We start from the raw sequence: 111,435 nt of genomic DNA, 5'->3' as shown, positions 1-111,435 counted from the left end.
AAAAATGTGACTTCTGACCGTTTTTCACACTTACAACGGTTTCAATGTTTTCCCCCATGGTCATGTGATCAAAATTTGGATTCTCCTCCCCTCCCATTCCATTCCATTCCATTCCATTCCATTCTATTCTATTCTATTCTATTCTATTCTATTCTATTCTATTCTATTCTATTCTATTCTATTCTATTCTAAAGCTTATTGGCATAAACATGCAATGTATGATGAAAGACGGTATAATAGAGGAAACCAATCAAAAGAAACGTATCAAGGAATTAATAGTTGATTCTTAGGATGTTAACTTCTTTAATCATTGTATAAAAGTTGTATTTGTGTATTTTCCGGGTCCTTGGCTCCTTTAGCTGCTAAGACCCTTTTGCTGGAGTACTTCAATAAAAAAAATGTTGAAAATGCCATTCCTCATGTCTGGTGGTCTTTATTGGCTTCGGCGCCAGGCTAGGACCCATTTTAGGAACAACAGGCTGTGTTGCACAAGGCAACCTTTTTGAGTGGTATCGGCACTAGGGCTGGGGGGGGAGAGAGAGAGAGAGAGAGAGAAGTCATGGCTATTGATGATAACCCCAAACTGGCTAAGTTTCCCGGAATTACAGTTTACTCTGTTCCAACTGTATTCTGTTTTCTCTGTCCCTTTTAGCGGTGCCCATTACGAATTCCATCCATTGCCCATAGCTGGGAATTTTTAGAGTTATCAACTCAGTAAATGCAGAGGGCATCTGGCTGAGAAAGACTCTTTTGTTGTATACCCATGAAGTTCTGTGGTTTGCATTCCTGTTCCAACATTGCAATTATAAGGAAGAACTGGGTGACCTCTGATCTCTCCCCAAAACCAAAACAGCAAGAAAGAAAAGCAAGGAAAAGCATAATTAGTCTCCACCTGAGATAGCAGTGCTTTTCAGTTGAGTTGCAAGGTAAAACCAAAGGGAGTTATTAGTACAAAACTATTTTTTTTTCTGTTTTGCTGGCTGACTTCCATTCTAGAGCAATAAGACCTCTTCAAGATACTCTGCTCCGATTGCGTGAGAGCAGTGTGCTTCAGATGTCTTTTTTTCCCCTTAAGTTTCCATCAAGTCATGTTTGATGCCTGGTAGACTATTAGACCGTGTTTTTGTTTTTGGCAACTATGCAGAAATACTGAAATACACCATTGCTTAAATCCTTCAGATTGATTTTTTTTTAGTTCTCAAGCTAAAATTTCCTCATGGTGTTCCATCCAAGTAATTAACTGCTTAGCCCAAGGGTAGGCCTTGGCTCTTTTATGACTCATGGACTTCAACTCCCATAGCTGACTCAGGAATTCTGGGAGTTGAAGTCCATGAGTCATAAAAGAGCCGAGGTTGCCTACCCCTGGCTTAGCCTATCATGGTCAATTAAAGTTAACTACATGCAGTTAATAAAAGTGTTGATCTAAACACCAACTACAGCCTACCTACAAGCCAAACGCACCAGGGACAGACTTGGCTTTCATTTTATTGTTATAAAATAATTGATCCTCTGTGAAGGCCTTTTCATTGAAGGACGTGGACTGTAAACTATCTCCCTGATCCAATGCAGGTTGGCAGAGAGGCAGGTTTTTTAAAATTTCGTCTTCTACATTAAGACAAAGTGACTGAATCAAGCTGTCATGCCTAAAAGGGGACTGGAAACTGGGTCCCCCCCCCCCACTACTCTTAGCTCAGTATCCTAACACTAAACCATACTGAATCTCAGCTTGTTTATATACAAGAGATTACATGACATAAACAAAAAGTAAGAGAACTTGCAGCTTTCTCACACATTTTCTCTCCTTCCCGCCACCCCCTCTCCATCTATGACCACACCTGATTTCTTGTTAATCCCTCTGTCTACCAAACACATGGACACAAGCACTGCCACCCCCATAAAAATCAGCATTCATCTCTTCCTTGCAAAAACTCATTACATACAACTGGGTGAGTGCATGCACTCACTTGTGCCCACACCCATGTAAAAGCTTACAGGCGTGCTAGTATTCCCCTACCAGAACAGGAACCTGCAATCCTCAGCTGAGTACCCTGCTTCCTTCCCATGCTCCTCATCCAGTGCTCCCAAACTTCGCTAAGCCCTCCCACCCCACAGCCCCACGTAGCCCAGCCCGTCAGAAACCTTTCCCCACTCCCTTTCCTCATCCCAACCCCGCCCCTTCATCCCCACCCCTTCCCCCCTGCCTGGGGAGGAGGCGCTGCCTTTGTTCCGCCAAGGGTTAACCTGGATTGTGTCTGTCACCCAGTTGCCCGGATGCTGATGTAAGGGGAGAGCGCGAGAGATCCCTTCAGATTGCAGTGAGAGGAGGCAAAGGACCAGCCCAGGAGAAGAGCCTCACCAGGAACATCCTTCATCCACAGCATCATCCTTGGCTGGACCAGCTGAATGATGCTGGTACCCGGGCTGTAGCATTCTTCCTCCTTCTCTACCCTCCCTTTCCTGATGCCGAGAGCATCCCCCTCCCGCTAAACCCAGCAGGATGCCGGCCTCGGTATTGTCCCTATAGGGGGGGCCTGGGGGGGCCTTGCCTCGCCTTGCTGTACCCCTTCCCATCCCACCACCCCCTGTTTCTGATTGTTGCTCAGAAGGGCGGCAGACAAAAGCCATGTCCGGTGGCAAAGAAGCAGGTGGGGTCCACCCCTACCAGTCGCAGCAGAGCCAGCAACATGCTCAGTATGTGGGGCCCTATCGGCTGGAGAAGACTCTGGGGAAAGGGCAAACCGGTGAGTCTCTGGTGGGTTTGGAAGTGGGCTATGGGAAGAGTGCACCCGTTTCATGGGGGTGGGCATGGTGTGACAAGCTCAGCAGCTGAGAAAATTGCCTTCATCTTGGCCTCAGATGTATCTAAAAACAGAGGGTAATAAAGGGACATCTGGGGTGTTTTGACCAAACAGTCCAGGTTAATTCGACCTGGTGGGAGGAATAAAATAAAATAAAATAAAAAGGTGCTGAGGTGGTAGGTGAGTGGAACTGTTGATCCTATGGCAGACTAAAGGTGGGGTTGAGAGGGTGGGGGAGCGTAGGGCTCTCCTGGAAATTCGTTTGGGGTTTCTGAGTTGAAGGTGTTAAGAGAAGGTTGAGTTCCTACTTTCCTAGAGGTTTGGGTTTGGTTTTTTTTGGGGAGGGGGTGGAAGAGAAGTAAATGGGAGCTCTGCTTAGGGCAAAAGGCTTTTGGGGAGGTAGATATGGGGTGGGGTGTGGGGGATAGCATTGGCGATGTTGGAGTGCTCTGAGAAGAAAGATAGTGTTAATTTTATCTGGGCTGGAGTTTGCTGGAGTTAGAGGTGAGCACTAAATGTTTTCCCTGTTCAAGTGTGTTTGGCATGCTCATAACCTGCAAGAAATAGCATTGTAATAGTTAAAAGAGGCATAGGTTTTTTAAAAAAGGCCACAGCTATATTACTACTTAGCTGCAAGTGCCCTTAGATTCCTCGAAGACACAATGTGTACATGGTGGTAGAGAGATGTGTGTTCTGTCTTTGTAGGAGGTGTGTGTGTGTGTGTGTGTGTGTGTGAGTGTGTGGGGCACAACCACTTAAAACAGAGAGGGGAAGGTAAGCCATGGATTTCATGGTTGGGTCACTTTTAAGCCTGCTCTCCGAGCTGATTTGCCAGGCAATTGGGGCCTGAAGGAGAGGAGGTGTCAGAGGTGCCGCTGATCCTTTTTTTAAAATAAAAAAATAAAAAAAAAAACTGCTGCAATGACCAAGCTTGGTTGGGAAGGAAGAAAAACCCAAAATGGGGGGGGGGGGGGAGGGGGGAACCCAGCGCAAAGATTTAGGCTACAAAAATAACCTCTTAGGGACGGGGACCTAGGCATCCTGATCTGTTTGCTCTCTTGTCTCCGTCCTGTGGGGACTCTGGATCTGAGGACTGAAACTAGGGGTGGTGAAGACTACTATGGAAAGGCCTATCTACCTTCCTCTCCTCCACCACCACCACCGCTTCCCCTGCTGCAGCACTCCGTATGAATGGAACAGGGATTTAAAAAAAAAAAAACTCCGCAGGGATGCTGATTTGACTGTGCAGTTTATCTACGATGGGCTTGGTTACAAGAGGGACCGCTTAAATAAATGCCTAAGAATGGGTTTTATGCAAATCTGTCTTCTTTCTTGGTCAGGCACTGAAGGGAAGACTGGAGGGGAGGTGTGTGTGTGGGGGGGGGGGCAAATCTATCCATCTCTCTGCAATGATGCAGGAAAACTCAAGACCACAGGCCTCTCTCCCGGGGCCTTTAATTTCTGTGTGTCTGTGGGTAGAATGAGCTTTGAGGCTTCAAAAGGTGTGTGTGTGGGGGGGTGGATTTCTGCAGTGGCAAAAAAAAGGAAGACATCCTGTGTTTAGGAGACAGGAGACATTTGCGTATTTTGCCAGTGTATGTCTGTGTATGCATGTTTGGGAGTTGTTATCAAACCCCCCCACCCCACCCCACCCCCGAATCGTTATAATAAATATCTGGAGCAGATGGATAAAAGAAACCGAAGAGGCAGCAGGGAATAAGGAAGGGCCAATTTTGCTGAATAATCATTTCTTGACTGTGGTGGCGGCAGGCAGTTTATCCAAAGGTGATTCAAGAATATCCCTCTGAATGGGCAGAAGGATGGATGTTGTTGTTGTTTTTTTGGCCTGGAGATGGGAGGGGGGGGGGCGTAGGTAAAAACCAGATTGTTTCTGGGGGGCCCAGCAACTGGGAAGCAAAGGGGGAACACAGGAGTCGCAGGGCAAATGGATGCCTCGTCCGGAGAATAGAGAACTTTACATTTATTTTACCCTGATGGTATTGGCATGAATTCCCATCCGTTTGTTTCCTTGTCTTAAGGAGTTGAATGTTCGGTAGGGAAGGAGATGGACAGGCAATAAGTGAAGCTCACAAACAAGTGACATGCCCAAGGTCATCAAGGAACTATTGGTAGCAGAGATGCGACTAAACAGTGGTAGATTTCTTTGGTGTCTTCCTGATGACCCTGTTTAGTTTTTATGTTAGAATCCCTAACCAAACTAAGCTGGGGTGGTCCAGTTGGACCTGGACTGTATGATGAATGGCTTATCTGTCCGTGCAATGAAGAATCATTCAGATACGGAGAAATCGTCTTGCAAACTTTGCAAAAGAATCTGTGTATGATACAGGTAGCAAGCATGGCTGGGCTGAAAGAGTTGCTCTAAAATTATGGAAATATTCCAATAGTAACCAGAAACCTCACTTTTTTTTTGCAAATAGTATCCTTTAAGTAGATTGGTAGCATGCTGTCTGGACAGGGATGCAGCTGGTAGCTTGCTGATCTTGGATTTAGGAAATCCATCAGTTATGAAACCGCAGTAGATGAGATGCCACGGAAGTCAGTCATCCTTCAGTCCTACTAAAATCAGTGAGAGCCCACATTATTAGTTATTAACACTTTTTAATACTTCAGAGAAGGCATAGACCAGGTTACTAGCTTTTGTCATACCCATGCCACAGACAGCATTCCTTAGCAACGATAAGGATTATAGAGTTTGGGCCCATACATGCCAGTGCAAGCAAATCTGAAACTAAACTTATCCTGAACATGCTTATGTTGTTCTGTGTAAGCTAAGGTCTTTCATTAAAGAAATTACTTTGCAAGTCAAGATGTTACCACATCCACAAGCATGGACTGACAAGACATACTTGGGCATGTCGATAATGTGCGAAATGTTCAGTTTTGAATTTCACTAGAATTAAAGCATGAACGATGATACTGGAGCAAAACAAGCAGATGTGTATTTGGAAAATCTGGTGGCCTTAGGGATATTTGCTAGATGTGATTTTGAAATTGCTCCTCACTCCCACCCACAAATGAAACTTCTTTCTTGCTCAGAGTATGTCTCCCAGCTATAGATATTTCCCGTGGATATTTTAAGCTACACATGTATGTTTGTGTACTTTAGAAAAAAATAATGATGACCAACTTAGGTCCCTCTTATTTATAAATTTAGGTTGGAGAGACACTAATAAAGCTAAAAATGAGCTCTAAGTCTTCCTGTTTGGAAACTCTTTTTTTTCCCCTAAAAATAGAACATGGGAGATTTTTTTACCATCCTCAAACTTTTGTTTAAATTTGATAAGGTTACTTAAAGATATTTAAGTGGGAGTCTACCATATGGGAAAATGGCCAACCTAGTTCACTGATTTACTCTGAGATATATTCTGTACCTAGTAAATAACAGCTAAATATCTATGGAGATTCCCAAACATCCAGGTCATGGTTGTCCCAAAGGTGCTTTATAAAAGGAAACTGGACTCATTTCGTTTCTCAGTTCTGACAGAAGCTTCTTGGATGACAAGTGAAACGTTTTTAAGAAAGAAAAAAAAAACTAAGCAAGTTCAGTTGCCTTTTAAAAGGCACCTTTGGGACCTACAACTAAATAGTTTTAGTCTCTTAACTTATTTAAGATTTATTCTTTAAAAAATATTTATATGGCCGCTCATCATAAAACCAGATCCCAGAAGGACTCACAACGATTATATAAAACAATAACAAACAATAAAATCAAATAAACAAAAACCCCTCAATAACTTTCGCCCCTCCCCTCCCATCAGTGTTTACAGGAAAGATATTGTTTGATGATCTGATTTGTTTTGTAGATATATTTGTTATAGGTTGTTGTGTACTGGGTTCTTTGCAGCAAGCAGGAGACGAGGCGAGAGAGTTCAGGTAGGAACATGCTTTATTGAATGCAGGAACTGAACTGTTAACCAAGGCTTCTATGCAGCTATTTATACTGCTGGCCACTAGGCAGCGGCCAATAGGTTTGAAGGAGCCTATTGCTGCCCTAGAGCCAACCAATGGTGGTCCTGGAGACTGTTTGTCTGAGGAGCCAGCAACCGTTATTCAACTCCCTGATTAAGCAATCTCCAACAGCGATCAAGACACTGGTACAGTTCAAGTAAAACAGGCCCAATACATTACATAGGTTATATCCAATATTTCCTATAGGAGCCGAAGGTGACACACATGGTTCTCCTTTACCTCTTTATTTTTACCTTCACAGTAACACTGTCAAGTTAGCTTAGACTAGGGATAGGCAACCTTGGCTCTTTTATGACTCGTGGACTTCAACTTCCAGAATTCCTGAGCCAGCATAGTTGAAGTCCACGAGTCATAAAAGAGCCAAGGTTGCCTACCCCTGGACTAGGATCATACCTGACCCAAGTCAGCAATGAACATCAGGCTGAGTGGGGGAACTGACCTCTAAGTCCTGTGAAGCTCGTTCCACCATTTTTGATTTACGTCCTGCCTTTCAGTGATAAGACCTTCAAGGTGGCCTTTATAAGGTCATCCTTTATTCTTTTCCTCACAGCAACAACTGTGTAAAGTAGATTATGCTAAGAAAAAGTGACTGCTGTAGTTTCCAGTTGCCCACTGAGTTCACTGGGTGATGGAGGATTTCAAACTGAACCTCCATGCTCCCAGTCTAATCCTCTTATACTAGTTGAAAGTCTGGTTCTCTCTTGCAAATAATCGCACCAATATTATGTCACAAAATATTATCAAGTCATGGAGTACCGCTGTTTCTATCTCCCCCCACCCCCCGTTGTATCTCCTTCTGGCCAACTGCAGTCCGTTTTCCCCCTTCCCTCTTACTGCCTCTTGGAGATGATGCTAGCATGTTGTTAGTTTGAGTCAACTGTGTGCATGTTATCCTTCAGGTTTCCACTGCAAACTTCAACTGAAATCTCACAAAGCAGAACAGATGTGCTTATTTTACATGTGTGCGATGATGTAAATTCTATAGGCTGGAATAGTGCAGTATTGTGCAATGGTATTTCACATGCTGTTGCTGCCAAGAGAAACTATGAAAAGTATAGTGGACAATGTGTTTGCAGGGGTGGGTGGCTTGAACACTCCCTGCATCCAAACATAGTTCAATATCGATAAAGGAGAATATTTGTAGCTCAGGGTTGAAATGAGGGCTGCTTGGTGTTCTCTGAGCTTGATTGTTTTCTTGTAGATGTTTCATTACCCAAACTAGTTAGAAAACAACCAAGCTCGGGGAGCACCAAGGAGCCCTCATCGCTCAAGCTATATTGAAGTTCAATTCCCACCACCCAGGACATACTCCAATACACACAGCTACTGTACAAGAATGGGGAAAACTAAAATTATAAAGATGTCCTCAAGCTAACCTCTGATGACTCCATGAAGACAGCCCTTGTTATGGGATGGGTTTATCACTGATTTTTTGTTATGGTTGTTTTTTACTTCCAAGTATAGTTTATATCCCTGATATTCCCTGTAATTTCCCATCCAAGTACTAAGTCCAAGCCTGCTTAATTCCATCAGCTTCTGCAGGGACAGGATCTTTATTAGGCCAATGGAAGTTGCACAGAAGGAAGTTGTATAAAATCCTTACAAACGTTTGAGCCAAGTGCTTCAGTTCGTTTGTGGTTGATATTAGAGGCCACTATATTACTAAATATAGGCTAGATGCAGTGATGGAAAGCCTACAGATACCTAACTTCGGTTTTTAGAGTGTGTTAAGGACTCTATCAAAATATGCTGAGAGGATAAATCCAAAAAATGGTGGTACATTTTTTTTTGTTTTTAATCCCATTTATATCCCGCCCTTCTCCGAAGACTCAGGGTGGCTTACAATCTAAGCACAAATCAATGTGCTTAGCAATAGCCTTCATTCTATGTATATGGGATCAATTCCATCTGTTAAGTGAAAGTCATTTGATAAAGTCAGCGAAAGTTAGTTCTCACATGGTCAAAAGTAAACTACAGTATTAACACTCCAGACTGTTACCAAAACAAAAAAACAGATGGAAACTATATTTCCCATCCCAAGACAATTGCTTCTAGCCCTTTATGTAAAGTTGGAGGGAGAAACAGCACAAGATATTTGATTATAATAAATAAAAGTCGTTTACTAGAATCCATATTATGGCTTCTTATCTTTTGATAAATTACGTATCAGAAGTTGTTAAATTTTCTCAAGTTCCCCTAGAAATTAAACCTCTGGGCAAAGCCAACCCATCTTGGTTAACAAAAATCCAAACAATAATAAGTCTGTAATGATACAGGAAGTAAAACTAACAGATGTTATCAAACAATGGAAAAAATATTTTCCATATAAATGCATGGACATGAATGCTAAGGCGTCGTAGGGAAGCTCTTGGCTTTTATTTCTTACACTGCAGGACTAAGACAAGAAAGTACAAATTTCAAGTGTCTGTTTGCTTTTTCTTTTCTTTTCATTTGGTTTGGTTTGAAAAATTCTGAGAAAAATTTCCTGTACAAATACAAACGTACGTATAATTTAGCAGAGCCAAATTAACATTGCAGTTGCTCTCCAACAAGATATCGATCCTCTCCCCACTTCCATAAGATATAATTTAAAGTATTTTTAAAACTTGTTACCATCTCTAATGAAGTTGCTTTGGAAGTGGCATAGATTTCCAGGATAAACATTTCCCAAACTCAAGTTCCCAGAATCATTGTACTTCATTAGTGTCGGCGTTGGAAACTTATCTCTCCACCTGGCAAACAGAATTTAGAATGCAACCGTGAGAGAGAAGAGACCCACGTCTTCGGACAGGGCAAATCCCAGAACTGCATCTGCTGTTTCAGAGAAGGATGCCTGGCATAACCGATGATTAGATTCCTAAGGTTAAAAAAAAAAAAGTAAAGAAGCCCCTGTGGATTTTTACTGCACTAGTCGTTGCCGACTATAGGGGGCAGTGCTCATCTCTGTTTCAAGGCCATTGAGCCAGTGCTGGCGGAAGAGGTTTCTACAGTCATGTGGCCAGCAGGACCTATAAAGCCCTAAATGGCATGGGTCCGGGTTATCTTAGGGAGCACCTGCTGCCAGTATCAATCTCCCATCGTCCTGTGCGCTCCCACAGGGAGAGCCTCCTTAGGGTGCCGCCAGTCAGTGAGTGTCGGCGGGTGATCCCCCGGAGGAGGGCGTTCTCTGTGGGCGCGCCTGCCCTGTGGAACGACCTGCCTGTGGAACTCCGGACCGCCCCTGACGTTCGTTTCGCCAGGACCTAAAAACCTGGTTGTTTGATTTATCTGGCCTGGACTGAGGGGTTTTACATTTTTAAATTTTAAATTTAAATTTTAAATTTGGGCTATTGTTATTTAATCCTATTTTATTTTTAACTTTATCTTAACTTTTGTACTGTTTTAACTGTTTTTAACTTTGCCCTGTAAACTGCCCTGAGTCCTTCGGGAATAGGGCGGTATAGAAATCTAATTAATAAATAAATAATAAATAATGTCATGGAGCGCTGTTACCACTGTTACCAAAGTGGTACCGATAGCTAAATCTGACCCTAGGTTCTGCCTCGGTTTACCTTCCCAATAAGCAACCGAGTCGGGAGATTGTTTAAAAGCAGTTTATTAGGGTACCCTGATAAAGTGGGATCTTCCTATGAAAAGGAGAACCCCGAGATCCATCTTCCATTACATCTTACATTCCTGGGTGTGCAGCTAGCGAGTAGGCTGGCTTGGTCACTCAACAGTGAGACACTGGTGAAGCGGGCACAGCAGCGCCTGCATTTTCTATGTCGCCTGAGAAAAGCACATCTTCCTTCCCCTGTCCTGACCACTTTCTACAGGGGGACGACCGAGAGCTTCCTGTCGTACAGCATCAAGTCTGGTTTGGAAGCATCACTGCTTCAGACTGGAAGGCGGTGCAGAGTGTGGTGAGGGTGGCTGAAAAGATCATTGGCAGTTCCCTCCCTCCCATCCAGGACAAAGCACAGAAGCATTGCTTGAGCCGGGTCCGCAAGATTATCTTGACACTACACATCCTCTTCACAACCTGTTTTCGTTGTTACCTTCTGGGAGGAGGGGGCTTCGTGGTATCCGTAGCAGAACATCCAGATTCAGCCATAGTTTCATTCCATACAGCATTAACCTTGTGAACTCTCAAGTTTCATCCTTCCGTTATATACTCAAAATGGATAGTATTTAATATTTATTTGTTATGTATATGTAGGGGTGGGTCTATACATATATGTAGGGGTGTGTGGGTCTATACATATGTTGTATATAGTATGTTTAGGTATGTGTCATGTATGTGTTTCAGTTTGAGAGCGGGCAACTAAATTTCATTTTTGATGTGTGCCGTTGTGCCCACAGTAAAAAATGACAATAAAGGTTATCTTATCTTATCTTATCTTACATTCCTTTTTAGAGTTAACAAAGAAAAATGAAAGAGGAAAGTTGGTTGGACAAGATAAGAGTAACCCCTCCTTGCACAGTAAATCAACTACAAAGCTTGTTTGAAGTTGGATAACCAGATGCCAGTTGACACTAAGAAACTTTTTCTTATCAGGAGATAATCTCCAGGACATCCTTCTGTAAATTTATCTTTTCAGTTTAGGAATGTTAAAAGCTATCCAATCAATCCGTACAACCATTGGATGAAAGTTTACCTACATTCCAATCTACAGTCAACCTGAACATTATTTTAAAAGAGAGAATACAAGTCAAGTTAAAATACAAAATAACCGCGTTAGTTAACCAATTACAAAATCCATGTCATGTTCTCCTCAGTACTTATTTATCTACTTGCATTTGCATGCTTTCAAACTGCTAAGTTGACAGGAGCTGGGCCAAGGACGGGAGCTTACCCTGTCGCGTGACACTCGGGTCTCAAACCTGGGCTACCAGCTTTCTTAATCACTGAGCCACCGTGTCACCCTCAGATTCCTAAAGACGGTTTCAATACCACCGCCAGAACAGCCCCTCCTCCTATGAAACACCCACACCAATAAATTTGGCAGTGGTGTCAGTCTTCCTGTTGAGAGCAGGAGGAGGAGGAAGGAGCAGTAGGCCGTGATAGCGCAGTGGCTAGAATGTAGTACTGCAGGCTACTTCTGCTGACTGCCGTCTGCCAGCAGTTTGACAGTTGCATCCTCACCAGCTCAAGGTTAACTCAACCTTCCATCCTTCCCAGTTTGGTAAAATGAGGACCCAGACTGTTGGGGGCAATAGGCTAACTTTGTAAACCACTTAGAGAGGACTGTAAAGCAGTATATAAGTCTAAGTGCTGGTGCTGGTGCTAAGTGCTATATCCCACTTTTGTTGTTGCTTTTATAACTAACTCAAGGTGGTGAATATGCCTAATACTCCTTCCTCCTCCTAGTACTCTCAACAGGGAGATTGACACCATAAATAAATAAATAAAACCCTAGCAATAAAATCAAAACAATAATAGTAATAGTTTGGAACTCCCTTGGTGCTTGATAACTGCCAGCATTCTGAGAACTTGCAAGGAAAGAAGTGTTGTCCTCTCCAGTCTTGACTTCCAGCCTAGATAACACCAATGCAGAAACTGGTCTGTATGGGATCCTTCATCTCTCATCCAATACTCCAGTGGCAAGCTGGATGCATGCAAACATGGTTGCTGCTAATGCTGCATTGCTGGGAGAGCAGGGGCCACTGCAGCTCTGCAGTTCTTAGGGGTCCAGGACTAGTCCTGGTAGTTTGGGGATGGTGGCAGCAGCAGGGGCTTTCCGCCTAAGCAAGTACAGCTATGCAGATTAAAAAAATAATAATCCAGATATATTTTAATCTATTAATAATATAAGGTAAAGGTAAAGGTTCCCCCGCACATGCGTGCTAGTCGTTTCTGAGTCTAGGGGTCAGTGCTCATCTCCGTTTCAAAGCCGAAGAGCCAGCGCTTGTCCGAGGACATCTCCGTGGTCATGTGGCCAGCATGACTAGACGCCAGAGGCGCACGGAATGCTGTTACCTTCCCACCGTAGTGGTCCCTATTTTTCTACTTGCATTTTTACGTGCTTTTGAACTGCTAGGTTGGCAGAAGCTGGGACAAGTAATAATATATTGAAAGATAAATAGGTTTTTCTAGGGTCTTTGAACCAAACAGCTAACATCTCTTTTAATTAGCACGGTTCTGTAACAAACAATAAAAAGAAAAAAAGCAATTCGGAACCATGCGTCAGAATTTGCAAAGGGATCCTTAGCAAGAAAGATAAGAGAGTTACAAAGATGAGCTTGTTTAAATTGATTAAATATTGAAAACTACGTTAATGGGATCTTGACCCCCTTTCCTCTCTTTTCAAGTTTCATTAATGGTATAGGTGGCCCTCATTATTTGTGGGGGCTCTGCTGCAGCCTAGCCCGGAGGCTTCAGCTGGTGCAGAATGCGGCCGTGCGGGTTGTGATGGGAGCATCCCGATACTCCCATATTGCACCCCTCCTGCATGAGCTGCATTGGTTGCCAGTTGCCCTCCGGGTGAGGTTCAAGGTGCTGGTTCTTACTTATAAAGCCCTACATGGCTTAGGCCCGGGATATTTGCAGGACCGTCTGCTGCCAGGAACGACTTCCCATCGCTCTGTGCGCTCACACAGAGAGGGTCTCCTCAGGGTGCCGTCGGCCAGACAATGTCGGCTGGCGACCCCCAGGGGGAGGGCCTTCTCTGTCGGGGCGCCTGCCCTTTGGAATCAGCTCCCCCGAGAACTTCGGATGGCCCCGGATCTCTGTTCCTTTCGTCGTGACCTAAAGACATACCTTTTCCAACTGGTCAACCTGGACTGACATTGGGGGTTTTAATTATGTTTTTAATTTTTACTGGTTTTTAGTGGGGCTTTGTAAAATTTAATTTCTTTTAATATTTGTATTTATTGTTTTATTGTTTTTATTGTTGTTAGCCGCCCTGAGTCCTTCGGGAGATAGGGCGGCATATAAGTCCCATAATTTAAATTAAATTAAATTAAATTAAATTAAATAACCACAGAACATGAACCCATAGATCATGAGACTTTGCAAAAACAACCTATGGGCAGGGACGTCTGCCATTTTTTACCCCTGCAGAAAATACACAGAAACTCATCCAACAGCATCCTCTAAACACAACTCTGCCCAAACCCATTGATGGATGAAACACTTTACCATAGTTGATGAGAACTGGTTTGCATGTATTTGTTTAGTTTGATTTTGCAATATTTTAGCCTACCCCCATCCAAAGTCAACTGCAAATATGCAAGGCCAACGAAGACCACATATCCTAATAAAAAGATAAATATTTAATCCAGCCTCACCTCCCAACCGTAACTTCCCCACATACCAATGCCTGGGAGATCTGGGAACTATAATCCAAAATTTATATGGAAGGGACCAGATAGAAGGAAGGCTGTTCTAATGTGTTTACTTATGAAGATAGCAAAAGGCACCAAAGCAATATTTAGCACACACAAAAATTCCTTTATCCTGATATTTGACACTGACCAGTGCCTTCAAAGGCAATAGGATCATTGGCAAACATTAAAAATTAATCCCTCCCTCAATTTAAACTCAAGTTACATATAGCTTTTTTTTGGGGGGGGAAGTGGATTGATACTGCTTTATTCAAGCATTTTTTTGAAAAAATCTTCCTATTATGGTTCACAGCTTAGTTTTTTGGGATCATCCATTTTTGGGCTAACAGTTGCCATCTGCAATAGCAAAGTTTTTTTTTAAGTATCCATAATTTACTTTTGAGTGTAACCATCTGTTTTTCTGTTCTGACTATTCTGCAATGGTTCCTCATGTCCCTCTCCCTCCATATTGCAAAGTTTCCAACCATGGGCCAATGCGATGTGGGGAAAGGGCAGACACTAATGTCTTGGCAAGTTGCAAAGCATGGCTGCTGGATTTCATGTGACAACAAAGTACGCAAATGTAAGATCACACTTGGAATATTGCATTCAGTTTTGGTCACTGCCATATAAAAAAAGATGTTGAGACTCTAGAAAAAGTGCAGAGAAGAGCAATAGAGATGTTTTGGATTCTGGAGGCTAAAACCTACAGTTGCAGGAATTAGGTGTGTCTAATTTAATGAAAACAAGGACTGGGGTGATACAATAGCAGTGTTCCAATATCTGAGGGGCTGCCATAAAGAAGAGGGGGGCCAACCTGTTCTCCAAAGCACCTGAAGGCAGGACAAGAAGAAATGGATGGAAACTAATCAAGGAGAGAAACAACCTAGAACTAAGGAGTAATTTCCTGACAGTTAGAACAATTAATCAGTGGAACCTGTCTCCAGAAATTGTCGGTACTCCAACACTGGAGGTTTTGAAGAAGAGATTAGACAACCATTTGTCTGAAATAGTGCAGGGTTTCCTGCCTGAGCAAGGGGTTGGATTAGAAGATCTTCAAGGTCCCTTCCAACGCTGTTATTTTGTTACTCTGTTACTCTAGGGCTTTTCAACCAGTGGTACGGGTACCACCTGTGGTACATTGGCACCTGGCAGATGGTACGTGACCATCCTAGAAAAGTGGTAGCGGGGGAGGGGAATAGCAGCACCACACAAGCCTGAGGGAGAGACAGCTGGAGCTGCAGGGCTGTCAGGGCTCAGCGGAAGCACCAGGATCAGCTCCAGGCTCCAGCTGGAGCTCAGCGCTGATCCTGGCGTTTCACCTGAGCCCAGAAGAAGCGCCAATCAGCTGGAATGTTGCAGCATCTCTAGGGTCTTGTGATTTACATTCAGATGCTTGGCAACTGATTCATATTTATGATGGTCACAGTGTCCCAGGATCATGTGAAGTGACCAAAACCTGCTGCAACCACCCAGCAGAAGGGGGGGGGAATAAAAACCAAACACCCCCACCCCACCCCCGCTGCCAATCCTCAACAGAAATGCTCACAACAATGAAAACCTCGGACAGGAGGAAGAGCGCCGCCAGGCAGGCAGGCAGGTGTCTTGCTCGGCTGTGGTTTGGGGGGCACTTTTTTCAGAGCCATTGTAACTTCGAACAGTCACTAAGCGAACTGTTGTAAGTCGAGGACTACCTGTACTTCATCACTTTTTTCCTTTTTTTTTTGGTCATCAAGTTTTTGACACCTTGCTAGGCGACTGGTGGTACTCGGATGTTGCCATATCCTAAAAGTGGTACAATGGGTGAAAAGATTGAAAAGTCCTGATCTAGATCAATACTTCTCAAACTTGGTGGATGGTGTGGAGAGGGTACTGTTTTTACCATTTGTATATTGGGTTTTTATTTTTTGTAAGCCTCCAAGAGTCACTGAGGGTAAGTGGGTGGCCATACAAATTCTCTTAAATAAAATAAACAGTAAATAAATAAACTTGCTCTGCTGGCTGGGGAATTCTGGGAATTGATGTTCACATACCTTAAGGTTGCTAAGATTGAGAAAAACCTTGCTCTTGATTAAGTGTTGGTTGCCCTTCTTTTAGCCTTCCTGTGATTTATTAGGGCTGTTTATTTTAGATAGCAACATCACAGTCTGAGAGCCGATCTAACTAATTTGATAGCACTGGTATGATATATAGATGTGATACACTAAGAATCATAAAATCATACAACTGAAAGGGGCTATTTAGGACATTGAGTGCAACCCCCTGTTCAGCACAGAAACACAAATTAAAACATCCTTAATGATTGCCTATCTTCTTTTCTCATATACAAGTTATGTTAGACAATTGTCTGTCTGTTTGTCTACCTGTTTATTTATTTGTTAACTTTATTTGCCGCCTATCTCAACCATGGGGTACTCTAGGCAGTATGTATTAAGAGATTGAAAAAATAGTGAATGTGGAAATCCACCCTTCCCATTTCTTTATATCCCAGTGATGTGAACTTGAACATCAAGGTCATTTAGCTAATATTGAAAAAAGTTGATTTTATGGGCTTGCTATAAAATTCGGTGTCCGTCAACTGGTCCAGTTTTGCCACCAAAAAACAACTTATTCCTGGAATGTTTTCTAGTTGCTGTTGTGATTCAGGGTCAGCCTGTGGGTTCGGCAGTTGGGTCGGACGAATCAGAGGAGGAGGAGGGGGGTGTTGAAGACCTTGCCGAGGGGGTTGAAGATCTTGCTGATGAGAGCCCTCAGCCAGGCCCCTCCCACTTGGTCACCACGGAGACTCAGCTGTGTGAGCCTGACAGCGTGGATGAAGATGACCCACAGCTGGCACTGTTCAAGGACGCCCGACGCAGGAGGCAGTCAATTAGGAGCAAACAGAGGAAGGCAATGGGGCTCCTCGGAAGGAGGCAGAGAGAAGCCACGCCCTGAACTCTATATAAGGGGAATGTGTGGGAGGGCTGGTTTGCTGAAGGCAACCGCTTGGATAGTTCCTGTTTCTTAAAGCTCCTGTTTCTTGGTTTGTCTTGTTCCGTTTGTTTTTTTAGCAATAAATTTGGCAGGCGTAATTCCAGCCTCTTGCCTTCTTGTAAAAGGGGTTGTCCCTACCTTTTCTGCAGGGCCGGTAGCAGGCTGGTACAGAACAGTTGCCTTTTTGACAAGCTATATTAATTTATTTTTAAGATGAGATTGTTTTTCTTTTCATTATGTTGGTAAACAAAGCCGTAAAGAGGAATATATCTTCAGAGTTTCAGAAGTCAATGTATGAAACTGTGTTAGGTATTAAATGACATCTTCAGCTCAAATTAAGATTTTCACTTGTCCTTTTCCCAGTAAGTGTGAGCATGTATTGTGGGCATATCCCAAAGATGCTTTTTTACAAGGCAACTGGACTTTCTTATTTTTTCTTTGAAGACAATTCACTTCTCATCCAAGAAGCTTCTTCAGCTCAGAAGCTTCTTGGATGAGAAGCAAAACGTCTTCAAAGGAAAACAAGAAAGTCCAGTTGCCTCGTGAAAAAGCATCTTTGGGATTAACTATGACCTGGATGACTGAGAATCTCCATAGACATTGGGGGCATAATTAAATTGCAGCCTTTAGCAGATAATTTATTTTTGTCGGTATTGTTATCAAAACCACAGTTAAAAGATCTAGCGAGAAATGTTTTTTGATGGCCCTGTGTGTAGCTAGCAGATCTTTTTTAACAGTTGAAGAAAAAGAGAAAGCAATATCAACATAAGTAAAACATACTTAAAAATGGAATGCATGGGTGTAAATGCTGTCATCGCAAGACGCTACATGTCATGGTAAAAAGAAATCTGGTTGGTCAATCAAGGTATTTCCAATTTCCCTTTCAGATAGGCTTTGACATCAGTAATGGCCGGGGTTTATGGAAATTAAAGTTGGACACGTATGGGGGGATACGTGGTTGGGAATTATTGGTATAGATCTGAAGAAACACTCAGTTCTGACAAGGAATAACCAACCTAGTGCCATTTAAGTATTGTGGCCCATTAGTGTGACTAAAAGGTCCCCAAAAGGTAGACAGTATCAGGTTGTCTTCTGTAAGTTTTGCGAAGTTGGAGTTATCTCAGTTGTTTATCTGCCAAAAAGATTTGAAGAGACTAAGGGATTTTCTTCTGCTCCCTAACATTCCCTCCTTTTCCAATTTGGGAGGAGATAATCTGTTAAAAAGACTTTTAACCAGGGCAGGTGCGGACAAGCAAGTGTCCTACTTTTGTTTTGGACCAACTCCCATCAGCTCCATCCACCAAGATGAAGGGAAGGGAAATTTTAGTTCAAATATCTAGAGTCTGCTGGACTGTCTAATTCTGCTACAGGGATTTGCACTGACTCCATTCCAGAAGGATCTGGGTCCCTGCCAACACATACTCATAGAGGATGTATCCAAGGCCTCTGAGCTTTAGGATGCCAGGGAGTGAATGCATAGTTTGCAAATCTGGACTTGATGCACAAAACAGCCTGGAAGGGAAGATCTGTGATGACCTAGGAAAAATGCAATCTGAGCACTTAACTATTGATGCCAGTGCGTTGAGGGACAAGCTAGGTCTGTGGGCTAATTCTGCACAAAAAGGAGCAACAGAGAGAGAAGTGAGAAGTACTCCCTCTCCGGCCTAATCCCAAGGCCCTCCACAGTGGCAATATTCACACTGAACCCATAAATCAGCTAACCACATTTTAGTTTAGCATGCTGTGTGAAGGCAGCCTATGTGAATGGTGCACGCATATGTTCATGCTCCAAATGGCTGTATCACAAACATCAAGTTTTAACCACAAGACCTCTGGCAGAGATCCAGAAAGGAGCAGAGCCAATAAACTGAAAATGTCTGGTCTGACTTAATTAATATTTCTCTCCGGCTTTATTTGTAGACTGCAAAAATATATATGTGTACATGATTTTGCGTGATGGGTTGAGTTACTTTCCAGGTTGGGAACCCAAGTTCTTTTGGGTCAACAGCCATGATTTTGTTTCTGCTAGAGTACTCTGTTGGCCTGTATTTTGGAATCTGTAAACTCTACAGTGGATATGGTAGCTAAACACAGTAGCAAAAATAGGGATGGTTAGTTCAGGAAAGGGGGATGCGGTGGCTCAGTGGGTTAGGACGCTGAGCTTGTTGATCAGATGGTCGGCAGTTTAGCGGGTTGAATCCCGAGTGCCTCGTAACAGAGTGAGCGCCTGTTACTCGTCCCAGCTTCTGCCAACCTAGCAGTTCGAAAGCAGGTAAAAATGCAAGTAGAAAAATAGGGACCACTACAGTGGGAAGGCAACAGTGTTCCGTGCACCTTTGGCATCTAGTCATGCCGGCCACAAGACCACAGAGACGTCCTCGGACAAGCGCTGGCTCTTCGGCTTTCAAATGAAGATGAGCACCGGCCCCTAGAGTCGGAAACGACTAGCATGCATGTGCGGGGGAACCTTTACCATTACCTTTCGTTCAGGAAAAAACGAAAACACGACTAAGGCAAAATAAGGTAACACTGTTCAAAGTCAAGATCTGTTTTCTCTTGTTCCAGAATTCAGGGCAGAACAATGGCTCTGAATTTCACCAAGGTAAATTCTATAAACCATTAGGAAAATGTCCCTAACAGTAAACATAGTTTGACAGAGGAATCGATGATAAAGAGATTTGTGGGTCTCTTTCCTGGATGTATTTAAGAAGAGGCTAATCGTCCACCTATCAACAAGCCTTTAATTTGGGTCCCCACCCTGAGTAAAGGGATGGATTGCATGGCGTAATTCATCCAATGCTGTGTGGCTCCTTGTGGGGTATTCCAACTTGGGCAATAAAACTAACTTGGTAAAGTGTAGTTCAGTGAAGCATTTTCAGTGACTCAGAATTATAGAATCATAACATAAGAGTTGGAGATAATATAGTTTAAAATTTCCCAATCTTGGTAACTTCTTGAGGAGTGACATCCAGTACCCAGAATTCCCTAGCCAGAATGGCTATTGCTGAGAATCCTGGGAGTTGGAAGTCAACATATCTGAATTTTTCATGGTTAGGGAACACTGATCCAGTCCAAGCCCTTACCGTATGTAGGAATCTGTACCAACAGATGGCTATCCAGTCTTTCAAATACCCCGACCTAAGAGTGTCATCATCACCTCCCAAGGCAATCAAATTCATTCTTGAACAGAACATACCAATACAAAATAAAAAGAAACAACAAGCTTTTTCTTTGCGGCTGTATTCATGTTGTGTAGCCGTGAATACAGCCTATACAAATTGTTGATTCCTGTCTCCCTTAGTACATTGGCTAAACATGCAGCTAGTGGCAGATTATTGCTAACTGCTAGTTATGTCCTGGACTGGAGACATGAATTATCCATTCCTTGTCCCCAAATGTCATGTTTTCTTCTACAAGATAAGAGAATATGGCCGAAAAGGATTCCATGACAGCATCATCCTTGGTTAAATGCAGCAAACCTCCCCTTCTTTATTAGTTTAAAATTTGAGTCAAATATTTTTTAGTGGAAGGCTCTATAAAATTCATTGTCATCCATTTAGTTGTGTGTTGTTTTTTTTAAAAATATATATCCTAGGAGCAATTTTGGCTTTAAAATCTCCACTCAGCCTTTAAGTCCATGGGATGATTTTCTGACAGACATGGTTACTCTCAGCCTAATCTAACTCACAGGATTGTTGTGAGGAAAAATGATGAGAAGAAAAGAGTAGAATCATATATACCACCTTGATTTCCTTAGGTAAAGGGTGGAGAGAAATGGAATCTATCTCACTTATATATAAAAAAGAAAGAACTACTATTTTTATGGATTTGCTCAAAATATTGTGGACTAATAGCTGGTGGGTTTATTTGCAGAGTTGATACCTAAATACAAAAGCACAATAGCAACTAGGTTAGGGATAGTTGAGGGTTTGTAGGTTAGATCCAGTCCAATTTTATAACATGATTTTGACATTATATCTGAAGCCGGTTTCGTTATATTTTAAAGCTAGAGAATTTGGTTTGATTTATGGTAATTTCAGGAAACAACTGCCTTTAATTCATAGAATCCGTTTTATGTCTTTAGCCTTTAAGTGTTTACAGCATTGCATTCCTTGAAAAGAGAAGAAAGAGGCAGGGAATTTAAATCGATTGAAGATCCATTCATAACCTTCCAGAACGTAAGAAATGTGACAGCATTTCATCTCTCTTTTGTGAATGTTAAGGCACTTATCTCTAACTGCCATCGTGCTGTGGCCAGCTTTAAATACAAGTAAGAATGTTGGAAATCCTCCTGCTCATCAAAAGAAGCACAAACCAGACATAGAGATTATGCTATTGAGTAGAACTTGGATTTTAAATTTCTATTCTCAGTCAGGATATTCACATTTTTGTTTTTGCTACTCTGGTCCTGCAACTTCATTTAATGTCTGAAGGATCTATGGCTACCATCATGCTATAGATAGAAATTTCTCTATCCATGTCAGATCATTATTGCCTATACCAGGGGTTTTCAAACCTGGCCCTTTTTATGACTTGTGGACTTCAATTCCCAGAATTCCCCATCAGGTGTTTCCAAAAGTCTTTTGGATCTGGAGGCTTCACATACTTGTCATAAATAGCAGCTATATTAACATCCACTGGTAGACCCTCACAGTATGTTCCTTTTAAAGTTGGATGGCTGGATGAATAAATGGATGGCTGAATAAATGGATGGATGATATACCATCAAGTTGGTGCTCTTAATAACTACTTAGATAGCTTTTCTCCGGGTCGGTAAGTGATCCTAGATCAGGAGTCTTCAAACTTGGCCCTTTTATGACTTGTGGACCTCAACTCCCAGAATCCCTCAGCCAGACACGCTGGCTAAGGAATTCTAGGAGTTGAAATCCACAAGTCATAAAAGGGCCAGGTTTGAAGACCCCTGGCCTATACTGAAGACTCTTGTCAAAAACAGAGAAATACATGTATAAAATAGGGGACTGGGGAGGTTTTCCACAAGTTTTTTATTTCACAATTTTCTTTATGGTAAGGGAGTAATAGTGACTTATTGTCAATACCTCATGCAGTTGATTAAATTAAACATTTGTGCCATTATATGCATGGTAATCTTTGTAATTACAGGTAGTCCTTGACTTACAACAGTTCATTTAGTGACCACTTGGAGTTACAATGAAATTGGAAAAAAAGTACTTATGACCTTTTTCACACTTACAACTGTTGCAACATCCCCATGATCAAGTGATCAAAATTCAGATGTTTGGCAACTGACTCATATTTATGATGGTGGCAGTGTCCCAGGTCATGTGATCACCTTTTGAGACCTTCTGACAAGTAAAGTCAATGGGGAAGCCAGATTCACTAAACATCCCTGTTGGTAACTTAACAACTGCAATGATTTACTGAACGACTGTGGCAAGAAAGTCGTAAAATGGGGCAAAAGTCACTTAACAACTATCTCACTTAGCAACAGAAATGTTGGGCTCAATTGTGGTCGTAAGTCAAGGACTACTGGTATTTCTGTTATTGTCACAGAGGGTGTCGTGAAAATGAGATAAAATATTTAGTATGTTTGTTTTTTGTGCTTATTCTTCACCAACCTCCCCCATTTTACCGGTTCTTCAGATGTGCAGTCTCCAGCTCTAAGACGTTGGTTGTACCTAAAAATTCTGGGAGATGAAATCCACACATAAAGTAAAAAGCTGCATTATTCTCCTTCCTACTTTGTAATTTGCATAAGTAGATTTCAACCATAGGAATTGAGTTACTTCAAAGAGGAAAGAAACATAACTGAAGTGGAGTTTAGGACCTGGTTGTTGTTTTTCCCACCTTTATAATTCTGCTGCAACTTTTTTTTTTTAATGGACAAGGTTTTTCATTTTTAATCGCTTCTTTTATCTCTACTAGAGATATAAAGCACCAAGCTGCCAAATGTAAGGACAATAGCTCGGTGCCATTATCATAACATGTAAACATCAATACATATTTCTCTTAAGAGCAAGCTGATAAACATGAAGACAGCTTTCTATGTAAATGTCTTTCCATAGATTTAATCACTATTCTTGCAGGTTCAGTACCTTGAGTCTCTGAGCCTTTCCTTACGTATTTCTGAGTTCAAGTGCTCTCCATCCATCCTTGAGTTGGCAGCAAACTGTACTGATGTTGTTACCCCCTCTGCTCTCTCTCTTCCCAGCCGCTGACAATTATCTGACTTCTCTCCAGAGAAGTCCTCGAGTTACAACAATTCATTTAGCGATCATTTGAAGTTACAATGGCTCTGAAAAAAGTGACTTGTGACCAGTTTTTGACACTGTGGGAACATCCCCATGATCACGTGATCAGAATTCAGACACTTGCCAATTGACTCATATTTATGACGGTTGCGGTCTCCCAGAGTTATGTGATCACCTTTTACGACCTTTCGGCAAGCAAAGTCAAGGGGGAAGCCAGATTCACTTAATAGCTGTGCTGCTAGCTTAACAACTGCAGTGATTCACTTAACAACTGTGGCAAGAAAGATTGTAAAATGGGCCAAAGTTCCCTTAACAAGTCTCGTTCAGCAACAGAAATTTGGGACTCGGTTGTGGTCGTAAGTCAAGGACTACCTTTAAAGGGTTATAAAACCTAACACAATATTTTTCAAACTTGGCAACTTTAAAATGTTGAGGACTTCAACTCCCAGAATTCCCTAGCCAGTGAAAACTACTGGCCTAAGAGATTTAACATACCGTAATACTCATCTTGGACAATGTTGGAATAAGTGGGGAGTGGGAAGCACTTTTGCATCACATCAACTGAGACGAACTGGAGATGAGATCATGGCGACAAAGCAGAAGTTGTTACCAAGGCATGCTTGTGCCAGGATGAGATGCAAATAGGAGGGAATGTCCTTTAACACGTAATGGTCATCCTTACCATGTGGATAGCTCAAGACAGAGAAAGTTGCAGTTCCAATTCTGCATCTTCTGCACAGAAGTGGGGAACGTAGAAAAAAAAGGCTAATAATGAAAAGTGTCTCTACGCTCTGGATTAATTCCAGAGTATGAGCATTTTCCTTGCAAGCTAATAGTAGTATTGTGAAGGGCTTCCTCATTTGCCATGGAGTACTACATGGGTTTAACGGCCCCTGGATGAGATGGCAACGAAGCATTTATGCTTGGAAATACACACAGAAACTTTTTCCATGGAACACACGCATGGATTTGCTTTGTAAATATAGCGTTATTGCTATTTATAGTATCTTTCGTAGATGCTTAATTTACAGGTAGAATAGGCACGAAGAGAGGAACCCTGGTGAAATAGCAGTTTTGAGAAGAGGTCCCTCCACCATTCTTGTATCTTTTCCATTATCCCTCTAACTTCCCAGTTAACTCTGCTTTTGTTTCCTTCTCTTCCAGAGAGCAAAAGTTATTTCTCTGTCTCAAGCTCTCTGTCCGGTGCTAAACTTACGTAGCTTTGAAGGGGCGTTACATAAAATGCAGGATTTAGTTAGAGTTATCAAATTTCAGAGCAATGACCCAAGAACACCTGGTGGCCGTTTTTTTCAATTTTGCACATGCTCTGGGACCATTCGTGGGTTTTTGAGGGAAGTTGTAAGAATCAATAAATGTAGATAAAGGTAAAGGTAAAGGTTCCCCCGCACATTCGTGCTAGTCGTTTCCAACTCTAGGGGCCGGTGCTCATCTCCGTTTCAAAGCCGAAGAGCCAGCGCTTGTCTGAGGATGTCTCCGTGGTCATGTGGCCGGCATGACTAGACGCCAAAGGCGCACGGAACGCTGTTACCTTCCCACCGTAGTGGTCCCTATTTTTCTACTTGCATTTTTACGTGCTTTCGAACTGCTAGGTTGGCAGAAGCTGGGATGAGTAACAGGTGCTCACTCTGTTACGCGGCACTTGGGATTTGACCCGCCAAACTGCCGACCATCTGATTGACAAGCTCAGCGTCCTAACCCACTGAGCCACCGCGTCCCAAATGTAGATACCCAAGGTTTATTTCAGTCATAGAAATCAATCCAATGCATACTAACTTGACAGAGAAGAAAAAAAGGAAGACGACTACAGATAGTACTTGACTTACGACCACAATTGAGCTGAAAGTTTCTGTCACTGTGAGATAGTTGTTAAGTGAATTTTGCCCTGTTTTACGACCTTTCTGGCCAAAGTGATTAAGTGAATCACTGCAGTTGTTAAGTTAATAACACCATTCTCAAGTGAATCTGGCTTCCCCGTTGACTTTGCTTGTCAGAAGGTTGCAAAAGTGACCCTGGGACACTGCAACCGTTATAAATATGAGTCAGTTGCCAAGAATCTGAATTTTGATCACATGACCACAGGGATGTTGAAAGAGTTGCAAGTGTGAAAAACGGTCATAAGTCACTTTTTAGTGCCATTCTAACTTTGAACGGTCACTAAATGAACTGTTGTAAGTTGAGGACTACCTGTAATTGGCAGCTCTAATTTAGGGGGTCTCCATCCTTGCCAACTTTTACGACCTATGGACTTCAACTCCCAGAATTCTTCAGCCAGGTTGGCGGGCTGAGGAAATTTGGCCGTTGAAGTCTACAAGTTTTAAAGTTGCCAAGGTTGGAGACCCCCTGAACTAATTCATCCACAGCCTTCTTCTGCTCCATCCTTTCTCTTGCCAGTGCATCTTTCATCTGCCTGAAGTTCCTCATCTCTGAAGCCTACCAAGCATTTGCTACTAAACAGGCACATTTGAAGGAAGCGGCTATTGCGGAGAATGCAATGAATTGATTTCACAAAGCTTTGGTATGTTGCATTACGGTAGAACTCTAGTGCCTTTCTTCTTTCCGTAGGTCTGGTGAAGCTGGGCGTACACTGCATCACAGGGCAGAAAGTTGCCATTAAGATAGTGAACCGGGAAAAGCTTTCCGAGTCGGTACTGATGAAGGTAAGCAAATCAGATGTCTCGGGGTTACAGCAGGGGGTTGAGGGATGGGTGAGGGAGATTGGAGAAGATGGGAGTCCAAAAGAGCGAAGGACTGAATCCACAATCCAGCGAGAAATAAATTGCATGCTATGCTTTTCTAGGCATCTCATCTCTGCCTCTCACTTTCCTTCAGACTGAATCAATTAAGACTTTATCAGACTTCGACCGTCCCACGGGAAGGAAAGTGAGAGGCAGAGATGAGATGCCTAGAAAAGCATAGCATGCAATTTATTTCTCGCTGGATTGTGGATTCAGTCCTGAAGGAATTTGCCAGTCAATTTCTAGCCACTGGGAAATTTGCAAAATTAATGTAGCCTCTCACCAAGTTGTCAAGTTGGCAGCACAGAGTGATGTTACTAAGGTGGCTTCTCCACTACTTAAGAGTTACTTAGAGCAACTTCATAGCAACCCCTAGCTGTCACTGAAGTTATATGCATCCTGTCCTCCTTATTGCAATCCCATCAATTTGGCACAGCAACGGAGCGATGACTATAGAAAGAGTTCTAAGTAACTGATGGGAGTTGGGGGGCAAATTATGATATAAGCATCATGCAGGTGCATGGCTTTTAGGTATTTGTATCCGACATCGTGACTCAAGTACACACTAGTGTCATTTGTGCAATAACCTCATGGTACACATGTCCTTTTGGCATCCTCAAGGCTTTGCTGTGGACACTTGTGGCAGCAAGTTGTTAGTGGAGAAGGAGCAGTAAGATTTTGCTGCCTAACAAAGGATGTGCAAAACATAGACAGATATTCTGAATGTAGATGGTCTCTAAGTGAGACTGGCACAAGCCAGAACAGAATTCGGTTTAAGTTAGACTCCCATGGCTCTAATATCCTGACCCTGGCCCGTTTGTCCAGACTCCAGACGGTCTCAGTCGGCACCACCAGAGCAAATATTTTTTCCATGCCTTTGATTTGTTCTGCAAAGTTGAATAATTTCACATGAGTGGTTCAGCTGAAGTATTTTTCTGTACAGTGGCACTGTTTTCCCCTTTCTGAATTTTCTGCTAATGGGGGGGGGGGGGAAACACCACTGAAGAGATCCTCCAAATACCAGATAGCTTTAGCCATAACATAAAGCAAATTGGTAATTTTTTTAAAAAAAATTGGGGCAACTGCATTTCTTTTCTTTTTTGGGGGGGAAGAATCTGAAACTGCAATGTATCACAGAGGAGAAGCTTACTAAATCTTTGCATGCTCTTAATAGACGTTAGGGATGCGGTGGCTCAGTGGGTTAGGACGCTGAGCTTGTCGATCAGAAGGTTGGCAGTTTGGCGGGTCGAATCCCGAGTGCCGCGTAACAGAGTGAGCGCCTGTTACCCGTCCCAGCTTCTGCCAACCTAGCAGTTCGAAAGCACGTAAAAATGCAAGTAGAAAAATAGGGACCACTATGGTGGGAAGCTAACAGCGTTCCGTGCACCTTTGGCGTCTAGTCATGCCGGCCACATGACCACGGAGGCGTCCTCGGACAAGCGCTGGCTCTTCGGCTTTGAAACGGAGATGAGCACCGGCCCCTAGAGTCGGAAACGACTAGCACGCATGTGCGGGGGAACCTTTACCTTTATCTTAATAGATGTTGGGTAAGACTCGATCAAATGGCCAGCAGAAGGAAAGAAAACCAAACCACAGAAAGATGTAGAAGAGGGTTTAATACCAAACTGAGCGCCTTGTGTTTGGCAGTTAACGTCCTGGCGAGTACTCGGAGGACAAGCTGCTAAAAGACAAGTGGGTGACAGACCAAGATCTTGCCTAGAGGCCCTGAGCAAAGACTAGTTTGCCCATTTTCAGCGGCAGAATGATAGACTCAGAGAAATGAATCTTTGTTTTCATCTGTAGTGCACTGGCTTGTCCTTCTAGCTTCGCCTTAGGAAAGGAGGAGCCTGGGCTGCAATTCCACCCCTGACTGGAAGATGGCTCCTTCTTATAATAACAGCCTTTTTTTCAGAGGCCATAGAAAAATCCAACGTAACCTAGTTGGTGGGGGGCTCGTCTGTAACCAGGAGTTTATCATCTTTGGTGCATAACTAGGGAGTCCTCTTAGACTCTTGGCTCCTGCTCGATGAACAGATGGCAGCCATAGCCAGGAGGGCTTTTGCCCAATTCCGTGTTGTGTGCCGACTATACCCTTTCCCGGACAGTGAGGCACTGCACTCAGTCACTCGCTCACTCATGCCTTGGATCATCTGCCAGCTGGACTATTGCAACACACGCTACAAAGGGCTACCTCTGAAAAGCATCTGGAACCTTCAACTGGTGCAGAGTGTGTTGGCATGAGCCCTACTGGGTGCCTGATAAAGGGTACATATATAACATCCTTGCTCTGGATTTGCAGTGGGTACCAGTTTGCTTCTGGGTCCAACACAAGGCTTTGATCATCACCTACGTGGCATAGGGTCAGATTACTGACAGCACTGGCTTCATCCCATCTCATCAGCCCATCCCTGCCACTGCCCTCACATTGTGGAGCATCCTGCCCCCAGAGGGGAAGAAAGCCCCCGATCTCTTGGCCTTTAGCAATGGGTCAAATCTTGGCTCTGCAGCCTTGAGTGCAGGGCACAGAGGACCACTCAGTTATGGGACTGACTAGTCCCAAGTGAGCCACCTCCACGTCGCAGTAACCAATGTTAAATGTCCATTTTTGTTGTTGTTGTTAGTTGCAAAGAAGTGTCCGACCCATCGCGACCCCATGGACTACGTTCCTCCAGGCCTTCCTGTCCTCTACCATCTTCTGGAGTCCATTTAGGCTCACGCCTACTGCTTCATTGACTCCATCCAGCCACCTCGTTCTCTGTCGTCCCCTTCTTCTCTTGTCCTCAACCTTTCCCAGCATGAGGTTCTTCTCCAGTGAGTCCTTCCTTCTCATAAGGTGGCCAAAGGATTTGAGTTTCCACTTCAGGATCTGGCCTTCTTAAGAGCAGTCAGGGTTGATCTCCTCTAGGACTAACTGGTTTGAATGCCTTGCAGTCCAAGGGACTCGCAGGAGTCTTCTCCAGCACCATAGTTCAAAGGCCTCAATTCAAATGGCCATCTTAGTTAGGACTTTTGCCCTTTTGATGTTTAATTGTCATTAGTCTATAATTGATTTTTTTAAAAAAAACTAATTTAATTTTAATATTCATACTTTGTTTTATTTATTGATTACATTACCCCTTTTTGAGAGAGATGGGTGGTTCAGAAATAAATAAACCTTGGTGACTCCTTAATATATCTAATTGTTCCCTAAATAATGCTTTTTGCTCAGCTCAGTCTTCAACCAGCCTTTACAATAAAAAAAAGCACAGTAAAACAGAGAAATAGTTTAACACAACAAATTGTTATTGGGAAAGGGAAAAAATAATAGGGCAACAAAACAATATGCAACATCGAATTAAAAGTTTTGCACAGTTGTATAACTCGGTGAAGATATTGGCCCACCTGATCTGTAAGTATGAGGTTAGCATCCTTAAAAATAATAAACATAAAATTTATCTGTGTGGCCCTCGTATTTGGAAACGGTTGGGTGCAGTTGTAGTTAGATAACTCAGCTCCTTTCCTTTCCTTTCCTTTCCTTTCCTTTCCTTTCCTTTCCTTTCCTTTCATCCCCCCCTTTTTTCACCTTTTCTTTTCTTTTTTCTTTTTCCAGGTGTGCTTTTGGGTATGGTGCTCTACTCTAAAGTCCACAGCTAAATCTCAACATCCTATACATTTGAGTAGGATTAACACGCTAAGACTACATAACCCAACACCCAGCTTCTTTGTTATCATGACTGTTTATGAGACATGATTACTTGTGTGGCACATGGGCTATTCCGTGATGGCTGTTCACTATTCGTACAGAAAATGTTAGTAGTCTGCTCTTGATTACACTAGAATTTTCCCCTCCCAGTGATGAGATTTAGATTGACTTCCAGATGAATATTTAATCCTAAATGATGCAATCAAGATCAGTACCTGATCCAGCATGCTACAATATCCCTGCCTGATTAAAAGACCACTCAAGGGAATAGGCAGTTTGCATGCATAAATTGCTTCCATTTCTTTCCTGTTTGTTTGCTTATCAAATTTACATAGCCACCCATCCCACAAAATTTACGGGGTGCACAACAAATCTAAAAAGTTTATGAAGAAATATTAGACTATCGATTATTGTAAGAAGAGGGAGTCAAGCTATTCTCCAAAGCACCTGAAGGCAGGACAAGAAGCAACAGATGGAAACTAGTCAAGGAGAGAAGCAACCTAGAACTAAGGAGAAACTTCCTGACAGTTAGAACAATTAACCAGTGGAACAACCTGCCTCCAGAAGTGGTGAATGCTCCAACACTGGAAGTTTTTAAGAAGAGACTGGACAGCCATTTGCCTGAAATGGTATAGGGTTTCCTGCCTGAGCAGGGGGTTGGACTAGATGTCCTCCAAGGTCCCTTCCAACTTATTATTATTATTGTAATAATTATTAAAACATAAAAAACTATAAAAATAATTCAACTTAAAATGAAGGAAGAGTAGGTGGAGAGATATTAATACCAGTGTTAGTCTATCCTGAAGGACCCAGAGGTTGCAAGGGAAGCACTGTTTATGCAAAGTAGACCAAGGAAATAGTTTTCCAAACCTCAATTTTATTTATTTATTTATCAAATTTATATAGCTACTCATCTTACCCAAGGTGACTCTGGGTGGCACGCAACAATGAAAAATGAACATATAAAAACAGTGATTTTATTTATTGTCTGTCTATCTGTCTATCTATCTATCTATCTATCTATCTATCTATCTATCTATCTATCTATCTATCTATCTATCCATATCACATCCTGGACAAAAACTTTCAACTTCTCCTCTCAGGAGGCCACTATAGGGCATTGCATGCCAAAACAACTAGACACAAAGAGTTTTTTCCCCCCATGCCGTCACTCTGCCGAACACCTAACTCCCACAGCACTGTTTCATGCCTAAGGATATCTAACCGTGTAGTAGGACTGTATTACTATTACCCTTCTCATCTTTCCTATTACCTGCTTCTGTTGGCATCTTATGAGTATCACTTTGTTGGTTGTATCTTATGAATTATGATTGCATCTTATGATTTATGATTCTGTTGCTTGTATGTATACTGAGAGCTTATGGACCAGAGACAAATTCCTTGTGTATCCAATCACACTTGCCCAATAAAGGCTCTTCTCTTCTCTTCTCTTCTCTTCTCTTCTCTTCTCTTCTCTTCTCTTCTCTTCTCTTCTCTTCTCTTCTCTTCTCTTCCCTTCCCTTCCCTTCCCTTCCCCTATTCTATTCTATTCTATTCTATTCTATTCTATTCTATTCTATTCTATTCTATTCTATTCTATTCTATTCTATTCTATTCTATTCTATTCTATTCTATTCTATTCTATTCCATTCCATTCCATTCCATTCCATTCCATTCCATTCCATTCATCAGATTTTTATATAACCTGTTAGGCACAAGTAACTAGGAACAGGAGTTGAGTTCAAAGCACTAAAAGTTTATTGCATGCTATACATATGCAAAAATCTGATCTACTAACGGGCAAATTGGGGCGCTAGGTAAGAGTTAACAGAATTCACGGGGTGTTGATGGACTTAGGTCTCTTGTGGCTGCACAAGGATGACACATTTGATCCTGCATTCAGGCTCTGCCTAGTCATCTCTTACATACACCACTCCTTATACATACGGGACTCTGGCTTATTTACAAATAAAAATAATAATAAATACAAATGTTAAAAAATATTGCAATAAATATCATAAAAACCTAAAAATTACAAACTGAATGCCTGAAGGAAGAATAAAAAAAGGACCCCGTCAACAACGGAGGTCTAGGCAACATATAGGCAGGTCTTCCAAATAATTCTTGCTCAGTAAGGATATCATGAAAAGTACAGGTATTCCTCAAATTACAATAGTTCATATAGTGGCCGTTAAAAATTACAACGGCATTGAAAAAAAATCCCCGACATGACCATTTTTCACACTTATGACCGTTGCGGCATCCCCATGGTCATGTGATCAAGATTTGGATGATTGGCAACTGACTCACATTGATGACGGTTGCAGTGTCCCAGGATCACGCGATCAGCTTTTGTGACCTTCTCACAAAAGGATTGTCAATGGGCAAGCCAAATTCGCTTAGCCACTGTAGTACTAATTTAACAAGTGCAGCAATTCATTTAACAACGGCATCAAGAGGGGTCGTAACAAATATTTCTCTTAGCAACAGAAATTTGGGGGCTCAATTGTGGTTGTAAGTTGAGGACTACCTGTACTTCCTTTTGGGTCTTGCTCCCTTGGGGTTTTGGCAGATCTGCCCCCCCCCCACTTCTGCCATTTCTCTTTGTGATGGAAGATCTTGCTCCTCCTCACCCCAAGCCTGGTGCTAAACTCTGCTTGTAAGGATCTTAAGTGGGACCTGTCAAGCACCAGTCAGGAATGCTTCAAATAAAACATACAGCTAATCCTCGACTTAAAACAGACCATTTAGTGACCATTCAAGGTTAGAACAGCAGTGGAAAAAGTGACGTGACCGTTTTTCACACTTATGACCTTTACAGCATCCCCATGATCATGTGATCAAAATTCAGATACTTGGCAACTGGTTCATATTTATGACTGTTGCTGGGTCCCAAGTCATGAGGTCACCATTTGCGAAGTGAAATCAACACTGAAGACCCAAATCAAAACAACAGCCACTTGTCCTTTAAAGTGTCCTATAACTGTCCTAACCATCGAAAGGTATACGACGTAACACATATTGAAGAATCAGCACATATCACTTGTTTTTGATACACAATAGTAATTTTAAAAGCCTCAAAAAAGCTTTAAAAGCTGCCTCAAATAGCAACTTTATCTATCGCAGCAGTGTGTGAAACTATACAGGTGGTCCTTGACTTACAACCATTCATTTAGTGATTGAAGTTACAATGGCACTGAAAAAAAGATTTATGACCATTTTCCACACTTAACGACCGTTGCAGCATTCCCATGGTCACTTGATCAAAATTCATATGCTTGGCAACTGGTTCATATTTAGGACCATTGCTGGGTCCCAAGTCATGAGATCACCCTTTGTGAACTTCTGACAAGTAAAATCAATGGGGAAGCCATGTTTATTTAGCAACCGGGTTACTGACTCACCAACTGCAGTGATTCCCTTAATAACTGTAGCAAGAAAGATCATAAAAATGGGGCAAAACTCACTTAACAAATGTCTCACTTAACAACAGAAATTTGGGACTCAATTGTGGCCGTAAGTTGAGGACTACCCAGGGCTTTTTTTCTCATAGAACGCTCAGAACGGAGTTCCAGCACCTTTTTTGGATGGATAGGCAAGGCAGGTTGTGTGAGTTCCAGCACCTTTTTCTTTTACAAAAAAAGCACTGGGACTACTTATAGTCTATCCCAGGGGTGTCAGACTGCCAGCCCACGGGCTGGATGCATCATCGCGAAACCGCGCCCACCCCATTGCCGGCAATGGCAAAAAAGTCGGTATACGTCGCGACATGTCACGTGACGTTGCGAGTTTGACACCCCTGATCTATTCCCTTCTGGAGCCAAGGCAGAAAGCAATGGCCATGAATGGCAGTGACCAAAGGAAGGAGGCTGGTGAAGCAGCCTGAAGTGACCAATAGGAGTTGGGGAAATCTTCCCCCTGTCTGCATCAGCGACCACGCTCTCAGTGAGGCATGGATGAAGCATATTGCCTGCCAATTATATTGGAAGAAGAGAGGGAAAATTGACTTTAAAACTAAAGCAACTTTACGCTGCTTCAGCTGTGGGTTGTGGGTAAGAGGACATGGTTTTATTAGAAAATAAAATTCCCCAGGGCATCTTTTGTGTCATGCTTAGAGAGAGGTGATGACAAACTTCAAGGGACACCTTCTCTGATAATGTGTCTCTAACTATTCCTTCAGGACAGTGATGGCAAACCTTTTAGAGACTGAGTGCCCAAACTGCAACCCAAAACCCACTTACAGTATGTATCGTCGGGTGCCGGGTGGGCGTGGCCCATTGGGTGGGTGTGGCCCATTGGATGAGTGTGGCTGTGGTAACGGCAGACTGGGTGGGACTAAAAAGTTCAATCAATCAATTCCAACTTTGCAAGATTTTTTTTTCCCGCGAGAAGTTGAAATTGATTGATTGATTGAACCTTTTTTTTCTTTTTTTTTTTTTTTGCACACGGTGGCGGAGGCCTAAAGTGAAACGGTTTTATAAAACCCAGCTGAAGGCCTGAGACTGGGGCAACGGTGTGCGTGCCCACAGAGAGGGCTCTGCGTGCCAGCTGTGGCACCCGTGCCATAGGTTCGCCACCACAGCTTCAGGATATTGTGGTTTCACAGGCTTGATGAATGCATCACCTGGCAGGACAACACAGCCACTCATGATTCAAAGAAATTATCATAAAACGAGGGAAAGGAAAAAAAACCCTGGCATATGAAGAAAACAGCAAAATAATGTAGTAGGGAATAAGTGACATGAATATGAACCAGTGGGAAAAATCCTTGTCTCCATCTGCTTCGAGCTCTGCATCCTAGGACACAAAGAGAATTTTTTTAATTGATTTATTTATTAAATTTATACCCCACCCACCTCACTGTGACTCCTCTTATCCCTGTATGTTATAAACACTTGGAATGGGACAAATCGCTGCAGCCAACTCGCCATGGCCAACACATAGTGGGACAACTTGCCCTGGCGGGGCAATTGAACAGTTCAGTGTAATTATTTAAAATAAATTAAAAAAATATTTTAATTTTTGTCATTCACATTTTAGTTTGTCCCTGGTTTTGCATCCCTTCTTTAATGATTCTATTCCACCATTTCTTTGATATTAGTGTAACTCTGGTCCCGGAGCGTCCCAAATGGCTGTGACTACTTGGCTGCGGCACGTTGGCTGCGGCAAGTTAAGCACGGCAAATTGTCAGAGACCCAAAAACACTTTCTCTCTTTTTTCTTCCACTGCAGGTGGAACGGGAAATTGCCATTCTGAAGTTGATTGAACACCCTCACGTACTCAAACTCCATGATGTCTACGAGAACAAAAAATACTTGTAGGTATTTATTTGCAGATCATCTCCCACTTGCAAATAGAACCCTGGATATTTACCTGCCAGAGTGAAATACAGGTAGTCCTCGACTTACAACAGTTCATTTAGTGACCACTCGAAGTTACAACGGCAGTGAAAAAAAGTGACTTCTGACTGATTTTCACACCTCACGACCGTCGTAGCATTCCCCGTGGTCACGTTATCAAAATTCAACCACTTGGCAACTGACTCATATTTATGAGGGTTGCCGTGTCCCTGGGTCATGTGATCAACTTTTGCGACCTTCTGACAAGCGAAGTCAATGGGGAAAGCCAGATTCACTTAGCAACCATGTGAATAAGAGCTGCAGTGATTCACTTAACAACTGTGGCAAGAAAGGGGGCAAAACGGGGCAAAACCTATTTAACAACTGTCTCACTCCGCAACAGAAATTTTAACCCCAATTGTGATCGTAAGTCGAAAACTACCTGTAGGTTCTTGATAGAAATGAGCCACATTCTAACCTGGAGTGTTGTAATCTCTTTTCGTGGATTTGCTTGCTAAGGATACTACGTTCAGGAAAAATGTGTAGCCTTCTTTCAAGTCATAGATGTACTTATAGAGATTATAACTCCAGACTTATAATCATACGAATGGATACATAAATACAATTACATGCAGACTAAAATCTACTAATAGCACAGACAACGTGAAAATTGTAGTTTGAGTTTAAAATGCCTTGCAAATAATTGCCACAGGCTACTGATTAATGTGATGAAACAGCCCTCGATTAGCACAATGCGTAAAGTCATTAAACCAGCCATCTTCCCCAATCACCGTGGTCAATGCCCCTCTCATGTTCTTAAGCACAATGTTGCCTGAGGCAAACCTACATGAGATACCACTCAGGTACTATTCTACCTTCCCAAAACCTTTTTCCTGATGTTTGACATTCTCGGGCTGTATAGAGAAGAGTAGGATTGGCCATTGAGGGTTGCTTCAACATTTGCCATGGGATAGTATCACTTCTACACTTGCAACAGAGTAGTTTAGCCGCGGGCTCAGAAGAAAGGGTAAAGCATCCATGGCTCTATTTATGAGGAACAGCTTGATATTCAGGAAGAACAGACAGAAGGCTCCCCTCACAGCTGGCCACCTCCTTAGCGTCTGTTGTCTGAGGCAGTGACCTCATCTATCTGAAGGTAGGGCCAGTTTTGGTACTTCTTCTTGAAGCCAGGCCAAGTTAAAGGGTGATAAACAATAGCCAAAGACGTGTGGTTTTACGGAGCTGTTCTGAAGTGAATGAATGAATGAATGAACCTTTATTGTCAAACTACAACCATGTGTACATTGAGATTGGCTGAGTGGACTCTTTAAGGCTTTCTTTCTCATTTCTCCCAAAACATTTATCAATCCAATTACCCCCCCCCCCTTCACTCCCAACAGATTGAGGCTACCCGCCACCCTCATCCTTGAATTTATCTGCTCTGTTATTTGAAGGGGGGGGAGAAGATAGAGGAAGACAGGAAATAACCATTTCCTCCAATTTTGCTAAAATAATTAAAATTCAAAAGCTTGGTTTTTGGAAAGGTGCAGGACCAATAAAAAAAGGGAAAGGGTTTGTGTTCCCATCTGCTTCTGAAATTCCTGGCACAAAGCGGTGGTTTCCTGGGTGGAAGATATCTATATTTCTCTTGGGTGTGAATGCTGCCAGAATGGCAGACCCACTGTGAGTTTCTCTCTCTCTCTCTCTCTCTCTCTCTCTCTCTCTCTCTCTCTCTCTCTCTCTCTCTCTCTCTCTCTCGCTCTCTCTCGCTCTCTCTCTCTCTGTGTGTGTGTGTGTGTGTGTGTGTGAGAGAGAGAGAGAGAGAGAGAGAGAGAAATTGCAGGATAGCTGTGCAGCATACCAGGCAGTGCCAGAGCACTCGTGTTCTCTCCACATAAGCTTTCTTTGTCATCCTCTCCTGAATCAATGGGAGGAGATATAAAGAGAGAGACAAAGCCATAGGATAAAGAGAATGCTGGAGGATTTAGCTTCCTTCTTCTGGGCTGATTGCACGTTAGGCAGTGTATTTACCTCTTGAGAGAGATCCTGTGGCTCAAGAGGTAAATACACTGCCTAACGTGCAATCAGCCCAGGTTCGAATCTCAGAAGGGTATGGCTGACTGATGAAGACTAATGAGTCAGAAATGCATTTCAGTCTCCCTTAATTCTTTGTTAGTAATTTACACACACACACACACACACACACACACACACACACACACACACACACACACACACACATATATACAGTATATATATATATATATATATATATATATATATATATATATATATATATATATATATATATATATATATATATATATGTGTGTGTGTGTGTGTGTGTGTGTGTGTGTGTGTGTGTGTGTATTAGGGCAGGGGTGTCCAAACTTTTTTCAAAGAGGGCCAGATTGGATGAAGTGAACATGCTGGAGGGCCGAACATTTTTCCAAACATTCTTTGAACAATTACAATTAAATGCAAATGAATTATTTTATGCCAAGTTAATTGCAAATGGCATACTTTTCATTTTATAACATAAGATCAACTGACAGCTGAGTTTTCACAATGTATTTTAAATAAATTTTAAAAAAAACTTACCTGCACTAATGTGAAGGGTGAAACTGATTCAATTCAATTCTCCGTGCTATAGTGTTACGAGCCAGGCAAATGTTGGCAAATGTTATTTGCTTTGACAAGGTCAAACTCTCTGGTAACAGCTCACACACTTCCACCACTTCACAAATTCTGCTAGGCCAGGGCCCTACCTACCCCTGTCCAGCTCCCCACATCCCAGCCCATAAAATGGCTGTGAAACACAGAATGCGCGCACGTGCACACACACACACACACACACACACACAGACACACCCGCCCTTCCCTGGACGTCGCCTTCGCCCAGGGGAGCCAGAGGGCTTCGAAGCCGGGGCAGCTCCGGCGGCAAAGAAGGCGCGCCCTCGCTGCACCGGCACAGACGCCGCACCAAGCCCGCGGCGGGGGGAGGAGCGTGGCGGTTCGGCCAGACAGGAAAAGGTGCGGGAAGCGGCCGCCGCCTGGTAACGGCGCCCGGGCTCACAACGTGGAGGCGGCGAGCAAGCACGCACTCAGGGCGAGGCGGCCGCGGTCCGGTGAGGGAAGAGCGCCGAGGGAGTGGCTGGCCGGGCTGCGCTGCTGCCGAGCAAAGCTCGGCCGGGGTGCCCGCTCTGCTCTGCCTGGCGCCAGCTCAGAGACTCCGCCCGCCAGGCCCTTCTCCCGCTCAGCCAGGCCAGGCGCGCACCGTCAGCCTCGCTGCACCGGCACAGACGCTGCGCCAAGCCCGGGGTGGGGGGGAGGAGCGCGGCGGTTCGGCCAGGCAGGAAAAGGTGCGGGAAGCGACCGCCGCCTGGTAACGGCGCCCGGGCTCACAACGTGGAGGCGGTGTAGCGAGGCTGACGGTGCGCGCCTGGCCTGGCTGAGCGGGAGAAGGGCCTGGCGGGCGGAGTCTCTGAGCTGGCGCCAGGCAGAGCAGAGCGGGCGCCCCGGCCGAGCTTTACTCGGCAGCAGCGCAGCCCGGCCGGCCACTCCCTCGGCGCTCTTCCCTCACTGGACCGCGGCCGCCTCGCCCTGAGCGCGCGCTTGCTCGCCGCCTCCACGTTGTGAGCCCGGGCGCTGTTACCAGGCGGCGGCCGCTTCCTGCACCTTTTCCTGCCTGGACGAACCGCCACGCGCTCAGCCAGGCCAGGCGCGCACCGTCAGCCTCGCTGCACCGGCACAGACGCCGCGCCAAGCCCGGGGCGAGGGGAAGGAGCGCGGCGGTTCAGCCAGGCAGCCGGCCCTTCAGCCCACCGGAGGAGCGGCAGATCGGCATGGCCGGAGTCGGGAAAGCCACTAGAAGGGGGAGGGGAGTCACCTCTCCCCGCCGGGGGGTCGCCCAGCCCGTCCCGGGAGGCTGACATTTCTGCAGCCGAAAAAGTCGTCTCGGATTCCATGGCGGAAGGTCACCCCCGGGACTCCAGCGCCAGGCAGGGCTGAGAGGGGGGGGGAGAGAAAGGGAGGGAAGGAGACAGGGAGGAGAAAGGACGAATGGGGGGAGGGAGGGAAGGAGAAAGAGAGAAGGAAGGAAGGAAGGAAGGAAGAAGAGAGAATGGAGGCAGGAGAGAGGAAGAAGAAAGACAAAAGAGAGAGAGAGAGAGAGAGAGAGAGAGAGAGAGAAAGAAAGAAAGAAAGAAAGAAAGAAAGAAAGAAAGAAAGAAAGAAGAAAGAAAGAAAGAAAGAAAGAAAGAAAGAAAGAAAGAAAGAAAGAAAGAAAGAAAGAAAGAAAGAAAGAAAGAAAGAAATCGGAGGCATGGACAGACTCCACTCCAGGCTCCGGGGCCACCGCCACGGAATGCCCAGCCTCGGGGGGGAGTCTTCTGCAGGCGCGCCCTGGCCCCCTCCCCTCCCCTCCCTCCCTCCCGCGGCCCGTCCCCAAGGCGGCGCCCGCGGGTCCCCGGACTCACAGCGCGCAGAGGGCGAAGGCGCCGGCCACGCTCTCGCTGTCGCGCACCAGGAAGCTGCCGGCCCGCCCGGCCCACACCAGCAGCTACTCGGCCGCCGCCCGGCTCAGGTCCTTGTGGTACCAGAGCGGCCAGCCCGGCACCGCCGGAGCCACCGCGCCCGGGAGCCCCAGCGCCGCCGGAGCCGCCGCCATGGGCAGCCGCGGCGCGCAGGGAAGGTGCTCAGCGGGACGGGCGGGCAGGCCGAGACCCCCGCCGGCCACCCCCGCCTCGCCCACAGCGCCGCATGGCCCGACCGGAGACCCCCGGCCGCTCAGGGCATGCCCGGCCCAGCGGCTCCTCCTCTGGGCTGCGCTCCGGCCGGGATGAGGGCGTGATCCGCTCTCCGCGCACTTCCCCTGCGCACTGGAGCCGCCCCGGGCCCCGAGCAGGCCTGGCGGAGGAGGAGGAGGCGGAGGAAGCCGCGTGGAGCCCCGGAGCCTGGCTGGCGGGGTGGGGGCGGCAGCTGGGCCGACCTGCGCTTCCTGGGGCGGCCCCTTGGCGGGGGAGGCGGGAGCAGCTCCCGAAGGGGCGGCCCTCAATCAGAAGGGAGGGCCGTGGGAGGGCCGCATTTACATACAGCAGGGAGGGCTGTTGAGGGCCGTATTAAACCACCCCGCCGGCCGCAAATGGCCCGCGGGCCGGACTTTGGACATGCCTGTATTAGGGGTTAAATTGGGGAGAGGGATTATTAAATTTCAGAGTTCTCCCTACAGACCAAAGTTTTTTTCCTTTGACCAGAATTTGTTCAGTTAATTAGCCAAATATGTAGATCCAAATGATCCCTGGAAAAGCAAATGCCATATGAATCGGTCCACCCATCTCCCTGCCCTACTGGACATTTACATTTTTAGAAGATTGTTCCCTTTTGGTTGATGTAAAAGCAAATGGAGAACCATTTCGGTGCAGTGTTTAATGCAGCAGACTGGGAGACAATAAGTTCTAGTCCCTCTTCATACACAAAACCAACTGAGTGACCTGGGGCCAGTCATTTTTTCTCAGCCCTAGGAAGGTGGCAATGGCAAACGATTTCCAAAAAGCCTTGCCAAGGAAACCCTAGCGACATGTCCGGGCAATCTCTGAGAATCTGACTCGATTGAATGGAATAAAAAAAAGAGCAAAATGCCTTCAGCATCTCTTTGTTGGAAAGTATACCTCTGAGTCCATTATCTAGGGCAACTACGGCCCCCATGCTGTCTCAGGAATTCTGGGAGTTGAAGTCCAAAGGTTGTAAAGGGGCCATAATTGCCCACCTTAGTTCTAGGGTCTGTTAGTTTGAAATGATCCCAGCTACTCGAGAAGAAGGACCAGGCTAAGCAAGGAGTGTTCTGTGGGAGGAGGCCAGTAGCATTTGGGTGAATTTATGCTTTTAACTGGTCTTGTCCCCTAGGGGAGCCATTTCTGAATGGGAAATCCTAGCAAGCATTTTGTGACAGCACCCCCCACACAGCATGTTCTTCTGAAAATTCTCAGCATCAAATTCCAGCCCTCAAATTTTGGGGAACCTTGAGATAGGGTGGCAGGCTGCAGGCTCATCTAGTTGAAGCTAAGCAGGTCCCTTAAGGAAGGGGTAGGCAAACTTGGTTTTTTTATGACTCGTGGACTTCAACTACCAGAATTCCTGAGCCAGCATGGCTCAGCATGGAAACCTCTCCCTTCCCCTCAGTATGGCTGGTTCAGGAATTCTGGGAGCTGAAGTCCACGAGTCATAAAAGAACCAAGGTGCAAGTGGAACTGCCTGCCACTTCTGCGGTCTGGGTCTGAACTGGGCCATGGCCCAAGGGTTGGGGACCTCTGCGTTAAGGAGGAGAAGAAGGAGATTCCCCTGGAACCTCATTTAGGACTGCAGAACACGATTCAAGAGAGAGGTGATCCCAAGGCTGCAACCCACCGGGAAAGACGTACATGTGTGGAGGGTCCTTGAAATTAACACGTTCTCTTCATCAAAAAATAAAAATAAAAAATGACTACATAGTGAGAAACTCAGACAACTATATAATTAAGTTTTCTATCTTAGGCACCCAGGTAATTTTGTTTGACTATTTTATATGAATTGTTCAGTATCAGCAGAATCTGTGGACTTTTGCAAGGTTCAAAGGTAAAAATAGACAGATGGCTCCCTTAAAATACCATCAGTTAAAAAAAAAAGGATTTTTTGAAAAGTATTTCCAGCTTTCATTTTAAGTCATGTAACTCTCACTGGCTCGAGGTGCATTTTAACACAGCCAATGGTTTTCAAAGCTATGCTAGAGTCTTTACATATATATATTGTTATTATTAAAATAAACATTTATTTATTTTATTCATAAAAATTCAGTCAAATAACATTGAGAATGCCACATTTCAGGTTCAATTTTGATATGTCTCTAACTCTATTTTATTATTATTATTATTATTATTATTATTATTATTATTATTATTATTATTATTATTATTACTACTACTACTACTACTACTACTACTACTACTACTACTACTATTTTAATTCTTGAAAATTCTCTCTTAATCATAATCCTCGCTACTTATTTACTCCCCTGGAAGTTTAATTGACTTTAATGGGAGTGATTCCCTGTATACCAGGGGTGTCCAAACTTTTTTCAAAGAGGGCCAGATTGGATGAAGTGAACATGCTGGAGGGCCGAACATTTTTCCAAACATTCTTTGAACAATTACAATTAAATGCAAATGAATTATTTTATGCCAAGTTAATTGCAAATGGTATACTTTTCATTTTATAACATAAGATCAACTGACAGCTGAGTTTTCACAATGTATTTTAAATAAATTTTAAAAAAACTTACCTGCACTAATGTGAAGGGTGAAACTGATTCAATTCAATTCTCCGTGCTATAGTGTTACGAGCCAGGCAAATGTTGGCAAATGTTATTTGCTTTGACAAGGTCAAACTCTCTGGTAACAGCTCACACACTTCCACCACTTCACAAATTCTGCTAGGCCAGGGCCCTACCTACCCCTGTCCAGCTCCCCACATCCCAGCCCATAAAATGGCTGTGAAACACAGAATGCGCGCACGTGCACACACACACACACACAGACACACCCGCCCTTCCCTGGACGTCGCCTTCGCCCAGGGGAGCCAGAGGGCTTCGAAGCCGGGGCAGCTCCGGCGGCAAAGAAGGCGCGCCCTCGCTGCACCGGCACAGACGCCGCACCAAGCCCGCGGCGGGGGGAGGAGCGTGGCGGTTCGGCCAGACAGGAAAAGGTGCGGGAAGCGGCCGCCGCCTGGTAACGGTGCCCGGGCTCACAACGTGGAGGCGGCGAGCAAGCACGCGCTCAGGGCGAGGCGGCCGTGGTCCGGTGAGGGAAGAGCGCCGAGGGAGTGGCTGGCCGGGCTGCGCTGCTGCCGAGCAAAGCTCGGCCGGGGTGCCCGCTCTGCTCTGCCTGGCGCCAGCTCAGAGACTCCGCCCACCAGGCCCTTCTCCCGCTCAGCCAGGCCAGGCACGCACCGTCAGCCTCGCTGCACCGGCACAGACGCTGCGCCAAGCCCGGGGTGGGGGGGGAGGAGCGCGGCGGTTCGGTCAGGCAGGAAAAGGTGCGGGAAGCGACCGCCGCCTGGTAACGGCGCCCGGGCTCACAACGTGGAGGCGGTGTAGCGAGGCTGACGGTGCGCGCCTGGCCTGGCTGAGCGGGAGAAGGGCCTGGCGCGCGGAGTCTCTGAGCTGGCGCCAGGCAGAGCAGAGCGGGCGCCCCGGCCGAGCTTTGCTCGGCAGCAGCGCAGCCCGGCCGGCCACTCCCTCGGCGCTCTTCCCTCACTGGACCGCGGCCGCCTCGCCCTGAGCGCGCGCTTGCTCGCCGCCTCCACGTTGTGAGCCCGGGCGCCGTTACCAGGCGGCGGCCGCTTCCTGCACCTTTTCCAGCCTGGCCGAACCGCCTCGCGCTCAGCCAGGCCAGGCGCGCACCGTCAGCCTCGCTGCACCGGCACAGACGCCGCGCCAAGCCCGGGGCGAGGGGAAGGAGCGCGGCGGTTCGGCCAGGCAGCCGGCCCTTCAACCCACCGGAGGAGCGGCAGATCGGCATGGCCGGAGTCGGGAAAGCCACTAGAAGGGGGAGGGGAGTCACCTCTCCCCGCCGGGGGGGTCGCCCAGCCCGTCCCGGGAGGCTGACATTTCTGCAGCCGAAAAAGTCGTCTCGGATTCCATGGCGGAAGGTCACCCCCGGGACTCCAGCGCCAGGCAGGGCTGAGAGGGGGGGGGAGAGAAAGGGAGGGAAGGAGACAGGGAGGAGAAAGGACGAATGGGGGGAGGGAGGGAAGGAGAAAGAGAGAAGGAAGGAAGGAAGGAAGGAAGGAAGGAAGGAAGGAAGAAGAGAGAATGGAGGCAGGAGAGAGGAAGAAGAAAGAGAAAAGAGAGAGAGAGAGAGAGAGAGAGAAAAAGAAAGAAAGAAAGAAAGAAAGAAAGAAAGAAAGAAAGAAAGAAAGAAAGAAAGAAAGAAAGAAAGAAAGAAAGAAAGAAAGAAATCGGAGGCATGGACAGACCCCGCTCCAGGCTCCGGGGCCGCCGCCACGGAATGCCCAGCCTCGAGGGGAGTCTTCTGCAGGCGCGCCCTGGCCCCCTCCCCTCCCCTCCCTCCCGCGGCCCGTCCCCAAGGTGGCGCCCGCGGGTCCCCGGACTCACAGCACGCAGAGGGCGAAGGCGCCGGCCACGCTCTCGCTGTCGCGCACCAGGAAGCTGCCGGCCCGCCCGGCCCACACCAGCAGCTACTCGGCCGCCGCCCGGCTCAGGTCCTTGTGGTACCAGAGCGGCCAGCCCGGCACCGCCGGAGCCCCCGCGCCCGGGAGCCCCAGCGCCGCCGGAGCCGGAGCCGCCACCATGGGCAGCCGCGGCGCGCAGGGAAGGTGCTCAGCGGGACGGGCGGGCAGGCCGAGACCCCCGCCGGCCACCCCCGCCTCGCCAACAGCGCCGCATGGCCTGACCGGAGACCCCTGGCCGCTCAGGGCATGCCCGGCCCAGCGGCTCCTCCTCTGGGCTGCGCTCCGGCCGGGATGAGGGCGCGATCCGCTCTCCGCGCACTTCCCCTGCGCACTGGAGCCGCCCCGGGCCCCGAGCAGGCCTGGCGGAGGAGGAGGAGGAGGCGGAGGAAGCCGCGTGGAGCCCCGGAGCCTGGCTGGCGGGGTGGGGGCGGCAGCTGGGCCGGCCTGCGCTTCCTGGGGCGGCCCCTTGGCGGGGGAGGCGGGAGCAGCTCCCGAAGGGGCGGCCCTCAATCAGAAGGGAGGGCCGTGGGAGGACCGTGGGAGGACTGCATTTACATACAGCAGGGAGGGCTGTTGAGGGCCGTATTAAACCACCCCGCGGGCCGCAAATGGCCCGCGGGCCGGACTTTGGACATGCCTGCTGTATACTGACATGTCAGTCTTTGGAATTCAGTCCCAGCAACACTGCAGAATTTCAAATTAACATTCAAATTAAACTCGCCTAACCGTGTTCCAACTGAGGAACAGACTGCTGTCCCAATGGAAAGCTCTTTCTTATCAAAAACAGCACATGACTGTACTATGTGGAACTGCCAAAGGTGAAAGTCATGCTCATGCACAGGTAATCCTTGACTTATGACCAGTCGCTTAATAAACCGTTCAATGTTACGGTGGATTCCAAAAATGGAACCAATTATCTGGTTTATGAATTTCTGATGTCTGGCCCCAGCCCCTTCCATAAAACAATTGACCAGCAGCAGCCTGCACTTACAGATGTTTGCAGCACCCTATGCCTATGGTCATGTGACTGAGTTTACAACATTTTTGCTGGAAATCAGGGTTTGCTTCTGGCTTCTGGAGAAACCACCTCACAGTGATCTCAAAGGTGATTTTTCAAAAGGCAGCTGGACTGTTCTTTCCTTGAGGAAGAAGAACAAAACATTTTGTTTCTCATTTTTATTCCATTCCATCCCACCCCTAACCCCCCGATCACAACTGATGAAGCATCTTTTTCCTCAAAGGAAAAAACAGTCCAGTCGCCTTTCGAAAAATCACCTTTGAGACAACTGACCTGGATGACTGGGAATCTCTACATACACCTCATAGCAGACAAATGGGTTTGCTTAACGACAGTGGCATTCGCTTAACAACCTTAGCGTTCGCTTAAGGACTACCGCAAAAGAGGTCCGAAAACCGGGTCCAGTCACGTGTTGACCTGCTTTACGTCCATCATGGATTACGACTGAAATTGTGGACTCAATTACGGTCATAAGTTGAGGATTAACTGTATTTTGCTGCCTGTTCAGGAAACACTTTCTAGAAAGCCAAGGCCAGGCCGTCCTTTGATCAGAGCACACAGCTGCCACCCAGCCACCCATGTACAGCTAACTTCACACAATATTTATTAAACAGAAGTCTTTCCTATTAAAAAAAACAAAAAACAATGTAGTCATGGCTTGAATCAGCTCTGCTTGTTCTCTGTTTGGGGCTGTGTAACAGTTGGTGATTCAATCATGGTAAAACAATATAAAATATTTTGAATTCTTCATCTTCTCCACACACACACACACACACACCCCACACACACACCCTTCTCTTTCCCTTTTTTACCTCTCAAGATCAAAGTGTTACCTCTCTCTTTCTCTCTTTAATTTTCTTTGCAAAGAAAATGGTTTTTCCTTGGTTGAAATGGATTCTGGGTTTGCTTCCCATGGTGGTCCGATGGATTTTCAATTTCTTTTTAATTGTTGTCCTTGCTTCTTAGTCATGCTGTCTCTGGACTTCTAATGTGTTAGGTACCTCGTCCTGGAACACGTCTCAGGAGGCGAACTTTTCGATTACCTGGTGAAGAAAGGCCGTCTGACCCCCAAGGAAGCCAGGAAGTTTTTCCGACAAATTGTCTCAGCTTTGGATTTCTGCCATAGCTATTCTATATGGTGAGCTGACTGTTGTGTTATTATGAGCTGGTTACAATATCTCATTTTGTTCCTGCAGGAAAAGAAAGAAAAACATTTTTTCTTGAGGGGTTTATTTCTCTCTATTGTTTGGGGGAGTTTTCTCTTCCCCCCCCCCTTTGTTATTTGTGTTCTATTGATTTTTTTATTATTATTGTGTCTGTAGTTTTTATGCTACCGGCCACTTTGAATTACAGTATCATTGATAAAGAAAATCAATACTTATTATAGTAATTATTGTTCCTTCTCCCATCCCTGCGTCCTATTGATAATTGAAATGCCAATTGACTCTTTATTAAAGAACATCTTTCCCTAGGTCACCAGCTGATTTCCTCATCTTTTGATCATAGCTTGATATATAAAAAAATTGGGAGTGGTTGCTTTTTCTAACAAAATGTAATATCTAATAAATGCAGTGCTTTCCAGACTTCCATAGTTTAAGTCCCATCCAGTTGAAGTTCTAAAGACTTCATTAACATTTCAATAACATAACATAACAACAACAACAACAGTAGTAGTAATAATAAAGTTGGAAGGGACCTTGGAGGTCATCTAGTCCAACCCCCTGCTCAGGCAGGAAATCCTATACCATTTCAGACAAATGGCTGTCCAGTCTCTTCTTAAAAACTTCCATTTGTTGGAGCATTCACAGCTTCTGGAGGCAGGTTGTTCCACTGGTTAATTGTTCTAACTGTCAGGAAGTTTCTCCTTAGTTCTAGGTTGCTTCTCTCCTTGACTAGTTTCCATCCGTTGCTTCTTGTCCTGCCTTCAGGTGCTTTGGAGAATAGCTTGACTGCCTCTTCTTTGTGGCAGCCCCTGAGATATCGGAACACTGCTATCATGTCACCCCTCGTTCTTCTCTTCATTAAACTAGACATACTCAATTCCAGCAGCCGTTCCTTATATGTTTTATGCTCCAGTCCCCTAATCATCTTTGTTGCTCTTCTCTGTACTCTTTCTAGAGTCTCAACATCTTTTTTACATCATGGTGACTAAAACTGGATGCAGAATTCCCAGTGTGGCCTTACCAAGACATTGTAAAGTGGTATTAACACTTCACGTGAACTTGATTCTATCCCTCTGTTAATGTAGCCTAGCACTGTGTTGGCTTTTTTGGCAGCTGCAGCACACTGCTGCCTCATATTTAAGTGATTGTCCACTAGGACTCTGAGATCCCTCTCGCTTTTCGTACATCCCATTCATGACTTCTTGTCAGGCTCCTGGGAACCAAGAATGACACATGGAGTTACTTCTGAGTAATTTTCTTTCTTGTTCCTCACTTGTAGGCAGAAGTCTTGCCAAACTAAAGCAACTATTTACATCTCTATAGATATACTCTGGGAATCACTAGGGAGGAATCTTCTTAACTCTCTTCCTTGCTACCAAACTCATCATGTATCCCTCTGGAATTTAGCCCCTCCCTCCTGGGAATCCAGACTACATTCCACTACACTTCTAAATCCCATCTGTGGAGTTTGTGCCATTGGCTGGGAATCACTGTTGTGCTAGCAGATGCACATCAAGCTTCATTTCAAGCACAGGAACAAGAACCAGTAGATAACAAGTTCTCTTAGACCATCTCCGCTCACATCATCGGACATGTTTTGCATCTGCTTGTTGCTCATAGGCTATCAATCAAATCATGGAGAAGATGAAATGCCATCTTCTTGATGGCCCCACAGTTCTACATTCCCATCCTGGTTGAATTAGATCTCGCTTGTTTGGTATAGGCATCTATGTAAGCTTTGAAGTCGCCTCTATTCCTGGCTTCATTTAATTAAGGATATACATACATACATACATACATACATACTTTAACCTTGTTTATTAGATAATTTCAGTTGACTCATGTTGCTTTGTAAAAACATATCTCTGAAATGTGGGTTATACACTGTTTTGAATTTATGAATAAATCTTTGGAAAGAATATTAGCATACAACCCATCAGAGACAAAAGTTTTCCAAACCAATAAATTTAGTAAAATCACAGTTCTAGTTTGCAGCTTCATTGAGGAGGAAGAATAAATGAGAGGTTGAAATGAGCTAACTGGGCACTCTTGGGATTAATACTTTAAGAAATTGTTAATCCAAATACATCAGACTGCACGGCTTGTTCTATCCATAGAGAATCCTGTTGACTTTTAATGATCCCCCGCCCCCAAAATTAGCAAGGGAATCTAGTGAAATACAGTGAAATATCTGATGTATCAAGGGTATGTTGGCAAGCTAACAGCCTTTGACTGTGTTCATGTGACATTCCAATACAGAGCTACCAAATCTGAGTTGCAAAACTCTCGACCGCCACACTTTCTGCTATTTAATATTGTTTAATATCTTAATATAAATCTAAATCTGGTAGCCCTACCCAAACTCATGCTTTTCTTCCCCACGGTTTCCTAAATTTACCAAATTTTATTGGATCATGCGACATAATAGACCATTAACATAAATTATAATACAGATTCGCATGATGCATTAGGATAAACTGAGTTCATTAGTTGTCAACATTGTTATGCAAACAATGTCTTATTCCACTGGGTTCAAATAATGCTAAAGAACATGAGAATGGTTGAGCTCCTTGAGTCTCAATAGATTTCATAATTGTGGAGCCACGTCATATAATATTCAGTAGAGCACTTGCGTACCACTTAAGCAAACAAAAAAACCAACCCCTTAATCTGTACTTCAGCAGTGCTTAAAGTGTGTGTGTGGGGGGAAGGAAATACTTAATACTGATCCAATATCCCCCCACTGGGTTGAGAGCTATTCATATAATAACTTCAAGGGATTTAGTGGTACAAGTTCATGCATGTTTGTGTATGTGCATGCCCATGTGCTGTGCCACTGATTAATCTCCATGGGTTTTATTTGGACCCCTTCAGCCACCGAGACTTGAAACCTGAGAATTTATTGCTGGATGAGAAGAACAACATTCGGATTGCAGATTTCGGCATGGCCTCCCTGCAGGTCGGAGATAGCCTGCTGGAAACAAGTTGTGGGTGAGCCATCCTCAAAACCGAGTCTTGCTGGTCTGTGATGCTGAGAGAGGTGGGAGGAAGTCAGCCACAGGGCTCCTTGCATTGGTTGATTCACACATTATTGTGTGAATACCAGTGTGTTCAATGTAGTGGACATGTAAAAAATGAAATGGGAAAGAGAGGCATGTCCGGGAACCTAGGTAAGCTGTTCCTTGACTTCAGATGGAAATATGTCTTGCTGTCACACATTATTGTTATTGTCATTGAAATGTAAATGAATCAGAAATATCTGCTGTTACTTTATATTTGAAATGTGAATTGCTCCTTTGCTTGCAAGTGGAGAGGAAAATTCATCAAATATCTGCTATATGCAGGACACAAGCAGTTTTCCCTCAGTGACAATATAAATCTTATCTTCTTGGATGTGGCAAGTCTTTACAGAACATCCTCCCGTTTAACTCCAAATTTTATGGGTTTATTAACATACGCAGGAGATGGGATTTAGCCAACAGATGTAGCCAACTGCACCAACCATGGCTCCTTTGTGCCAATGATGGCACTTTTTTCTTAAAACAAATGACATCTGTTGAGGAAGTTGATTCTGTAGTGACAGAATCCCTACCAAGATTTTCCCTCCCCCTCACAGCTATAATTTCCTTTTAAAAAGTCATTCCCACAATTCCTAATTGTGTAAATGTCAAGTTTAGCCTGGTCTTCAGATTTCCATGTTAAAAGATAGGAATTTCATTTGATGGCTGCCTTTGACCTCAAAGAAAGGACATATATGTCTCTAGCGGGGAGGAAAAAAAGATTCCCCCCCCATTTCTAGAAATGTGGGGAAGTTGCTGAAGAAGCCACTTGTGCTAGATGTGGAATGGCCTAGAGCGGTCTTCTTCGAACCACATGGGATTGACTACAATTCCCAGAATTCCCATCTAGCAGGATCATTGGCCACTCCCAAATTGACTTGAGGATGCCAAGGAAGGTTTGTCCTGGTGCCTGAAACCCACCAAACATCTCAGTCAAGGATTTCCACAACCCATCCTAGACTGGGGAGGGTTAGTATATCTCGCAGGCTTCTCTTCACATGCTTGTTGAACCCATGGCCCTGTGGGTTAGCTTTCTTTGGCGTTTCACTCTTCCTATCTCTCTGTCTTTCTCTTTCTTTTCTGCCCTCAATGCTGGGCTGCAGTTCTCCTCACTATGCATGTCCAGAGGTGATCAAGGTAAGGATTCAGGCCTAGTGCCCTCCCCTTATCTTTTTTGGTATCTGATTTCCCCCCTCCCCGCTTGTCCAATGGATCAGGGCACGGAGCCCCTCAAAATCTGCTTTATCTTCCCTCAATTGGCCCCTCAATTGGAACAATTTGCTTCAAGAATACATTCAATGGGAAAGATAGTTGCAAGAGAAATTATGGGAAGCAGCAGTTAGAGGGAGTAAGGTTAAGTTATACATTGATATGATATATGATATATGATATATGATATGAGATATACATATCAGAAAAGGGTAACTTGTGGCCATCCATCCAGAACTACAACTCCCAGCATCCATCCTTCACCATTAGGACTGCTGGGAGTTTTAAGTTAAAAATATCCGGAGGGTCCCCCAGATTGTAAAGATGAGCATACCTAAGTTTCACAGCATGACACAATATCTCAGACAACTCAAACAAATATTTTTAATAATTTAAATAAAATATATTTGTTTGAGTTGCAATGCACCCGAAGAACAAACGTAGAAGGTAGAAACTAAATCTTTTTTAAAGTAATACAGGTAGTCTTTGAATTGTGACTATAATTGAGCCTGGAATTAGAGTCATAAGTCACACCAGTCATTAAGCAGGTCACCGTATGACCGTGCCTGATTTTACAATTTTTTTCCGGTGGTTGTTAAGGGAATACATAGTCCACAATGGGCCTTTTTTGTTCAAACCAGAAGTAAATACCTCTTTCCGACAGAAAACTATTGTAAATTTCTGTTATGTAACAGTGGGACTCTGCAAATGGCTTTAAATGCAAGTTGCCAAGTGCCCAGAATGCGATTGCATGACTGCAGGGGGTGGTGACTGTCAGAACTTTGAATCCATCAAAAATTCAACCTGTTATAAATCAAGGACGACCTGTAATCAAATTCTTTTAATTATTCTAATGAGCTTGTACATATATACGTACTTTCATGCACTGTGTGTGTGTGTGTGTGTGTGTGTGTGTGTGTGTGTACGCGGTGGCTCAGTGGGTTAGGATGCTGAGCTTGTCAATCAGAAGGTCGGCAGTTTGGCGGGTCGAATCCCGAGTGCCGCGTAACAGAGTGAGCGCCTGTTACTCGTCCCAGCTTCTGCCAACCTAGCAGTTCGAAAGCACGTAAAAATGCAAGTAGAAAAATAGGGACCACTACGGTGGGAAGGTAACAGCGTTCCGTGCGCCTTTAAAATCTGGCCCAGAAGATTTATACTGCTTTCCTTCTCCCAGCTAGTAAGAATATTTTGAAGTTAGAGGAAAGAAACTGTCCATTCTCAAGAACATTGCTGGGGATCTCAATTCTCCGTGTTCAAGTTTGTGTGATTGTTTATGTATGTTTGGGCTGAAATTCAGATTCTGCTGGGCAAGGACACTATCCCAATTTTAAAAAAAATACAGGAAAAGCCAGTGGCAGGAAGTTGGAGGAAAAGAAATCTCCAGATCCACATTAGAACACATGGATTTCCAAGGAATGTCAACCTAATATATTGTGATAACATTTTGCAAACTCTCCTCAGTCAGAAAGTAAAGTTTCCCCTGAGTATCTGGAGGTGTCTTCCCCTTATCTGTCTTCCCAAATGGGACACAGTGAAGAACAACTATCATTTTAGGGTTGTTGTTTTTTTTAATTTCATGCTATAACCCAGTAATAGTTATCCCCCTTTGCAGTTGCTCTTAATGCTTGGGGGGGAAAAACCTCCCGCCCTCACTTCTGATTTATTTTTCATTGTTTCCTGAAATCTTCTCCCTTACCTCCCCAAACCAATTATCAAGCTCCCAATCTCTGCTTCTTGCTCTTTAGGGGGAGAAGTATGACGGACGTCGCGCAGACATGTGGAGTTGTGGTGTCATCCTCTTCGCCCTCCTGGTGGTAAGCTTCTCCCAAGAATTTTTGCTTACTCCTGGCAGGGAGCATTTAACACCAACACCAACACCCCATTTAGTTCTACTGTCTTCTCCCCAAGGGATCCATTTAGAGCAGGGGTGGGGAACTGTGGCCCTTTTATGACTTATGGACTTCAACTCCCAGAATTCCTTGAGCCAGCCACAAAGGGGCCATAATTCCCTTCCTCTGATTTAGACTAACATTTTTATATTTCATAAACAAACATTGAAATGCAAACTTGCATAAGGGGGGGTGGGGGAAGACAGATAATAGGACAAGTTAAAAAGCGTCCTCCCCAAATTACCACCAATATAAAACAAAAGTTTCCTCCAACTTTTTCAGCACAGAGATAATAATACAGCAACCTTTCTCTAATTTAAATTATTCAATATTTAAATTTATCTTACAATGCTAATAGTCAACATTCTAGAAAACCAATATTCATATTATGTATTCTTCTCCTAATTTTAATCTTAACTGTGAGAGGGATCTAGAAGTCCTAGTGGACAATCACTTAAGTATGAGCCAGCAGTGTGCTGCAGCTGCCAAAAAAACCAGTGCAGTCCTTGGCTGCATCCACTGAGGGATAGTATCAAGGTCATGTGAAGTGTTAATATCGCATATACAGTACTACACCGGTAAGGCCATACTTGAAATATCACATCCAGTTTTGATTACCATGATACAAAAAAGATGTTGAAACTCTACAAAAGAGCATAGAGAAGAGCAACAAAGATGATTAAGGGACTGGAGGCTAAAACATACAGATGAATGGTTGCAGGAACTGGTTATGTCTGGTCTAACAAAGATAAGGACGGTGGAGTGACTTGATAGCAGTCTTCCAATATTTGAGGCGCTGTCACATATTGACAGAAGAGGGGGTTGACCTATTCTCCAAAACTCTTGAGGGCAGGACAAGAAGTATAGGATGGAAACTTACCAAAGAGAGATCCAAGCTCCAAAGAGATCCAAAAGAGAAATTTCCTGACGGTGGAAATGGCTTGCCTCCAGAAGTTGTGGGTGCTGGAGGTTTTTAAAATGAGATTGGTCAACCATTTGTCTGGAATGGTATAGGGTCTCCTACTTGAGCAGGGGGTTGGACTAGAAGACCTCCAAGGTCCCTCCCAACTCTGAATAACCATATATTTTTAATTAACCACAATATTTCTCTAGTCAAATCTGAGTTGATCCTCAAATTCCAGACTCCAAAGTTGATTTTTCTGTTTATCGTGTAAGAAATCCCAACTGTGGTCTCCAAAGCGCAAGGCCAACCCGTTTGACCCCTGAGGCAAGACATCCAACTGTGTGCATTATTTTTATTAACAGGTTGAGGCAAACCAAATCAATTACCTGAGACTGGATGATCTCTAATACTGTGGCAGCACGTTGTCACTGAGAATATTTATTTATTTATTTATTTTATTTATTTTAATTCCATTTATATCCCGCCCTTCTCCGAAGACTCAGGGCGGCTTACAAGCTTAGCAGTAGCCTTCATTCTATGTATATGCCTGCTTATTAGGGCTTTCACACACCCCCGAAGCGGCATTATTACAAAGTCAGCTTAATTGCCCCCAACAATCTGGGTCCTCATTTTACCTACCTCGGAAGGATGGAAGGCTGAGTCAACCTTGAGCCTGATGGGATGCGAACCTGCACTAATTGCAGGCAGCTGGTGTTACTTAAGGAGGCATGAGCCCACTGCTCCACCAAGGCTCTACAATATGCTACTTCAGGCTGCCATAGAAAATCACAAGAGAGATAGTACTGGTACTTCTCGACTTACTAGTTCATTTTGTGACCGTTCGAAGTTATGGCACTGAAAAAAGAGACTTGTGATCATTTTTCACACTTATGACCGCTGCAAGCATCCCCATGGTGGCGGGATCAAAATTCAGGTGCTTGTCTACTGACTCATAGTTATGACGGTTGCACGGTCCTGGAGTCATGTGATCCCCTTTTGCATCCTTCTGACAAGCAAAGTCAGTGGGGAAGCCAGATTCATTTAACAACCGTGTTACTAATTTAAGAACGGCAGTGATTCAGTTAACAACTGTGGCAAGAAAGTTAAAATGGGGCAAAATTCACTTACCAAATGTCTCGCTAAGCAACATAAATGTTGGGCTCGGTTGTGGTAGTAAGTCGAGGACAGCCTGCCATAGTTATAACTTTTGTTGTTGTTGTTGTTGTTGTTGTTGTTGTTGTTGTTGTTGTTGTTGTTGTTGTTGTTATTATTATTATTATTATTATTATTATTATTATTAATTAGATTTATAAACTTGCCAATTCCCAATGATTCTGTTTGTTATCCTGATAATATTTGACACGAGGGAGGTGGCAGTGAAAGGAAGAAAGATTAATGAAGGAGATGAGGGCAAAAGGACCAATGTTGCACGCCTTCACGTTTAAACTGTTTTGGCTTTTACGGGTAGTCCTTGACTTATGACCAAGGCAAGGCAGTTGTTAAGTGAGCCGTGCCTGTTTCGATGACCATTTTTTTTGCCATGCTTGTGAAGCAAATCACTGCAGTTGTTTTAAGTGCATCACATGGACATTAAGCAAATTTGGTTTCTCCCGCCCCCTCCCCCCATCCCCCATGACTTTGCTTGCAAAAGCCAGCTGGGAAGGTCTCAAACGGTGATCACATGACCTTGCCATGCTGCACCCATTTTAAATACATGCCAATCGTCAAATGCCTGAATTTTGATTACAGGACCGTGGTTGTAACTTCAAACAAACGGTTGTACGTCAGGGGCTACATTGTGATGTTAACCAGTCCCAAGGAATTCCTGCAAAACCGTAAATCTGAAGGAGCTTCTGTGGGGGTCTTCATTTCTTTCACCCTTTTCTCCTGCAGGGGGCGCTACCCTTTGATGATGACAACCTACGGCAGCTGTTGGAAAAAGTGAAACGTGGGATTTTTCACATGCCCCATTTCATTCCGCCAGACTGTCAGAATCTCCTGCGTGGCATGATTGAGGTGGAGCCAGAGAAACGTCTCAGTGTGAGTCATCCTGTTGTTCCCAAGACTGGAGGAATGGAGGAAGGAGCATGCTTGGGTGCTGGGGTGGAAAAAGGATGGAAGGTCCTGGATAGCACCGTTGCCCCCTGGGGAGGGGTCACTCTTGAATATAAAGAATGATAGTAGCTGTCATAAATATCTATGAAACAGTGAGAATGGAATGGAATGGAATGGAATGGAATGGAATAGAATAGAATAGAATAGAATAGAATAGAATAGAATAGAATAGAATAGAATAGAATAGAATAGAATAGAATAGAAGAATAGAATAGAATAGAATAGAATAGAATAGAATAGAATAGAATAGAATAGAATAGAATAGAATAGAATAGAATAGAATAGAATAGAATAGTAGAATAGAATAGAATATTCTTTATTGGCCAAGTGTGATTGAACACACAAGGAATTTGAGAAGATTTGGGTTAAAATTCTTCCCTGATATGGTCGATTTTCATACGATCTGATTGGCTTGAAATTTAGTTAGGATTTGATTGAAACAAATTACGTGTAGGTAATATTGTTCTGCAAAGGGACGCAGTGGCTCAGTGGGTTAGGACGCTGAGCTTGTCGATCAGAAGGTCGGCAGTTTGGCGGGTCGAATCCCGAGTGCCGCATAGCAGTGTGAGCGCCTGTTACTCGTCCCAGCTTCTGCCAACCTAGCAGTTCGAAAGCATGTAAAAAATGCAAGTAGAAAAATAGGGACCGCTATGGTGGGAAGGTAACAGCGTTCCGTGCGCCTTTGGCGTCTAGTCATACCGGCCACATGACCACGGAGACGTCCTCGGACAAGCGCTGGCCCTTCGGCTTTGAAACGGAGATGAGCACCGGCCCCTAGAGTTGAAAACGACTGTGCGGGGGAACCTTTACCTTTTTAATATTGTTCTAGAACAGATGTCCCCAACCTTTCTAGGTTGGCAGCCCAGAGAGAAAGGAAGGGGCAGGTATGGGGCCGCGTGCACGCACGCAACACAAACAGGGGCAGAGCGAGTGGGTGCATAACATTGGGGCGGGGCTAGCGCCCGCACAATGCTAGAGACAGGGCTAGTACCTGCACGACACTAGGGCTAACACCCATGAGATGCTCGAGGCGGGGCTAGAACCCACGCGAATCTGGTGGTGGCTTGAGCACCCCCACAACACTAGCGCCCACACAGCATTCAAAGCACTGCTAGTGCAAGTGGTGGTGGGGAGTGCGCGCACACATGTGTGAGCACTGGCCAGCCATTCATGTGGCCCAGTGGCCAAGAGGCCACAGCCAGGTAGTGGGCCAAGGCCCAAAGGTTGGAGACCCCTGTTCTTGTAATGCAAAAATTATAATTTGGTGGCACCTTCTGGAAAGGCCAAAAGAGATTTTAAAGGTGCCATCTCCAAGATGAGGAATTCTGCCCCGCAGGCTATATTTCTGCCCCTGGCTTTTGAAAGCAAATCTATTTTAAGATTCAGTTAATGTTTATGTTTATTTTATCTACTGAATGTCTGAAGATAAGGGCATCTTATTCTTAACACATGTTTTAATGATGACTGATAGGGCAGTCATAGTTTGTAACTTTTTAAAAAAATTAATGTTTGGGAAAAGGACCCTAATGTTGGTTTATTTTTCTCCATGCGGTGGCTTTAGCTGGAACAGATTCAGAAACATCCGTGGTTCTTGTGAGTATAAGATAAGATAAGATAATCTGTATTGTCATTTTTTTACTGTGGGCACAATGGCACACATCAAAAATGAAATTTAGTTGCCCGCTCTCAAACTGAAACACATACATGACACACACCTAAAACATACTGTATGCAACATACGTATAGACCCACACCCTTACATATACATAACAATAAAATATTAAATACTGTCCATCTTGAATATATAACGAAAGGAGGAAGCTTGAGAGTTCACAAGGTTAATGCTGTATGGAATGAAACTATGGCTGAACCTGGATGTTCTGCTTCGGATACCACGAAGCCCCCTCCTCCCAGAAGGTAACAAGGAAAACAGGTCGTGAAGAGGATGAGTCGTGTCCCAGATAATCTTATGGACCCTGCTCAAGCAACTCTTCTATTCTGGATGGGAGGGAGGGAACTGCCAATGATCTTTTCAGCCATCCTCACCACTCTCTGCACCGCCTTCCTGTCTGAAGCAGTGATGCTTCCAAACCAGACTGTGATGCTGTATGACAGGAAGCTCTCGATCGTCCCCCTGATCGTGGTCAGGACAGGGGAAGGAAGATGTGCTTTTCTCAGGCGACACAGAAAATGCAGGCGCTGCAGTGCCCGCTTCACCAGTGTCTCACAGTTGAGCGACCAAGCCAGCCTACTCGCTAGCTGCACACCCAGGAATTTGATGCTGGTTCGATTTCCAGCTGATTCTCTTTTCCCTTGTTTGAGGAGCTCTCCGTATTGATCGAGAGCCCAGTATTTTCTGTCTTCACCAACCAGAGGGGAGGGCAGGTCTTGCAGAGGAGACCAAGGCATGAGCAGAGTTCAGAAATGACAACGTCCCACTCTACCCTCTCAGCGTTGTCTAGAAGGGGTGAGCCCCACTGTGGCTCTTCAGAAGTCAACCACCTCAGCTAGCATGATCAACAGAGAGGGATGTCCAGAGCTCTTGTTTACTAAAAAAATCTTATCCTTAGTTTTTGAGGCTCTGCCTTAAACTGTCTTTTCAACTATCTAAGAGAGCAAAAAGCTTTAATAAACATAAAAAAGGGAATACACATAGTCCTGAGTTTACAGCCATTTGCTCGGTGACAGTTCAAAGATACAGTGGCGCTGAAAAAAGTGACCGATGACCAGTTCTCCCATTTACAACTGTTGCAGCTCTCCAGAGTCACACGGAACAAAGTTCGGGCACCTGGCAACCAGCATGCATATATTTACAAGGCTTGCAGTGTCTCGGGATCCTGGGATTGTCATTTGCAATTTCCTAGGGAGCTTCTGACAAGCAAAGTCAGCCGGGGGGAAGCCAGGTTCACTTCGCAACCTCATGATTCACTTAACTGCAAAGATTCCCTTAAGAAGTGTGGCAGAAAGGGTCGTAAAATGGGGCACGGCTCACGGAACAACTTGTTAAGCAATAGAAATTTGGGGCCCCTCTGTGGTCATAGGTCAAGGACTACCTGCAGTTACTGTATATTTGTTTAGCTATATGTGGTGGTGAGGTTTTGGGAAAGAAAAAGGTGCCGGAACTCACACATGTCATACAACCCACCTTGCCTACCCTACATCCAAAAAAGGTACTGGAACTCCGTTCTGGGCGTTCTATACAAAAAAAAAAGACCTGGCTATATGTGAGCCCTAACGATTCTAAAACGTCACTATGGAATTTAAAAAATGGGTTTTCAATAGATTATGTGTTCATGAAAAGTCTACTAAACAATACATAGACTGTTATGATCCATACAGTTATTAACCATTGTAAAAAAAAAACGTACCAAGGGTGCAGACCTGGTCCCACAAGCACAATCTTTGGCAACTTTGTGGTGCTGCATAGGTGTTTCCCAATTTTTCCATTAAAACATATCTCTTGAGAAGAATGTAATTCGGGAGCAGAGAGCCTGGGCCTCTGATTCCAGTCTCTTACATCAGGAGTGTGGAACCTTGACAACTTTAAAACTTGTGGACTTCAGCTTCCAGAATTCCTCAGCCAGCTATGCTGGCTGAGGAATTCTGGGAGCTGAAGTCCACAAGTCTTAAAAGTTGTCAAGGTTGCAGACCCCTGTCTTACCTGACCACTTAAGCCTCACACCCAGAAGAGTTAAAATAATTAATGCTTAAAATAATTAAAGGTTTCTTATCTTGCTGCTACTTCTATATGCAGATTTGGATTTTTTTTTTTACGGAAAAGCAAGTTACCAATGTTGGGGCTGAATCGGTAAACCAAACCTATTTATATCCATTTATTAAATAAATTTATATAGCTGCCCAATTCACACACAGTGATTTTGGGCAGTGTGCATAACATTTAAAATTCTCAATTTAACCCTACTCCCTGTGGCAAAAATAGAATCAAACAAGCTACTTGATTGCCTCCAAAGGACAGAACTATGTCTTCAAGGCCTTGCAGAAAAGAAACAAGGTGGGGGCCAATCCTGTCTCCAGGGAAATATTGTTCCAAAAGGAGGAAGTCACCACAGAGAAGGCCCTTTTCCTAGGTCCCACCTGATGGATTTCCTTCATAGTTGGAACCCATAACATGCCCTGCCTTTCTGCTCTGGTGGGTTGGTTAGTTGTAAGACTGGGTAGATGGCAAAGAGATATCTTATTTCCAAATCTTTATGAACTTTGTGTTGAGAAACCTACCCATTTATAACACTGTTTCCACTTCCACTGTGAACCCCGGGAAACAAGTCATTTTTGCTAATGGCTTTTGCCAAAGGTCTTCATTCTCTTATCCCATTCCTCAAGATTTTAACGGGGCAGCATCTTCCTTCATCTGATTTACACACTACTTCTTCTTCCAGAGGAGGGAAGAATGAACCAGAACCAGAACAACCGATCCCTCGGAAGGTAGCAATCCGACGGATTCAGTCGGTCAGTGAGCTGGACCCTGACGTGTTGGATAGCATGCACTCGTTGGGCTGTTTCCGTGATAAGAACAAGCTAAAGCAAGAGCTGCAGAATGAAGGGTGAGGACCTGTTACCTTAAATTTTGCTCCTTGTGCCGAGGAGATGCATTGTTCTAAGTCACGGGTAGGCAACCTCGGCTCTTTTATGACTCATGGACTTCAACTCCCAGAATTCCTGAGTCAGCTGACTCAGGAATTCTGGGAGTTGAAGTCCATGAGTCATAAAAGAGCCGAGGTTGCCTACCCCTGTTCTAAGTTCTTTCTTGTGGCATTTTGAAAAGGTGATTTGAACTCTTATTGGAGGAACTGTGCTTCTGTAGAGAAGCTGGGACAATCACCTCACCATTGCAGTTCCCATGACTGAAAAAACTTGCAGAGTGCAATTCAGATGGATGTGTTATATATGTGTGTCTGAAGGTGTCTGATGAGGGAGGAAACAGAATTGAGTTTTGATTTGTGATAGAAATATGGATAACTGGCGGGAAAGATGGGAGAAGAGGCTAGTTAGGAAACGTATGCAAATAGTTGGGGGAGAAATAAATGGACGGTATCTTTTCTAGAGTCAGGCGATAAACCCATTTTTATTCTAAGCATACGCCCTCATTTTTCTGATCTCCATTTCAGAGAAAATCAGGAGAAAATGATTTATTACCTTCTACTTGACCGCAAAGAGAGATATCCCAGCTGCGAGGATGAGGACCTGCCTCCACGCAATGATGTTGGTGAGATTTTGGGGAAACCTTTCTCCATCAGGACCAGAAAAAGAGTGGAGCAGTGGTGGCGATGACTGCTGATCACTGAAGGCAGTGTTTCCTCAATCCTGGCCACTTCAAGACAGGTGGACTCCAACTTCCAGAATTCCCCAGCCAGCATGGATGACTGAGGAATTCTGGGAGTTGAAGTCCACCTGTCTTCAGGTGGCCAAGGTTGGGAAACACTGAAAGGGATGGCAAGCATTTCTAAGGTTCTTCTTCCCTCACTATTTCATCCGACTGATACGGAGGAAACACGAAAGATGAGTCCAACAAGTAAATACACGTGGACATACCTCTGGTTAAAGCTCTGCTCTTTGTAGACGTCTTCTGCCCATATAAAGGTAATCTTTGACTTACAACCATTTGTTTAGTGACTGTTCAAAGCTACAGTAGCACTGAAAAAAGAGACTTACAACCCTGTCCGTCAGACTGGCCCCCAACTTGCTCCCTAGGAAAGAACGACCCTCCTCGTAGTAAAGGTACTTTTACTGGAGATGTTGAGTGCAGTCTGAGTGAGGCAAGCTCTGAAGAAAAACGTCCTGAAAATCATATATTGAAAGCAATCCCCAATGTCCAAAATCCTCCCCCGCTGGTAGAGCAGTTCAATCAGGTCTTGTTCCAATGTTTTGGGAATGTGGTGCCTCCTGGTGCTACAGTACATTCCTTTCCCAGGGCTGCTGCTCTTGAAGGCAGGAAAGATGACTTGGTTTGGCACCCGATTTCCCACAAGATTCCTTCACACCTCCAGTGCTCTTCCCCTCTCACGTGCCCCCCTCCCACCTGGTTATGGCGGTTGCTAACGAGCTTCGAAGAAGACGAAGATAGGTCTCAGCTGAGACCGTCCTTGCACTGAAAATTGTTGCAGCATCCGCAGAGTCGTGTGATCAAAATTCAGACACTTGGCAAACCTGCATGTGTTTACAAGAGTGGCCCTGTGCTGGGGTCAGGTCATCTGATTACCAGTCAGCATGTTTGAAATGGGTAGATTTAATTTGGATTTTTGAATCAATTAGGAGAAGCTCCCCCTGCGCCCGTGCAACAGCATCTGGATTGATTCACAGGCGCAGATAAAATCACCTTGAACTCAGTCTCTAAATTCAAAATTTCCAGAGTCCTAGTATCTCGTCTTCATTCCCAAATTCTCTTCTCTTGCTCTTTCAAAACAATGGTCGTACATCCATGGCTGGACAAATGGCTGGGTCGTTTGGAGCTAGCTCCCTCTCCTTCTGGCACACTTTGGGAAGTGTGTGTGTGTGAACCAAACAGGCAGCCAAATTACAGGTAGTCCTTGACTTATGACCACAATGGAGCCCAGAATTTATCTTGCTAAGTGAGAAGTTTGTTAAGTAAGTTTTGGCCAATTTTACGATTTTCCTTACCACATTTGTTCGGCAAATCCCTGCAGTTGTTAAGTTAGTAACAGGGTTGGTAAGTGACTCTGGCTACCTCGTTGACTTTGCTTGTCAGAAGGTGACAAAAGGTAATCGTATGACTCCAGGATGCCGCAACCATCATAAAATATGAACCAGTTGTCAAGCATCCAAAAGTAAGTCATGTGACCATGGGGATGCTGCAATGGACATAACTGTGAAAACCAGTGATAAGTCACTTTTTCACTGCTGTTGTAACTTTGAACGGTCACTAAATGAACTGTTGGAAGTCAAGGACCACCTGTACAACTCTGCCTTAGCGCTGTAGTCTCCTATCTAACGTAATATCACCATATGCTAAATAAATAGATATACATACAAGCAACAGAGTCATAAATCATAAGATACAATCATAAAGTATAAGATACAACCAACAAAGTGATAGTCACAAGATGCCAATAGAAGCAGGTAATAGGAAAGATGAGAAGGATAATAGTAATACAGTCCTACTACACGGTTAGATATCCTTAGGCATGAGACAGTGCTGTGGGAGTTAGGTGTTGAGCAGAGTGATGGCATGGGGGGAAAAAAACCTCTTTGTGTCTAGTTGTTTTGGCATGCAACGCCCTACAGCGGCATCCTGAGCGGAGAAGTTGAAATAGTTTTTCTCCAGGATGTGGTGGATGGGCATTAGGTACAAAGGATTTATTATTCTGAGTTTGGAATGTCTCCTATATAAACACCAGCCTCCGAAGTTCACCCAGAAGGGAAGGCCTTATTGCATCCGTCTCCTTTCTATCTTTCAGACCCTCCTCGGAAGCGCGTTGACTCCCCTATGCTGAACCGACATGGCAAACGCCGACCTGAGCGGAAATCCATGGAAGTCTTGAGCGTCACAGATGGTGGTTCTCCAGTCCCAGCCCGACGGGCCATAGAGATGGCACAACATAGTCAGAGGTGAGCTTGTGTCCAACTAAGTGTGTGTGCGTGAAAGGGGGGTGGTGGGAAATCTTCAAATCTGGCATTTGGAGATTCTGTTGTCTTTCCAGTGTGCTTCCTGGCCACTGAAAATGGAACTTGCAAACATTTTAAGGGTTGGCTAATCTCTAAGGCAGCCATGGCAAATCTAGACAGCACACTAAAAAGCAGAGACATCACCCTGACAACAAAAGTGCGTATAGTCAAGGTCATGGTTTTCCCAGTTGCAATGTATGGCTGTGTAAGTTGGACCGTAAGAAAGGCTGAGCACCAAAGAATTGAGGCCTTTGAACCATGGTGCTGGAGAAGACTCCTGCGAGTCCCTTGGACTGCAAGGCGATCAAACCGGACAGTCCGAGAGGACATCAACCCTGACTGCTCTTTAGAAGGCCAGATCCTGAAGCTGAAACTCAAAGACTTTGGCCACCTAATGAGAAGGAAGGACTCACTGGAGAAGAGCCTAATGCTGGGAAAGGTGGAGGGCAAGAGAAGAAGGGGACGACAGAGAATGAGGTGGCTGGATGGAGTCACTGAAGCAGTAGGCGTGAGCTTAAATGGACTCCAGAAGATGGTAGAGGACAGGAAGGCCTGGAGGAACGTTGTCCATGGGGTCGCAATGGGTCGGACACGACTTCGCAACGAACAACCAACAACAAATCTCTAAGGCTGTTCTAGGAATGATAATGTACCTTTAAGGTAAAGATTTCCCAAAATCAAAGTCAGTGCTTGATAACCTCAGGGACATATCCATGTAGCTTTTTTGGCAACAGTATGGAAACCCCACATTTCCATACTGTCTTCTTCTGGGATTTTTCTTCAGCTTTTCAGATTAGCTTGTAGCTTTAGGATTTTCTGGTGTCTTCCATCTAAGTACCAATCAGGTTTGATTCTATTTAGATTTGGGGGAACCTGCCAGATACTGCCATCAGTAGCACCTATGTATCTCAAACAATGATCAAGCTCCATACCTGGCAACTTCCTGGTTTTATTTATGTTGCTCCCATGGCAACAAAATGGAAGTATGCGGTGTTTGGTGCTGCCTGAGCATGCTCTAGTTTGCCTGATGGTATCACTTAGTCAAGTCATGAAACATCTGCAAACAACAATCAACCTCAGAGAGCCCTTAAGAGAACACAGTTCAGCCCTGAGCTATATATAAATCTCTTCTGTTGGAATATGGAAAGTAGTCCTCGACTTACGACCACAATTGAGGGGGGGGCCATTTCTGTTGCAAAGGGTGATCACATGATCCTGGAGCGTTGCAACCATCATAAATATGAGTCAGTTGCCAAGCGTCTGAATTTTGATCCCATGACCATGGGGATGCTGCAAAGTATGAAAAATGGTCATGTCACTTTTTCGGTGCCGTTGTAACTTTGGTCATTAAGTGAACTCTGGTAAGTCGAGGACTCTATAGTTTGTCACCGCTTTCTTTCACTACTTTTTTCTGATTCCTCATCTAGTCTAAATCACTGGCATATTTTGATAGTTCCTTACTGTGCGGATTTTGATTGCTTGATAATGTCCCATCAAATCATTTTTTATTCTTAGTAACCACATAGACCAAGGCTTTTCAACAAGTAGTACGGGTACCACCTGTGGTACATTGGCACCTGGCAGGTGGTACGCGACCATCCTAGAAAAGTGGTAGCGGGGGAGGGGAAATGAGCTGAACCAGTGACAGCACCGCACAAGCCTGAGCGAGAGACGGCTGGAGCTGCAGGGCTGTCAGGGCTCAGCGGAAGCGCCAGGATCAGCGCCAGGCTCAATCTGGAACTCGGGGCTGATCCTGGTGCTTCTGCTGAGCCCAGAAGAAGCGCCGATCAGCTGGAATGTTGCAGCATCTCCAGGGTCTTGTGATTTACATTCAGATGCTTGGCAACTGATTCATATTTATGACGGTCACGGTGTCCCAGGGTCATGTGAAGTGACCGAAACATGCTGCAACCACCCAGCAGACGGGGGGAATAAAAACCAAACACCCCCCCACCCCCACTGCCAATCCTCAGCAGAAATGCTCACAACAATGAAAACCTCAGACAGGAGGAAGAGCGCCACCAGGCAGGCAGGCAGGTGTCTTGCTCGGCTGTGGCTTGGGGGGCACTTTTTTCAGTGCCATTGTAACTTCGAATGGCCACTAAGCGAACTGTTGTAAGTTGAGAACTACCTGTACTTCATCACTTTTTCCTTTTTTTTTGGTCATTAAGTTTTTGACACCTTGCTAGGTGATTAGTGGTACTCGGATGTTGCCATATCCTAAAAGTGGTACAATGGGTGAAAAGCCCTGACATAGACAGATTTTCTCCAGGACAATCTGTCCCAACCTTCAAGTCTTCCATTGGGTCTTCCATCGCTATTGTTACTGAGTCCATCCACCTTCCTGCTGTTTGTCTTTTCCCTTTTCTTCCATCTTTCCTAGCATCAGTGACTTCTTCAGAGAGCTAGGTCTTGGCATAATGTATCCAGAATGCAGACCTACTCTATATAAAATGAAACGTGTGTTGTGTGTTTAGCATATATATATATTGTGTAGCAAGAACAGCAATGAACACTAGTAATGAATAGCATGTTAAGTTTCAACCCAAGTTTTGCACTTAATGTTGAAACTTAACATTAAGAAAACCAAGATCATGGCATCCGGCCCTCTCAATTCCTGGCAAATAGATGGGGAAGAAATGGAGGTAGTGACAGATTTTATTTTCCTGGGCTCCAAGATCACCTCAGACGAGGACTACAGCCAAGTAATTAAAAGACGCTTGCTCCTCTGGAGGAAAGCCACAACAAATCTAGACAGCACACTAAAAAGCAGAGACATCACCCTGTCAACAAAAGTGCGTATAGTCAAGGCTATGGTCTTCCCAGTTGCAATGTATGGCAGTGAAAGTTGGACCATAAGAAAGGCCGAGCGCCAAAGAATTGAGGCCTTTGAACTCTGGTGCTGGAGAAGACTCCTGCGAGTCCCTTGGACTGCAAGGCGATCAAAGCGGTCAGTCCTAGAGATCAACCCTGACTGCTCTTTAGAAGGCCAGATCCTGAAGTTGAAACTCAAATACTTTGGCCACCTAATGAGAAGGAAGGACTCACAGGAGAAGAGCCTAATGCTGGGAAAGATTGAGGGCAAGAGAAGAAGGGGACGACAGAGAATGAGGTGGCTGGATGGAGTCACTGAAGCAGTAGGCGTGAGCTTAAATGGACTCCAGAAGATGGTAGAGGACAGGAAGGCCTGGAGGAACGTTGTCCATAGGGTCGCGATGGGTCGGACACGACTTCGCAGCTAACAACAACAACAAACGAATAGCAAAGAACTTCAGGATATATATTCTGAAATTCTTTGCTGTTCTTTGCTGGTAATGTCCAAAGATTCTTATGCTTATTCATTTCTTTAGGGTATCTTTGATTGGGAAGGCTGAAAACTTTTCATAATGCTATTTTAGACCAAAGTTTAGACCATATTCTTCTCTGTTTCACCACCTTCTTCCTTCCAAGACAGCACTAATCCTCATATATGTCTTTACCCTCCACCCCCACAGGTCTCGATCTGTAAGTGGTGCCTCCACTGGCTTATCTTCTAGTCCCCTCAGTAGTCCCAGGGTGAGTATATGGACTAGGCAAAAAAATGGTATGTTGGTAAAAGGGATGGGTGGGTACGGCAATCAACTGCGGCAGAAGATGACAAAGGCAATGGTGGATAAATTAAATATTAGGCTGCGGGAGGAAGTGTAAGTTGGGGAAGATGACCCTTAGACTCAGCAGTCTTGTTGACATCCCACCCTGCACTTGGTTCCAATTGCTGAAGTGCTGAGGACATTGTGTTAGTTTTCCTGGCAGATGTGGTGTGTACTGTACAGTGCATGAACGATAGCCAGAAAATGCATCTGGAAAAACTCACTTCCCACCCCATTTCCATGACTACATTTCCATGCTAGGGAAAAGCAACACCTGTTGACTTGCATTGGGGGAAGAGCTTTCAAAAGCACCTCGCATCCCTCTGTGGGAAAGGGGGAAGGTACAGAATAGGGAAGGAAGGCTGAGGTATATGTAGATCTTGGATGAAGAAAGTCAGAGAGATATGTTTAAGCAGAGGGTCGGATTAAAGGGCAGGCCATTGCTCAAGGGTTTGGATTTATTTATTCATTTCACCAATCTGTACCCTGCCGATTTGCCAGTGGATAGGTTTTATAAGTAGTCTGGTTGGCAAGAGGCAAGAAAATAAATTAGAGCAATCTCTCTGGTGTTGAACTACACCAGAATGGGATCTTGGGAGTTATAGTTCCATATCCCTGGAAAGGATTAAGCTGGGGAAAGGAGACTCAAATCTGAGCAACCCAGGACATCTGCAGGATGTAGTCAAAAACGTGGTGGTGACCACGATGGTGTGATCAGAGCTTCACCAATTTCTCTTAACGTGCATTGCACATACAAGCAGGTAGAGTTTCAACTATACCATCTTGACTATTTTTAACCATAGCCTGCAGATGCTTGGGGAATAACCAGCTGGCCCCCAAATGCTTGTTTTTGGCTTGTTAGTGGTGTTGGGAAATCCAGGTGAAGGCTATCATGTCAAGGAAAAGGGAATTCACTTTTTCTCCATATCACCGTTCTTTCCTGCCCATAATTTATTCATTTATTCGTCAAATGTCTTAAGGCCATCCAACTCCATAAAAGCTCTGGTGGTGTACAATAATAATAAAAGGAATGTTGGAATTATATATATTATATATATGTTTTAAATGTTTGTTAAGCATTCAGAATACACTTGCTTGGTCCCAGACACGGGACAAATCTTATTTCCTGTTAGGAAATAACTGATGAGAACAAATAAGTTTGAAATGATCATATCGTTCTCCCTTTATTCTTTGTTAGCAAGCCAAAAAATTTACACACACACACACACACACACACACACACACACACACACATTGCTCAAAAAAAGGGAACACAAGATAAGGCATCCTACTATTAAATACAGTACATTGTGTTGTTTAAGTGTTCCCTTTATTTTTTTGAGCAGTATACACACACACACACACACACGGTGGCTCAGTGTGTTAGGACGCTGAGCTTGTCGATCAGAAGATCAGCAGTTTGGCGGGTCGAATCCCGAGTGCCGTGTAACAGAGTGAGCGCCTGTTACTCGTCCCAGCTTCTGCCAACCTAGCAGTTCGAAAGCACGTAAAAATGCAAGTAGAAGAATAGGGACCACTACGGTGGGAAGGTAACAGTGTTTCGTGCGCCTTTAGAAAGCAGCGGGTTTTTAAAGTTTGCTTAGATGAGATTGAGGTAGTGGCTTTCGGGTTCTCTGGGAAGGCCCTGCTTCCTGGGTCCTATCAGACAGCACTGTTTAAACCAGGGGTAGGCAACCTCGGCTCTTTTATGACTCATGGACTTCAACTCCCAGAATTCCTGAGCCAGCTTACTCAGGAATTCTGGGAGTTGAAGTCCATGAGTCATAAAAGAGCCGAGGTTGCCTACCCCTGGTTTAAACAATGAGACCTGAAGCATTGGCAGAAACTACAGGAGGCAGATGGTCCTTTTTCCACTAAAGGTTGCAAGGCTGTCACTCTTCTGTTCCGCTGGAAACATATTAGAAAAAGTTCAGAATCTTTCCTCTTTCCCCCCCCATGCCCTGCACTGGATTCTGAATCTCCGTTTGACTCTCCATGTGTCTTTGCTGTTGTAGATTTAGAGGCGTTTCAGATTATTTCTCTTTTGAGTCAGACTCTTTCCAGACACAGCTGAGATCTCTCTTCTTACTGATAGTTGTTCCTGAGATTGTTATACATCCTGAACCTCTTCATTGTCACCCGATTTTTTTCACTCAGACAGATTTGTGATCTAGCCTGATCCAGATCAGCCCCGTTGGTACTGGTGTACAAATGGCAGTGTTCCTCCTGTTTTAACTGGGATAAGGATAACATTGGAATGGTGGATTACTTCTGCATATGTACAAATATCTGTTATTTAGCAACCAAACCCATGCGTACAGATAGTCCTTGCCTTATAGCCACAGTTGGGACCAAAATTTCTGTTGCTGAGTAAGGTGGTTGTTACATGAGTTGCGCCCAATTTTATGACCTTCCATTATTGTTAAGTGAATCGTGAACCATGCAGTCTTTAAGTGAATTCAGCTTCCTCCACTGACTTTGCTTGTCAGAAGCCAGCTGGGAAGGATACAAATTGTGATCATATAACGACGGGATGCTGCAACTGTTGTAAATACACGCCGGTTGCCAATTTTGATCACATGACCTTGGGGTTGTTGTGTGTAAGTTCAGGGACTGGTTGAAGGTCCCTTTATTAGTGCCATTGGAACTTTGTACAGTCACTAAACAAATGGCTATAAGTCGAGGACTACCTGTACAATGGTCAACCATGCTTTTGTGTAATCTCTTGTAGCACCCAAAGTGTTAGTTTTATTACTAGCTAGAATTCAGCAATGAACCACGATTACCTCTGCAGTAGAAAACACAGCCTTTTTAAGCAGATAATTATGCCATAAAATGTCAGGTACCCATCCTGCACTTAAACATTAGAAAGGTGCCTTTTTATTACCAGCATAATGTATCTCTGGCAGTTGAGGTCCCAGCATATTTCTGCCTGCCATATAATAAAACCACACAGAAAAGACCAAACAGAGAAACCCCTAAAGGTGGTAGCGTTTCTTTATACGGCAACAGTTTGAGTTTTCAGATTTATCTGGGGGAAAAGTTTAGAGTTGACAGTAGCCGTTCCATAGGGAAAATGGCCAATTGGGAGAGGTTTCAGAAAGTTGGTCTCATTGAAAGGCAAACTCAGTTTGGGAAACAAGTGATATAGGAAAAAAAATGAAGTGGCAAAGTCTAGACCTACTTCAGGGGGGCAATTATATATAGTTTTGAGGGGGAATCACAGATGTTGCCCTTGCCACAGTATGACTGAACCGGATGAAGACATGTAGACAAGACAGAGTAGGTGAACAAAGAGCTTGTAGCAAGCTGATTCCTTAAAAAAAAAGAGTAATGTGTCCAAGCGACAGTAGGGGAAGCTCAAAATCTGGGCCATGTTGTGAAACTCTGTTTGGGAGTAGACTATGAGATTGTCACCTGCCATTGCTCACTCCCATCTCACGGCTCTCCCCTCCTCACCTTTCTCCCCTCCCATTTCTTCCCACACCCAGAGCCCCATCTTCAGCTTCTCTCTCTCATCACCTCCCCCTGCCCCTGTGAAGACTCAGACGCTTCCTGCCAAGGGCAGCCCAGCAAGGGAGGGGGCCCTCCAGAGTCGATGTTCCACCCCCTTCCCTCTGCCTCCCAACTCTCCACCCCCTCACCCACCCTCCTCTCCCCATTGCTTTTTCCCCTCTACTAAACCCCCACCCAAATCTGTGCTGCAGGTCACTCCCCACCCCTCCCCTCGGGGAAGCCCCCTCCCCACTCCGCTCGGCACTCCTGTGCACACGCCTAAAGAGAGCCCCAGCGGCACTCCCTGTGGGACGCCCCCCAGCAGTCCTGGCGTGGCCGGCGTGGCATGGAAAACTCGCTTGAACTCTATCAAGAACAGCTTCCTTGGTTCCCCACGCTTCCATCGTCGGAAACTGCAAGGTGAGTATATTGTACTTTCCCTGAGATGATAGGCGTGCAAGGCACGTTTAATTACAGTCAGCATATAGTTATGGTAAATGTCAATTATAATCAGTGCTTTTTTTGTAAAAGAAAAAGGTGCCGGAACTCCGTTCTGAGCATTCTATGAGAAAAAAAAGGCCTGATTATAATGAAGCATAACTTCTCAGCTTGCCTAAGACAAGCCAAAACAGCCCATTCTATCTGGGGAAGTGCTGGAGGATAAAGAGAGAGAGCTGCATTGGAACGGAGCATGGTTGTAGACCGGTGGTTCTCAGCTTTGAGCATTTTAAGAGGTGTGGACTTCATGCTAGCGGGGGCAACTCTGGGAGTTGAAGCCCACACCTCTTAAAACGCCCAAAGGTGAGAAGCATTGCTGCGTAGATAGTGAAGAAGAAAGCCAGGAGTGCAATCAGGAGTGCAGAAGTCGAGTTTGAATGAGGACTGCCTAAAATATGTATAAAGAATGTGTTCAATGAAGGAACGCAATGTTTTAAAGTTAGGAAGTGGCACCTGGGCGCGGTCTTTAGCCAAAATGGATAATAATTCATTTTGCTCAAGGACTATTTATAGAAGAGATGAAAAACTTTGGTGTCCCAGATGATGCTGAACTAAGTTCTGAGATGTCCTGGCCAGTGGGATGCAGAGAGTTGTAATATATCGATATCTGATTTTGTAGTCTTCCCAGGACTACCTGGAAATGCTTTTAAAAGAACCTGGGAGCTTTTTATGTCTGGAATGTGTGGATGTCTGGAAACTAATCAAGGAGAGGACCAACTTAGAACTGAGAAGAAATTTCCTGACAGAACAATTAATCAGTGGAACGACTTGCCTCCAGAAGTTTATTTATTTTATTTATGGGATTTGTATGCCGCCCTATCTCCCAAAGGACTCAGGGCGGCTAACAACAATAAAAACACAAAATACAAACATTAAAAGGTAATAAATCAAATTATCCCATAAATAGTCCAATTAAAAACACAATAAAACAAAATTAAGAAAACCTCCCTTCCATCAGTCCAGGTCGGCCTGTTGAAAAAGCCATGTTTTAAGGTCGCGACGAAAGGAACAGAGATCCGGGGCCATCCGGAGCTCCAAGGGGAGTTGATTCCAAAGGGCAGGTGCCCCCACAGAGAAGGCCCTCCCCCTGGGGGTCGCCAGTTGACATTGTCTGGCCGACGGCACCCTGAGAAGGCCCTCCCTGTGTGAGCGCACAGGGCGATGGGCAGTCGTTCCTGGCAGCAGACGGTCCTGCGAATATCCCGGACCTAAGCCATGTAGGACTTTATAGGTAAGAACCAGCACCTTAAATCTCACCCGGAGGACAACCGGTAACCAATGCAGCTCGCGCTGGAGGGGTGTAATATGGGAGTATCGGGACGCTCCCATCACAACCCGCGAAGCCGCATTCTGCACCAGTTGAAGCCTTCGGGTGGTCTTCAAGGGCAGTCCCATGTACAGATCATTGCAGTAGTCTAAACGGGAGGTAACAAGCGCATGAGTGACCGTACGTAGGGCATCTCGGTCCAGATAGGGGTGCAACTGGCGCACCAGGCGAACCTGGGCAAATGCCCCCCTGGCCACGGCTCCTATATGATCTTCTAAACTGAGTCGTGCATCCAGGAGGACGCCTAAGTTGCGCACCCTTTCAATGGGGGGGTAACACCTCTCCCCCCATAAGCAAAGATGGAATATCCTGGATTACCCGAGATGCAGAAGTTGTGGGTGCTCCAACACTGGAAGTTTTTAAGAAGAGATTGGACAACCATTTGTCTGAAATGGCGTAGGGTTCCCTGCCTGAGCAGTGGGTTGGACTAGAAGACCTTCAAGATCCCTTCCAACTCTGTTACTCTGTTGATCATTCTTCAAACAAGGATGGGAAAAATAAAAGCAATTTCCTATTTTTATGCTTGGCATCTGGTAGCAAATGAGCTGCTTTGAAAAGTTGCAACTAGGAGGAAATGCAACCAGGTTGTTTCCATTTAACACTTATTCCTTTTCTCCTTGCAGTTCCCACACCAGAAGAAATGTCTAGTCTTACACCAGAATCATCCCCTGAGTGAGTATTAGAAGACACCAACAGGAAGAAAGAGAATTCAGTCATTTTTTTTCTTCCATTCATGGTTCTTACAGATGCTTTTCCAAATGACTATATTGTCCCAGAATTAATGTGCTTAATATGAGGAATCCAGATTTCTCCCTCTTTCCCATGAATGTATAATACCAACAATGCATCACAAGAACGCGTGTCTTTATAGCTTACAGTGTATGGTAGGAGAAATACTTTGGTCACCTCCTGGGTACTTGTGGCACTTTCAGTGGAGACAAGCAAAGCTTCTTCCAAGATTTTTTTCCAAACTGCCTCGTTTTCCTTGTTCTGCTTTTCTTCCCTCGCAGGCTTGCCAAGAAATCCTGGTTCGGGAATTTTATCAACTTAGACAAAGAAGAACAAATTTTTGTGGTCATCAAAGACAAACCCCTGAGTTCCATCAAGGCTGACATTGTACACGCCTTCCTCTCAGTAAGGGCTCAACTGGAAGAGAAGGCGAGGGCTGGGATTGATTCTGAAAAATTAAATGGAGCTGGCTGGCAGGATGAGGTCCTGTTGATACTGAGGGCAGAAGGGTGGAGCAGGCTAGAGTAAACAGGACACTAAAAGGAAGATCTTTTCCGTTCAACGTCTATGGCTTGACATTGCTTACCTTCACTTAACCTACAGATCCCCAGCCTGAGTCACAGCGTTATATCCCAAACAAGCTTTCGGGCCGAATATAAATCATCGGGTGGGCCCTCCGTCTTCCAAAAACCTGTCAAGTTCCAAGTTGACATCAGCTACTCCGAGGGGGGAGAGGCACACAAGGACAGTGGGATCTACTCAGTGACCTTTACCCTCATCTCAGGTGAGTAGCCAGAAGTCCCACCCTCCTGCTCGGAGTCACCTTTAGGAGCCATAATGTTGGTTGGACTTTACAAACATTCACTTTTCCCAGTTCCGATTAAAAAGCAAACAGAGCCAAAAGAAGCAGATTCCATGTTTGTGAGTGGTGTGTGTGTGTGTGTGTGTGTGTGTGTGTGTGTTTGTGTGTGGTGTACATTGTGCTTTTTGGCTTTAAAGTTCACAGTTTTCTAGCCATTACAGAGGAGATTAAGGAGTGTGAAGCGAGCAGTAACCTCCAGAGGCAAAATATTGCACCTTTTCTAACATCTGAGAAGGCGCTTTGTTCCCCCCCCCCCCCGGCTGTTCTGAAAGTAGTGCAAGCCATAATCCTGAAGGGATTATATGTAGTGTACACAATTCTGCAAGAATCTCAATTTTCAAGTCTCCAGACCTCATTGACATAGCACAGACAACGGTCTCTTCTCGCCGTTGGACTTGAGTGGCATCCTACTTTGAGACCCTGTTTTCTGGAATCTGTTCCATTTCTGCTCCTGCTTCTGCCTCTCTAGGTCCCAGCCGTCGGTTTAAGCGGGTTGTGGAAACGATTCAGGCACAACTACTCAGCACACATGACCAGCCTTCTGTGCAAGCCCTTGCAGGTAGGTGTTACTGTACATCATTGTTTTGGATTCATACAAATAACTTGACTCTTCCTGCTTGTTTTGCACAAGAGCGAGGTGGATTTCTAAGGCTGCGCAGAGGATTCAAAAGTAATGGGAGTGTCCCGATACTCTCATGTAACACCTCTTCTCTGCGAGCTGCATTGGCTTCCAGTTGCCCTCCGGGTGAGATTCAAGGTGCTGGTGATGACCTATAAAGCCCTAAATGGCATGGGTCCGGATTACCTTAGGGAGCACCTGCTACCAGCATCAGCTTCCCATTGTCCTGTGCGCTCCCACAGGGAGGGCCTCCTTAGGGTTCCGCCGGTTAGAGATTGCCGGCGGGTGATTCCCAGGGGAAGGGCGTTCTCTGTGAGTGCACCCGCCCTTTGGAATGAACTGCCGATGGAGCTTCGGACTGCCCCCGACCTTCGCTCGTTTCGCCGGGACTTAAAAACCTGGTTGTTTGAATTGTCTGGCCTGGACTGAGGGATTTTAAATTTTAAAGTATTTTAATTAAATCATATTAAATTATATTAAATTAATTTTAAAATTTTAATTTTTATTGTTATTATTAATTGTGGGCTTGTACTAATTTAATTCCATTTTATTCTCTTTTTTGTACTGTTTTAACTGCCCGGTGAACCGCCCTGAGTCCTTTGGGAATAGGGCGGTATATAAATTCAACTAATAAATAAATAAATAAATAAATAAATAAATAAATAATTAGGTTGGGGCAAATGGAGCACTCCTCTCTGAAGTGTTGAGGCTCCTGATTCTTCTGGAAAGCTCACTGCAGCTGCTTTAACAGTTTTCCTGGGTTATCTGTGCTTTTGCTTGTACGTATGTGTATGTGTGTCCATACAGTATTGCTTCACTTCACTTCACTTCACTTCACTTCACTGGCATCGTGTTGGGTGTGTTGACTTGTCTGGACATTTCCGTACCTTTGGGACAACCTGGGAAAATTCTTGAAGTTTAAAGATGCAACTTTCCCAAGATGCTTTACAAAATGCCCCTTTGAATACTTTGCCTCAAAATATCTAGGACAGGGGTCTTCAAACTTGGCCCTTCTATGACTTGTGGACTTCAATTCCCAGAATTCCTCAGCCAGCATGGGTGGCTGAGGGATTCTGGGAGTTGAAGTCCACAAGTCATAAAAGGGCCAAGTTTGAAGACTCCTGATCTAGGATCACTTACCGACCCGAAGAAAAGCTATCTAAGTAGTTATTAAGAGCACCAACTTGATGGTATATCATCCATCCATTTATCCAGCCATTCATTTATTCATCCAGCCATCCATCTTTAAAAGGAACATACTGTGAGGGTCTACCAGTGGATGTTAATATAGCTGCTATTTATGACAGCTATGTGAAGCCTCCAGATCCAAAAGACTTTTGGAAACACCTGGTGGGGAAGCAAAATAGGGAAGACTGGTTGCCTTCAGAATCTCCCTGTAGAAGAGATTTCCAGTTGATTTCTTTGGCTATTGGGATGCTGAACTGATCTTTTTCTGATCCAGCATCTTCTGCCTCTACTCTCTGGTCCTGGAATGTTTTCAGCCACAATATATTTGGACTCTGCAAGTGAGTTTTTCCTTTAAGAAATGGACGTAGGTACCAGTTTGAAATCAGCTGTCTTGGGATGTCAGTAGAGGACAAGAAAGAAGACGAGGCCCATTTCTGGACAGTTGGTGTTATGAGGGGATGCTTGGTGGTGAAATTATCCTAATCTTTGATCTTCCTCCAACATTTAGACGAAAAGAATGGGCAGCAGCTCCGTTTCCCAGGCACCCCAACCCGCAGCTGCCAGCCGTCTCGTCGCTCTGAATCAGACATCCCGACCGAACAACATCGACATGGCTCCAAGGACAAGAAGCTTGTCTCCTCTAATGGGACTCAAGTGCAGCAACCACAGACTCCGTCCCCACAGCAGCCATGACAGATGGAGTGGGAGAGCAGCACGTGGGTGGCTGGGGGGGGGAGGAAAAGCAGGTGAAAGAAGCCACCTCCAGCCCCCTGGAAATAGCTAAAGCCACCCCTAATGGACAGGAGGAGCCAACCAGCCCCATGGATGGGTCAAGGCCCACCAGGGACGCAAGGGACAGGGTGGGAAGATGGAGATTGGTCCAGATTTAATGACCCCCACCTCACCCTGGGGCAGAAAGCGGCCATGTTGGGAGAGGCCCATACTGTGAACTTGTAAATAGCTAACGAAGAACAGAAAACAGAACAAATCCACAGAAGAACACGAGGTGGGCGGGGAAACACAAGACGCAACCGAAAACAAAGACAATGGACTAAACGGGGGGGAAAAACGGAAGACACACACACACAAGGAGAAAAACCGGGCAGGAGCCGGTGGGGGTGAGGGATTTAATCTGATTCCTTTAGTGGGACGGTGGGGGTCTTTATTTTCTTGAACCCTTTCAGGCTACCTTCTCACTTTCTTGCCTTGAGACTTATTTTTTCTCCCCCGCCCCTCCCCGCTTTTTTCTTCTGTAGTATTTACAGTATCATGGTGGCATTAAGCTAAAATTGTGAGACAGAGCTAGTAGGAAGATGTCCTGTGTAGGAGAGAAATTATTCCATTCCTGTTTCTTTTTCTTCTTTTTGATTTCTTTTCTTTTCTTTTTCTTTTTTTTTCATTTTATGTAACCGCTCAATGTTTTAAAAACATTTTCATAAGTTGGGGTGAAAATATTTACCAGAATTCTAATAAACATTTTGTTACAAGACAAACTTTTGAAAAATTCTCCCCTAAATCTATATTTAAAAACAACAACAACAACAACAACAACAGCAACAAGCCAAATCTAAATGTGAAATGTGGAATCAAATTAGAAATTCAGGATCCAGAAATCCAGACTACGTTGTGCTTATACTATAGTTATTTTACTGGCAGCTGGCATTTTGAAAATTTGCTCAAAAGGGAAACGGGAAAAGTAAGTAAGTAAATAAAAATGCCAAATGCCAAAAACTACCTAAAGCTTCAAGAATAAATACAGTACAGTTTCAAATCGCAATTTTTTTTTTGGAAAATCAGCAAATATAACCTGTGCATGGCCAGGAATAGTCAATAGCATTAAATACGAGCCATCTGAGTTTGCAAAACAATTGTAGCACAGTGTAGTTATATTCTCCATTCTTACTCCAACTTGGGTTCTGAACTGATGTGAATGCTCTTTATTCCAATTAAATGGATTTGGGGAACGTTCAGATTTGGTTTTTATTGTGCACTTCTCCTGCTTCGTATCACGGCTCTTTAAGGAGGGCACTGGCAGATTTTAAATTGTCTCTGTATTAAGGGCAAACGGCTATTTTAAGAGAGGATTTTTTTTTCAGCTCTCCCTGAATTTATAAAAGAAACATGAGTATATTTCATAACATCCCACCCTATTCTGTTTTTGCCTGTGTCCTTTTACTGCCAAAATTAGGGGTTTTTAAAAAAGCATTTCTATAATCTCTGCTGGCTGGCAAAATCTCAACGAATTGAATGACTGGTCTCAGCTTCTCATTGGCTCTGTCTCATGTAATTTTAGCAGCCCTGACAGAATTCTTTAACTCTTAAACAGGCTATATACGGATCCTTCCCCAAGGCCTCTGTCCTTTTTGCAAAGGGCCCGGTCCCACACACCCAAGGCAGTCCTGTGTAGGTGTGTCTGTGTGTGTGTGTGTGTGTGTGTGTGTGTGTGTGTGTGTGTGTGAGAGAGAGAGAGAGAGAGAGAGAGAGAGAGAGAGAGAGAGAGAGAGAGAGAGAGAGAGAGAGAGAGAGAGAGAGAAGATAAGAAAATCCTCAGTGGTGAGTGGAGAGTACTGTCTTATTGATTGAAGGTAGCAGGAATTGGGGGGGAGGTCTCATAAAATAGAGACAAATTTGGATTACATGGTTGCAGTTGCTATTTTGACTTTTTTTCTTTTAATTTTGACAAGCCTTTCCCTTCCCCAGGATGCCCCTGGAAGGCAGAGGAGTTTGGGGACACCAGGGTTAGGACTTGCCGCCTCAGCATTGTCAACTTTTGAACAAGGGGGCATTGAACAACATTAGGACCTGCCACCTCAACACTTGGCTGAGGGGCAAGCTTCACAGAAATTACTAACTGGGATGGAGAGATGGGAGTAAAAAAAATAAAATAAAAAAATCCTAGGGTTTGATAAATCAATGGGCAGCAAGATATTCATCCTTGATCCTTCAGCTTGGGGCCTCGAGGTAGGGTGGGTTGTGGGAAGTCTCCAAAATCAGTCCTGTTTCTTTTCCCTCCTTCCCATCCTATCTGAGCGGATTCTTTCGGCTGGGAGGGGAGGCACAAGATGTGGGGTAAGGTGCATGTGGGAGTGCGCATGAACTGGAGAGAATCAGATGTGATCTGCATCCCTTCTGCCCCGTTTCCTAGCTGGGTCTGTCCATCTCTTTTGTGAATCCGTTCTTATTGTGTGTATACACACACACACACAGGCACACACATGAAAGTGCACACACATACCCATCTCCTCTTCCCTCTGACAGTCCAACCTTCCAACGTTTTGTCATCTCTGGGAGGGGATCTAAATATTGCTCAGAAAATATATATATATACAATCCCTCAAATTCCTTTGCTGCTGAGAGCTACGTGGTGCTGTCTTGAGTATGGATAAAATCGTCAACAAGCTCTCTTCAAGGAAAGTGATTCTGGCTATCTTGGGGAAGTGTGGGCGATACCATTTCTATGCTATAAATGCAGATACATTCTGTAATCATTTTGCTAAGAAAAAGCTCACGCACCCATCATTGTAAGAAAAACCTGCAATTATTTCAGGTTTTCAAGGTATGGTCATCAAGAGATGGTGCTACGCAAATCAGAGGGGCACCTGAGTTGAGTTTTAGACAAACCAGGATATTAAATGTACAGGTAGTCCTTACTTAATGACCATAATTGAACCCAACATTTGTTTTAAGTTGTTGCAGTTGTTAAGTGGGTCACTGAGTGACTTTATATTTATGACTGTTTTTACAAGCAAATCATGTGGTCATTAAGCAAATTGATTCTCCTGAATGGACTTTTTTTCGGTCAGAAGCTAGCAAAAAATTAGCAAGTTGGAGTCATATGACTGTGGGGCACTGCAACCAATCGTAAAGGCAACTCAGTTGCCAAGCTGCCAAGAAATGTGATCGTGTGGCCACAGGGAGGAGGGTGTGTGTATACGTTAGTTGTAACTTAAGGATGGGTTGTAAGTAACTGGGGGTGGTCCATTGTAACTTCAAACGGTCTTTAAGTGACCTGTCATTAAATGAGGACTGCCTGTGCAGGTAGTCCTCAACTTTTGACCACAATTGAGCCCAACATTTCTGTTGCTAAGCGAGACAATTGTTAAGTGGGTTTTGCCCAATTTTACGATCTTTCTTGCCACAGTTCTTAAATGAATCACTGAAATGGTATAGGGTTTCCTGCCTGAGCAGGGGGTTGGACTAGATGACCTCCAAGGTCCCTTCCAACTTATTATTATTATTATTATTATTATTATTATTATTATTATTATTATTATTATTATTATTATTATTATTATTATTATTATTATTATCATTGCCTAGTTAGTAACATGATTATAAAGTGAATCTGGCTTCCCCATTGACTTTGCTTGTCAGAAGGTCACAGAAGGTGATCACACAATCCTGGGACAATGCAACCATCATAAATATGAGCTAGTCACCAAGCATCCAAATTCTGATCACATGACCATGGGAATGCTACAACGGTCTTAAGTGTGAAAACCATCATAGGGCACTTTTTTCAGCACCATTTAACTTCGAAAAGTCATTAAATGAATGATTGTAAATCGAGGACTATCTGTGCAGATGAAACCAATAACCATATCTTCAGGGATTTAAGGATAGATTTAGGTGTTTGCCAGGAAGGAAGAAAGATGGGGTATGTGTACAAAAGTGGACAATGGAAAGCAAGACTGGATGATTGGACTATGTGTTATAAAGGATTGCACCTTTAGAATCGGTGTTGAAAAGTAGTAGATAGTTTATACATTTGTGGCACAAGTAGGGTTAAAGACAACGCAATGATTCATGCGAAGGTTATAGCTGTGAAAGGGGCTGCAGAGTGCCATATGCAATCAAAAAAATGAGGCTAAAAATGACAGGGTACCCGCAAAATACCACATTTATGAATTCCATTATTAACAAGAAAAATTCCATTGTTAACAAGGAAGAGCTGGCTTAGGAATTCGGGGAACTGAATCCATAGATTGTAAAATTGCTATAGTTGTCCACCCGTGTTAGAATGTGTCCGCAGAGATGGCACTGTTTGAGGGACAGTCCATTTAGAGAGCACCATGCTTTTTAAAACATTCCCAGCATGCTTTGATTTAAGAATGGTTAATTCTATTTACCGTCCCGTCTCCAGAGAAACATGGAACTATTCATTATCCTTTGATTGCCAGAATTCATTTTCACACTTGCAGAAAACTCACTGTCTGGGAGTTTTCCCCACTTTAGCTAAAAATGTATTGTTATCTTTGAACACTTGTCAATCTTCCGTTGGTTCATCTCCAAATCTTTCTATTTTCTACATAGTTAAAAATATTCAATATAATATTAACGCTGCATGCAAATGCACCAGACCTGCTATGATCTAAGAAAAAAAGAGGAAACATTCTTCTCTGAACAAGATAGGAACCAAAAACTTTATATTTATTAATTTTCCATCACAAAAGGACTGAAATTGGGCCAGGAAAAGTTATAAATAACAGCAGTTAAAATACAAGTTGTCAGGGAGGAAGATAGAAGCATTCCCCCCACCCTTATGGTAGAGTATAATTTAGGCAAAGTTTTAAGAAAACATAAAAGAAAGAGGGCAGTTTTCGATTTTCAGATCTGGCCCTCTAATGGGATAACGCACCTTCATTAAATATTAGGAAAAGCAAGTTCTTTTTTGATGAGAGGAAGGACACCCAAATTTGTTCCATTTCCAAAAGATATAAAGAAACTGGGTTCACTCTGATGAGCATAACTCTATCTATAAATCAGATATACACATTTTAAGAAGTTGGAGAGTGTTATTATCTTGCAAGTCCGAAAGAAACAGTTCATGCATATGTAGATATAACCATTCTGACTGTTTAAACCGGTTTTAGAATGTAAGTACGTGTGGTTTTAGTCAGTTTTGAGGTAGCAAGATCTACTGTGCAAAATGGCTGTGCTGCTTTGTTTTCTTCCTTTGTTCTTCTGCATGTGGCTCTGCTGGCAAAGAAGAGTGAAGAGGAGGAAAACTATTCATTTTCATCTATATTAGGAAGTCAATACTCCTACTAGGAGGTTAAAAAAAAAGGCCTCGTCACTTTTCAATTTGTAACGGATTCTTCCATTCAGCTGGTTCGGGCAGGTAAGCTGGCCAAAATTGGGAAGTAGTTTGCAAAGAACAAACACAGAAGATGACAAGCAGATCTTCCAGTGAAAAACACTGGGGCTAACTTCCCTGTCAGAAGAAAATGGCTGAAGGACACTTAGGATATTTCTCCTCTACCACAGAATTATATGGATCCAAAATAAGGACGGCCAGATAAGAAGACTTTTCAAATGAGAAAATGATAGGTCAGACAATGTTTTAGGCTTTCTTTTCCTCACAGCCAAATGCTGAGGACCTGAGGCAGCGTTTTCCACCAGAAAAGCAGGCCTGGTGCATGGAGAGGTTCATTGAGACACCACCTTCTTCTGTGGAACGAGAAGAATCAGAGCGAAAGAGTCTGCGCCGATGTCTGCATGTTCTGGGAGTTGTCATCTGCACGCCGGTGCCGTACGTGGACTGAGCAGCCGCCGATGTGCTGGAAATCCACCGCAAAAAGGCCAAACAGCAGGAAGAGGGCCATGGCCATGGCCCATTCACAGTAGGCCGCCTCAGAGTGCAGTTGCAAGGAAAAAAGAGCAACCGCTGAAGTTGAAAAGTCAAGGCATCATAATTTCCAGCTAGTGGAGCCAAATTCACAACAGAGTTGGAGAGGGCGAGATACATTCCAGGGATGGCTTCAGTTTGATGGGAAGTGGAGGAGGACGGTTGTCCCAAAGGTGCTTTTTTTCAACAAGCAAGTGGACCTTTCTTGTTGTTTCTTTGAAAACTTTTTGCTTCTCATCCAAGAAGCTTCCTTCAGCTCTGACTGGATGGTTCGGAATGGAAGGATTTACACTCCTTGCAGACAGCTGGTCATTTGCATACTTTTGGAGAGTCATTGAGGCCACTTGGAAGTTTATCTGTGTCTTGAAGATCAACTGAGTGGTGCAAACGGCTATGGAGCCTTCTTGGAGCTGCTGAAAGGACTGTGTTGTAGGCTGGAGATAGATGATGTCGTATCCTTCCCCCTCTGTTGAGAGAGGGCTGTTCTATGATGACAGAAGTGAACAAGCTTCTCGAATGAGAAGCGTAATGTCTTCAAAGGAAAAACAAAGAAAGTCCAATTGCCTTTTGAAAAGAGCACCTTTGGGACATTCCCTAAGGATCTGAAGACTTTTAGGGTGCGCTGATCCTGCAACGCTCCCTAAAACATCTTCAGAGAAAATCTCATGAGGCTCATGCCTCTTCCAAATGAATGTTAGGGCAATAGTAACAAGGATTCTACTTCTCCTGCCCCTTCAACCCTAAAGATTGCTAGCTCCACTTCTGCCATCTCTTTCTGCACACCCCTATTCCGGAACTGAAATTCCTCCCCACCCGCCCACCCACCCCATGCTCCAGCTGTGCCGATCTCTTATTCAGGATACTGGAAATAAACAAGGCAGAGCCACAAAAGCTAAGAAAGAACCGGAGTGGTCCGATCCAGATCCCTCCATGTCTTGGTTTCACTTGGTTGGTCAGAAAAGCCTGGATCCAGAAGTAAAGGATGCCAATCACAAAAGCCAAGAAGGCGCCCGTCACATGGACTTCCAGTTGGTTATATTGCTGAAAAAGAGGGAAAGACAGAAGGGTCATTCCGTGTCCTTAAATACAGAGGAAGAACATAATAGGTAGAACATAATTATTTATATAGATTGTGCAATCAAATACAGGTAGTCCTCGGCTTACCATCACAATTGAGCCTACAATTTCTGTGGTTAAATGAGACATCTGTTAAGTGAGTTTTGCCCCATTTTACAACCTTTCTTGCCAGTTGTTAAGTGAATCACGGCAGTTGTTAAATTAGTAATATGGTTTATAAGTGAATTTGGCTTCCTCATTGACTTTGCTTGCCAAAAGATCGCAAAAGGTAATCACATGACACACACCCCCGGGACACTGCAACGGTCATAAATATGAGGTAGTCGCCAAGCATCCAAATGGATCATATGGACCATGGGGGTGCTGCGACAGTCCTAAGTGTGAAAAATGGTCATATGTCACTTTTTCCAGGGCCGCTGTAACTTTGAACAGTCACCGAACGGACTGTGGTAAGTCAAGAACGTTGGAAAAAAGTGCAGCTTCCCAGCTTCAAGAGGCTAGAATTGTCCCAGAGAGAAGAACTTCCAATAGCTTTTCGTGCTAATTTAAATGAAAAGATCTCAGTAATGAGAACCCATTTGGTGCAGTGATTAAAGAGCTGGATTAAAAGCGAGGAGATTATGAGTTCTTCTTAGGGGGGAAAGTTGGCTGACTTTGGGCCAATCACACTCTCTCAGTCCAAGTCACCTCATGGCATTGTCATCATGGGAATAGGACAAGGAATCACTGTTGACCTGGATAAAATAAAGGTGGGATAAAAAATAATAATAATGCATCAATTAAATAAAAATAATTTGCTCTCTTCTGAGTACTGACCTCTGGCACTGGGCAGGAGAATGGTGCTGTTGTACCAGAAGTCCTCGACTTATAGCCATTCATTTAGTGACTGTTTGAAATTACAACACTGAAAAAAGTGACTTACAACTAATCCTCACATTTGCAACCATTGTACCATCCCCACAGTCACCTGATCAAAATTTGGGCATTTGGCAACTGGCATGTATTTACAAGGATTACAGGGTCCCGTGGTCATGTGATCTCTATCTGCAACCTTCCCAGCTGGCTTCTGACAAGCAAAATCAATGGGGCAAACCGGATTGACTTAATAAACATAACTTAACTGCAGCAATTCACTTCACAGCCGTGGCAAAAAAAAAAGATCATGAAATCAACCACAACTCACTTCACTTGCTTAGCAATGGAAATTCTGGTCCCAACTGTGGTCATAAGCCAAGGACTACATATAACAGGGGTGTTCAAACTTGGCAACTTTAAGACTTGTGGACTTCCAACTCCCAGAATTCCTCAGCCAGCCAGGGCTGGCTGAGGAATTCTCGGAGTTAAAGTCCACAAGTTTTAAAGTTGCCAAGTTTGAAGTCCCCTGACCTATAACTTGTCAACCCCTATCCCAAGTATTGGGATGATTCCAAATGGAAATTGGGATGATTCCAAATGGGATGCTAGCTGATGCTTTTTCTTCTGCTCTGCAACCAGTCAAATGGTTTCCAGAGCTTTGAATTAAGCTGTGGGGAGTGGGAATCAATATAGATCGGCTTCAAAGAGTGGAGGGGTTTTTTTAGGTTGAGGATTGAAACTATGTGGCAGTGTAGAAGAATGCTGACTTTCTGTCTATGGAGATTCTGTCTAGATTCCCGTCTATGGGGATTCCCTGGCTTTCTGTTCCCCGTGCTCTGGTCTTTTCTATATCTCAGTGGTAGCTTACCTGGAAATTCCCCACTAATGATGCACCAAAGGCGCAAAGTAGACCTAAAATAAGTCCAACTAAATTCAGACAGGAGTGACAGCCATAATCTCGGACTTGTTGGTACTTTAGAAAGCAAATCACCACACCTGAAAATAACAGTGAGATAAATTTCTATTATTTTTGGGGGGTCAGATAGATTTATAGCTTAATATGCTGATCCACTGTTGTTAAACACATCCCCAAAAGAATCTGCTGCTCTTTGCGTAGGTCGGCATACCTCCCTCCCTCCCTGTATCCCTCCCTCTGCTGCCTTTCACTAAAGATATAAATTCTCCTAGTGTTAACACTTAATTGAAAACATTGGCCCAACTAAAAGAATGCTACAATCAACTGAACTAAAGAGCATTACATTTATCAACCGCAATGTCTGGATTCACCCAACATGCTAAGCCATAACTCTGTGTGAAGCCTGACGACTGTGCAACACACCTTCAGTATTGTAAAATCCTTGAGTGTTTCTTTTGGAAAACGAGCTGTCTACAGAAAGAATCGATATGACGAAAAACAGTTTTAACAAGTCACCATGCTTTCTTCTGAAAGGGGTGATGGGTCATCAGGATCCCCAAATTCAGGCGTGTCCGTTGTAAGAGAGGGCACATTGAGCCTGCTTATCTAATGGATTGATGCATTAAGCCTGTGGTGGCGAACCTATGACACGCGTGCCACAGGTGGCACGCAGAGTCCTCTCTGTGGGCACGTGCGGTGTCGCCCCAGTCCTAGGCCTTCAGCTGGGTTTTATAAAACCTTTTCGCTTTAGGCCTCCACCGCCGTGTGAAAAAAAAATCAATCAATCAATCAATTTCAACTTCTCGGGGGGGGGGGGAAGATCTCGCAAAGTTGGAATTGATTGATTGAACTTTTCAGTCCCACCCAGTCTGCTGTTACCACGCCCACCCAATGGGCCACACCCACCCAATGGGCCATGGCCACCCGGCACCCAAAGATACATAAGTGGGTTTTGGGTTGCAGTTTGGGCACTTGGTCTCTAAAAGGTTCGCCATCACTGCATTAAGCTATTAACTACATGGTCTTGTAGCATTTATAGGATGGGGAATAGATGGAGAGAAATACCTTACCTAAAAAGGCTCCAAGATTAAGAATTTGTCCAAACACACAACTCTGGGGTGGATAAGCACCGCACGTGCTGACAAATGAGGAAATGAGGAAATTTCACATAACTAGATGCAATTTTAGAAGCTGCAGCTATTATACTCGTTGCTTCAGAAGTTCCCATCCCAAGATATCATATTCAAAGAGACCAAAAACTGCCTTTCCACGGGCTGGTGGTTATAGGTTGCATAAGGTTATAATTCTCATTAGCTTACTGCTGCAGCAAAGCTTGATTTAAAAAAAAACAAGTATGGCCATAACTCAAGGACGCCATGTATTGTTTGTTGTTGGGAGGTGAAACCTTCTTCCACCTTACCTAAAATCTTTTCTTAACCATCGGTCCACCTTATCCTAAATCCACAGTTTTTTCTTTGCTTACCGTTTTGCCCCTTTTGATTTAGGACAGCTATCCCAATCATGGCAATTTCCAGGTATGTGGACTTCAACTCCCAGAATTCCACAGCCAGCATAGCCACTGAGGAGAATTTGGGGAGTTGAAATTCATACCAGAAATTGCTAAGGTTGGGAAAGACTATCCTAAATCATAAGAAGCAAAAATTATAAGCAGGCAAACAACTTGGAGAGGGTGTTCTATAAAATCGGGGCAACTACAAAAAAAGGTCCTTCATCTTTACCAGGGATAACCTGGCCTTTACGAATTGGGGGCAGAAGAGGATTAGAATGGAACATGATTTGTGGGTTGGTGAGGTAAGTTTTCCCGCCAAAATACCTGAATTTGGAAAAAAAAATTCCATACCTGATATATGGAAATGCTTCTGTGATGTTGACGGAGCCGTTTGTAACTGCCATGGCAAATCTGGAGAAATGGGAACCTGGTGAGACAACTAGAACAGTCTCATTGAAGCTGAGTTTGTTATTCCTAGTTAACTTAGACACTGTATTGCAGGCCCATCCATGGGAGTGTCAAAATATGCAAGCGATGGGTATGACATCCCCATGGAAGGCCGTTATCCTCAACAACTTACTAAAGTAGGCAGAGTTTCATTGTGATGCCATGGCTGCCATCTTCTCCCAGTACATGTTTTTTTTGTTTTTTTTATTAATTTTCCACTATTACAATAATATCTTTAAAAAGCAACGTGGTGTCTGGGTTACAATAGTTCCATTTCAGGCAAATACATATTATTACAGATCTCCAAGTTGTTGTAACTAATATTCCCTCTCTCTTATTTCCTTTAATACATATTATCTCTTATCTAAATTAACATACTTCTCATTGCTATCCATCAGTCATTTAATAGTTTTCTTAAACATTTATCAATACGGCTAAGTATATTTTATATTTTAACATTCCATTTTTAAGATATCAAAACACCTTATATATTTTTCCAGTTTTAATTTTACATTAATATTAAGATTAAACGTTTAAAGTTTCTCATTTTCATATTTGTAAATAACCTCCTTTCCCTTTACACAGTTTTCTCCAATACCTAGTAATGTAAATACACTTCTTATTTATCTCATTTTCATATCGACAAGTTAGTAGTACAATATGAGAATGGTAGTCATTAGAATACCAATTGCAGGGAGGAGGAAGAGGAGGAGGACAATATAATATTCTTATTTCTCATTTATAATTTCCACATATTGAAAATTAACCAAAATTTCTCCATTTCAACATTTAACACGTACTTTCATGTTACTACATCCAAGTATATTAATTACATTGTATCATTCTTAATGTATATACATCTTAATCCATTTCATTTAAAGAGTTCAGTATTTCAATGTTAGTATTCATACATCTGTATTTTATTTTTGTTTTTTTAATTAGTCAATATTTTTATCTAATCATCAAAGCAATCTCTCATAATCCAAGTACAGTCCTATCTATTTTGGTGTTATCTTTTTCAGGCCTCTTAAATATGTCCATATTTCTTCAATCTTATTCTTGCTTTCTTCCTTTGCCATGTCATTTTTTGCTTCTTTGCCTCAAGGTCATCAAAGCATTTTTGTATTGTTGTATCATATTTAAGTCACCCTCTAGTCTCCGTTTTTGAAGGATTGAGGGGTCTGTTAACAACACCAAATTTTCTCATTATTTTCGCCTCTTGATATAGTTGCGCTGGGCTGAACAAATTTTGTTCCAACTGTTTCTCATTTTTGTCTTCAAAAATCTGTGTTTGTTGAGTAGTTAATTCTTCTGCCAATGTATTTGATTCTTCTGTTAAGTTCTGTCCCGATAAAATATTAGCTGTAGTCACAATTTGAGTTTGTTTCTTCGAGATACTTTCTATTTCTTTTCCAAAAGCTCTTATTTCATCACCAGCTGCAGAAAGGAACTGATAAGTTTGGTAGGATATTTCCCATGTAGCATAGATTTGTTTTTGAAACTCTTCCATGGTGGAGTTTTACATCTGGTGTTCAAGGTTAATCTTATCTTATTTTTCTTAAATGTTTTCTTAATTTTTTTTTTAAAAAAGAAAAAGAAAATCAGATTGCAATTTCAGGTTTAGCCACTGGGTGTCCCCCAAGCACTTTAAAAGTTCTTTTTGTTTAGTCCGTTTCTTTTTTCAATGTTTAAAGAAAAAAAAACACCCCTGAGCTTGCTTGTCGCTTGTTTGAAGGGATGGTTAAATTTCCCCCTCCCTCTCCACAGGGGGGACGGTATTTAGCAACTTATTTAGGTGAAAAGAAGAAGATTAAGGTATAAGAAAGGAATCTTACCACCGTCTCTTCCACGCTGCTTTAATGTTTGACTTCGCCTGTCTGCAGCCTAGTAACTGGCCATATTACTATGGCCAGTCTTTTGTCCGCCGGTACGAAGGGAATGCAGGCACTAATGGGGGGGTTGCAGCTCCCCCACGTTTCTGCAAAAGCTCCTTCTGTCTGGTCGCCCCTCCAGGGTGACTCTTCAGCCCTTTTAGAACCCCCCCCAGCGATGCGAAACTGGACGTGGAAGACGAGAGCCATCCTCCAGATGTCCATGCCGGCTGGCGTGGAAAACTGGAAGCCTCTCCCAGTACATGTTACTGGAACATAATGTGCATTAGACCAGTGCACACCTTAATAGTGTTTTTTTTTGACTGTGTGTGTGAACAGAGCAGCTTGTTCCACATGAAACTTTGCCCCACCATTAAAGTTAGCATGACTCTTAAAACACCAGCACCTTTTTTCACACTCATGCAAAATAAGGCCAGGCCCTGATGAATACAGTACTAGAGAAATTCTCTATTTGAATGAAATCCAAAGCCCTTTTCCTCATCTGTTTTGAACTACAGTTAGTCATCGACTTACAACTATTTGTTTAGTGACTATTTGAAGTTACAACGGCATTGAAAAAAGTGACTTATGAATGTCCGTTTTTCACACAACCCTTTCAGCATTCCATGGTCACATGATCAAAATTTGGACTCTTGGCAACTGGTTCATATTTATGACGGTTGCAGTGTGCCGGGGGGGTTATGTGATCATCTTTTGTAACCTCCTGACAAGCAAAATTCACGAAGAAGCCAAATTCAATTGACAACCGTGTTACTAACTTAACAACTGCAGCAATTCACTTAACAATTGGGGCAAGACAAGTTGCAAAATGGGGCAAAATGCACTTAACAACTATCTTGCTTAGCAACAGATATTTGGGGCTGAACTGTAGTCGAGGATTGGCTGTATATGCAATAGTATATTGTATATACCAGGACAGATCATTCAGCATTTTCCCCAGCAATGGTTTCTCAGATATATGTATTTTTAATGTAAATCAGCTTTTTCTAATGTGAAGCCCTCCAGATATAATGGGATTTCTAAGAATGGATATCTCAGAGTATCTGGACTCCATATGTTAATATTAATCTACCAGATGAGCTGCGAGGAAGAAGTACAAGAACTTGTTACACAGCCAACATTAAATGAAAGACATTTTGACCAAGCATAATGTGTGAATCCTGTTACTTCAAATATCTGGGATTATTAAAGGCAGCACAATTTGAGGCTCAAGCTGTAGCTCTGCTAATGACTGAAGCCCATTCACCCGATTTAAAACTTTGCAAACTTTTTTAAAGTGCTAGAGCAGGGGTGTCAAACTCAATTTCATTGAGGGCCGCATCAGCATTATGGTTGCCTTCAAAGGGCCAGGTGGGCATGGCTGGGTGGTCACGGCCGGGTAGCTGTGCCTAGGTAGGCACAGCTACCTAGTTACACACACACACACACACACACACACACACACTCCACATTCCAAGTTTGGGGACTTTTATCCACAGAGGAAGGAGAGGTCCTTCTCTCCAAGCCCTGGCATGGTTGGCAGCTTGCCAGCTGAGATGTGGATAAAAGTCTCCAAGCTTGGAACGTTGTGTGCATGCACACGGCACGCCAAAGTGCTTGGTTGAATTACAAAGATTTCTGGAGAGAAAGGGGAGTGGTGGGGAGCTGCATGAGGGAAAGCTGCCCCAACAAGCAAGCATCCTTCTCAGCAAGGATTCCCTTTCGAAAAGGGCTAGCCTCCCTCATGCAGGACCAAGGAGCGCTGCTCCCCTGCCTCCTCTTCTTGTTCTCCAAGAGATCTGTCAAGGCAGAAGTTTGTCTTCGTGCTCCTACGCACAATAGCATGGCCCTCTGCCTCTCCTGCTTTGCCAGGAGGGGGCGCTGGACAGGAAAACACCAATGCTCGGATGTCTGAGATTGGGAGAACGTCTCCTTTGGCATGCTGCATCCACGCACGCACGGACATACCATTCCAAGTTCAAAGACTTTTATCCACTTCTGAGCTGGCAAGCTGTCAATCACGCTTGGGCTTGGGGAGAAGGTCCTCTCCTTCCTCTGTGGTTAAAAGTTCCCAAACTTGGAATGGGGGCTCTGTGTGTGCGCACATGCGTGTGTGTGTATGCGCTTGGGTGACAACAGTTTGGGGAAGTGAGGAGCTTGTGGGGCACCGAGTTGTCCCCACATCAAGTTAGCTGGTGCAACTTGTTCTGGGCCGACCCAGCTGACTCAAGTCATCATAGACCCATGCTGCGGTTACCGCTGCCACAGCTCCATGCGTTGTAGAGGCTCCCGCTGCCCGTCCTCTTCTAGCACTGCTGCCACTGACAAAGACACCAGAAGAAGCGAGGAGGTAATTACTCAATCAACTCCTCCAAGTAGTCTGCTTGCGGACCAGATCTAAACACATCACAGGCTGGATCTGGCCCGCGGGCCTCGAGTTTGACATAACTGTGCGAGGGGAAGTGTACTGCCAAACTGATGCAACAACTCCCACAGAACTGTACACTTCCACCAAAGTAAGCCAACTGACTCCAATTATAGAGCCCTTTAACAAAAAGATTCTTTGTGGAAAGATTATTATTATTTATTATTATTTATTGAACTTATATACCGCCCTTCTCCCGCAGGACCCAGGGCGGTTCACAAGGCAATTAAAACAACATTACAATACAAAAAGTTAATAACAATTAAAATAGATTAAATTATCCTTGATTAAAAATCTAAAACCCCTATAACTCTGATTTAAAAAACCCAATTACAATAAGTTAAAAACTAAAAATTCTCAGTCCTGGCCGGAAAGCTCAAAGAGCCAGGTCTTCAGGTCCCGGTGGAACGAACGAAAATCAGGGGCAGTCCTGAGCTCTACGGGTAACTGGTTCCAAAGGGCAGGCACGCCCACAGAGAAGGCCCTCCCCCTGGGTGTTGCCCGCCGGCAATCCTTTGCCGCCGGCACCCTGAGAAGGCCCTTGATGCCGGCAGCAGGTGTTCCCTCAGATATCCCGGACCCAAGCCATTTAGGTTGACTCAGCCTTCCAAGGTAGGTAAAATGAGGACCCAGATTGTTGGGGGCAATAAGCTGACTTTGTAATAATGCCGCTTGGGGGTGTGTGTGAAAGCCCTAACAAGCAGGCATATACATAGAATGAAGGCTACTGCTAAGCTTGTAAGCCGCCCTGAGTCTTCGGAGAAGGGCGGGATATAAAAATGGAATTAAAATAAAAATAAATAAATTTAGGGCTTTATAGGTCATCACCAGCACCTTGAATCTCACCCGGAGGGCAACCGGAAGCCAATGTAGCTCGCGGAGCAGAGGTGTTACATGGGAGTATCGGGAAGCCCCCATCACAACTCGCGCGGCTGCATTCTGCACCAGCTGAAGCCTCCGAGTGGTCCTCAAGGGCAGCCCCATGTAGAGAGCGTTGCAGTAGTCTAACCGGGAGGTCACAAGCGCATGAGTGACTGTGCGCAAGGCATCTCGGTCCAGATAGGGCCGCAACTGGCGCACCATCATCAAAAGATGATCAAACTGCCTAATTAAAGATTAAAAGAAAACCCTATTTTTGTACCATTAAAACATTAACAACTGGATAAGCCAGGGTGAAGCCATGCTGGCTTTTCTTTGTTAACATATGCACCTTGTTATGCAACATCTTATTATGCCTCATATTGTTCCCTCAACAAAGGCAGTCATCAGGACAACTTACTTAGAGCGGCTGCAGATCAAACTACTGTAATAGTTAAAAGGATGGGAGCTAGCAGATTTAGTTATACCTTGGATACACCTCAATTCAGGGAGGCAAAAGCTCTTCTCCTATAGGAATGTGTCAGGTCTTCAACAAGAATCTCTTTTGCAGGAAAGAGCAAAGATTCCCACCCATTGTTATAAATCCTTTTTGCCACGGAGTCTGTCTCAGTAAACCAGTCCAGATGAGCTAATTCCACTTTATTCTACAGCTACTTTGATAGAATCTTGCAAGCCTGAAACTACAATTCTCCAGCCCTTTTACAGCCCAAGAAGCGTTAAGGAGGATCTCTTTTGAGCTTTTGCCCCACCCACTATCCAATTGTGGGCTATGCTGTCTCTTCTCTGACCATTCTTGGCACCGTATCTTCAACCAGTTTTCCCCACAATCTTTCTCACCAGGCATTTCAGAGTTCAGGAAATCAATGGGGCTTTCTTGCTGCCTCTGAGCTTCCTGTCCCCGTCCCCAAAACAAGATCTAATTTGTGCTTCAGTTCCCGATACCTGCCCCAGCCAGCCCTGAGCCTCACCTATTTGCCCCACCATGCATTTATTACTCACACAACCCAGAAGCCACAAATACCGACTGCAGCCAGGAACACAGGAAGCAGAGGCCAAAGCCACATGCTGAGAGTACACCTGAAGGCAAAAACAAACAAACAACAACAACAACAAAACAAACAAGAGAAGACCATTAACTGTGGCCTCAAGTTCCAGGAATCAGGATTAGATGGGGAACAAAAGGGGATCAACCGGACAGGAGCCCGGGACAGAGATCATATTCCTGAATTCTATGGACCCGGGTAATAACCATTAGACAAAATAATTACAAGCCAGGTTTCCTGGGATCTTTAACTAAATCCATTGACAAGGTGATTTCTCCAGTCTGCTAAGTCCAGGAAACCTCATCAGCCCTCTCCAAAAGGCTTCTGACTTGCAAGTAGATGCCACAAGATTTAAAGGGGGAAAGAAGGGAGGCTTAAGTCGCTAGTCAGAAGTATATGGATAAAGGTTTATGGCCATTCCTCTGGCTCAACAGCCAATCAGCAAGGTTAGGCTCCTGCCAAGAATTAAAGCAAAAGGTTTTCTTCCTCATAGTTAGGGACCATGAGAAATTGCACCAAAATCTAGGTATACTACGTGGGGAACTGGCACAGTCCTGTTTACTATGCTGTTAGACAACAGGCAGAGGTGTCCTTGTTGGAGGCTTTGGAACAAATAACGGGAGAATTGGATATTACGCTTGATATTAGCCAAAGGGTTACAGAAGGAACCAGAGGTTCTGGGCTTGGTTTTGTGGGAATAATCCAGAGAAAGAAAGATTTTGGGAAATATTAAAAAAGGCAGAATATATTTCCCCAAAGGTTTTTAAAGGCAGAAACCGCCAACCCCACAAAAGTCTCTCTGCCCCAAACAGAAACCAGGTCTGCAGAAATGGAGATGTGATAATCTTGTCAGAAAGATTGGAGTTAGGAAGCTGGGATTAGGAAGAAAGATCCCTAGAATCAACAATCCCTCACACCAAAAATCCAACAGTCATCAGCCACAGCCCCAGGGAAGCAGGATATGACTTTTGGGACATAATAGGATTAACCCACCACCATCAGAATACCAGAAAGGCACACTCAGACTCAGGTCAAAGTTCATGCCACAGGAACAACTCCAAACAAAAGCCCAAGAAGGTATAAAAACCCACTCCCTACTACATGTGGTCACTTTTTTTTTCCCCAGAGCCATCTTTCTGTCTGGCTCTCCTCTACGATAAACTACAACCTTCTTTCTAAAGGAGTCTCCGTGTTGTTTATTCCTGGCTTGGGCTGGACCTTGATGAAGACTTTTCCTTCAACAGTTTCTTGCAACTTTGGATTTAAGGAGTATGGAGAATTTCCTTACCCTGGAATTAGCTGCTTGCTGTAATGTTCAAGTTTTTTTTTCTCTGTTCAGGATCAAACTCTCTTGCAGAAGGAATGAAAGTATGTCAGGTTGTTCTCTAATCACCACACCCAACTCTGGGCTCCTCAGTAGGGGCAAAGGGCACTGTGACAATGCTATCAACCTGAGACTTTTGTCCCAGCAAAAGCTTCATTAGTTATGTAACTGATAGCAAAAGCAAAATTTATCTATACTTTATTAAACTCTGGATGCTCCTGTAAGAGTCGGTTCATTTATTTTTTTTCAGGAGGATCCCTCTCCGTACTGGCAGATTTTGGATCAGCTAGAGCAAGCCCTACAATCCTCAGTTAACATAGCCACTGGCTATGCATCCTCAGGATTTGGGAATTAAAGTCCAGAACTTTTAGAAAACTCCTCTGTTGGGAGATTTAAAAATACGTGGGTATGAGAACCCAGACTCTTGCAGAACCTGTTAATTTTGCATAAAGGCATTTCAGCAGCCAGCCAGAGAAAACTCTTACATTCATGAGAAATGAAGTAAATATAGTTTAAAAAACAAACCCGACATAATTTCTCAGGGAAGAAGTTGGGTAGCTTAGTTGATTTAACGTCCTCATTCATTGCTACTGTTGAACTTCTAGCACAGTTCTTTAGAGCCTGGGAACCATACTAGGCCATAGGGGAATTAACCAATCATGATCCCACAATGCAATCTTAAAGGGCAGCAAAAATGAAACCCAGCCAAGATTAATTTGCATTTGCTTCATTGTGTGTATAATCTACTTTTTGGTTGCACAGCCCTCTCAAAGCCTGGGAATCTGCCTCTTTGGGGGAAAGTAGTATTCTGCTGCCAGAACACACACACAGGTTTGCTAAATTTCTGGGTTTTTTCCACTCTTCTTGACAAATGACTATTATTTATATCTTGAAGAGGTGAAAGGGTGAAATGCATTCAAATAAGCAGGAAGGGAAGGGCCGGTCTTTAAGTTGCCAGATCCCAATTCCACCCTCACCTTCCCTAACCTGGTTCTTAGTAGGTGCCTTGGATCACAATTCTCATTATCCTTGGTAGCAGAATGGAGGGTCTGTGGATTGAAGATGGTGGGCATGGTACTTAGTCAAAGGAGGCAAGAATGCACCAAAATGGAGAAGGCTGCTTTTAGTCCAACCCCACTGCCTTCTGACCAATACCCAAAGAGATCCATGACTTAACCACACTCCCTTTCCTTTGTAGTAAAATTGTGTTCTGAGGACTGACTGGTTTTGCTCAAGGAACGCCACTCACTGTCCTTCGTGCAAGGTGATGTTAGAATTACTTGGTGCTGGCACAGATGTAATCTGCAGCTTACATGAAGACAGTGATTTTTTTCTTGAAGGAATGTAGGAATCTTGAATTTAAGAAACTGGATTTGCAGCAACACATGGAAGGCTGATCCAGATAAAAAGATGGTGGGGCACATTTTGTCACCTACGAATCAAAAGACAGTGGTTTTAGGATTCGAAAAGTGATTGTCTGTGTAACCTGAGAGTAGCCAACTTATCTGATTTTTAGGATGTGTCACTGCAGCTGGGTACATGCAATGCATTTTTCTGGGGGGGGGGGGAAATGGCTGAATTTGTACAGTATGCTAAACGGAAACCAAGTGTTAATACTATAGCTAGAGCTGCATTTTTTTTGCTAAGGGCAAACAAGCAAGCCATATTATGGTTTTGTTGCATGAACTCAGTCAATTGTGGTTTATTCTATAAATCTGGCCATAGAGATGAAAAGACATGGCTAATACCTACTAAATACCACCAGAACTAATCATACTGATCTTTATTTATTACATTTGTATACTTGCCAATTTCCCCAAAAGCAATATTGGGAGGTGTACAAATCTTTGCCTTTTCTATCCTTCAATAAAGGAGGAATGAAAGGCTGGATGTTATTAGGCTGTAATGTGATTGGTGTGATTTAGGTCAGTATGTTACAAACCTAATCACTCCAAATTACAAACCATTATTTTGTGTCTTATATTGTTTAGATTAGGCTAATTATATCACCAATGTGTTATTTTATATTATAACACTGATGATAAGGTGATGTTGTTGATATACAATGTTCTTAGTGATGAATCTCAAGTATTCATGTACTTCTCTTCCCCATTATTTGGGAAGCAAGGAGGGAGAATGTGTGTTTTTGGGGAGTTTGGCTAAACCAGATTTCTTTAAATGTGGGAAATTAGGGCTTATTCTAGTTAGCCAACAAAAGAGGATTTGAATCCTCATTTGATTTTGGTTCTTGGACTAAGGTTACCAAAGTAAGGAAGTTGCATAGACAGAGAAGTTAATAAAGGGAGGATGTTCAAAACCATTTGCATATTCAAATAAAACAAACAAGACTTCAAGGAGAGACCACTAACTTCATTTAATGAAGTGTTTTGCAATGTGCTAATTATTCTGATGGACAATGTCTAGACTCCCTATCTTGCAGATTGTAAGATGACAGAGTTCTAGAGAAGCAAGAATCTACTGTTCAATATTTCTGCAACTGAGCTAAGGAGAAAAAGTATTGCATAATCTCCCCCCCCCTCCACTCCCGTGACCAGCAATAGAGAGAACAGTACAGTAGAGACAAGATTCATTATGTCTAGCAAACAAAATATTAGGAGCCTGATAGCACCTTTTCCAACTGACACATTTTATAAAAAGTTGTAAGTTTTTGTGAGTTGTAGCTCACTTCATTAGATGCACAGAGTGGCTAGAGACTGATGTGAGATTAACAGGTTTTGTGTGTCAATGCTGCTAACATTGGATGTTCCTGCTTTGACAACATAGGGAGATGTAGCCTTTTTCTTTCTATGCTCTTAGAATTAGATGATACTGGGGAAGGAGAAATGAAATGGGAGTTAATTGGACAAAACAATTCTGGGGCTTTTGAAATAAGAGAGGATAATAATAATAATAATAATAATAATAATAATAATAATAATAATAATAATAATAATAATAATAATAATAATAATAATAATAATAATATAAAGTTGGAAGGTACCTTGGAGGTCATCTAGTCCAACCCCCTGCTCAGGCAGGAAACCCTATACCATTTCAGGCAAATGGCTGTCCAGTCTCTTCTTATAAGAAATGGCGGGTTGGAAACAAGAAGGAAAGCTTGCATTTCAAACTATTTGGAGAATGTGATTTATGACTGCTAATTAGGGGAGGGAATTGTGCTTTGATACTATGTGTTTTGGGGAGGGGAATTCAGATTTCAGCTTCAACTATGTATGTGCCGAAGCTATGCTTTTCTATTAAAGATTCTTTAAGGTAAACAATGCCTTGAAGTTCTTGGAAGAGTTTTGTTTGTCGGAACCATGACATTGTGCTAAAAACCCAACATCTTTATTGAGACCTTCAAAAGCTGCCTGAAAGTTTTTGATGCATTGCTCAACGGTGAAATTAAAGTCTTCCCACCCTCCCCACAAAACACTCACTCTCCGAGGTCTGCCCTAGAATATCCTGGATGGTTAAAAGCAGGGGTAGGCAACCTTGGCTCTTTTATGACTTGTGGACTTCAACTCCCAGAATTCCTGAGCCAGCATGGCTCAGCTTGGAAGCCTCTCCCTTTCCCCTCAGTAGGGCTGGCTCAGGAATTCTGGGAGTTGAAGTCCACGAGTCGTAAAAGAGCCAAGGTTGCCTACCCCTGGTTAAAAGGAACAGCTGAAAAAACAAATAGTCAGTACAGGTAGTCCTAAACAGTTCATTTAGTGACCGTTCGAAGTTACAACAGCACTGAAAAAAGTGACTCGTGACCGCTTTTCACACTGTTGCAGCCTCCCCGTGGTCACATGATCAGAATTCAGACGCTTGGCAACTGACTCATATTTATGACGGTTGCGGTGTCCCAGGGTCATGTGATCCCCTTTTGCGAACTTCTGATGAGCAAAGTCAATGGGGAAGCCAGATTCACTGAACAACTGTGTTACTACTTTAACAACTGCAGTGATACACTTAACAACTGGGGCAAGAAAGGTCGTAAAATGGAGAAAACTCACTTAACTATCTCGCTTAGCAACAGAAATTTTGGGCTCAGTTGTGGTCATAAGTCAAGGACTAATATATTTCTTTCGGGTAAGCCTCCCAGAGCCAATGAAAGTGAGTGGGCGGCCATATAAATTCTCTAAATAAATAAATAATCCTATTGGCTGCCAAAGTCCGGGGAACATTTAGGGCAAGATATTATATTATAATAGGGATGCGGTGGCTCAGTGAGTTAGGACGCTGAGCTTGTCGATCAGAAGGTCGGCAGTTTGGCGGGTTGAATCCCGAGTGCCGTGTAACAGAGTGAGCGCCTGTTACTCGTCCCAGCTTCTGCCAACCTAGCAGTTCGAAAGCACGTAAAAATGCAAGTAGAAAAATAGGGACCACTACGGTGGGAAGGTAACAGCGTTCCGTGCGCCTTTGGCGTCCCGTCATGCCGGCCACATGACCACGGAGACGTCCTCGGACAAGCGCTGGCTCTTCGGCTTTGAAACGGAGATGAGCACCGGCCCCTAGAGTCGGAAACGACTAGCACGCATGTGCGGGGGAACCTTTACCTTATTATATTGTAGGAGGGAAAATAAATTAAAATCCATACACAGAAATAATAGCCAGTTCAGTTTTCTCAGATGTATCTTGTACAAATATAAGGGGAGAATTTGGAAAAAAGAGAAAAGCCCAGCTTTCATGTGTTTTATAAAAAATTATGCTTGCAGAAGCAGAAGTTGAGACTTAAAAAGAGCAGGCATTTTTTAAATTATCCAGTAATTTTTTTGTTGTTGGTTTCTTTCCTGCCAGTGCAACAATTAAGAGAAGGAGAAGACTGGAGAAATACGGTAATGACAACAAAGTTACGTCCTCTTTAGTTATGTGATGAGCTGAATGTCTCTGGGGCTGTAACCTCTAACTGACATTTAGAACTTCAAGCTCACTGGGAATTCTGGGAGCTGAAGTCCACCCATCTTAAAATCCCTGAGCTGGAGAAACACTGTTAGGAGTCACACTATCACCGCTACAAATAACAGGAACAGATTTCTTTAGTGGCTGAAGGACATATAGCCGTGGTGGTGAACCTAGGGCACGCGTGCCACAAGTGGCACGCAGAGCCCTCTCTGCAGGCACCCGTGCTGTCGCCCCAGTCCTAGGCCTTCAGCTGGGTTTTATAAAACCTTTTCGCTTTAGGCCTCCCCCGCCGTGTGCATAAAAGAAAAAAAGGTTCAATCAATCAATCAATTTCTACTTCTCGCGGGGAAAAAAAAATCTTGCAAAGTTGGAATTGATTGAACTTTTTAGTCCCACCCAGCCTGCCGTTACCACCGCAGCCACGCCCATCCAATGGGCCACACCCACCCAATGGGCCATGCCCACCTGGCACCTGACGATACATAAGTGGGTTTTGGGTTGCAGTTTGGGGCACTCAGTCTCTAAAAGGTTTGCCATCACTGACATCTAAGTTTTTCTCCTTTTGGTCCTAATCATGGGCCACACATGCTCTGGCAACATTTTTTTTTAATCCCAAGCCTGTGAGTGAAAGGAACTCACTATTTTCAGCTCTATTGCTGTTAAAGCATTATTTCCCCACTCCCTCCTCCCGATTATGACACTGTCCCAAGCTTCATTAAGCTTGGCCACCCATCACCTTAGGAGTGAAGTGGTGATGGCTGGGAAAAAGATTCAGGAGAGGGGTCAGCAACTGGGATAGCAAATGTGATGCCAGTCCAGCTTCTGCCAGCTCCAGGATGGTTGGAGAGGACTTTGACTCATTAATGGAGAAAGACCATAAATGTGACTAGTGAAGAAATGTCCTATGCAAGTCACTAAGAGATGCTGACAGGGATGATGGGGAGTGGCTACGAAATTGAGGTAATATACAGTTTTGCCTACTGCAGGGGTAGGTAACCTTGGCTCTTTTATGACTTGTGGACTTCAACTCCCAGAATTCCTGAGCCAGTCGTGCTGAGGGGAAAGGGAGAGGTTTCCAAGCTGAGCCATGCTGGCTCAGGAATTCTGGGAGTTGAAGTCCACGAGTCATAAAAGAGCCAAGGTTGCCTACCCCTGGCCTAGTGGTTAAAGTGCTGGCCTAGAAACCAGGAGACAACCTCTACCTCACAGGGTGGTGGTTGTGTGGAAAATAGGAAGAGGGAGTATGAGATATTTTCTCTGCCTTGAGTTATTTATAAAAATAATAAAGGTGGAATAAAGAAATGACAGTGATTTAATTCTGCTCTGAGCTGGCTAAATTACATCAACAAACCTCTCTCTAGTTCTTGCTGTATAATATATATGGGATGATAAGTGTGACTTTTTATCATTAAAAGCCATTATTGGAGCTGAGGAACATCTGGCTTGAAGGCTGGATCTGCCCAGCAAACTTCCCCATCTAACTTGTGTGGTTTTAGGAAGCGGAGGGTGGGGGGGGAATGGGGAGAGTAAAATGGACTCGGTGGAGAATGCCTTGAATGCTCTTTGTCATTGTCCAAACATCATAATGGTGGTGGGGGAGAGGGCTAAAGCAGGATTCCTGGGGATTCCTCTGCCCCCTTATATTTCTGTTGGAAAAGTCCCGTCCCATAAAGCTGCCTCTTTGAACAATGTGAATGCATTTGCAGCAAGTTCTCTGGCATTTTCTACAGCCCCATGTATGCTTTCAGAATGATTCAAAAGGTGCTTTGGACTCTGCACGAGCACACAGTGCCTCTTTGCTCTTCATTCAAGCAGCTGTGTGTTGTTTCAGGATTTTATGGAAGCTTGAAAGAAGTTGCTGCAGCTTTAAGAACTACATTAAGTTTAAGGACTCTTTCAAGAGAGCTACATGCATGGTCAGCCTGGCTGGGAAAGATAGGTGTAGTGTGGCAAGAACAGCTAGAAAAATACCTGAGGATCTTTCGCAAAACACACACACACACACACACACCTGGAGAAATAAAAGCTGAGCAAAGGAAAGAAATTTCTTTTTTAACAATTGTGATTTCACCTATTATAACCAGATGGCAACACCAAACACCAGTCACCTAGCAAGGTGTCAAAAACTTGATGATCAAAAAAAAAAGGAAAAAAGTGATGAAGTACAGGTAGTCCTCGACTTACAACAGTTCGCTTAGTGACTGTTCGAAGTTACAATGGCACTGAAAAAAGTGCCCCCCAAGCCACAGCCGAGTAAGACACCTGCCTGCCTGCCCGGCCGCGCTCTTCCTCGTGTCTGAGGTTTTCATTGTGAGCATTTCTGTTGAGGATTGGCAACGGGGGTGGGGTGGGGTGGTGTTTGGTTTTTATTCCCCCACCCCCTCTGCTGGGTGGTTGCAGCAGGTTTTGGTCACTTCACATGACCCTGGGACACTGTGACCGTCATAAATATGAATCAGTTGCCAAGCATCTGAATGTAACTCACAAGACCCTGGAGATGCTGCAACATTCCAGCTGATCGGCGCTTCTTCTGGGCTCAGAAGTGCCAGGATCAGCACCGAGCTCCAGCTGAAGCCTGGCGCTGATCCTGGCACTTCCGCTGAGCCCTGGCAGCCCTGCAGCTCCAGCCGTCTCTTGCTCAGGCTTGTGCAGTGTGCCACCGGTTCAGCTCATTCCTCTCCCCCGCTACCACTTTTCTAGGATGGTTGCATACCACCTGCCAGGTGCCAATGTACCACAGGTGGTACCCATACCACTCGTTGAAAAGCCTTGGCTTAATCTTCAAACCTGCACAAACTGTGGGGCGAAGCCAGAGGGATACGTCAAACAGGGACTTCGTCTGTAATCACTATGTGGACATAAAAGGGCAAAGTCTAAAATCCCACCCCCCAAATAACCCTTGAACCTTATCTAGTTTGGCCCAGGTGGTAACTGCCAGTTTGAGAAGATTCTTGTGTTATAAAATAGATAATTGAACTCTTTGCATGTAGATCTGATTGTGTAGATCTGATTGTTTGTTCCTGACGAACAACAAATCCATTTCCCATTGCCTTCTGTCTGTGTAGGGCAGAATTGCAGATCTGAGATTCTGTATCCATGGTGCCCCCAACCCTCTTTTTTTGCAGCACCTGGAGATTCTCTAATCAAATACATTGAACACTTAGTTTCCTACAATGTTTTGAAGTTTAAAAAAAAACTGTAGTCAAGGATATAGTTTAAAAAAGAATACACAGAAATCAAAATTCCTCCCCAAAACTGATCAGGGAAAACAGAAAACAGTAGCCTTGAGAGTCACCCCTCCCCTGCCTTGGTATTTATTGCCTGCCCCTATGTTACATGTACCTCTTGGCTGTAAAAGTGACTTTCCTGTGGCTTAGAGCATACAAGAAAAATGGGTCATTTTCCTGGATGACCCCCAACCTGATATTCTAGTTGGCCTTCTTGTGTAGAGAGCCATCGGAGAAGAAATGCTACCTGCTCTAAATTTTTATCTAAGACAAATCACACTGGGGACCTAGATTTACCCATCATTAAAACAGATATTTGCCCTGTTACTGTGATGGGTTGAGCACCCTTTCCTCTCGCTCGGAGATAATTAGCTGTTTGATGGGCATTAGGTACGGTCTTTATACTAAGACTGAGGGACGCGGTGGCTCAGTGGGTTAGGATGCTGAGCTTGTCGATCAGATGGTTGGCAGTTTGGCGGGTCAAATCCCGAGTGCCGTGTAACAGAGTGAGCGCCTGTTACTCGTCCCAGCTTCTGCCAACCTAGCAGTTCGAAAGCACGTCAAAATGCAAGTAGAAAAATAGGGACCACTACGGTGGGAAGGTAACAGCGTTCCGTGCGCCTTTGGCGTCTAGTCATGCCGGCCACATGACCACGGAGATGTCCTCGGACAAGCGCTGGCTCTTCGGCTTTGAAACGGAGATGAGCACCGGCCCCTAGAGTCAGAAGCGACTAGCACGCATGTGCGGGGGAACCTTTACCTTTACTAAGACCAAAGAGGTCTACGTGCTTGACTGGGTTGCCCTCTTCATTTTATGACCTATGGGCAGGACCTTTGGGAGACCCAAGGCTGACGCTTCTTTTGAGGATAACCACAGGGTTGTGCTCTCCATTTTATGACCTACAGGTAGGACTCAGGGCTGAAGCTTCTTTGGAGGCTGCTCGCCCATCTTCTCAGAATGTTGTTTTGGTCAACACCTACCTCCATGAGGGAACTCCTGAGGTGTTTTTTTCTCATCTCCCACAGAAGAGACCTGACTGGGGATTAAAAGACCAAGAGGCACATTTTTGATGGCCTGATAAGCAAATTAGACTTGCAACCTGATAATTTTACGTTGGTGAACTTCTACAGGTTGTGTATACTTAAGCTTCAGCCTGGAAGATACTCTGAAGATAGCCAGCTTGATTTTTAAGTATGACTATCTATTATTATTATTATTATTATTATTATTATTTGCTTTGAGCCTTTTTTGCTTAGCTACTTGTGCTAAGAGGGAGATAAGGACTAATTTGGGTAACAATAGCAAAAGTGGTGTGTTGTTTTTTTTTAAAAAAAAGAAAGATAAAGCAAAATGAAAGAGAGGTGGGGGACTTGCTCAAATTGCCAAAGGGCGTATTAAGGTCACCTTGACAAAGCAGGACTGCAGAAACCTGCAAACAGGATCTGGATTTTTCCTTAGAATAACTAAAAGCAATGCGTAAAAATAAAGACAAACTATATCACTGTGGGCTTTTGAACTGGCTTTCTATTCCTTAACCTGCTTCCATTCCTTACATTTCAATCTTTTCTGTGAAGATTGTAAACAAGCCTCAACAGCCTACTGATTTATTTATATCCCGCCCTTATTACTTTTTGTCAGTAACTCAGTGTGGTGAATATACTTAATACACCTTCCTTCTCCTATTTTGAACAGAAAGAACAACCCTGTGAGTTCAGCTGAGAGAGAAGGAATGGCCCAAACTCATCTAGTTCACTTTCATGATTAAGGTAGGACTAGAACTCACCATCTCCTGGCTTCTAGCCTGGTGCCTAAACCACTTGACCAAAACTGGTTTCTTTATCGTCTATAACCTTATACTTCAAGGTACTGGGAAGAAATCTGGATCTGTCCTGTTACTGGGACCTTTGCGCATTACACTCTTTCCGGTTTTGCTTGAAAATGACTGAAAACGTAACACGGAATTATTGTCAAGACATCTTAGCCTTCTTCCAACCTGGTGAACTCCAGATAAATTTAACTACAATGCCCCTCATCCAAAGCCAGCAAAGGCTAAAGATGAATTTGGTAATCATCCTTGAAACGTTCCTAAAATGCGAAAATAGCACAAAATTGTTTAACTGACACATATAGGAATTTGTCTATTTAGTTCAAAGCTTTAATACTGTAAATTGTATCCATTATTCAATATTTAATTACCTACAGTTGCCGAACACACACAACAAACAAAGCAAAAACTCAGCAAACTACATTATGACAACATATTTGAAATAGGGTTATTTCTGATTTTCTCTCTTTAGCTCTTTTACACTCAATTAAAAGTGACCCAAACCAAGCAAGGTTTGGGAGAGGCAAATGTTTGGGCCTATTTAGCAACGTACCCAATTCCTGCAATGTTTTACCATTTTGGGGCAGCAAAGCCAAAGCCAAACATTGCGTCAGCAATAAATATTTATTGCACCAAAATTACTAATCGTAAAGGTGTCTCATCAGGCTTCAAGTACACAGAAGGAAAATCAAGTGCTTCCTAAAACACGTGAACTATCGATGAATCCCATCATTTCTACTGTCACATCACATTACAAAATGTATATGCTTCAAATATTATTTCTTTTTTTGTAAACAAAAAGTAAAATTACTTCAAAGATTGACTTTAAAACTAGTGTTTTATAGAATTCCCTGACATTTTGCCTAGAAATAGATCCTGTAAGCTACATATAGCTTTGGAACGCACGTTCAATTAAAAATGCACATTATATGCCATTTCATTCAATAAAATTTGTTCTCAGTAGAGTGCACTAGAAAGTCTGCAAATAGCATGATGAGCCATCACAACCCAGCTCCACATGCTTCCCATGTAAGTGACATGGGACACCACAGTACTTTACTGTAGTTATGGTTAATGTTGTTAACTGAAAGAAACACATTTTTTGAGAAACATTTACCCTCCTGTACCTGGGACTCTGGGAAAAGGAAAGGCTGCCTCTGTCAAAGTGTTCTGGAGTGAGGGCCAGCTTGGCTGCACAAAGGATCCCCACCAGCATAAGTTCCAGGCTGCCCCACTGGAAAGCTTTTAAACCTTTCAAATCAAGGTCTTTCTCTGCCCTCCCCACGGCATCTCTCATTGGTTCGCTGCCAAAAGGAATGGTCCTCACTAGCCTTGCCACCATTGGCCACTAGATGGCGCGGGGAGGTGGCAAATGGCCCAGGGAATCTGTTTTGTGGATTTGCTCTGGGGCTTCTGTTTGGGAAAACAAGAAAATCTAGTTTGAATGGCAGCAGAATTTGGCTTCTCTTAAAGGCCAGAAGGGCCCTGCATGCTCTAGTCTACACTCTATATTTTCAGATAGCAAACTTTTTTAAATATATATATATATATTTATTAATAGAGTAAAAAACAAATCAAAAGAAAAATATTGTAAGAAATGCATTTATTCTTTGCCCCAGAGAGCAAAGCTTCTGTAATTGTACAATGTTTCCATCATGTCTCTTGGTTCTGTTCTGCCCAGTTTCACCACTGGTTTCTTTGCAGTGAATCACCTCCTCCTCAAACTGAGCTTCTACGAATTTATTGGATTACATTTCCTATAATCTCTGGTTTTTCTCTCAGGCTTTGGATTAGGATAGATGGAGCCTCTCGCTGTGTTTGTACATTACAGATCCCATCTTTTGTTTTCTAATGTGTTTTTATTGTTCAGTGTGTTGTGACCTTCCAGAGTTAGTTGGGAATTGGGTGGTACCTAAACTTGCTAGGAATGATAGCAGCCGTAGAGTTATAAGCACATCTGGAGATTGTGTTTCTTTCTCACACACATACTTGCAAGTACAGGCGCATAATTGCCTTTTGTTCTAAGCTAGAAGGCCAGGGAACTCCAGTGGCTTCTCTCATTCCAGTTATTCCAGTAAATTCCTCCATTTAATGACCCCTCGGGAACAAAAACATTCTTTTGTCAATCTCCTCCCTTTATCATAAAAGAAGTCTGATGAAACTGACAACAATGTGTCATCGGTACCTTCTTTATTCCCAAATACCTGTATTGCTGCTTAATCTATATAGGAAGCTTTTCAGAGGGAAAAAGTTCATTTTGGGGACATCAACCTGGTATCTCAGAAAGAAAGCTGAGATTGAAGTTAGCTGTAACTCAGGGAAATTGGTTTCAATAGCTTTGTGTGGAAAAAGCTGAGCTTGCAAAAGAAAAGAGGCAATCCATCTCAAAGGCAGGCAATCAGAAACCTATCTTTCAACTGTAGGGTTTTGATTGCCATTCCAAAAATATTTCACAAACAGATGGGAAGCTTGTGGGTGTAAACAAACAAAACCATTTCTTTGTTTATATTTTACAAAATAAAATAAAAATAGTATATTGTGAAGAAGAGGAGGGTATGAACGGTACTTCTAAGCACGTTTCTCATTATTGTGTACATTCAAAAGGGGAAATATTTTATTTGTGTTGGTTGTTATTTCATAAGTCTGGGCAACAATCCCTGGATCTGTGCTTGGCAAACTTTCACCACCTTCTTTTATAATGTTTAAACTTTAGTATCAGTTCAAGTTAAATATATGTTAAGCAAAAAAAGGGCATGCTTTAATCTTTATTTGAAGTCTCCCCTTATTAAATCTTTAGGCAATAATTGAGCTAGAACCATTGGGTGCTTGGATGGGGCCTACATCCAGCTGCTTATCCACCTCTGTTTATCCTTGACCTTGTGATCTCTGACAGTTATTTACTATGCTTGTCAAGAGTCCCAGAAATAGAGGTTGTTTTTCAGATCACAACATTTGGCCTTTTTCCCAATCTCCTTGCAGTGAATTTCCCTTGCTTCATTTATTTGATTGATTGGTCTCAGACAGTATTTCTCAACCTTAGCAACTTTAAAATGAGGGAGGTGACTATGGAATTCTGGGAGTTGAAGTCTATTCACCCATGTTATAATTATTTTTATTTTGTTTGTTTTTCATTGCCCAGTCTCTTGTTGAGATAGCCAGCTTTAACAATGATTAAATGTCTCTTTAATTTGACATAAAACGGTAGTTGAGCGCTGTTGTTTTTTTTTTGCAGCTATAGCACCCTGTTGGCTTATGCTGATCCACCCAGATCCATTTTCCAAGTGTTCCTATCCCATATAGTCTTCTTCACCCTATTCTCATGCTTTAATTTTAGTCACCAAATGAACTTTGCTTTTGTTCCTATTGAAATTCCTCTTGGCACTTTCTGCCCATTGTTCTAACTTGCCAAAGTCCTTCTGCATCTTGATATTGGGTTTTGTTTTTTGTTTTTTAAAAAAAGATATTTGCTACTACTTTATTTTTGTGCTGTCCACAGATTGAATAATCATATTTTCTATCATTCAAGTCATTTATAAATACAGGTGAAACTCAAAAAATTAGAATATCATGCAAAAGTTCATTTATTTCAGTAATGCAACTTAAAAGGGGAAACTAATATATGAGATAGACTCATTACATGCAAAGCAAGATAGTTCAAGCTGTGATTTGTCATAATTGTGATGATTATGGCTTACAGCTCATGAAAACCCCAAAACCACAATCTCAGTAAATTAGAATATTGTGAAAAGGTGCAATATTCTAGGCTCAAAGTGTCCCACTCTAATCAGCTAATTAAGCCATAACACCTGCAAAGGGTTCCTGAGCCTTTAAATGGTCTCTCAGTCTGGTTCAGTAGGAATCACAATCATGGGGAAGACTGCTGACCTGACAGTTGTGTAGAAAACCATCATTCACACCCTCCATAAGGAGGGAAAGCCTCAAAAGGTAATTGCAAAAGAAGTTGGATGTTCCCAAAGTGCTGTATCAAAGCACATTAATAGAAAGTTATGTGGAAGGGAAAAGTGTGGAAGAAAAAGGTGCACAAGCAGTAGGGATGACCGCAGCCTGGAGAGGATTGTCAGGAAAAGGCCATTCCAAAGTGTTGGGGACTTTCACAAGGAGTGGACTGAGGCTGGAGTCAGTGCATCAAGAGCCACCACACACAGACGGATCCTGGACATGGGCTTCAAATGTCGTATTCCTCTTGTCAAGCCGCTCCTGAACAACAAACAACGTCAGAAGCGTCTTACCTGTGCTAAAGAAAAACAGACCTGGTCTGTTGCTCAGTGGTCCAAAATTCTCTTTTCTGATGAGAGCAACTTTTGCATCTCATTTGGAAACCAAGGACCCAGAGTCTGGAGGAAGAATGGAGAGGCACACACTGCAAGATGCTTGAAGTCCAGTGTGAAGTTTCCACAGTCTGTGTTGATTTGGGGAGCCATGTCATCTGCTGGTGTTGGTCTACTGTGCTTCATTAAGTCCAGGGTTAACGCAGCCGTCTACCAGGAGATTTTGGAGCACTTCATGCTTCCTTCCGCAGACGAGCTTTATGGGGATGCTGACTTCATTTTCCAGCAGGACTTGGCACCTGCCCACACTGCCAAAAGCACCAAAACCTGGTTCAATGACCGTGGGATTACTGTGCTTGATTGGCCAGCAAACTCGTCTGACCTGAACCCCACAGAGAATCTATGGGGCATTGCCAAGGGAACGATGAGAGACATGAGACTGAACAATTCAGAAGAGCTGAAGGCCGCTATTGAAGCATCCTGGTCTTCCATAACACCACAGCAGTGCCACAGGCACTGCTTCCATGCCACGCCGCATTGAGGCAGTAATTGCTGCAAAAGGAGTACAAACCAAGTACTGAGTACATATGCATGCTTATACTTTTCAGAGGTCTGATATTGTTCTATGTACACTCCTTGTTTTATTGATTGCATGTAATATTCTAATTTTCTGAGATTGTGGATTTGGGGTTTTCATGAGCTGTACGCCATAATCATCACAATTATGACAATTCACGGCTTGAACTATCTTGCTTTGCATGTAATGAGTCTATCTCATATATTAGTTTCCCCTTTTAAGTTGCATTACTGAAATAAATGAACTTTTGCACGATATTCTAATTTTTCGAGTTTCACCTGTATTGTTAATGCCACTTGACAGTTCAGAATAACAGAACTGGAAGGGATCTTGGAGGCCTTCTAGTCCAACCCCCTGCTCAGGCAGGAAACCCTATATCATTTCAGACAAATGATTCTCCAGTCTCTTCTTAAAAGCCTCCACTTCTGGAGCACCTACAACTTCTGAAGGCAAATTGTTCCACTGATTGTTCTCACTGTCAAGAAATTTCTCCTTAGTTCTATGTTGCTTCTCTCCTTTCCATCCATTGCTTCTCGTCTATGTAGTTTTCTTGCAAACAGTACATAGGTGGTGTTAGGAATGAAATAAATTCCACTTCAAAGGTGTTGGAAAACAAAACAAGTTTTATTGAAGCATTTGCAAAGGCTGGTGGATCCTGGCAAATACAATCCCTGAGACCACACCCAAATTAGTTCAGCATAAACTTTATACCTTGTCCTGTAGAATACGCCACATCCTTCTTTTCCAGACCCAGTTGATAGGTCCAGTCTGGTCACATGCTTTCCGACCGCCTAGTAAAATTATTAGACTACTGCAGCTGTATAATTAATATTTCCCCTTTGTTTTACCTTTTTATCTTTCCCTTTTCATGTTGTAACATTCAACCTACTCAGCTCATAACAGGAGCCACTTTGTCTAAACTGGATGATACAAATGTTTCAACTCTGTTCCCTTGCCTATCTATATAAAAAGGTAAAGTTTCCCGCACACATGCGGGGTCGTTTCCAACTCTAGGGGCCGGTGCTCATCTCCGTTTCAAAGCCGAAGAGCCAGCACTTGTCCGAGGACGTCTCCGTGGTCATGTGGACCAGACACCAAAGGCGCACGGAATGCTGTTACCTTCCCACCATAGTGCTCCCTATTTTTCTACTTGCATTTTTACGTGCTTTTGAACTGCTAGGTTGGCAGAAGCTGGACGAGTAACAGGCGCTCACACTCCATTACGCGGCACTCGGGATTCGATCCGCCAAACTGCCAACCTTCTGATCGACAAGCTCAGCATCCTAACCCACTGAGCCACCACATCCCTTTGCCTATCTATATAAAAGGTAAAGGTTCCCCCGCACATGCGTGCTAGTTGTTTCTGACTGTAGGGGCCAGTGCTCATCTCCGTTTCAAAGCCAAAGAGCTTGTCCGAGGACGTCTCCGTGGTCATGTGGCCAGCATGACTAGACGCCAAAGGCGCATGGAATGCTGTTATCTTCCCACCGTAGTGGTCCCTATTTTTCTACTTGCATTTTGACGTGCTTTCGAACTGCTAGGTTGGCAGAAGCTGGGACGAGTAACGGGCGCTCATACAATCTAACTAATGTCTGCTTCAACCCAAGTTGCATACGTCATCACTTTAGCAAAGTTAAAAATGGCTGTGCTTTGGCTATATGATTATACCTTAATACTGGTTCTAAATAGTTTTTATAAAATATAAGCTAATCTATGTTATGAAAAATTATAACAGACTTTTCTTGTATATCTCACAGTGGTTTATTCTTCTCTCCCAATTCTAGCACAGAAATTCCTGGTGGTCTCCTATCTGCCGGCATTTAACTGTTCTGCAAGATGGATTAGGTGCTATTTAGGCAGGGCCATAATTAAATATGTCTTCTTAAATTTATACCAGTGGAATGAGGATATTTAGAATGAATTAAAACTGGATGTCGAAAGGGTTAAAGTTGGGATGGGTGAGATTTTCGTTCATTTTCAGTGGTTCAAAAAAGTACTAATGGATAAA

General features: G+C 43.9%; 2 protein-coding genes across 3 annotated transcripts; one reads left to right on the top strand and one right to left on the bottom strand.

Moving 5' to 3' along the window:
* Positions 1-2,623: 2,623 nt before the first annotated feature.
* Positions 2,624-76,336, top strand: LOC308676223 (serine/threonine-protein kinase BRSK2-like; the record flags this gene model as incomplete). 2 transcript variants are annotated; one of them, XM_081342023.1, is made up of 19 exons in its annotated part: positions 2,624-2,741; positions 25,880-25,974; positions 34,966-35,051; positions 46,314-46,454; positions 49,354-49,470; positions 50,642-50,675; positions 52,493-52,561; positions 55,434-55,580; positions 57,217-57,248; positions 60,053-60,217; positions 60,782-60,879; positions 63,089-63,239; positions 66,791-66,851; positions 70,633-70,840; positions 72,869-72,917; positions 73,256-73,379; positions 73,578-73,758; positions 74,306-74,395; positions 76,152-76,336. In XM_081342023.1, 19 exons carry the CDS (start codon positions 2,624-2,626, stop codon positions 76,334-76,336), a joined length of 2,151 nt encoding a protein of 716 aa, XP_081198149.1. The 2 variants fall into 2 exon arrangements, with proteins under 2 accessions (XP_081198149.1, XP_081198148.1); XM_081342022.1 differs by having other exon boundaries at positions 74,306-74,407.
* A 5,774-nt stretch (positions 76,337-82,110) lies between these two features.
* LOC308676078 (modulator of macroautophagy TMEM150B-like) lies at positions 82,111-93,315 on the bottom strand (the record flags this gene model as incomplete). Its single annotated transcript, XM_081341791.1, has 6 exons — positions 82,111-82,310; positions 83,135-83,312; positions 85,072-85,199; positions 86,190-86,257; positions 86,981-87,040; positions 93,251-93,315. 6 exons carry the CDS (start codon positions 93,313-93,315, stop codon positions 82,111-82,113), a joined length of 699 nt encoding a protein of 232 aa, XP_081197917.1.
* Positions 93,316-111,435: the final 18,120 nt, after the last annotated feature.

The sequence above is a fragment of the Vipera berus genome (assembly GCF_964194415.1).
Source record: "Vipera berus genome assembly, chromosome: W".
Lineage (NCBI taxonomy): Eukaryota > Metazoa > Chordata > Lepidosauria > Squamata > Viperidae > Vipera > Vipera berus.
The sequence above is the reverse complement of the archived record's forward strand: the minus strand, read 5'-3'. Positions and strand labels throughout refer to the sequence as shown.